Source organism: Notamacropus eugenii, chromosome 4 (genome assembly GCF_028372415.1).
Source record: "Notamacropus eugenii isolate mMacEug1 chromosome 4, mMacEug1.pri_v2, whole genome shotgun sequence".
Lineage (NCBI taxonomy): Eukaryota > Metazoa > Chordata > Mammalia > Diprotodontia > Macropodidae > Notamacropus > Notamacropus eugenii.
In genome coordinates this window covers 354,607,027-354,751,205 of record NC_092875.1, presented here as the reverse complement: position 1 = coordinate 354,751,205, position 144,179 = coordinate 354,607,027, and the positions used below count along the sequence as shown (strand labels likewise).

General features: G+C 37.3%; 2 protein-coding genes across 3 annotated transcripts; one reads left to right on the top strand and one right to left on the bottom strand.

Moving 5' to 3' along the window:
• Positions 1 to 64,503: 64,503 nt before the first annotated feature.
• On the bottom strand, positions 64,504 to 96,986 carry SRD5A1 (steroid 5 alpha-reductase 1). 2 transcript variants are annotated; one of them, XM_072605391.1, is made up of 5 exons: positions 96,364 to 96,986; positions 88,236 to 88,402; positions 78,921 to 79,022; positions 75,884 to 76,034; positions 64,504 to 65,018 (listed from the first exon to the last, which is right to left on the bottom strand). In XM_072605391.1, exons 1-5 carry the CDS (start codon positions 96,645 to 96,647, stop codon positions 64,952 to 64,954), a joined length of 771 nt encoding a protein of 256 aa, XP_072461492.1. In that variant the 5' UTR covers positions 96,648 to 96,986; the 3' UTR covers positions 64,504 to 64,951. The 2 variants fall into 2 exon arrangements, with proteins under 2 accessions (XP_072461492.1, XP_072461491.1); XM_072605390.1 differs by lacking the exon at positions 64,504 to 65,018 and adding an exon at positions 66,569 to 67,116.
• Positions 96,987 to 97,144: 158 nt separating this feature from the next.
• On the top strand, positions 97,145 to 136,215 carry NSUN2 (NOP2/Sun RNA methyltransferase 2). The gene is made up of 19 exons (XM_072605389.1): positions 97,145 to 97,564; positions 97,762 to 97,919; positions 100,336 to 100,440; positions 103,326 to 103,431; positions 106,229 to 106,300; positions 107,004 to 107,088; positions 109,913 to 110,105; positions 113,004 to 113,078; positions 114,578 to 114,708; positions 119,442 to 119,515; positions 120,098 to 120,228; positions 120,914 to 121,010; positions 125,800 to 126,011; positions 126,443 to 126,535; positions 127,763 to 127,898; positions 128,879 to 128,959; positions 129,234 to 129,372; positions 132,059 to 132,098; positions 134,161 to 136,215. The coding sequence occupies exons 1-19, from the start codon at positions 97,469 to 97,471 to the stop codon at positions 134,522 to 134,524; spliced, it is 2,388 nt and encodes a 795-aa protein (XP_072461490.1). The 5' UTR covers positions 97,145 to 97,468; the 3' UTR covers positions 134,525 to 136,215.
• The last annotated feature ends 7,964 nt before the right edge of the window (positions 136,216 to 144,179 follow it).

Below are 144,179 nucleotides of genomic sequence, written 5' to 3'. Positions count from 1 at the left end.
TTCAAAGATAAAAATGAAGTAGTCCTTGCCTTAAGGAACGCATATTCTCTTGGAGGATAACCACATACACTTAGATAAGCAAATATAAAACATGTACAAATGGATAACTACCTACACAAATACAAAATATCAAGCTATGATCCAAGTTTCAGGTGCTACTGTGAAAACCAGTAAGGCTTAAACTGTGTCTATAGTCCCAGAAGTATAATTATACACCATATTAATGTTTTATACAAGCTAGGTGGTACAGGGAGATGGGGAGGAATGACTTCTATTTGAATCAATGTGGCAAGATATTGGAAACAACCTGATACCCCCAGAGACAGGAATGGATAGGTGCTTAGTGTGTACAGATTTCCTGAAGTACTTTGTATATATTTAAAAGTGAAAGTATATAGTAAATTATGTTGATACATGGAAATGTATCAAAAGTATTAAATAAGTGGAAACAACATAAAATAGTATCTAGATACTGATGACTGCTATGTAAAAATATGTGAATATCCATTAACAAAAATCAAGTGAGAATCAAGTGATAGAAATAGAATTTAATGTTAATGCTTATGTGTATAACACATGCCTATACCAGTGAGTATTTCCTTCTTCTAGAACTGTGAACTAATGGAAACTAGAAGTAAGGGGTGAAAAGAAGTTCCTTGGCTGAAACAAATGAGAATGGCATTCATTGTCAAGCTGAGTAGGATTTTTTCTTTTCTTTCCTTTTATTTATTTTCAGTGTTCCACAATCACTACCATACACCCTAGATTTTTTCTTTCCCTTCCTCTTCTCCAACACCCTCCTCCCTCCTCGAGACGTCATACAATTTTATATAGGTTCTACACATACATTCCTACTAAACACATTTTCACCATAGTCATGTTGTATAGAAGAATTAAAATGAATGGGAGAAATCATATAACAAACCAAAATGTAATACAAAAGAAAATGATCTGCTACATTCTGTGATTGAATTCCATAGTTCTTTCTCTGGATGTGGAAGGCATTTTGCCATAAAAGACAATTGGGAATTTTTTAAGTCCTTGCATTGCAATGAAGTTTTAAGTCTACCAGAAAAAATCCTCACACACTGTGGCTGTTGCTGTGTACAAAGTTCTCCTGGTTCTGCTCCAGGTTTTGTTTTTTTCTTTTTTGTTTTTTTTTGCAAAGACAGACCGGACTGCATTGAGGGGCTAGGGGCATACTAAATCATTATTTAGGGACATAGCACCTCAGTTATTTGCTGAAAATGGCATTTCTTTTCCAGGAGAGAAGAGTGTGTTATGAAGGATGATTCAAATTCTCTATGCAGAAGAGGCTGGAATGTCAGCCTTTGTGAGAGTCATGATATGTGTAATGAAAGTGCCTTGAAGAGATACTAGAACATGTTCAGTCTTATAAGTAGTCTTGGTTTGCTTAGCCACATAGTTAGGAGACTGTTTTTTATTGTTAATGCATCGGCTACTGGGGTGCCTTCAAGATGTGTTAAATAGCTAGGACATTCTCATTTTCCCTTTGACTGTTCTTCTCTTAGTTTAAATCATCTGCTGACAGTGTCTGGTGAGAGATAACTCTAAAGGCCTTCCCCTTAGAGGCCTTGATCCTTGGCTTCTACATTTGTTCTTTTCTCTACTAGATGAAATGATTAAAGAATGAGCCTCCCAGCATCTTCATATCTGTTTTGCAGTCAGCTCAGCTTAGATACTCCCAAAGGATTGCCCTTTGGGAGTGACCTTAAGGACACCGCACAGTAGTTGCTGAGACAGAGAATTCATCTGTTAGTTGCTAATACATTTGGGGATGAACTTAGTGAGACCAATGTTAAAGTAGTAACTGAGGTAAGTTGGAGCACACTCTCCCTAGAGATAGATGTAGGACAGAGGAGAGTCACTGAGTGTATATATTTGTTCTTGCTCTGTCTTTGAAGTATATGTCCTTTTGTGAAAGTGAATTGATTTTATGTCAATTAAATCATTTATATCAATTATGTCATTTAAAGGAAATGAGTCACTAGTCACCGGCCCACATCAGTGGAAGAAATAGCCAGTAAGTATTCAAGCTGATGGCATTTAAAAAGAGACATACCCTAAACTCTCAGGGTACCTGGCATCCTAAAAGACAGATGTGTCCATCCTGGATCTGGGATAGCTGTTTAGAAAAAACTTGCTACATTTGTTTTACTGCATCATTTAAATTATGAATTCTATTGTAAATGGGTTGATTGGGGGAGTCTCTAATCAATTTAATCAGCTTCTCCAGTATATTTAATTAGATTACAGGGGAAAGTATGAAAGCACCTGAGGGCATTTCCCTGTGGAGACAGAAATGCTCCTTGATGTCCTATTTAAGATATTGGCAGCTCTGCGACTAGAGGTACCTCAAAATCATCACCTGATTGAGATGAAATCTTGTCAGAAGAGCTGCCTTGCTCTGAGGTCTATAAAAATGAATTGTGAGACCACGTCTTTTTCTCTATGGAGAACGGTAAGGGAAAAAAACATTCACCAGAATGTCAAATTCACCTCTCTTCCAACAGGAGCTGATGGACTATTTGAGTATTTTACACTTTTCTGAGTGTTTCCATATTTGTTGATGGACTTCTGGTTAGTATTTTGCAGTATATGCAGTAATGTTTGTCACATACCCTACATGCATTTAGGACTCAGTGCTTGTGTGAGAGAAGAGGTTCTTATTACATGAGTTTAGGCAAACCTAGACCTTAGCCAGGAGTATATTAGAAATTATTTTTGGCTATCTCTTTTCTCAGACCATTGTCTCTACCCACTGGAAACTTTGATCCCACCCTCATTCTAATAGTTAAGATTTTTGTTTCATTTTTTCCTGTACTAAAGCCTCTATGACACTTCCTGGCTATCTTCGTATCATGTTCCCATACGTGTAGTCTTCTTCCCATCATCCCCACTTTCCATCTTCCCCATTAGAATCTAAGGTCTTGAAGGACAGGGACTGTCTTGCTTCCTTATATTTCTATCTCCAGTGTTTAGCACAGTGCCTGACATATGATAAGTAATTAACATATCTATCTATCTATCTATCTATCTATCTATCTATCTATCTATCTATCTATCTGGCACAATAAACAGAGTACTGGGTCTGGAGTTATAAAGACCTGAGTTCAAATCTAGTCTTAGACATTTAGTAACTCTGTGATTCTGGGCAAGTTACTTAAGTATTGTCTGCTTCAATTTTTTCAACTGTAAAATGGAAACAATAGCACCTACCTTACAGAGTTGTTGTGTGACACTTATCTGTACTATTTCTGAAGTATTTATAAAGCACTTGGCACAGTGGCTGGCATACAGTAGACCCTTAAAAAATGTTTATTTCTTCTTTTGTCTATCTGCCTGGAATATCTGTCTCATCTCCCTTCCTATCTTATCTATCAATCTGTCTGTCCTGGAATAACTCCAGGCAGGGAGGAACAAGACAAAGAGAGAGAATCATCCTCATGAAGCAGGCTACCAGATTCAGACCAGGTTAGTATGAGTTCAGAGTCCTGGGAGTAAGGGTTGAGGTCATAGGTTACACTTGCAGCAAAAATATCCTAGACTACAATATGATTGACTTTGCTTGTGGGTCACATGAAGTGGGAAAGGAGATGCATCTTAATGAAAAAATGAGGCAACTGCTATATACAGGTATTGCTGGATATTTTTCTGGCATAAATTCCAGAATGAGACAAAAATAATTGAACTAAAAATTGTGATGAACTTATGAAATGTTATGTGCAAATTACTTTATATTGGAAAACCCTAAACCAACACTAATGGAACCTGGTTCATGATTAAGAGGAGGGGTTGGGAGGCTGTTAGGAAAACTTCCTAAACTATTTACACCTATAACATCAGCCCTTATATAGAGGAAACTCTTATTGACCAGGGAGGGTGTAAGACCTTCCCTGTCTCTCCTCTGTACCTTTTCATATGGGATTTCCAAAATCTCATTTTGATTAGGTCTTTTTCTGTAAATTTTCATAAGTTTACAATTTAGAGAATATATCGTTAAAAAAAAAAAAAAGGAGTTAGCAGTGCCTAATGAAATGGACAGATCCAGGGAATGAGAATAGAAAAGATTATTGATTTTGGAACAAGTCTTTCCCTAGTGATCTTTAAAGTTGCATGTTCAAAGGAGTATTTAGAGATATGTCAAACTGTTATGCCAAAGCATTTATTTCTGGGTGAAGTTGGTGTCTATGTGTTTTGACACTTGTTTAAAACAAACTTGAGGAAAACAAGTTGAAAAAAATCCAACTATAGATGAATCGTCACACATGGAGGAAAATCCATCTCCAGGCTGCACCTCAGGTTAAGGACAGTGGGAAGATTGCAATCTCTAGAATCAGTGGATTTGAGTTCAGCTCTTATCTCTGACTATCACTACCTGTGTGATCTTGACAAAGTCATTTAATGATCTTCAATTTCCTCAACCCTAGAGTAAGGTGGTTGAACTAGATTTCCTCTGTGCTTTCTTCCACTTCTAGACCTCTAATTCCTTTGATTTGTGAGTATCATTCAGTTGTGGGAAACCTATCTACATATGAGAAAGATTAGGTTCTTACCTGCCTGGAAGGAGGAAGCAAGTACTAATCATTCTATGCATAGGAAAGGTTCTTTCAGTTGCTTCCTCTGCTGCAGAGAGCAGTGGATGTGAGGAACATTTCTGTTGTGAATTTAAGAATGTCAGAGAGTAGGAAGGGAGCTGACTGGTGTATTAAAATTAATGGAGTGCAAACTTAAATGAAAGAGAATGTGCTGAGAACCAGTGCAGTCCATGCTGGGGAAAGACCAGATGAGCCTGGGATATGGTATGGTAGCAGTGCCACTGTTTTCATTTTAGTATGTGTGTGAGCTTCATGGATGTTTGTCCTGGTACTGATTCATGAATTTGCTGTGTACCAGGGGTGTGCTGATAAATGTTTAATGACTGACTCTCTGGAAAAAATGTACCCACAATGCACTTTTAAGTTTAATCTAGGTTATTAACATTTTCTTCATCTCTCTCTTAAGTTTAGAGAATCTATAAAATAATAATCAAGTCCTGATTTGTAGCTTTCATTGATTTCCAAGGTGTAAATGCTAATACCAAAAATTTAACAATCAGCTCTCACTGGTTCAAGCTGACTCCATTATCTCCTGTTTTTCCCATACTCAGAGTTGAGAAAGTGAAAGTGTTCAGTTATGTTTGACTCTTGTGACCCTAATTTTGGATTTCTTTGGAGTGGTTTGCCATTTCTTTCTCCAGTTCCTTCTCCTTACAGATGAGGAAACTGAGGCAAACAGGGTTAAGTGACTTGCCTAGGGTCCCATAGCTGGTAAGTGTCTGAGGTAGGACCAGCACTCTATCCAATACACTACCCTAACTGCCCACTAGTGTTGCTTATATGAATTATCTCAGCTAACCTAACTCCTTGTTTCCCTTTCCTACAGAAGAGTGTTGGGAATTGGATATATGTAACAGAAGCCTAAGTAACTCGTCATACTTGTTTGTACCCCAATCTTGCTTACCTAAAGTCTAAAAACACATACTTCTTTTTAGCAATGGAAATGTAGGCGTGTCCTTTTAAAATGCAGATGACAGTTGTATACTGATACAAACTTGAAACTATTAGCTTCAAATGTATACTTATTCAATTTTCTTTCCAAGGAAGGGTGTTTAAACAAATTTAAAAAGGAAGGCATGAATAAAAATTGAAGCAAGCAGTTGAAATTCCTTATGTCACTTTCGTCTCAAGGCAACAAATAAAATCTCAGACCTTTTTCTTTTCCTCCCTCAAAAAGGACTGTTAATCAAAATATAAATGATTATTTATTAAGGTAGAAACATAATTCCTTTCTGCCTATAGGCATAAATCTGAAGCTCCCTTTCTACTCCCACCCCCATATCTCTAAGGGGCAAAGACCTACCTTAATGACTAACACTATATTTCTTTAAGAAAGTTTAATGTTAAAGATTACAAACATAGAAAAATATTACCAGGATTTTTTTTGTGTTATAATTTTTACCTGAATTTTGGGAAAATGGGCATTTTAGAGTCCTCACTGTATCTCATTTTTCAAAAGAGAAAAGAAACTTACTTACTATTGTGGAGTGTGAGAAGTCTCACATCTCACTTTACTGATTAGAGACCTCTCTTTTATGTATAGACATCCCCATCTGCTGGAATGCTAGATACTTGCTGATGGAGGTTCCTAGGTAGCACTTGGCTGAATTTTTGCATTCACTGGCATATAAATAGGGAACACTTAGTGAAGAACACAAGAGGCAGCTGTGGACTATTCTAACACCTTATCAATGAAAGGAAAGAGTTACAGTCCATCTATCTCTGAGCTAGGCACCCTCAAGAGTGACAAAGATCTCAGAGGTATTTTCAGTGCTTTCACTACCACAGATCTTGTGATACTGTAATAATCCCTAAAATCATTTGATGCTTTCTGTGCCCTCACGACTCAGGCAATTGACAGACAGGATGGTCTGGCACACATCACTTCCCCAGGAACATATGAAAGAAAGGATGAGGCAAAGATAAGCAGGGAAGGAACAACAGACTCCTGAAAACACACTTCTTTGCCACACAGAAAAGTCTCACCTTGCTCTTTCTAGGCTACAACTATAATTCTGGAATTGCATTGTAGTGAGAAAGCCTAGAAACACCAACCAAGATTCTGGCTCACCCTGCTTTGATCTCTCACCTGAAGGTAACCTTAGAGTTGGAAAGAGGATGGATGATGCCTTCATTAGCATTAATGGCCAAGTAATATAAACCCTGAATAAGTCAATTATATTCTATGCCTTCCTACTTGCCCACAAATGTTCTCCCATGACTGGAGTGCATTTGCTCTTCACCCTGTAAAATTCCTGAATTCCTCTGAAACACAGTTCTGGTACCACCTCCTACATGAAGCCTTTCTTGATCCCTTCAGTTGCTGGCACCTTCTCTTGAAATGACCTGTCAACTTTGCTCTTGCCAACTTGTGAATACATTGTATCCCTCAACAGAATGTAAAGAACAGGAACTTTCAATTCTATCTTTATATCCACAGTGCCAAGCACATAGTGAGGACCTAAAAATGTATTATTGTATTGGCAACATTATTCCCATGTTACAGATGAGGAAATGGGTTCAGAGAGTATAAGTGACCCACTAAGGGCCACTCAACAATAAGTATCTGACACAAAATTTGAACTACAAGGTGAGGGCTCTCTCTATTGTCCCGTACTTTACAATATATCTGTCAAGTGGTCATCCTGACTTTACTTGAAAACCTTTAGTAGAAGGAACTATACTATCTCCCAAGGCCCATTCTAGTTTTAAACTGCTAAAATTATTAGTTTTTCCTTCTAATAAGTATAGTTGGGTGGCACAGTGGACAAAGTGCTAGAACTGGAGTCAGAAAGACTCATCTTTCTGAGTTCAAATCTGGCCTCAGACGTACTAATTGTGTGAACCTTGGCAAGTCACGGAACTCTGTTTGCCTCAGGTTTCTCATCCGTAAAATGAGCTGGAGAAGGAAATGGCAAACCATTCCAGTATCTTTGCCAAGAAAACTCCAGATGAAGGTTTAAGTGACACAGTCATTGGTTTTGTATTGTTCAAGATTTTTTTTTCTGTTATTTTTGGTTTTGATATGTCGAAAGACATGGATAAAAACAGAAGATAAAGCAACCCAAAGACTTAAAAGTCTAATTCAAGGAAAGGGAACCAGTATTTATTATCACCCATTATGTGTCTGGAACCATGCTAAGGGCTTTACAAATGTCTCATTTGACCCTCACTAAAACCCTGTAAAGCAGGTACTACTATTATTATCTCATTTATCAGTTGAAGAAACTGAAGCAGATAGAGGTTAAATGATTTGCCTAGGGTCCCAAGCTAGGAACCTTCTAAAGCTAGATTTGAATTCAGGTATTTTTAACTTCAGGTTCAGCACTTTATCCATTGTGCCTCCTTGCAGACTTTGTTCATTTTAATTTACAAATGATCTGAGGCTAAAAGAGATAGTTAACATATTGGAAGATGGAATTGGGAACCAAGAAGATATCTAAAGGCTATAACTAGAAAGATGAAAAATAATTTGGATTAGTCTAATGCCCTGAACTTTACTATGCACTATGTACATGTAAGATATTATTGTTTGGTTCAAAATGTCAACTACTGAGTACAAAACATTACATGTGAAAAAGACCTAATAGTCCTGGTGGACTTCAAGCTCAGTACTAGTCAGCTGTGTAGCTATGTGATATGGCAGACCAAAATTTGCATGCCATCTTAGGCTACACAAATGGAAGTTTAACATCTGGTTTAGGGTGGTTATTGTCTCCCAGTACTCTGCCCTGGGTCTCACCACTTCCAGGTTATTGTTTCTAGTAGTGAATAAAGTCCTCCCAGTTCTTACCAGACTAACTAATCTAGAATCCTACTTAGCATTATCTTGACTTCAGCAGGCATTTTGTTGGGGAATTTCCTATAGATCAGAGGTTCCTAAATTGAGGTCCATGTACATTTCAAAGGATCTCTAAATTAAAAAAAAAACTGTATGCTAATATGATTGGTGTCCTTTGTAAGCCTATACTTTGTGCATTTAAAAATATTTTGAGAAACAGTTCATAGGTTTCCCCATACTACCAAAGGGGTACAAAAAGGAGTATAAATCTTTGGCCTGAATTATAAATCAACTGGATAGAAAACTGACTCTCCTTGTAATTTGTACTATTTTTTGCTCCTATTTAAAAATGAATCCAGCAAAAACTACTGTGCAGAAGGTATAGCTGTCCAGAGAGTTAAAAGCCTATTTCCCTTGGTAATTTTAACACTAGGTGTAGGAGATTTGAATCCCAAGGAAATGAAGCAGATTCAGCACCATATGGCACCAAAGGAAGACTTCTCAAGAAGAGTGTTGTGGTATTCTATCTCACACCTCCTGTGTGTTTACACTGACAAGGAATATTCAAGCAGTACAGATGAACAGCAAGTCTGTCAAATGAGTAAAATTATCCTTCTTTCCAATCATCTTTTTTTTTTCACAAAAAGGAGGACTTAATGGAGAAATCTCTTATTCAAAGTGAAAATAATTTGCTTATCATAATGTGAGGAATATGTTTCTAGACTGATTGGGCCAAACATTTTCTTTACACATATTACAAAAGTGATAGAGAGTGGTAATAATAATGCCACATTATTTCCTTACTTCAGCTGACTCTTTCTAATTAGATGACAAAATCAGTGCTAGGACACAATAGAAAACAACCAATACATAATGCTGAAGGATTTTTGTTGTATTTTCTAATCAAGTAGGCAGCATTTTTTAGACATATCTGATGTTTTAAGGGATGCTAATTTTATGCTGTTTGGGAATGGGGTAAGGGTAACTCTTGCACAGATGAATGAGCTATTGTCTACTTTTCCAAAGCTCGTCCTTAATTTGATTTGAAAGCTTTCCTCAAACCCTACCTCTTATGCAGGTTGCAAGGACAAGCCTGCCAGCTGTGCAACAGTGAGATCATTAAAAGAATCTTTTTCCCCCTCAAGGCCACAACTGAACATGTAAATGTCAGTGCCCACAGTTGCTCTAGGCAACTCAAGACTACCAGGATGTATTTATAAAGCCAAGTCAATAAGAATTTATTGAACACCTAACATCTATCCAGCACTGTGCTAGATGCTTTGAAACCAAAAACAAACCAAACCAAACAAACCAAAGGACTCTGTCCCTGCCCTGGAGGGGTTGATAGTCTTGTTGGGAAGGCAATATTTACATGCATAGGTAGTATGAAAAACTGAACTCCATTAAAAGAAATTCCCCCAATATATAATTTAACCATGAATTTTATGCTCTAGATTTAGTTAGAGCTCTAAATATGATATCTGACCAACATGAAAATGAGCTGCCCTTCAAAGTAGTGAGCTCTTCACCCATTGAGAGTTCCAAGGGCCTGGCATATAAGTTGCAGAGATTCCAGTATTGGGTGAGTGGTTGAGATGGCCTGAAGATCCCTTTATACTATAAGATTCTATTATTCCATATTAGTTGGAATTATTGTGAAGAAATAATTTTGTAAACCAAAAAGTCATATAGAGGTGTATTATTATTACTACTAGTAGAAAGTAATAAATTCTGTTTCTCTAAAATATCTTGTTAGTTAAGAATTTTCACTAATTCACATTCAACTCTTTTTTAGAACAGATAAGTGAAATTGTTCTGGATACTTATACAATGCTCAGTTTTCTTAAATAAAGCCAAAGTCCTAATGAACAAGTTACTTCACTCAATTATGAGCTCCCTGAGGGACAGACTGTCCTTTGCCCTTTGTAACCCCAGCATTTGACATAGAACCTGGCATACAGTAGGTGCTTCATAAATGTTTGCAGACCTACTCTAAGCACGTGTTTTTCATAGGATTACAAATTTAGAGCCTGAAAGGACCATCTAATCTAACAACAAATAAAGACAATTTTACAGAATAAGAAGCTGAAACATAAGGAGGTTTAATGACTTGCCCATATCGGTAGTAAGCATTAGAGGCAGGATTTACACTAGATCATGCTGCCTCTTCATAAAAGATTTAAAGATGTCTTACAGTGTAAATGTTCCTAGACTCAGGAACCCATTTACCCAACTTAGTTTTAATTCAAAGTATTACTTGAAGTTTTAAAAAATAGTCCCTATACGTATGTGTAGGTATATATGTACATCTATATCCTTGTGATACATATATACACATACTTATATGTATGTACATATGCACATACACCTACACATAGAATTGTACATATGCATATATAGATATGGGTAGCTGTGTGGTACAGTAGAACAAACATTGGTCCTGGAGTTAAGAAAACTGGAGCTCAAATCTGGCCTGAGACACTTACTAACTATGTGACCCTGAGCAAATAACTTACCTTCTGGCTCAATTTCCCCATCTGCAAAATGGGAATAATAATAATAGCATCTACACATCCTGAGGTTGCAGTGAGGATCAAATGAGTAGAAATTATAAGATGCTTAGCACAGTGCCCAGCAACATAGGAAATGTTACGTAAATGTTATCGTTGCTATAGTCTCCATGTTTTTGAGGGGCCCAGACTGACCAGCATTCATGCCTTCCACTCCTGACATTTCAGACTGTGAAACCATTCTTTACTCTTACAGAATTTTAGCTTCCTTTCATGTGTTTTCTTTACTCATTAGAACATAAAGTCCTTGACCTCAGGGACTGTCTTTCTTTATGTCTGTCTTTGTAAGCCCAGTATTTAATGCCTGACATATAGTTAGCACTTAATAATTACTTATTTCCTTTCTTCCCTTAACCACTTAATAAAATTCATGTTTGAAAAATAAATACACACACATATACATATATATTTCTTAAAAAATAAAGATATTTTATGAAAACAACATGATATGGTGGTTAGGAGGTCAACCTTGGAGCCAGAAAGACCTGTGTTCAAGTCCCAACTGTGACATGCGTTGACTGTGACCTTGGGCAAATAATTTAACTTATTATTGCCCTCAGGCAAACCCATTGGCACTCTAACATAATGCAATGGGCATATATCAATATGTGATGCTGTGACAAGAGCTAGTCCTCATAAAGATTTTAAAGAGATGGGAAGATAGGGATAAGTAGCTTTTTTAAAATATATTTTCTCAATCAGCTGGGTTTTTTTTTGTAATCATAGGTATGAGGCTGTTGGTTTTTTTTCCCAAGTGTTTGGTATCCTTCCCCTTTCAGAGGCACTGAGCCTTCCAAGCCTTCAAAATTGCTTGGCTTCCTAAATGAACTTTATTTGGTGATACTTGGTCTAACAAAGTGAATGCTGGATCATGGAGCTGTGGCACTAAGTCCATTCTCTATTCCACTAAGGGATCTCAGTTTTCTGGACCAACATAAGCAGTGCAGACCAGATTCTGTTCTAGGGTAACCTGACCTTTAATGAGAGGAATTAGGCTCTCTTTTCTCATACTCTTTGGCTCAACTTCTCCTTCTTGCACTGGGACAATTTACTTAAACCTTAAATTTGAACTCATGTCTAGTATCTCCCCAAAAGAAGGGGAGTGGAAAGGTACTCAGCAAATAAAATGAATCAGGAATAGGGTAGATATTTATTTCCAGATACAAAAGCAATGCTAAAATACCTAAAAGACTCACACTGCACATTGGTTAGACTTGAGCAATTAGTAATTTATAACTTAGAAGTACTATTACATTCTTTTGGGAGGTTCAGTTAAAAACATTGGAACATAAAACTATTTGTAGGTCAACTAACTAGGCTATGTTACATTTCACTTAAGTTCTTCATTGTTCAAATAACACTTGGTCTATATTTTCACAAGCTTCACCAGGGCTTAGGTGGTCATTTTCTTGCATGAAAAAAAATTCCCAGATTGTGGCTGGTCAGTTCCACCCAATGGAGCTAAACCCTCCGGATATCTCAAACAGAATTAGTTACCTTTACCCCTAAATCTTTTCCCCGTCCTACTTTCCCTATTACTGTAGTCATCAACATCATCCACTGGTTCCTCAGTCTTGCAACCTAGGAGTCATCTTGGATTCCTAACTGTCCTTCACACTCCCTGCTCCCCATCCAAGCTATTGCCAAGGTCTGTCTTTGAAACCTCTCTTATCTTACATCTGTTCAACAGGAAAATGGGCTGCTTCTACCCTTCTGAATCCCCTTCTCTCCTCTAACACTGCCACTCCTCTAGTGCAGGCCCTCATCACACCACAAGTGGACTATTGTAATAGCCCACTGGTGGGTCTGCCTGCCTTGTTTCTCCTCACTCCAATCCATTCTTTATTCTGTCACCAAAGTGATTTTTCTAAAATGCAGTTTTGATCATGTCATTCCCCACCAACCCTCTACCCTGCCATAAACTTCAGTGGCTCCATACTTTCCCAGACTTCTTACACATTATTCTCCAATACATATTCTTTGATCTACTGACGCTGGTCCCTGGCTGTTTCACAAACAAGACATTTCATCTCTCAGCTCTGGGCATTTTCTTAAGCTGTTTCCTAGGACTGGAATCTTCTCCCCCCTCCTCTTTAACTATTGACTTCCTTGGTTTCCATTAAGTTCCAACTAAAATTCCATCTTCCACAGGGAGGCTTCCCTAAACCCTCTTAATTCCAGTGCCCTCCCTTTTTAAATTATTTCTTTTTTAGCCTTTATATAGCTTGCTTTGTATATATTTGTTTGCATATTGTCTCTCCCATTAGATTGTAAGGTACTTGAGGGTAGGGATTGTTTTTTGCCTCCTTTTGTATCCCTGGAAGTTAGCACAGTGCCCAGCACATAGCTGAGTTGAGTTGTTGAAACTCACAAGTTCACGTCCAAGCCTGGATATATCCATTTCAAAGTCAGTGTTCAGTCATGTACTCTGAAAAGAGAACAAGCAGAAAAGGCTGGTGAAGCCCCAGTGCCCAAGCTCTTCCTATAAGTTACTTTGTTTCATGCGAGACCAGCCAGAATTTTAATGAAAGAGATTCTTCTCACCGTGAGAGAGAGAACGCTGGAAGCTGTCTCTTCTTTTTAGCTGACAGAGCACCTCATCCACTTGACTCCCCTAAGGCTGTCACAGGATTTCCTGCTTCAAATCCATGTTTTCTCAGCACTGGTCCATCCCATGGTGGCTAAAAACAGCCAGGGACATAGTTACCTACAAAGTGCTCAAGCACAGAGTCACCATGGTTGGCAGGACTCCGACAGGAAAGCTCTGCTAATGCTCCATATAATCCATAGTTATATTTGATCTAGCCTCACTATTCCTCCCATTAATTTTCTTTAGTGTCATTTTTATGCCCTCATGCAGTACATCAGAGGTAGTTCCATTGTCATTGATGAAGAGATTATTGCAGAAATATTTACAGATCTTTTCCATTGTTATTCTTTTTTCTTTTTCCAGTTTCATCCTTAAGTGTCCCAAGGGTGACTTTGTTTCAATTGGTCTCTGGTCAACCTTTCTGTAAACTTTTTCCTTCCACTGCTTCTGGAAGGTCTGAGGTTAATTCTCCTAGGCTTCCCCTGGTTTCCACTCAGCCCTTTTTCCTTCTTTTTTTTCTTAAAAAATGGGTCCCCCTATTCTATCAAGGCTGGAAATATAGAGGTCACCAAAAGGCCCAATCCCACTGTAATTGTCATAGAAGCTTTATCCTGCTCTATTTCTACACAGGGCCATTTGGCCCTCTGGGGTAATCTGGTCCTCCCCCTTTCTCTACTTCCCACTCCCAAGAGCTCACCACACACTAATAGCAGATTTACTACAGACACCAAATTGGCTTAGCACACTGATACTAAGAACTTCTGAACTTAAGAGATGTCAGACTCAGCATTTCTGGTAGCATGATCATACCCAACCCCCTATTCTTTCTCATGTCAGAGGCTAGATATTTAATTAACCACTCCTCATGCTAGCTTGCTTTTAGTCTAGGAGCAACATAGTACTGTCCATAGCCCTTCTCCTACTGTTTTATGAAGTTTATACTGGATAAAAAAACTGATCATTATGATGACAATAACTCAGAGCCCCCTTTTAGGAAAAATTCCCAGTATTCAAATATAGAGGTTTTCTTCTGTATCCCATTTTGTATATCTATAGCTAACTGTCTTATTGTTTGAGGAAAAATAATGATACAAGGATCTTTAAATAAAAGAATTAAGTAGAGGGTATTAGGGTGTCTTTTAGTGAAAAGATATGGAGACAGGAAGATGGGGAAAGAACAGACTTTTGTGGGGAACTAACCTTGAAGAGGTGAGCACAACCAACTGATGGCTTCTGTCTGAGCCCTGTGGTCTGAGATGCTTGCTTATCTACCTTCTTTGCTACAACTCAGACTTTTTTTTCCATCTTCTCCTTTGGATTTTTCATGTTCATTTTCTGCTTTCAGTTGCTGCCCTATGTTGCCAATTCTTTCTCTTTCCACTCATTAATTCCTGCAGAGTGAATGCTACTGCTGCTGAGCACTTACATTGGATCGCTTTAAAAACTCCTGGGCTACAGTTCAAAGATAGTTCCAAATCACTCTCAGAGCTTTCAAGGGAATATACTTATCCCTCTGAACTTCAAATCCCAGTTTCCTAGTTAAGTTCTCAAACCACTACTATATTTTTGTAGTGTTTTTCCTATCTGGTACATTTTGACTCTTTATGAAGAAAAAGTATATATTATGGTGAGGATTCACTATCATCCACATATTTCTGGAAACATTTTTTCAAATACATTTCCACCATCTTCTCTTACATATTTATACTGAAATAACTATCAACATACATGTTTATTTAATTTGAGATTATATTCTTTGTGAATTCCTATACTTTCTAATCCCCTGCAACAGATTCGAGTTAATCAGTGACCCTGCACCTCATTAAAAATGTATGAGAAAAATGTCTATAAGCTACTCTCTCCAATGTGATAATTTATAGAGTGAATTGTCTAAAGTCTTTTATGTGCATGCAGTAAAAAAAAAATTTACTCATCTAGATAATGTGACTTAGATTCTATTTCCTTTGTTGAAAAGGTTTAAGGTCAAGAAAAGTGCTCTCCTATGTATATTTTCTAGCTATAAATGTTAGGTTTGATGTGACCCAAGGAAGCATTTCTTAAATTAATTTGACCAGGTGCAAGAAGGAATGGAATAAGTCTTTATTAAGTGCCTATTATGTGATAGACACTGTGCTAAATCTTTTTTTTTTTTTTAACAAATATAAGCATACCACTGAGATACTGCAGATTTTTGTTCTAGATCACCACAATAAAGTGAATATTGCAATAAAGTGAGTCATACAAAGTTTTTGATTTCCCAGTGCATATAAAAGCTATGTTTACACTATATTGTATATTAAATGAGCAACAGTATCATGTATGTACTTTCATTAAAATACTTTATTGCTAAAAAATACTGATCATCATCTGAGCCTTCGGAGGGGCTGGTGGATGGTCTTGTCTGGATATTGAAGGCTACTGACAATCAGGGTTATTGCTATTGAAGACTGGGGGAGCTATGACAATTTCTTAAAATAATAAAACAGTGAAGTTTGCCAAATAGATGGACTCTTCTTTTCACTTGAACCCTTGGAGGTCATTGTAGAGTTATTAATTTGCCTGATTTCAATATTGTTGTGTCTCAGGTATAGGGAGACCTGAGGAGAGGGAGAAAGATGGAGGAACAGTGAGTTGGTGGAGCAGTCAGAACACACACATTTATCTATTAAGTCTGCTGCCTTAGATGGGTACGGTTCATCGAGTAAAACAATTACAGTAGTAACATCAAAGATCACTGATTACAGATTTCCATAACAGATATAATAATAATGAAAAAATGGAAATAATTGTGATAGTTATCAAAATGTGACACTGAGATACAATGTGAGCACATACTGTTGGAAAAATGACATTGATAGACTTACTCAGTGTAGGGTTGCCAAAAGCCTTCAATTTGTAAAAAACACAAGATCTGTGGAGCACAATAAAATGAGGTATTCCTGTATTGTGTCATTTGGTCTTCATAAAAATTCTGTGAAGTAGATGCTATTTTTATCCTCTTTTTACAGTTGAGGAAACTGAAGTACACTGAAGTTAATTACTTGACCAGAGTCACATTGAGTCTTTGAAGCTGAATTTGAACTCAAACTCTAGGATCTAGCTGAACCATCTAATTGCCTTAGAACTTTCAGAATTTTACTCCGTTATCAGAACCCAGAAGGCTCCTCAGTCAAATGTGGGGGTCATGTTAGGGTCAGGTGCATTAGTAAGGGCCAGATTTAAGACACAGACAGAAGCTAGTTGTCTCTTAAAGTAAAGCCCAAAGTAGATGTCACTGCCAGAGCTTACAGGCTTGTCGGTGATTCTGAATGAGGAGAAGCCAGGAGAGACCTAGCTTGTGGCATGCTTATGATTCAGAGCAGGGCAGGGTTGGGGAAGGCATCCCTCATCCATAAACGTCTTCAACTTCACGGAGTGATATTACCCAAGAGAAAGAGTAATTTCAGCAACACTCCTGATGACATGATGCCCTAAATCAGACCCTGGCTTTCCCACTTCTATGTCATTCCTTTAGACATTAGTGTCTCCTAAGAAATCTTGACTCTCCATGTGGATTTCTGGTCTAACTCCCTTGGAAAATGATTTGGACACATTTCACCCCCATTAAAGGAGGAAGCTAAGTGCTGCAGTGGATAGAGTGGTAAGTACAGAATCAGGAAGATCTGAGTTCATATGCAGACTTACTAACTATGAGATCCTGGGCAAGTCACTTAACCTCTATTTGCTTCAGTTTCCTCAACTGTAAAATGTTTATTATAAAAGTACATACTGCCTACGACTCTTGTGAAGATTGAATGAGTTAATATTCATAAAATGCTTAGCAGAGTGCCTGAAACAAAGTACCCACTATATAAATGCTGTTTTCAGTTGTATCTGACTCTTTGTGACCCCATTTAGGGTTTTCTTGGCAAAGATGTTGGAATGGTTTGCCATATCCTTCTCCAACTCATTTTCATAGATGAAAAATTGAAACAAACAGAGTAAGTGACTTGCCCAGGGTCACAGAGCTAGTAAGTGTCTGAGGACAAATTTGATCTGAGGCCAAAGATGAGTCTCCCTGCCTCTAGGTCCCAAGTTCTATGCATGGCGCCACCTAGAGGTCTACATAAATGCCAGTTATTATCTCCAATAGTAATATTTACCTCAGCAATGATTATTGCCCTATTGAGTCAGTTCTTTTGCAAAGGATATACCTAAAGTGGCTCTCTCCTCTTGAAGTTCTCTGGATGACCCATTGTTTAGGTATGAACTGGACAAGGTGACTTCTGCAGACTTTCTGAACTCTGAGATTCTGTCATCCACAAGTAAAGATTTCTTTAAGTGTTGGAGAGTTATGCTCATTGTAATTCAGATCCACTGGATTGATTAGGGAAGGAGAACAGATGAGAGAGATGCTATGCAATGGAAGAATGAAAGTTGCATAACAGACAGGAAAAAGAAATGATTTTGAAGACCAAGTGAGATGCAATTTGAAGCCCTGTGACACAGCTGTCAATAGCTGGAAAGTGACACCTCCAGCTTGATCCAGCTGCTCTGTGACAATTGGTGACAGAGTGGCTCAATGGGAACAAAAAAGAGATGAGTCCATGAAGAGTGATGGGCCAAGAATACAGCAGCTGCTTTTAACAAAGAATTGATCAGGTTTACCTTGGGTGGGATATCATCAAAGCTCAGATCTGTTATTTCCCTTTTGACATATATATATCTAAAAGTTGTTGGGAAATGTACCATCAGCAGTCATGTAGTGCCTAGTATCCTAAAAAAAGAAAAAGTCCTTTAAGGTCAACACAAGCCGGTTTCTTTTCAGAAAGGAGGCAAGCTGTTATCTTATTTTTTTCCCCACTCAATTTGCTTTCCTATTTGCATTTTAACTTTGTTACTATGTTTTCAGTTCTAAAATCCTATTGGCTTTCTGCATTTTGAATTCAACTGGGCTTTGGTTTCAAAACATGATTAAAACCGAGTTTGGAATTAGCTCTGTTCATCTATTATTTCCCCTCACTATCTACTCTCCCTGCCAATTTTGATGTTGTTCTGGGTTTCCAAAAGTGACTGCTAAATACAACCTTAAAGGAAGTTGAAGGTAGACATCCTGTATGACCATGACTTACAGGGCAAACTTTCTTCTTAGTTTGGGAGAGGAAAGGCTTTTGAGTTATCTGCCAGTTACAATTTCACCCAGCAAACTCAAGCACTTCAGGCTATTCAATCAAGTCTTTTCTATTTCCCTACAATTGATTTTTTTTTTTTAAAAGAGTCTTTTATTGTTAGCAGTTGATGATCTTTTCAGTTGAGAACACTTACGATGTGTAGGGAGATAAGTATAGTGAGGTGGAAGAAAACAAGGCAGGTAATATTTAAGGTCACTGGCTAAAAGTCTGTGCTTTCTTCATTGGAAATGTGGAGTTATTGAGAAGGGAAGAGTCATGGCTAAACAAGTCTACATAGCATACTCATACAAAATAGAAAGGGAAGTCAATGGAAGTGGAAGACATATTGAGGGAGAGTTTGGGTATTCTGTTTTTGTTTAAGTTAAATGTAGCTTAGGTAAAGGCTTTGGTGGTGGGGTGGAATGTCCCTTGATCCTTCCCCCACCTGCCATCCCTCTTTGCCATGTAACAACTGAAAGGGACACTATGATAAGCCAGTGAACAAGAAAATTTTTAACTTGCTTTCTTCTTTAGACTTACTCAAACTGACTGGTTGTTTCTTTTAAGGGTCACCAGAGAGAGGTGGTTAAATCCAGTAGACAAAGGGATAACACATTAATATCTCATCATCTGCTATTACATCCCATGACAATATCAGGTGAGCTGGGAAATAGAACTTAATTCTGCCTCTCCCCACCTTCCACCTTCCACAATGAATGTCAGATCAAAGTGTATCAGATGTCAGGCAAGACTGCAGAAGTGTCATGGTTGTGAGAATTTTTTTAGTATTTGGGAGGGTTTAGGTATAAGAACTTTATGTTCTCCCTCTAAGATACTGAGTTTTGGGTCAGAGTGTGAAATTCCATTCAGATAATAGGAGATGCTGTTCTGGACTAAAAGAGGGAAGACAGGGGCAGAGATGATGATTTGGGAGTTATCCATGGCTCAGCTCAAGCGTCACTTCCCACAAAAAGTCTCTCTTGGACTGTTCAATTGTTAGTGTTCCCTTATGTAAAATTATTATTAGTATTTATATATATATTATGTATTATATATAATATGCAATATTATGTATATTAATATTTATATATAAATTAGTATTTTAAAAATTGTATATATGCCATATTTAATTTATCTGAGTACATGTTGTTTTCCTCCAGTAGAATATAAACTTCTTGAGGGCAGGGACTCTTTTAATTTTTGTCTTTGTAATTCCAGGGTTCAGCATGGTCCCTGACACAACAGATTGCTAACATAAATGCCTGCTGAATTTGAATTGAATCCAGGTACAGATGATAATTGAAATATGATATCATATAATCTTTTCAAGGGAGGAGAATCAATCAATCAATAATAATTTATATATACACCTACTATGTGTTTAGTGTTTAGAATACAAAGATAGAAGCAAAAGCAGTCCCTGTCCCAAGCAGCTTATAGTATAGCTAGAGGAGATTAGATGATGGAGAGAGAGAGAGAGAGAGAGAGAGAGAGAGAGAGAGAGAGAGAGAGAGAGAGAGAGAGAGAGAGGGAGAGAGATGATAGATAGATAGATAGATGATAGATAGATAGATAGATAGATAGATGATAGATAGATAGATAGATAGATGATAGATAGATGATAGATAGATAGATAGATAGATAGATAGATAGATAGATAGATAGATAGATAGATAGATACGTAACATAGGTATATGCATACATTCACAGATAGATTTGTTGTTGTTGTTCAGTCTTTTCAGTTGCGTCCAACTCTTCATGACACACTTTGGATTGTTTTTTTAACAAAGATACTGGGGTGGTTTGGCGTTCCTTTCTCTAGTGCATTTTTACAGATAAGTAAGTGAGGCAAACTGGATTAAGTGACTTGCCCAGGGTTCCACAGCTAATAAATATCTGAAGCCAGATTTGATCTTAGGTCTTCTTGACTCAAGACCCAGCACTCTATCCACTGTGTCATCTAGCTGCCCATGCATATTTGTAGGTATATGCAAAATACATACAAAATGCTTACCAGTTTCTTTTGAGAGAAAGTAACTGTGAGCATCAGGAAAAATATCCCATGTTGAAGGTAGCACTTTAACTGAACCTTGAAGAAAACGAAGGATTCTAAGAGATAAAAATAAAGGGTAAGTACATTCCAGAACATTCAGTAGAAAGGCACAGAGTCAGGATGAGTCCCAAGTAGGAGGAGAAGCAGAAGGCTGATCACAGACTGATGGTGATAGTCTCTATAAAGCAATTCACATTGCTGCCTCCATTGGGAAACATTCCAGGGATTGGGCAATGATGGGGGATGAAGGGGAAGTCCTTCTCCAGGGGAAAAGAAGGACATATATCTAGATATACATGAGAGGTGTTGAACAAATAAATGCATGCGCAAATACACACATAGAGAAAGATATATACATATATATATCATTGTCTATATAGAAGTGTATATATATATATATTTATATAAAACATTATATGTTCCTGCAGCACCAAACACTCTGACACATCTAGGATGACCTGCTAGCACAGGTTCTAGATCTGCTTTTCTAAAAGGAAAGTAACTTTAAAGGGGGGATGGGGTCAACAATCTACTTTAATTACATTCACCAAAAGAGAAAATACAAGCCGAGAAATAAAGACCAACAGACAGGGCTTCTAACCATCTGACCATAAGCAATACATGCATCTGAGATCAATAGACAGATCCAACTATATGACCATTGCATGCATACATAGTTATCAGAGAGAGAAGCACCAACATCTGGGTTTTCATAGCCAGGGAAGCTCCTTAATGGCTACCCAGAATCTCATCTGACACATGAAACTTCTTCCAAAGAGTAAGCCCCCAAACAAAACCTCACTTCAGAGTATATATATACTTTTCACAGCCAGAGGGCATGACCTAGTGCCTCATTAGAAAATAACAAAAGGTGTGGGCCTTCTTACAAAATAAGCCTCCCTTAATCAAGCTTTTCTAATGGGCTCTACCTGGGACCTATTAATGGGCAGGGAAGATCTTTTAGTATCATTATATTACAGTTCCCAGATTTGAACACTATACATAATATTATCTATAAAGAGAATTGTATGTTTGTATATAAATATATATAATACCCTGGATATTCCAAAAATTTTAGTGTGCATATACATATATTTACATATGCATACACATATATACAGTGAACAAATATATGTATATATGAACAAAATTCATAGCATTAGAAATATATAGTGTATTAATCTGATATATACTTAAATGTATATACACACACAAACATACATATGTTACTAGAGCTGTGATTTCATTGGCATAGGGAATTCCCAAATAAGGAAACTTCCTTATTAACTCCCAATGCAGGTTGGCACTTTCTACACAACTTAGAGAATTAAGATAGTTGCCTAGGACACTGAGAGGTTAAGTGACTTGCCTAGGGTCATATAGCTAGGCCATGTCAGAGGCAGAATTGGAATTCAGGTCTTTCTAGCTCTAACGTCAATTCTCTATCCACTATACCATGTGTGTGCTACCTTTCATGTGACACATTCACCCCCTCTCCCATATACAGACCAACATTACATACATACTTAGATATTTTCATTTTATTTCAATGAGTCTTTCTCATGAAAACCAATTAAAATTTGAGGCTTAATATAGCATGTAGCAAGGATATATGGAGCCAACAAATGTTAAATAGGTTCATTTTAATCTAAAATCATAAAAGAGTCTCTACAGAGCTTCATAATAAGCAGTGTTTACACAAGACTATTTTCAGTGGTAAGTAATGTTGTTGGAATAAGCAGCACAAAACTATTGAGATTTTCCAGTAAAATCTTTTTCTAATAATTTTTAGCACTCTATATATTCAGAATGTTTTAAAAATTATATTTGGTAAACTTTCATGTAACATCATAAGAACTATGGATTTTAATGAAGTATGGAAAATATGGCCTTGCCTAATCCTAATTAGCCAAACACAACAAAATTGTTAAGCTCTAGACTGAGTTCTGCCACTTGCCTATTTAGAAGAAATCAAGTCTTCATTCTAACTGGGTGATCAATCTAGAACTTTTCTTACTCTAGTCAGTCTTTCTACCCTTCTCCTGCACACCTTCTACCTCTCTCCCCCTCCACCACAAATTTTCCTCTCCTTACAAGAGAGTAGCTTGGTTCTCATTCTCAATACCTAGAAGTGTTTTCTTTAGAAATGAAATTATGATGGAAAAAAATTCAATGTGATCAACACAGGAAGGGACTAGATATTTACCATGAATTTATGTGCAATCTAAAGACAATACCTCCTACTCCCAGGCAAATCTCCTGGGATTAGGAAACAGGTTACAATGAAATTCCAGAGGCATTTTTATTAAAAATAGAGTAGAAAGTAGACATTGCTATCAAGTAAATATTCACCTTTGTCTATTACAAACCCCACCATAACGTATACTTACTATGTATTAGATGTGTTAACTCTTACAACCAAATTTATATTGTTGAAATATATTTATCAAATTCCACACGGTGTTGCTGAGCAACCAAGTTTCTCATCCCAAATTTTGTATACACAGTAAAACATACAGTATTTTACATGTGGTGTCATTATTTACAAATGTTTTTTGAATGAAGTGTGAACATCCAGAGTACCTCCTAGTTATAGAATTATCAAGTGTTTCAGGAATTCCTCTGCTTGGATCAGTAACTTGATAGAGTCCACTGATGCCTCTGATTGGTCAGAGAAGCCTGATCTAAGAAGTCCTCAATTCTCTTGCAGATGCTTCTGTCCACTGCTATATCTCAGCCCATAAACACTTATTAAGTGCTAACTATATCAGGAAAACTCATCTTCCTGAGTTCAAATCTGCCCTTGCACACTAGCAGTGTGACTCTGGTCTAGTTGCTTGACCCTGTTTGCCCCAGTTCCTCATATGTAAAATGAGCTGGAGAAGGAAATGACAAACCCCTTCAGTATCTTTGCCAAGAAAGCCCCAAATGGGGTTATAAAGATCCAACATGACTGAAGCGACTGAACAGCAACACATGCCATGCACTGTGCTAAGCACTGAGGATACAAAGAAAAGCATAAAAGTGGTCCCTGCCCTCAGAATGCTCACAATCTAATGAGGGAGACAATGAGAAAATATATATACCATCAAGTTATTCAAAAGATAAATAAGAAATGATTAGGAGAAGGAAGGCACTAGAATTAAGAGAGATTAGAAAAGGTTTCCTGTAGAAGGTGGGATTTTAGCAGGCACTTGAACAAAATCAGAGAAGCCAGAAAGTGAAGATGAGCATGGGAGATAGCCAGAGAAAATGCATCAAGTGGAGAGATATAGTGTCTTCATTTGAGTAATAGTTAGGAAACCAGTGTCACTGCATCAAAGAGTACATGGGAGGAGTAAGGTATAAAAAGATTGGAAAAGTAGAGTTTGGGAGGCTAGGTTATGAAGGGCTTTTAATGCCAAACAGCATTTTGATCCTGGAGTATCTGTTCCTGGAGCTGATATTTCCTTCCCATTACCCCAAAACAGGAAATTGTTCAACATGCCTAGAATATCAATCCAAATTCATCAAGTAAGAGATCACTGGTAACTTTGGAGAAAGCAATTAGGTAGAATGATGAGGTTAGAAGAGGGATTGTAAGTAGTTAAGAAGAGAATGAGAGGAGATAAAGTAGACACATCTGTTGTAGACACCCTCTTCAATGAGTTTAGCCACAAAGGGGAAAAGAACTAAAGGATGATAGGAGGGATGGAAGGATCAAATGAAGGTTTTTTAGAATGTTTGTAGGTGGTAGAGAGGGAGTCAGCAGATAGGGAGAGAGAAAATAAGTGATAGAATGGAGACAACAGTTGGAGGAGACTTGGTATAGGTAGTTACCTGATCCATGAACTTCCCTGAAGTATCTGGTTAGCTGGAAGGATCATGTGTAGTCTTTCCTCCAGAGGACATGAATCCCTAGATATGTCCCAACAGGTTCTAACTTTTCAACTCTGGTTTTCTTTCTCTTTGTCCTATGTGTCCATTTTAATTCTCTACACAAGATATAATAAAATATATATAGCATTACTTTTTATGGTAGTGAAGACCTGGAAATAAAGTGGGTAACCACTGATTGAAGAATACTGGGAAATAAATGCGTATAATTTAAATTAGACATTATTGTGCAGTAGGAAAGGACAAATAATGAGGATTTCAGAGAAGCATGGGAAAGTTTGAGTGAACTGATAGAAAATAAAATAAGAACCAGAAGAACTATATGTATAATGATATTAATGTGAATTAAAAGATCCCTGAAAGCAATTGTGAATAATGAAAACCAATGAATGTCCTAAAAAAAATAATGAAATGTGTCTTCCTCCTCATAGCAGAGGTGGTTATTGTTTCAAATGGTTTTGCTTCATCATTTTGTTTTTTGCTAAAAGAATCATTCAGTCTGGAAGATATAGAATATTATTTTTCCCTTCCCAGTAATGACTGTGATGTAAAGACAAGAGGCACTAACTGTGTGTGTTGTATATATCTATATGTGTACACGCACACACACACATATGAATTTCTATAGAACATTATGAAAAGACAAAAAGGAGAATTTCACTGAATGAGAAGACATTATCAGAGTTATGATCTGATCTGTACTGTGGGAGGAGGTACCCATATCAAGGAGTTCTAGCCATAGAACCAATAACTTATCAAAGTATCATGAGTTTCTTCTATTAAAAGGAAAAATTTCCATGTAGAAAGTGAAAGTCTGAAGGTCTTTAGTTGTGGTTTCTTAGCTGCTTCACTGAACAAATCTGTTTACTGTATCTGAGTCAATTATCTTTGTAGTCATTTCTATAAAAAGAAAATGTAATTTCTTTGTGAATTACTTCACTATTCTTGACTGAAAGATCCTTTTATCTTCACAGAAAACATAGAAATTCCAAATGTCCTCATGTTGAATGAGAAATCTATGCCAAGAGGGGAGAAAGGAACAGAAATACTGTGTAAGAATTTGGTGAGGCGTATTGGGGATGGCAATAATAAAAGGGCAGTATCCTAGGTACAGCCTTTCATATGTGGAAATGACACAGCTGATTGTCAAAATCTGTTTGAACCTTGAACCAGTCTTTGCCCTTTGTCTTTTTTGCATGAATCAGCTATGGATGAAGTTCCATTCCTCTGAGTCCTGCTTCCTAGCTCAGTTTGAGACACTTGGTGTAGCCCACAGTGAACTCTTGCATTGAGTCACACTCTGGGAACTGGTCAGTGTGAGCTTGATAAAGAGGCAAGGAGGTAGATAATGATGTTCTGTGTCTTTCTTCCGGACATGCAGTTCCAACATGCAGTTGGAACTTTGCTGCATATATTATTAACGTTTCATAGTTTAAGTCTTGTTTGCCCAACTAGGATTGTCCAACTAGCTCTTTGAGAACAAGGATTACATTTTCTATGTAACCAGTGACTCAGAATTGATATCCTGGATTTATAGGGAATAGACTTTATTGGAGGGCGAGGGGCACTACTTACATAATCTTTGTTTTTCTGGCTTGTTGGCCACACCGAGGATCTTCTCTAGGGACTTTAGAATTTGGTTTCATTTGCATTTTATTCTCTGTTCCTCTCAACTCTATCCTAGAGTTTACCTTGGAAATATAAATATTTGCTTTATGTCTAGTTTTCTACAAAAAAGAAAAGATATTCAACTTTCATACAAATACCATGGGTAACAAGATAGATTGATTTATTTTAATATGACAATTAAAGAAAAAACTTATTAATAATCAAACTTATTAATAACTTATTACTAATCAAAACAAATCTCCTTCCTTCTCTAGGAGGCAACTGGGAGACACAGTGCATAAAGCACTGGGCCTGGAGTTAGGAAGAAATAGTTCAAATACCATCTCAGAAACTTACTAGTTTTGTGATCCTGGGCAAGTCATCTAACCACTGTCTTCCTCAGTTTCCTCAACTGTCAAATAAGGATAATAATACCATCTATTTCCCAAGGTTTTAGGATTAACCAAATGAGATAATACTTGTAAAGTTTGTACCACAGCGCCTTATACACAGTAATCATTTAGGAAATGCTTGTATCCTCATAGTGAGTCACCTTGCCAGATATACCTATGGTCCTTCTGACTTACAGTACTACCATGGATTTGACCCTTCTCCCATTCCCAACAAATATATAAGGCAAAAGAATGCAAGGTTGTTAGTCAACTAATTCTAAAAAACTCCACCTCATAGAGAGATGGGGTTTTACAGTCCTTTACATTAACAGTATACTCCAGAGTGGCTCCCTCTACTCCAAAATGGGAAATTGAGAATCAAGCAAACCCCATTTCCTGGACTTGCTCATTCAATGCCCCTCTAAGTCCCAGTGAAGGGAAAGACCCAGCTGTGTTTTTTCCACTAAAAGGTTTTGTCTCTTGATTCCTGCTTCCACTTAGTCATGGATCTTGATTTAGGCCAGGAAGTCCTCTACTGTGTCTTGAACACTTAGTTCAAGAGTATCTCTGCCACTCCACTGCTGCCTCCAAATTTTCCTAGTTTTGTGTACCACCACTATGGGCAAGGCATAGGGTCTATGTGGCTCCATGACATTGCTATTGACTAAAAGCTTCTTTAGACAATATATGAGGTCCTCCCCATTAGAGAGATCAGTTTTCTTTTTTCTTTTGTTATTTCTTTTTTTAATTAATTTTATTTATTTTCAGTGTTCTACAATCACTACCATATAGCTTAGATGTTTCCTCCTCCTCCTTTCCCTCCCCCCTCCCTCCCTGAGACAGCATACAATTTTATATAGATTCTTCACATACATTCCTATTAAATATATTTTCACTATAGTCATGCTGTGTAGAAGAATTAAAATGAATGGTGCAATCTGCGATTGAATTTCATATTTCTTTCTCTGGATGTGTAAGGCATTTTGCCTTAAAGAACATTGAGAATTTTTTTAAGTCTTTGCATTGCAATGAAGTTCTAAGTCTACCAGAAAAAGTCCTCACACACTGTGGTTGTTGCTGTGTACAAAGTTCTCCTGGTTCTGTTCCTCTCACTCAGCATCAGATCATATAGGTCTTTCCAGGTCTCTCTGAAGTCTTCCTGTTCATCATTTCTTACAGCACAATAGTATCCCATTACATTCATATACCATAATTCAGCCTTTCCCCAGTTGATGGGCATCCCATTGATTTCCAGTTTTTGGCCACCACAAAGAGTGCTGCAATAAATATTTTTGTACATGTGGGACCCTTTCCCATTTTTATGATCTCTTGGGGATACAGTCCTAGAAGTGATATTGCTGGGTCAAAGGGTATGCATATTTTTGTAGCCCTTTGGGCACAGTTCCAAATTGCTCTCCAGAAGGGGTGGATCAGCCCACAGCTCCACCAACAATGAATTTGTGTTCCACCTCTCCCACATCCTCTCCAACATTTATCATCTCTCTGTTCTGTCATGTTAGCCAATCTGAAAGGTGTGATGTGGTACCTCAGAGTTGTTTTGATTTTCATCTCTCTAATCAATAGTGATTTAGAGCATTTTTTCATATGACTATAGATATCTTTAATTTCTTCCTCTGAAAACTGCCTGTTCATATCCTTTGACCATTTATCAATTGGGGAAGACAGATCAGTTTTCTAAGATTGTTTTCAGAAATGTCAGTAGTTGTTGAGCTTGACTGCTCCTTTGGCTCATCCCGCATCCTTCTTGTGTGGTAAGAACACATTTGATCTTAGGCTGAGTTTCTTCTTCAATCAGTCCTTCCAATTCCAAAGCACTGTGTGTGGGGGGGTGAGGGGGGGTGGGGAGGTTCATGGAGTTCTTTTCCAGTACTGCTTTCCATTTTCCCACAAGTTTTTACATAGGAGCCACAAACTGTCATGATTTTAAGAACTGGACCCCAGCTCAAAGACTTAAGTATTCTGTCAGTGATAGGAATAGCTGCACTATTTACATAGTCTCTTATGACCATAACTTCCTTAGGAAATGCCAAACTCACTATGGCATAAATCAAATCTGAGGACTCATTCTCCTTCAGGCAATGCAAACCAACCCCTAAACAAACTGTAGAGTTTACACTAGAAGGGTCATGTAAAATTATAAGAATATAAGTCCTTTTTAGATCCACTCTCTAGCCATACAGGATACTCCCTGTCTTTAAATCATCATTATCACTGCTACATGAGATCCCATGAGTCCATGTGGAAAAGAGTCAGGAAATGTGGTTGAGGCAGGTATTATATTCTTCAAGACTCAGAGTGTCTTCCACAATCATGTTTCCCATCTCTGGTTTTGTTTTTTTTTTTTGATGTTGTGCCAATAGATTTCATTGTAGCAAATCAATGCTGTGTTCTCTTTCCAACTACTCTCATTCAGTATGAATATCTCTATCTTGACCACAGTTGTAATAAAAGACAATCTGACTTCTTTGACTGCATTGTTGCTGTATGGTTGGGAGGCTGCTTCAGTCTTTGGTCTTGGCCTCTCCCCTGTAGTCGAGGGATTTGTCCTTGGTTTGTCTTGCAGTAGGATTGGCCATAACCTCTTAGGTAAAATCCAATTGAACTTATGTGACTTTGGGTGTCAGGAGCCTATACTTTAGGAGATAACCTAGGGACATATGGGGCTGGTTTTTTCCATTTCCAAACATTCTTGGTCTAATACCTCTATGTCTATTTATTGGGAGTAGCCATTTCAATTTAGGTAAGTGGTAAAATGTCCTTGCTGTGGCCAAAGGATTTTTATTATTCTCTAATCTCCTTGTCACATGGGTTATTCTAACATTGTCCATCTGCTTCATGGGTATTATTCCCTCGATTTATACTCTCTGAAACAGACTTTCTCATCCTAAAACAAAATTGCAGGCTCTCTCACTCCCTTCTTACTGGGAAGTATTGAAGAATTTGACAGAGTTGGTCTGTTAGCTCAGGCATCATTAAATTGCACAAGCATAACCTGCAAGTCCTGGAGTATCATTACATTAGGGATCTCCATTTTCAAGGTGTATATGAGGTCAAGTGCAAGTCCCCTGAGACTTTCCATTAATCCCCTACATTCCTTGGACTCATTTCCATGTAATTTCTTCTTTACTAGCATATTTAGTCAAGATTCTAAGAGATCTTCCTGGTGGGTAGAGATACTCCTCTGATAATGACTAGAATTCATTATATAAATTTTGCGGCCCCTATAATAGGACTGGGAGATGGACAGTCTGTTCTACAGGCTTGATCACTTTCAATATCGCAATTGAGAAGTTGATGACTATAGAAAATGCTGGTACTGGGTTATTGGCTGCTGCTAAAAAAGTTGACATTGGGTCACTGATACCTACTAACAGTATAAAAAGTCACTAGTTACAGATGAAGATTACATTTCTCCCAGCAGTCCCTTTATGTTATCTTTAGTTCATTCTGCTCTCTTCAGAAAAAGCATTGAACTCATTAATCAAATTCTATTCAGCAGTGGTAGGTTTGGTTACCATTTTGCAAGACTTAAAACAAAATTCTTTCAAATCTCAGTTTAAGAATCAATCAAGACTTGAAGACTTTTCTGAGTGTCTCCCATCTGGTAATGCCTTGCCCCCCAATTTCCTTATGTTAATTCTGTGTGCAGTCTGTACATACTTACATATTTACACATTGTCTTCTATAATATAAGCTCCTTGAAGGCAAGAACTGTTTCATTTTTGTTTTGGTATCTCCAGAACAGTCTCTGGAACATAGTAGGTGCTAAATAAATGCTTGTAAATTGTTTAACTGAAGCACACCACTTACCAACTCTCTTAGGGATGCCTTATTATTTTCTGAAGCTCACATGACATAATAACTATATAATCTTTTTTATATATATCACCCAGTAACCTCTGCTCCACCTTAGTCCACAGCATTGTATAAAATCTCTTCAACAACATCACTACCACAATTAATGAGTACTCTTCCAAAAACACAGTCCTTGATGCTCATTCTCACAATTAAGCAGAAATTCTTCAATAACTGGATAGCTATGGTATCTGTTCATTTTATACAATGTACATTAACAGTTCAAGAAAATATATTATTAGATTTCAGCATTGTTAGACACTGTTTCCGTAAATGAATTTGCCTGGATTGTTAATAGAGCTTATTTTTCTGTTGTGTGTGTGTGTGTCTGTGTCTGTGTCTGTGTCTGTGTGTGTGTTCATCCTTCGTTGCTGAAGAAGACCATGCCATCAGAGAAATAATGACATGACTTGCATTTGACTTTGTTTTGAGTGAGGGAGGGCTGTGCAGGTCACCAGCCTCACTTCTCCTCCAGAACCATCTGAATCCAGTGACCAGATATTCATCAGGATGACTGGAGATGACCCAGGATGAGGCAACTGGGGTTAATGACTTGCCCAAGGTCACATAGCTAGTGAGTGTCAAGTGTCTGAGATGAGATTTGAACTCAGGTCCTCCTGACTCCTGTACTGGTGCTCTATCCACTGCACCACCTAGCTGCCCCATTTGTCTGTTATGGAGGGGATGAAAGGAAATGAAAAGGAACAGGAGAAAGCACTGACAAATGATAGCCTTGTTCTTGAGGAAAAGGAAAACAAAAATTCTTCAATGGATTCCTGCAATACTAGTGCAGATAGCTTTAGAATGATCCAGCAACAATGCACAAGTGAATGAATGAAAGAGCAATCATTCAATATTTACTCTGTGCTTGGCACTGTGCTAAGTACTCAGAATGCAAAAATTTAAAAAGAGACAACTCTAGCTCTTAAGGAGCTCATATTCTAATAGGAAAAGACAAAATATACAAAGGAGAAATAAGCATGGAAGTTTTGTTCTGGAGAGTTGAGGACTGGGGAAAGAATGTGTTACTAAGGGCTAGGCAGGACTGGGTGGCTAACTGGAAGGATGGAATGTGAAACTAAAGGGTGGGCTGATGTCTAGAGAGAGCTAGCAGATATAATGGAGTTGGCTAAGTGAATTAGTTTACATACATTCAGTCAATTGAGTCGGGCCTTGAAGCAAGAACTCCAAAGATTAGTGAATTCAGAAAGACGAAGACATGGAGGTCCATGTCTGTTTGTTGTGGAAGGTATTAGTCCAGGTGGGGAGAAGCAGTTCATCCAAGAGAAGATGGTGAGATAGTCAGGGATGGATGACTACATGGGTTATGAAGCTGAAGCACAGTTTAGAGCATCCTTTAAAACTCTTGTTCTATTCCCTTTGAAAATATAGCAGATTCCCTACTTCACTCTGAATTTCAGTTACTCAGCTTGAAAGTAGGGGTAAAATACAGTTCAAGACTCTATGAAATGAGCAGTAATCATAAATCAATGAGTAAAACATTTACTTGAAAGTGCAAATAAATCAAAATAAAATGTAGTAACACCCATATAATAGAATAATTCTGAAACCAACAAAAGCAAATGAGAACAAGTTCCCAAAGAATAAGGAGTCAGCAGGGATAAAGGAATAAATTCCTCTCCCATACTTCATCAGCTTATGCTCAGAGGCAGTGGGGTTGACTGTTTTGCACTGTGGGTAAAACACCTTTCTGGGCAATTCTTGGTCCCCATAGTTGACACAGGAAGAAATCTCTGAAACCATCCAATAGAAAAGTTCCTCCTCTCACTAACCAGTGGTTACCTCCAATGCTGCTTTGCTCCTTGTTGGCCATTACCCCCTCAGGTTTCTTCATGGCCATCTATTCAAGTTCTCTATTTCTTCTGATTGATACTTTTAGGTTAGTGTTATTACTTGTTTAGATTTAAACTACATGGGCCCAAAGCCTGCCTCAAGTCAGCACTCTGACTTTTACAGTTGATCATAGTGACCATGGATTGCCTGGGGTTATTTATACTTTATATTTTTCTGTCTGAATTTTTTATCTGCCCCACAGTTTCATATAGGTGGCACTTCAAATGGTCCAGCAGACAGCTGCCATGAGATGTTTTTCTTACCACCCTCAAAGCAGGATCTCAGCCCTCATTCCTAGATGAGCGAGTGACTTTTCCTCACCTTATGGGACAGGAAGTATTCTTCCCCTATAGTTCCCATGGAAAATGTTGAGGTTTCCCTTTTTTATTCTTCTAAGCATGGGAATAGCCTGTCCCCTTTGGTAGCCACACTTTGCCATGCTAATTATCCTGAAGATTTAATTTCTCTGGGAGTCATTGAAACATCAGTGGTGATAGGGAGGGAGCTATGGTCATTCCTGCCATCACTGTGAAGCCTGGTCTGTCCCTTTGACGTTAGAAGGGCTGGCATTAGAAGAACTGATTATACGCGAAAGGATGATTCGTGTGTTTTGTCAAGGAAGTTTGTATTTGTCCACACTGTCTAGCCAAAGTTCACTCTATTTTTGTCATGTTTGTTTGGAAGATCGAGAAGTTTTATTTTGTGCCATGATGTTTATAATAATAACAGTTGGCATTTTATGTAGTGCTACAAAGGACTTAGTGAATTCTATGGATATGATCTCATTTTGAACCTCATAACAACTTGCAAAGTAGACACTACAGGTATTGAGTAACCCCAATTTGCAGATAAGGAGGCAACTGGGAAAACTGTAAATATGTACTTTGGAGATATTTTATTCACTGATAATTTGACCACAATATGGAAACATATAGCATGCCTTGGAAAATTTTCTCATAAGTTTTTCAAAGATTAACCTATTTTATGCAGATGATTGAATCAGAAAATTTAGACACATTTACCAGTTTTATTCATGTGGTACTAGATCATCTTGCCTTACAGTGCCAATGATAAATATAAACCAAGAGACTACATACAGATAATCCCATCTGATATACCAACATACACTGCAGAAGACAAATATGAGAATTTCACAAGATTCTGCAAACCAAGTCCATATCTTCCTTGATATTTTACTTATAAGTTATAGAGGAAGGGTAGAGAAAAAAACTGAATCTATGCTTAGCAACAAGAAATGGTAAAGTTCAAAGACTTAGAAACTATTGAGGAGCTTCATGCCTGGCCTCAGGGGCTCCCAACTCAAAATGAGCTCTCAGGAATGATTGCTAAATTTTCAGTGTGAGCACTTTAACCTCCAAAATCAGGAAATGCTACAAACCAGGGCTTGGTTTGTTATTGTGTTGATTTCTAGATGAAAGAAAGGAATAGAGAAAGTATCAATAATGCAGAATGAACTTAAAATGTGTCACAACTACCTTTGTCCCCATCAGTGTCAATTGTTAATCATTTACCAGTGTACCACTGCTTGTTCATCATATATCACCTCTTCTAGAAGAGAATCATTAACATATAGCTACATTAAAAAATATATAATTGACTATACTTTTAAAAGGTCATTTGCCAGGCCTAGAGGCCTGAGGGCTACCCGAGTCTTCTTACCTTACCTCTCGCAGGTCTTCGGCTGGCCAAACCGGATAATCGTATGAGAGAAGAGACTTTACGGAGTCGAACAAGGGTTAGGCTTTTATTCAGGGTCCTGGTTACAAGTGCAGGGGAATTCTTCCTTAGGAGGGAGCGAGGAATCTCCCAAGGAGGCAAAGATCTTACAATAAGAGATTGGAAGTAGAAGTGTAAGTGGGGAGAGAGGGGGAGGGGAAGAGCGGAGAGAGGGAAAGGGAGGAGAGGCCTTCTGTCCTGTAAAGACCCCTCCCGAGCTAAGAGTGCTTTCAGGCTTTCCTGATCCTAATTAAGCTCTCCAGCCACATAGTTTGCACCTGAATACCGTGCCTGTTAGATAACAATAGGTGAGCCCAGACCCGGGACAGTCTCGAGGGCGGGGAGAGCTCTCTCCCATCACGTTTCTCATGGGAAGAGGCAGAAATACATGAGATAGCTCGGTTCACCTCGATTCCCAGCTGTTTCCTGGGAGGCCTCGTGAGAACTCTAAGATTTAGAAGTTCCCACCTTTACCCGCCCGAGACTGTCCACATGGAATTGAGCTTCCACCCCCAACAGTCATTTATTATTTTAACATTCATTTTTAAATTTTGAGTTCTAAGTTATGTCCTTCCCTCCACTCCTGTCCCCCACCCATTGAGAAGGCAAGCAACATGTGAAGAATTGACTATACTTTAACAGACAAGAAGTGGCTTATAAAAGACCTGGAAGTAATTTCAGATTCAATTGTCCATGTGTAGCCAGATCATTAGATGGTTAGAGGAAATGTGAGAAAAAACAAATAAAGACAAGAAGTTGCAAGTAATTTAAACAAGTCATCATCTATGAAAAATTAGTTATTAATCAACTGCTCAAATAAATTTACCTTTCTAGGGTACTCCTGACTCTTTTGTTTGTGTTCAGAATTGACACTTAACTCTGGTCTTCTCAGAAGGAATGCTTGAAAGCCCTCCAATTCCATTAAATTTTCATATACACCTTTTTTTTTCCCAGCAAGAACACACTTGAATTTCTTTGCAAGCAGAGAGGAATGACAAAAAAAAGTGCCATGTAGTTTAAAAATTAGCAATTATTTGTAAAACATGATGGAAGAGAAGAATTATTATGACACAAAAAAAAATAATTGAGGAGAAAAGTCTACAGAGGCCTTATGGGGAGATCCAGCTAAACTGATTTTTTAAATTTGTTTTTTTTTATTCTGAACCTATACCACCACCAAATGAGTATCTCCACATAGGCAGCAGAGCACACACACAAAAAGAATTTTATGTAAAATTGTGAATCTCCACATCACAGAATCTTATTTTTTAACAAGTTAATAATAAATTCAACAATCACAGCAACTAAATGTGTGATTTTAATTACATAAAAATGAAAAGTTCTTGCACAAAAAACAATGAAGCTAAAATTAAAAGAGAAACAGGCAAATGGGATATTTTCAACAAATTTCTCTGATATAGGTTTCATTTCTAAGATATATAATAAATTGATTCAAATTTATAAGAATAAGTCATTTTCTTAGTTGATAGTTAAAGGGTATGAACAGGAAATTTTTAGAAGAAATACAAATTATCGATAATCTCATTAAAATGCACTAATTCATTAATAGTTAGAGAAATGAAAATTGAAACAACTCTGAGGTTCCATCTCATAATCATTAGATTGACAAAGTTGAAAAAGAGGATAACTACAAATTCTGTGAGAAACACCAATACATTAATGCCCTGTAGGTGGAGCTCTGAACAAGTCTGGTCAGTCATTCTTAAAAAGTAATCTAGAACTATGGAAAAAATATTATTAAACTACGCAAACTCTCAGACCTAGCCATACCATTACTATATCAATACTTCAAAGAGACCAGAGAGAGAGAAAAAGATCTTATATGTACAAAGATATTTGTGGCAGCTTTTTTCTTTTTTGGTAGCAAAGAACTGGAAAGTAAGGAAGGTGTCCATAATTGGGAGAATAGATGAACAAAGTATGGCATATGAATGTGATGGAGTAGAATACTGTGTGCTGTAACAAATGCTGAAAGGGTTTCAGAGAAACCTGGTAAGATTTGTATAAATCAATGTGGAGTTTAGTGGGTTAACCATAAAAAATAATAAAATAACAATATTGTAAACTTTGAAAACTTAAACTCTGATCATTTCAATGACCAATTACGATTCCAGAAGATTCAAAACGAAACATGCTAGTCACCCCTGAAAGAGAGATGATGGATTTAGTAGAAATGTGTGTGTGTGTGTGCGTGTATGCATGTGCGTGTGCGTGTGTGTGTATGTGTGGTGTATGCATATTTGGAATAGGGTCATTGCAGGAATTTGTTCTGTTTGACTCTTAGGAGTGTTTTGTTTTTCTTTCTTTTTCAATGGGAGGAGCAGTGGGAGGAAGAAAAAGTACATTGTTTATTATTTTAATTTTTTAAAATAAATTCAGTACATTACTTTCAAAACTGATCTTGTCGTGCTTCCTTCTAAACTTCCTCCAGCTTTCTCCTGTGCATTTAAAAATATTTAAATGGCTCTCTTCTGGGGAGCCACATTGTTTCTCCACTCTTCCCTTTCAATTAGAAATAGAAAGAAGGAAAAAGACCCTTATAATACATAAGCATAGTTAGGCAAAAAAAAAAAAAAAATCCATCCAGTGGCCATATCCAAAAATGCAAGTTTCTTTATATCCCTTGAGTGCATTTACACTGTCAGGAGGTGGGTGATATTCTTCATCACAGGTTCTCTGGAAACTTGTTTGGTCATTGTTTTGATTAGAATTCTTAATTTTTCCAAGTAGTCCTTCTTTATAATGTTGTTATACTTGTATAAATTGTTCTCCTGATTCTGCTCACTTAATTCTGTATTTTATTAATTCTGTAATTTGTTGCTGAAATTGTCATTTCAAAACCAAAGTGACGTTTCTCATTTCTTACAGTGTAATACTATTCTTTTACATTCACATACCACAATTTGTTTATCTATTCCATAAATGATACGCACCTCCCTAATTTGCTGTTCTTTTCTTTTTTGTTTCAGTTAGCCTCTGAGACCAGGACCAGGAAGTTTGCTTTGTGATTACTTTCTCCCCAGAGCTATCCTCCATCTTAACCCCTCCTCACCTGATTTCTACCTCTTTCCCAGTTGCGTTTGAGGTCTGAAATATTTTTATGCCAGGCTATGTACCTGTGTGAGTGAGTGTATTCATCCCTCCTTTATCCAGATGAAAAATGTGAAGCTCATTTAATGCCTGTTCCATTCCCCTCCTTCCTCAATATTTACATACTCTTCTCATCTGTTCCAAATATGAGAAGTAGTAAGTTTCACTCCCTTCTTTTTTCTTCACCATTATAATCTTTCTTTTACTCTCCTTTCTCTTTTCCCTCTTAAAATCCTTTGGAAAGAACCAATCCATTGCATCTGCTTTTCTCTTGCAACTCTCAATATCTTTGAGGACACTGAGGTTTTGAAGCGACACATTTCTTCTCCCCTTGGTAGAATTATCAATCATCTCTTTCCAATTGCTCAAATAAATTTACTTTTCTACAATACTCTGCTCTTGTGTTTGCATTCAGAATTGATACTCAGCTCTGGACTTCTCATCAGAAATGTCTGAAAGTTCTCTATTCCATTAAAAATTCTCCCCCTTTTCCCCCTGAAAGATGATACTCAGTTTTGTAGGTTTTTTGAGATGATACATCTGAATTTGAAATTTAATCCTTACCTCTGGCTGCTTGGTACTTGAATTACTTCTTTCTGAATGAATGCTTATAGTATTTTATTTTTCTTTGATGTAGGAACCCTGGATTTTAGATATATATTCCTGGAACTTTTCCTTGTCACGCTTTTTTTCTTTCTTTCCAGAAGGTGATTGGTAGATTCTTTCTATCTTCACTTTGCTCTTTGGGGCATCTGAGTTGCTTCAATGAACTTCCTGGGGATTGATTCCCCTACCCCAGATCTTTGAGGTTGAAAGTGCTAGATCTTCAGGGTGCTCTATAAAGTCTCACGATAGAGTGATAGGGGCTATCCTGTTGTAAATATTGCTGTATAGGGACTGGCTACTACCATTCCTACCTGCTTCCAAGGTCCCTACTATCGGTTTCTGACAACCCTGGGGCTTCCTCAGGGGAACTCTCCAATCTTGTTGATTCATCCAGAACCAGACTTTTCTGGTCTGTATCTGGTAAGGCTGGGAGGCTACTCTCTTATTTACTTACTTTAGTGTCCCCCTAGCTTTACTGGTGTAAAGCTCTACTGGTATCCCCCTTTTCTATTGCCCATGGGCTTCTGGCCAAACTTTTTTTTCTACTTCCTTTCCTTTCCTTCCTTCCTTCCTTCCTTCCTTCCTTCCTTCCTTCCTTCCTACCTTCCTTCTTTTTTCTCTCTTCTTATAGTGAGTAGAGTCACTTACTATAGTGTTTCATTGGCTCTCTAGATCATTTGGTCTGGTTCAGTTTTTAGTTGTTGTTGTTTTTCCCAGAATAAGTGTGGTGGGAGCTGAGCCATCCACTTGAACTCAGGCAGTCAAACTGGGCAGAAGTCTCCTAAATCAATTCATACCAAGAACATTTATAAATGAAATAAGAAAATGAAAAAAACAGGCATGAAATAGAAAAGATTTCCATTTTTCTGTTATGGGACAAGTAATTTATGCTTAGACACAGAAAGGAATGGTAAACAAACAATCAAAATGAGCAATAATAAATTAACAAGACTAATAGTATTTGATACTTTTGCTTATAATTATGATTTCTTTCCCATAGGAGATTAATATTTATATCTTATCAGAATATGAAGCTTTTTGTGTTTTATAAAAGCAGTTTTACAAGGTTGCTGACTAGGCATTTTACCTTTGATGGGTATTTTCATTTGGGTATCTCTGATACTCAGAATATTCCCTTACTGCCAGCCTGGTTCTGCTGCTGGAAATGATCACTTCTCTCACTGGTCTCAGGAACTTTGGAATTTTCTTAGTCACATGGTGGAAGTAGCTAGGTGGCACAGTGGATAGAGGGCCGGGCCTGGAATAAGGAAGACTCATCTTCCTGAGTTCAAATCCGACCTCACAGAGTTACTAGCTGTGTGACTCTGGACAAACCACTTAACCTTGTTACACTCAGCTCCTCATCTGTAAAATGGACTGGAGAAGGAAATGGCAAACCACTTCAGCATCTCTGCCAAGAAAACTCCAAATGGGGTCCCAAAGAGTTGGACACAACTGAAATGACTGGATACTAACAACAAAGTTGAATCATCACTACTAGTCCTGGACACATTGACCACAGGATACTTGCTCATCTAAGCTCAGAAAATAAAAAATAAGGATGGTGATGTAATGGATAGAAAGTTGGACTTTGAATCACAAAAACTTGAGTTCAATTCCTGTCATAGATACTTAGTAGCTGGGCAAATCACAGCCTCTTCTTGCCCATTTCCTCATCTGTAAAATGGACATAATAATTACATCTACCTCCAAGTATTTAGCATGAGAAACGGATCAAATGAGATAAATATGAAAATTTCTTTGAATACTTAAGTACTACATTTATAATTGTCATATCATATATCATAATTTTATTATTATTATTATTAGTATATATTATGCTATTATATTATTAATTATATAATATTAATTGATTATATAATATATTGTTATTTATTATTGTTATTATTACTGTAGCCATTAAAAAATTTAAAACAAAGACAACAGAGGCAAAGGCAGTCAGGAACCCAGAGGAAAGCTTGTCTAAGCAGGCCATATGCTCATGTCCACAAGGAGGTCAGGTGGGACATAGGGATAGTTGACTCCTGGGATGTGTTTTAGAGTAGTCCAAATACTATACAGCCAAAAAGGAAATGCTGCTGGCACTTCTGTGTTGAATCTATTCTCATTGTCAGTAATAGTGCAGCCACCACGTTGATGAACCTAATGAAGTACCTGGTAACTCTCAATCAATCAACAAGCATTTTTGGGAGGAATCAGAAATGGTATGTAAGAAAACAGAAACAAAAAGAGCCACCGGGACTGAACAAAATGTATATTGAAGACAACACAATTGTAAAGACACTCTGGGATGAATTTTTAAGATATCTTAAGAGGGAAAAGATCCTAAAAGAATAGAAAAGATCATGGATGGAAAAATAAAAGGAAATCAGAAGAAATCAGCAGCTTCTAAGTCGTGTACCTAGTTCAAGTGAGTTGTGAAGGCCTAAGTTTGGGTGTTGACTATGTGAACTGAAAGAAATGTTGTGAAGGTAGAAATGAAAAGATACAAACTAGATGTATGATGTAGGGGTGAGTGAATCAAGAATGGCACTGAGGTTGAGTCTAGGTGACTGGGAAGATGGTGGTGTCCTTGAGAGTAATAGAAAAGTTGGGAAGAATCAAGAATTTTGGAAGAAAGATAGTGAGTTCTACTTTGGACATGTTGAGTCTGAGATGCATGTGAGATATCCAATTTAAGATATCCAAAAGGCAATTGATGATATGGACTGGAACTTGGGAGAGAGACTAGGATTGGATATAGAGATCTTGGACACATCCTGCTACATCTATTATTCATTTATTTTTTTTTACAAAAGCATTTACCTGGCAGAACAAAATACCACTTCAAAAATTCCCCTCAAACAAGAGATCTCCAACATGTATGTTATGCATCATATGTTATAATATAATGATATAATATTCCATAATAGGCATAACTGTAACTATCAGTTCTTCAAATAATGGCCTGAACTCACCAATAAGGTATTATTCTGTATTTATGGACCACACATGTCAGAAATTCTATAGCAAAGGCATCTGATTAAGACATGAGGGCAATATCAATAACAAAGGAATAGCACTAGGATACAAGTCTTGACAAAATGTTAATCAGCACAGATCACAGAACCAAGCACAGAGCACCAGATTACCCCACTAAGGACCTCCTGCCATACTGACATTGAATTATTAACTATTGACTCTATGAGTCTGGAGTCTCAGTTATCCTTGCTGGTGATAACATTCATTTAATTGGTCTATCCTATATCATGGCAACTTTGCAATAAGAATAACATGAGATTCTAGGACTAAATCTTGCCTTTGATCTTTAATCCTTTGTAAATCACGTAATGGTTCTGCATTTCAGTTTCCTTATCTATAAAATGGGAATAATAACACCAGTACTTACTTCTTAGGACTCTAAGAGGGTTGTAAAGCATCATACTAAAGTACATAGGTGTTAACTATTTTTAAGTAATGGAGGCAGCTAGGTAGCTTAGTGGATAGAGTGCTTGGCCTCAAGTCAGGAAGACCTAAGCTCAAAATTGGCCTTATATACTTACTAGCTGTGTGACCTAACAAGTCACTGGACATCTGTTTGCCTTAATCCCCTGGATAAGAAAATAGCAAACCACTCTAGTGTCTTTGCCAAGAAAACTCCATGGATGGTGTTGGTATGTTATGGTCCACGGGATCACAAAGAGTCAGACACAACTTAAAAACAACAACAATTTCTGAGCCTATCAACTTCTCTCAGCTCATGCATTTCACAGAATTGTTGCAGGCAAAGGACTTTACAGACCTAAAACTCTGTATATATAAATATGAGTTATTATCAAGCAGGATTTTCAGTTTATATAACACTTCTCTCTAAACACTGTTCCAATAAATATTTGTCATTGCTGTTCAGTCATTTCAGTTGTGTCCAACTCTTCATGACCCCATTTGGAGTTTTCTTGGAAAAGATACTGAAATGATCTGCCATTTCCTTCTCCAGCTCATTTTACTGATGAGGAAACTGAGGCAAAGTTTATATAAATCCAATTTGTTCTTAATTGAAACATTTTCCATTTTCTTCACAATTCTACAAATCTGTTTTTTTATTTGAAGCTTCTTCCATTTTTAGTTTAACAACTCTTATTTATTAATAACAGTCCTTCTACTTGTGCTGTCTTTCTCTGAGATGAGGATTTTCCTAATTATTAAACCTCACAATTTTTTTACTTACAGTTTTCTTCCCTCAGGCTGACAAGATTTCTTTCAAATAGAAGAGAGGTACATCTACACACAGTTATAAAGCTTAAAAAATGACTTGAATTGTGCCAAAAATTGAAATCTAGTTTCTTATTTTTCAAATAATCCAGTTACCAATAACTAGGGATCCAGCCTTTCAGTTCTCCATACTTCTTTGACTAAGAGTGTTCACAGTGCTTTTTGCTCTTTAACTAGTGTTCACATTCCCCGCTCTCCCACCCCAACCAATAAGTTTCTAAATTGAACCTGAGGCTGTTTGTTCCTGTTCCATCTTTTCTCTTTAATGGAGTGGAGAGGGAAAGGGGAAGAGAGAGAAAAGAAAGGGGCAGTCATTTTCAAAGCAGAGTGGAGGATTACAGTGTCTTTTCTTTAGTCAAGCCAAACTGGGTTCTAGAATCTACCCTATCCCAGTTCGCAGCACCTGGAGGCAGGTGTGCCTGGCAGCAGTGGTCAAATATGGAACTGTAAAAGTGGAAGCACTCCAGGTTTTAAGATCAAAGGATTGCCAGAGAGGACTCAGAACAGATTCCCGTTCTCAACCCAGTTGCCTTTTCCTCCCTTCATCTGTAAGGTTGGATCTTGGAGGTCACAAACAATCATTTGTTGTCTTCCCATCTGGGTCAGTTATGTAGTGAGAACTCAGTGGTATCATAGAAAAGAAAGGTCCAGTGTTTCATAATACCTCAATTTCTCCCCTTGCTCTTTCAGGCTTCAAATTTCAGTTGTTGCTTAATAAACATTGACTGCTTGACTGATAAACAAGCATCATTGGAATTGTTCAATGGGTCTATTGATGCATTCACTGCTCAGGGTAGATTAGTTTATCCACATAGCTTTACTAGTATGGTGAATTCAGGGAATAGGTGTTTTGATAAGGATGTCAGGAAGGAATGTGAGGTAATTTTGTAGCAAGGGGAACTTTGGGGAGTGCTATCTCCTTCCTACCACTGCCCCCTAATCCTTTCAGCTAGAGTCTCAATCTGGTTGTTGTCCTTCCTCTTCAAAGAGGACCAAAATGACATCACCATGATAAAGAGAAATTTCAATGTGTCGGACTGTGTCTGATCAGACCAATACGAGCTCGGAATGCTCTACCACAGGTTGGGCAAAGATAGTCTGTGTGAATGTTTGGGGTGGATACTCCAAATTTGCACATCCTGCATTTACTTTGTGCTGTCTTAATTCTGCTTTGCTCAAAGAGCACAGCACCCTTTCTGATGTGGGCACACCATGCTGAATGGTCTTGTGCCAGTGTCTCCTATGTTGCACAGCCAAATCCAAAGTTCTTGAGAGAGACCTTTAGAGTGTTCTTGTATCATTTCTTCTGGCCACTGTTGCCTGCCTCATGTGAGTTCTCCATAAAATAGTCTTTTTGGCAATTGCACATTTTGCATTCAAACAACATGACCAGCCCATCAGAGTTGCACTCTCTGAAGCATAGTTTGAATACTTGGCAGTTCAGCTCAAGAAAGGACTTCAGGGTCTGGTACCTTATCCTGCCAGGTGATCCTCAGAATCTTCCCAAGAGAGTTCAAATTGAAGTAATTCAGTTTCCTGGCATGGCACTGGTAGACTGTCCATGTTTCACAAGCATATAACAATGAGGTCAGCACAACAACTCTGTAGATCTTCAGTTTGGTAGTCAGTCTAATATTTCTTCTCTCCCAAACTTGTCTTCAGAGCCTCCCAAACACTGAACTTACTCTGGCAATGTGTGCATCAACCTCATTGTCAACGTGTACATCCCTGGAAAGTACACCTCCAAGGTAAGTGAACTTATCTACAGCATTCAAAACTTCACCATTTGTTGTAACCAATGGTTCCATGTATGGATGGTGTGGTGGTGGCAGATGGAGCACCTGTGTTTTCTACACTTTGCCTCAATCTACAAGTTGAATGATTCTTATCGATCCTTTCAAGGCCCTGATCAGAAGCCTCTCCTCTGAGGTACAGAAAGAGGTAAGAAATGCACAGCCTTCCCTAGGCTATTAAAAAGGTCTTCATAGTAGAGAGGAACCAGGAAGATCATCTGATCTTCCTGAACCTTTAATGCATATCAGTTTTCTTTATTCCCAGACTTGAGTTACAGCCTAGATTTCTCTCTGTGGAGCTTCCTCTTGACTTTCTTGACTGGGACACCTATTCCCCCCATATATGTATACCCATCTTTTAAAGCCTAAGTTAATGTCTAGCTCTTCCATGAAACATTCCCTCACACTCATTTGATATAAGTACCTCTTCTGTTCTCACCTTTATATACTTAGATATTAGTATTATTATCAGTGAGTGTGTTGTATCTTCCTATTATCCTATAAACTCCATGGGGGCAGGAACTCTGACTTATATCTTGTATCTTATACCTTTTATCTCTCTCATCACATACCACAGTGCCCTGTATGTAGTAGGACCTTGGTAAAGGTTTGTAGAATTGAATAATCTAGTAACCCTTAGCGCAACAGAGTGGTGCAGTGGATAGAGCACTGAGCCTGGAATCAGGAAGATTCAATTGTACATGCATGAGTAATAAATATATGAGTAAGGAACAGGATGAACTATAGATATTAATGCGAGGAGGTAAATTTGCCCCCACAAGCATTACTGAGACTTAGTGGGAAGACACTGATTACTAAAGTAGCTGTGGGAGGTTGTACCTTATTTAGAAGGTACAAAAAAGAAAAGGAGAGGTAGAGTAGTAGTACTGTATACATATTCAGACTGTCTATTGCAAGATCAGCCAGATTTCTGAGTGTTGCCCAAACCAGATGAATGTATAATTGAAAACATTCAACAAAACAAAAACACAAAACATAGATAATGTTAATTTGTGGTTTCCTAAGTCAGCGTGCTGCCCCAGGAATCTGTTTCTGTTTAAGTTTGACACCATTGGTAGAATATCATCAGTTCCAAAACCCACCATGAGACTGGTAGTGAATGATAGACAACAACCAAAACCAGATTTTAAATTTATATTGGGAGAAAAAGGAGGATCAGAGAAGGAATTGGACAGCTATGAAGAGTAAATGGTCTGAGGATAAAGAAGAGAAGCCTGAACTACTCAAATCTCTGTTTTTATTTTCTCTGCCAGAGGAAATGATCTTTGGGACTTGGAAGGATAGAATAAAAGATGGTGACCAGAGTAGAAATATGAAAAGTGAAGAGATGGTCAGACAATATTCAGCTTCCCTCAAAGAATTCAAGTCTGTTGGTCCAGATGAATTACATACTAAAGTACTGAAAGAAGTGAAAAATGTATTTGCTGAGCTGCTGTAAGTGATCTTGAAAGCTCTCGGAGAATGAGAGAGAAGCCCTGGAAAAGGGCAAATGTTCCGAATTGTTTTTAGGAGGCAGTGCTATGAATGGGAATTCTCTTTCTGACAAAATCAGATCATTTGGAAAGGGAAGTATTGATCACTAAAAGCCAGCAGAGCTTCATCAAGACTAGGTCATTTCAGACTGACCTCATTTCCTTTTCTGGCAGATTATTTAATGGGTAAAATGGAGATTGCTAAAGATATAGTAAATTAGATTTTTAACAAGGCATTTGGCAGTCTCTTATGTTTTGTTAGTTTATGAGATAAAAAAGACATAGGCTATATTATAGTATAATTAGAGTGAATTAGACCAGTGTGAATGACCAAAAACAAAACATAGTTATTAAGGGGGTGTGATGGTACCAATATTCATCAGTTTCTGCCTAAACTCCACCAAAATGGATTAGCTTTCCCTTTAAAGGGTACAAAGTTGTCCCTGGGATCTGATTGACTTCTGCCTCCCTTTACATAAGTTCCTGGTGATGTAAGGGCATAAAAGTCTCACCAAAATGAGTTAGAGTTCTTCTGATGTGTGGATGTCTGAAGATCATGTGAAGCTTCACACTCAGATGGTTTTTCTTTGAGAGGAAGGGGGATGTGTGTATTTCTCTAAAAAGAACAGGGAGTGGGCTCCTACTCAAGTAGTAGAATTAGCTTAGTGGGTACTGGAGGAAGTTACTTGGGAAGATAAAGGAAGCACCAAGACCAGCATTTCCTGGTTGTTTTTGACCATCTTATAGAAGCTGGATTGCCTGAATAGTCAGTCTCAAAGTATACTGAATCTTGGCTTGGGGAAGCTAATAGTACTGGTGAATGCACAAGCGTCAGGTTCTTAGCTGATAAAGGTGGCAGGTGACAGGCTACAGATGGGAACCTGTGTGGTCTCTAACCATGGGGTTCTTCTCTTATTCTGCATTCCAATGAAATTGGAGCTGTGAGATAGGAGAATAAGAATGGAGGAGAAGAAGTGACTTGGGAACTCCCACAGTTGGTAAAAATCATAAAAACAAAAACCCCAGATTTATTACTTACTATTCCTGTGATTTTCATTTTTTTGGTATCGTTGTTCTTTCCACTTATGTTGTTGTAGTCATTGTGTATATTGTGTTCTTGGCTCTACTTATTTTTTGTGTATATCTTTCCAAGCTTCCCTGTATTCATCACGTACATTATTTCTTCTAACACCATAATATTCCATTTCATTCATATTTGATCCAGGGTTTATTTAAAGATCTCTCTTTCCTTTAAAGAATTTGTATAAAGTCTGCTTAAAATTAGCTGCTTTAATAGTAATTTTTTTATGTAAAAAGGAAGTAAATTCACATTAAGGTAATGAAATTTTTAGGTGAACACAGGCAAGGATCCATTATCCAGACTCTTAAGGAAAGCAAATAATTTCTTTGTAGCTTAGTCTGCATAGCAGCGGCAGTTTTGAGGGGGTAACTATAAACTCCTAGAGACCGAAACTACAAAAGTGATATTTTCTCATGTTTTAAAGGGCTTTTATGTTTGTGATATGCTATTAAGTTGATTTAATGGCAAACTATTCCAGTGTTTTTGACAAGAAACTCCCATTACAGAGGTGGAGCCAAGATGGAGTGAGAGCAACTACCCACCTAAGCTCTTAGACAGACTCCTTCAGGTATCTCTAAAAAGAGAATCTGACCAGATTTTGGAGGGGCAGAATCCAATAGGAGATAGACTGTGGCAGATTCAGAGCCCAGGACAGACTAAAAGGTAGACAGGAAGGATTTGCTCCAGGCTGGAGGAGTACACAGCACACAGGCTGTACCAGCGCATCCCAGCCCCGGCAGGGCTGAGCAGGAAGCTCCAGGTGGTCTGAGGCAGTGTCTGCACTGCAGAATCTCAGGCATATCAGCCCAGGACAGCAGTCCAGCGAAACTGAGTGAGTGAGAGTCACAGAGCCCCAGATATCTGCAGCAGCTGCTCCTGAGACTATCAGTCCACAGATTAAATGTCTGGAAGTCACCTACTTGAACTTCCAGGAGCCAAAATGGCAGAGTGATCGGTAAATGCTCTCTCCCCCTCCCCTTGTTGACCTTGAAAGAACCATAAAATATTTCCCCAGAAAAATCCTGGAACAGTGGGAGCAGAAGAAGGGGTAAACAGTCTCTTAGCCTGTGAGGCTAGGAAAATCACTAAGGATGGTCCTTCTTTCTGTGGCTGAAGGGGACCAGTGCAGGACCAGAGCTGTCCCAGACAGCCTCACCTCAGCAAACTGGGAGGAGATCTGGAGCCCCAGGAGGTGGAGCCCCTGAACCACCAACACCAGGACCCCAGGCTTGCCTCAGCACCCCGGAGGAATCAGGAAGACACTAGGGCAGCTGGGATTGCCAACTGCTGAGTTTTTCTATGCTCTAGCTCAGCAGAGGAGTCCTCCTGTGGTCAGACCACCCCTCCCCCACACTTAAAAAGCTACCTTCAGGGCAAATCTGGGGAAACACAAAAAGACTTCACCTGGCCTCTGCTTTCTCACACAAGTCAGCTCAGCACCAGGTAAGTTCTGCAGCACTTTAGCTTCTAACTGAAAGAACCAGAGGCCACAACACACAAAACCTCAAATTCAAGGCACAAGAACTGTGGGACAGAGCCCCTTGTGCCCTAAAAGCAGAGATCTACTTTAAAAGCCAGGAAAAGGGTGATTATCACTATCATGAGTAAGAAGCAAAGCAGGAAAAAAAAGACCATAGAATATTTCTTTGAGGACTAGGACCAAAACATGAATACCAAAGAGCTCAGCATTGAGACTGTACTCCCATCTGAAACTTCTGAACTTGTCACAAGCACAAAGAGCACTCTTGAAAGAGCTGAAGAAGGATTTAAAAAGCCAAATTAGAGAAATAGAAGAAAAACTGGCTAATGATTTTGAAAGTATGAAAAAAAAGAATTCACTGAAGAGAACAGCTCCTTAAAAAGGAAAATGGGACAAATGAAAAAGGAAGCACAAAACCTAATGGGGAAAGTTGGACAAATGGAAAACAAGCACAAACCCTAACTGGGAAAATTGGACAAATGGAAAAGGAAGTACAAAAACTAACTGAAGAAAATAACTCCTTAAAAAAGAATAATTGGACAGATGGAAAAGGAGATGCAGAAGTTAACTGAAGAAAACAATTTGATAAAAATTAGAATTGGGCCAGTAGAAGCTAATGACTCTATGAGACATCAAAAAATTCCCATTACAGGGTCATGAAGAATCAGACACAAGTGATGAACTGATCAGTTCACAGACACAATTAGGTTGATAGCTAAAAATATACCCCACCTGATACATTCCACATACTCATCTGGCCTCGATGAAAACAACATTATGGTGAAAAAACAAGGAACACACACACACACACACACACACACACACAAAACCAAATTAAAAACAGGAATTATGTCAGTGGAAATTGTGATGTGACATTTGCAAAGGTAACTCAAGATTTAGCTTATCTTTTTACATAAAGAGAGCCCTTTATTAGATTTTCTGCTTAAGAGCCCTGTCCATACTGGCTCTGAGGATTTTATTTTTTGGTGTTTAGAGTATTAGATGGCAAAATTCTTGCTAGAGTCCTCCTTAATAGGCTTCACCTGAAAGATGGTCACATACCTGAGAGCCAGTGTGGATTCAGAAAGGGCCAAGGAACAGCTGATATGGCATTTGTTGCCTGATAACTACAGGAAAAATGCCAGGAGTAGAACAGAGGTCTGTACGCAATGGTTGTAGATCTGACCAAGGCCTTTGATACTGAAGGCTTATGGAAAATTATGTCAAACTTTGGCTGCCCAGAGAAGTTCATCAGTATTGTACATCAACTTTATGATGGCATGTTTGTCTGGGTTCTGGATAGTGGACAATGCTCTCATGCCTTCCCAGTCACCAATGGAACGAAACAGGGCTGTGTGTTTGCTCCCATGCTTTTTAGCATGATGTTTTTAGCCATATTGTCAAATGCTTTTAATGAAGATGAACACAGCATCAAGATCAACTACTGTACTGATGGTAAGTGCTTCAATTTGAAAAGGTTACAACCCAAGACCAAAGTGGAGGGAGTGTTGGTGCATGACTTCCTGTTTGCAGATGATTGTGCACTCAATGCAGCCTCTGAGGCTGAGATTCAACAAAGTGTGGATCAATTCTCTGCTGCTTGTGCTAATTTTGACCTAGTAATTAACACCAAAAAAACACAGGTGCTCTATCAGCCACCATCATACCATCCAGACATGGAACCATTGGTTACAACAAATGGAGAAGTGTTGAATGCTGTGGATAAGTTCATTTACCTTGGTTGTGTACTTTCCAGGGATGTACACATTGACAATGAGGTTGATGCATGCATTGCCAGAGTAAGTTCAGTGTTTGGGAGGCTCTGAAGAAAAGTTTGGGAAAGAAGAGATATTAATCTGACTACCAAACTTAAGGTCTACAGAGCCATTGTGCTGACCTCATTGCTGTGTTCCTGTGAAACATGGACAGTCTACCAGCACCATGCCCAAAAACTGAATTGCTTTAATTTGAACTGTCTTAGGAAGATTCTGAAGATTGCCTGGCAGGATAAGGCACCAGACCCTGAAGTCCTTTCCTGAGCTGAACTACCAAGTATTCAAACTGTGCTTCAGAGAGTGTAACTCTGATGGGCTAGCCACATTATTTGAATGCAAAATACACACTTGCCAAAAAGACTATTTTATGGAGAACTCACATGGGGCAAGCAATCACATGGTGGTCAGAAGAAATGATACAAAGACACTCTAAAGGTCTCTCTCAAGAACTTTGGATTTGACCATACAACATGGGAGACACTGGCACAGGACCATTCTGCATGGCATGCCCACAGCAGAAAGGGTGCTGTGCTCTATGAGCAAAACAGAATTGAAACAGCACAAAATAAATGTAGGATGTGCAAATTTGGAGTATCCACCCCAAACATTCATACAGACTATCTGTGCCCAAGCTGTGGTAGAGCATTCGGAGGTCATATTGTTCTGATCACCCACAGTCAGACACAATGAAACTTAATTTTATCATAGTGATGTCATTTTTGGTCCTCTTCGAAAACGAAAGACAATAACCAATACAAAATCTCAAGTGCTTCAAACTTGGAAACCATTCTTCGGTATGAACATCTTTAAATATAAGCTTCAGAAAGTAAAATAGAATTTTTAAAATCACTTTGGAAAAACTAGGGTATGAGAGAAGTGATGGGAGTCTGAGGACATGAGATTTTTTTTTTTACAGTCAGTGAGGAAATTTTTTTTAATAATAAGTATTTCTTTAAAGGGTTTGTTTTTTATTTTTTTAAGGGTGGAGGAATGAGAGGGTGAGGAAATAGATTTCTATTTTATTTTTTTATAAGTTATTTGTTTTCAGTTTTCAACAATCACTTCCATAAGTCTTGAATTTTCTCCTCTTCCTTTCTCCCTTCCTCCCCGAGACAGCATGCAATCTTATATAGGTTCTACACATACATTCTTATTAAATGCATTTTCACATTAGTCATGTTGCACTGAAGAATTAAAATGAATGGGAGAAGCCATGAGAAAAACCAAAACAAAACATAACACAAGAGAAAATAGTCTGCTTCATTCAGCATTCCAATTCCATAGTTTTTTCTTTGGATGTGAATGACATTTTTGCCTTGAGTCCTTTGGGAATGTTTTAAGTCCTTGAATTGCTGCGAAGAGCTAAGTCTATCAGAAACAGTCCTGGCACACTGTGGCTGTTACTGTGTATAATGTTCTCCTGGTTCTGCTCATTTCACTCAACATTAGTTCATATAAGTCCTTCCAGGCCTCTCTGAAGTCCTCCTGTTCATCATTTCTTATAGCACAATAGTATTCCATTACATTCTTGTTCATTCTAATACGTACATCTTATTCAGCCATTACCCAACTGATACGCATCCCTTCAATTTTCAGTTCTTGGCCACCACAAAGAGAGCTGCTACAAATATTTTTGTACATGTGGAATCTTTTCCCATTTTTATGATCTTTGGGATACAGTCCTAGAAGTGATATTGCTGGGTCAAATGGTATGCACATTTTTGTGGCCCTTTGGGTATAGTTGCAAATTGTTCTCCCGAACAATTACAGCTCTACTAACAAGGAATTAGTGTTCCAACTCTCACATCTTTTCCAACATTTATCATCTTCCTGTTTTGTCATGTTAGCCAATCTGATAGGTGTGATGTGGTACCTCAGAGTTGTTTAGATTTGCATCTCTCTAATCAATAGTGATTTAGAAGCTGTTTTCATATGACTATAGAAAGCTTTCATTTCTTCCTCTGCAAACTGCCTGTTCATGTCCTTTGACCATTTGTCAATTGGGAAATGACTTGTATTCTTGTAAATTTGACTGAGTTCTCTATATATTTTAGAAATGATGCCTTTATCACAGACCTAATTGCAAAAATTCTTTCCTAGTTTTCTGCTTCCCTTCTAATCTTGGTTGCATTGGGTTTGTTTGTGCAAAAACTTTTCAATTTAATGTGATCAAAATTATCCATTTGGTATTTCATAATATTCTCTATCTCTTGTTTGGTTATAAATTTCTCCATTCTCCATAAATCTGACAAATATACTATTCCTTGCTCCCCTCATTTGTTTATAGTATCAGCCTTTATACCCAGAACATGTATCCATTTAGAATTATTCTTGTGTAACGTGTCAAGCATTAGTCTATACCCAGTTTCTGCCACACTGTTATCCAGGTTTCCCAGTAGTTTTTGTCAAACAGTAAGTTCTTATCCCAGAAATCCAAATGATCTTGAGTTTATCAAACTCAAGATTGCCATATTCTTTGACTACTGTGTCTTGAGTGCCTAATCTACTCCACTGGTTTACCCCTCTACTTCTTATCCAGTACCAAGTGGTTTTGATGGTTGCTGCTTTATAATACAATTTAATATCTGGTAGGGCTAGGTCACCTTCCCTAGCATTTCTTTTCATTAGTTTTCTTGATATTCTGGACCTTTTGTTCTTCCAGATGAATGCTGATATTATTTTTTCTAACTCTAGAAAATAATTATCTGGTAGCTTGATTGGTATAGCACTGAATAGGTAGGATTGTCATTTTTATTATACTGGCTAGGCCTACCCACGAGCGACTTATGTTTTCCCACTTACTTAGATCTGACTTTATTTGTGCGAAAAGTGTTTTGTAATTGTGTTTTGGCAGGTAGACTCCCAGATATTTTATAGTGTCTACTGTAGCTTTAAATGGGATTTCTCTTTCTATCTCTTGATATTGGACTTTGTTAAAAATATATAGAAATGCAAAAGATTTATGTGGGCTTATTTTGTAACCTGCAACTTTGACAACATTGTTTATTATTTCAAGTAGTTTTTTAATTGATTCTCTAGGATTCTCTAAGTATATCATCATATCATCTGCAAAGAGTGACAACTTAATTTTTTCTTTGTCTGTTCCAATTTCATCAATTTCTTCTTCTTCTCTTATTGCTATAGCTAATATTTCAAGTACCATATTGAATAACATTGGCGATAATGGACATCCTTGTTTCACCCCTGCTCTTATTGGAAATTCATCTAGCTTATCCTCATTGCATATGGTACTTGCTAATGGTTTTTGGGTAGATACAGCTTATTGTTTTAAAGAAGGATCTTTTTATTCCTAAGCTCTCCAGTATTTTCAATAGGAATTAGTGTTGTATTTTGTCAAAGACTTTTTCTGCATCTATTGAGATAATTATGTAGTTTCTGTCAGTTTTGTTGTTGATATGATCAATAATGTTGATAGTTTTCCTAATATTGAATCAGCCATATAATTTTTGTATCTACATTCATTAGAAAAATTGTTCTATAATTTTCTTTTTCTATTTTAACTCTTCCTGGTTTAGGTATCAGAATCATATTTGTATCATAAAAAGAATTTGGTAGGACTCCATCACTTTCCCCAAATAGTTTATATAGTATTGGAATTAACTGTTCTTTTAATATTTGATAGAATTCACTTGTAAATCCCTCTGGCCCTGGAGATTTTTTCCTACAGAGTTCATTGATGGTTTGTTCAATTGTTTTTTCTGAGATGGTGTTAAATTTAAGTATTTAACTTCCTCTTCTGTTAATCTGGCCAATTTACATATTTTTTAAAATATTCATCCATTTCACTTAGATTGTCAAATTTGTGGGAATACAGTTGTGAAAAGAAATTTCTAATTTTGTTTTGATTTCCTCCTCTTTGGAGGTGAGTTTACCCTTTTCATTTTTGATATTGGTAATTTGGTTTTCTTCTTTTTGTTGATCAAATTGACCAGAGGTTTGTCAACTTTATTGTTTTTTTCATAAAACAAACTCTTGGTTTTTATTTATAAGATCAATAGTTTTCTTAGTTTCAGTTTTATAAATCTCTCCTTTGGTTTTCAGTATTTCTAATTTGGTATTCACGTGGGAATTTTCAATTTGTTCTTTTTCTAGCTTTTTCAGCTGCATGCCCAATTCGTTGATCTCCTTTCTCTGTTTTATTCATGTAGGCATTCAGTGATATAAAACTTCTCCTAAGAACCACTTTTGCAGCATCCCATTAGTTTGGGTAGGTTGTCTCATTACTGCAATTCTCTTAAATGAAGTTATTGTTTCTATGATTTGTTGTTTAACACACTCATTCTTTAGGATTAGGTTATTTAGTTTCCAATGAATTTTTGGTCTATCTTTCCTTGGCCTTTTATTATATATGATTTTTATTGTGTTATGATCTGAGAAGGATGCATTGACTATCTCTTTGTTTCTGCACTGGATTGTGAGGTTTTTATGCCCTAGTACATGGTCAATTTTTGTATATCTACCTTGTATTGCTGAGAAAAAGGTACATTTCTTTGTATTCTCATTCAAATTTCTCTAGAGATCTATCATATCTACCTTATTCAGAGCTCTATTCACCTCCTTCTTTGCTTATTTTGAGGTTAGATTTATCAAGTTCAGAGAGGCAGAGGTTGAGGTCTCCCAGTAGTAGAGTTTTGCTGTCTATTTCTTCCTGTAACTCCCTTAGCTTCTCTTTAAGAATTTGGATGCTATACCACTTGGTGCATTTTAGTAATGATATTGCTTCATTGTCTACAGTGCCTTTTAGTAGGATATAGTCTCCTTCTTTATCTCTTTTGATTAGATCTATTTCTGCTTTTGATTTGTCTGAGATTAGGATTGCTATCTTTTTTTATATCAACCTTCTACTTTTACCCTGTGTATATGCCCCTGTTTCAAATGTGTTTCTTGTAAACAACATATTGTTGGATTATGGTTTTTAATCTATTTTGCTATCTGTCTCTGTTTTATGGGAGAGTTCATCCCATTCACAGTTATGATTGCTATCTGTGTCTTTCCCTCCATCCCCTTTCCCCCCATTTATGCTTTTATTTTCCCCTTCTCCCTTCCACTCTCTTCAAAAGAGTTTAATTTTTGACCACCACCTCCCTCAGTCTTCCCTCTCTTCTATTACCCCTGCTCCCTTTTATTCCCCTATTCCCTTACTACTTCTTCTCTCTCTTTTAACCTTCCCTTTCTTTTCTTTCTGCTTTCCCCTCCTACTGCCTCTAGGGCAAGTTAGACTTCTATACTTAACTGAGTTTGTTCCCTCTTTGAACCAAATCAGATGAGAGTAAATCTCAAACAGTGCTCACCTCCTTTCCCTCTTTCCCTCTACTATGTTTTTGTACCTCTTCCTGTGATGTAATTTACATTATTTCTGCCTTCTCTTTTTCACATCTCCTGTTACAATTGCTTTGCATCCTTAAATCATATTTTTTTATCCTCATGCCAGTTAATTTATACCCACTCCCTCTATCTATGTATATCTATGTTAAATATCATAATAGATGTACAGTTCTCAAGATTAACAAGTATCATTTTCCCTTTGGGGATGTAAACAGTTTGCCCATATTGAATGACAACATGTTTTGCCCTTCTTTACCTTTTTATGTTTCTCTTGGCACGTGTATTTGAAGATCAAATTTTCTAGCAAGCTATGGCCTTTTCATCTAGAAATACCTTATTTCACTGAGTATCCATCTCCTTGCCTGAAATATTATGCTCAATTTTGCTGGGTAATTCATCCTTGGTTGTAGTCCAAGTTCATTTGCCTTACTGAATATCATATTCCAATACCTCCAATCTTTTAATGTAGAAGCTGCAAGGTCCTGTATGATCCTGATTATAGTTCCTTGATATCTGAATTGTTTCTTTCTGGCTGCTTGCAGTATTTTCTCCTTCGTAGTTCTGGAATTTGGCAACAATACTCCTTGGCATTTTCAGCTGGAGATCTCTTTCAGGAGGTGATTGGTGGATTCTTTGGATGACTATTTTGCCCTCTGAATCTAGGACCTCAGGGCAGTTTTCCTTGATATTGTCCAAGCTCTTTTTTTTCATCATGGCTTTCCAATAGACTAAGAATTCTTAGATTTTCTCACCTGGATCTATTTCCCAGGTCAGTTGTTTTTTTCCCAATGAGATATTTTACATTTTCTTCTATTTTTGTCATTCTTTAGATTCTGTTTGACTGATTCTTAATGTCTCATAGAGTCATTAGCTTCTACTTGCCCAATTCTAATTTTTAATAGATTGTTTTCTTTAGTTAACTTCTGCATCTCTTTATCCATTTGCCCAATTTTCCTTTTAAATTTTTCCATGAATTCTTTTTTCATATTTTTTAAACCATAGGCCAATTTTTCTTCTCTCTAATTTAGCTTTTAAAATCCTTCTTAAGCTCTTCCAAGAATGCATTTTGGGCTTGAGACCAGTTCATATTTCCTTCTGAGCTTTCAGACATTAGTACAGTCTCAATCTGATTGCTTCTGTATTCCTATTTTGGTCTTTGTCCTCATAGTAAGATTCTATGGTCTTTTCTTTTCTGGCTTTATTCTTGCTCATTATGATTGCCTTTTTTCCTGGCTTTTAAAGTGGATCTCTGCTTGTGGGGCAGAGGAGGCTCTCCCATGGTTCTTGTGCTGAGAGTTTGAGGCTTTGTGTGTTATGGCCTCTAGTTCTTTCAGTTAAAAGCTAAAATGCTGCAGCTTACCAGGTGCTGAGCTGGCTGGTGTGCCAAAGCAGAGGCCAGGTGAAGTCTTTCTGGGCTTCCCCAGAGTTACCCTGAAGCTCACTGCGTGAGGTATGGGGGAGGGGTGGTCTGGCCAGAGGAGGTCTGAGCTCCTAAAGGAATATTTCATATCCCTTGAATAAAGTAAGTTAACTGTGTCCTTTTGGTGACCTCTCAAGGAATATAACATGCGAGAGTTGGCCATGTACCAATGTTCCGGGAACAAGCCACTCCCGGAACACATAGATAATACTTGGAAGATTTGGCTAATCCTCCCAGTATATGATTAATTAACTTGTATCTTGTGGCCCCCGTATGGCATCTCCTTGATGGATAAACACCTGTATTCCCATGGCCATGTGCCTGACTAGCTTGGAACAGTATGCAGAGCCATTGGCAAAAAGCCTTCTTTGTCTAGATCCCTATAAAATCCCCTTGTTTAGCGTAAATCCTCGGAATCTCACCTATGGAAAGGACGCTCTGCCTGGGACTACTTGTTCCCAATTCAGACCCTGAAAGCTGTATCCTGGGATTCCCCAGCTGAGAAAATTCAGGTGTTGGTGCTTCCCTGAATTGGCGATGTTTTCTCTTTCTTTCTTTTAATACTTATTTGATTATTATCCTGATTATAGTAGTGTGTATAGTGTTTATTGCATGTTGCTGGCTGTTACTGTAAGAAGCCTTTATACTGCTGCTTTTGAATATTAAAATCTATTTTCCCTATTATTGTGACTGAACGTGTCGTTTGTGGGAGTGAATCTAAACCAAAAGTAAAGTTCTCCCTACAGCTCCTCTCCTGAGCTAGAGCACAGGCAGGTTCAGGAGTTGGTGAACCCCCATCTGCACTGGTGTCTGCCTGATCCCCTGGCTGTGCTAAGGTACACCTTCTGGTGTAGGTGCTTGGACCTGGAGTCAAGATGACCTGACTTCAAATAGGCTTCAGATGACCCAGGGCAAGTCATTTAATCCTATTTGCTTCAGTTTTCTGATCTGTAACATGATCTGGAGAAGGAAATGCAAACCATTCCAGTATGTGGCCACAAAGAGTTGGACACGACTGAGACAACTGAACAACAACAAAACTGAAAGCCACACAACTATATTGACCAAACTGTGTTCCAGAAAACAGATGAGGACAACTTAGCTCCCTTCTTTGCAGACATGAGGAACTATGAATGCACAATATTGAATGTTTGGCTAGATTGAGAGATTCATTAGTTTTGCTAAACTTCTTTCCCCTTCTATTATTTTTGATGAAAAAGGATAGCTCACTGATATCTTTGGAACTGAAGGTGATATGAAACCAAAAATATAAATAAAAATGTCAAAAAGTAAACTGACGTGTTTATTAGTTATGCAAAGTTTAAACTTTGCTAGTCAGCATTCCTATGACATTTATGATTCAGCTAAATATCTTAAATCTGAATCCCAAAGCCAATAGAGTTTCATTTGTTTTCTTCTGAGCTCTTTGGTGAAAACGGTTTTATAAATCCAAAGTGTTATTCTTCATTTGGCTCCAACTTAAAAGTTTGGCCAGAATTCCTCCAGGGAATAAAAGGCAAATTAACTTCATGGCAAAGTTCTTAGCAAAAGGAACTCTGTAACGGGAAAAGCTAAGGCCAGAGAAATTCAGATTTGGTATGATACCTACTTGAAAAAAATTAAGATTGGTCATATTAAAGAAAAAATTGATTGTGGGAAGGGAGGAGAAAGAGGAAAGGACAACTTATAGATAGGGATATTGTGTTATTGAACATTGTTAAGTTACATAAAAACATGAAAGGCATAAGCAATCCTTAATAATTTCACATATAAGTTCAATTAAATTTAATAAGCATTTATTGAGATGTGGTGTGGTACAATGAATAGACAGCTGACCTGTAAATTAGAAAGATCTAGGATGAAATTGAGTCTTTGACACATACTAGCTGTTTGATCCCCTCACCCTCAACCCCAAAGGCCAATTAGTCTCTGAATACCCCAGGAAATCCTAAAAGACTACAAATTGTAAAGCAGATGCTAATTTGCATTGGCTAGGGTAATTTCTAACCAGGAATTCCCTATACTAATGAAATCAAAGGTTGGGGGGGAGGGAAGTGGGGAAGAAGAGGGATTTTATTAAATGTCTACCAAGTGCTACTCACCATACTTGGGGCTAAAGACATAAAGAGAAAGATAAAATAATCCCTGCCCTCAAGCACCTTGAATCATATTGGGGTAATATACTGACGAAAGAAGAAAGCTTGAAATCAACTAATTGACTGACTTTTTTAAGCACTTCCAGGCCCTAGGGTTACAAAAATTAACTATTCCTTCCATATTAGACTGTAAACTCTTCAAGGCCACAGACTGTTGTTTGCTTTTATTGTGTCCAGAGTTTAGCACAGTGCTTAGTACAAAATACTTTCTGCTTGCCAGCCTGGCTGCCCTAAATCAGTTTACATTTTGTAGTGGGAAACAATACCATCTCAAATGCTTTCTACCTGTGCAACCTTAGGTAAATCACTTAACTACCTTGGGTCTCAGTTTTTCCATAAAATGGAGTTGCATTACTTTGTCTCTGAGATCCTTTCCAGCACTAGATCTATGATATTTCATATATACACACAATTATATACAAAATACATAAAAGGTAATGGGGGAGATGTGTGATGTTGGCAGTGTGGGGTCCAAGAATGGCCTCACTTGAGGTGTCATTAATAAGAAAGTTTAGCAGAAGAGTGAGTTTGGAAAGAGCAATTTCTGTTTGAGACATGCTGAGTTTTAAAAATGCCAGTGGACATCCAGATATTTGGTGATACAGGGCTAAATCAGTTCAGGAGAAATAACAGGGCTAGACAGACAGAGTTAGAAGCCATCTGTCTAGAAACATACTTAAATCTATGGGAGTTGATGAAACCAGTGAGAGAGAGAAGAGAAGCCAGGGCAGAGCCTTGTGGGGGCCAGATATGGAGGATAATACAGTAAAAAGAGGAGTGAGGAGTAGTTAGACAGGTAAGAACCACAGAGAACAGTGTCATAAAAACCCAGAGAGTATGTATTCAAGAGGAGACAGAAGTCAACAGTGTCCAATGCTGCAGAAAGGTTAAAAAAAGACAGATGAGGACTGAGAAAAGACCACCAAATTTGTCAATTAAGAGGTCACTGGAAACTATTTTTTTAATTTAAATTTTGTTTTTTATTTCACAAATCAATTTTCTCTCCTTCCTATCCCCTGCTCCTATGAAAAAAGGAAAACAAAATCCTCTTTTTTAAAAACAAATATACATAGTCAAACAAAACAAATTCCTTCACTGGCCATTTTCAAAAAATACACATCTCATTCTTCACCCAAAATGTAGCACTTCTCTATCAGGATATTAGATAGCAAGCTTCACTATGAGACCTCTGAAATTATGGAAGTCATTTCATTGATTGTAGCTCTTATAGCTTTCAAAGATGTGTTTGTATAGGGTTGCTGTTATTGTACAAATTGTTCTCCAGGTTCACCTTGTTTAATTCTTCATCAGGTTATACAACTCTTAAAAACTGCTCATTTTTATAAAACTGATGTCAGAGTAGCAGTTTTCCTTCTTGTCCTGGTCCCTTCATTCTACTTTAGCTTATACAAATACTGCCATGACTTTTTGAATTTATTTTCTCATTTCTTACAGCACAAGAATATAGTAATAAATTTATATGCCAAAATTTGCTCAGCCATTCTTCAACTGAGGGGCATCCCCTTAGGTTTATAGTTCTGTTTTTTTGCCACTATAAAAAGAGCATAAGTATATGCAAGTCCTTTTCTTCTTTCTTTGATCTCTTTTGGGTGCAGGCCTAGCAGAGGCTGGGTTAGAGTATGCTCTTCACATATTTTTATTTATTTCATTAAATACTTCTCAATTGCATGTAAAAAAATTAGCATTCCTTTAAAAACTTTTTGAGTTTTAAATTTCCGCCCTCCCTCCTATCACCCCTGCTTGAAAAGACAGGCAATCTGTTATAAATTATACATGTGAAGTCATGCAAAATATATTTCCACATTATCCATGTTGCAAAAGAAAACACAGATAAAAAAATGAAAAAGTTTTTACAAAGTATGCTTTGATCTGCATTCAGACTCCATTTGTTCTTTTTCTGGAGAAGGCTAGCATTTTTCATCACAAGTCCTTTGAATTGCATTGGATCACTGCATTGATCAAAATAGGCAAGTCATTCACAGTTGATCTTTGTACAATATTGCTGTTCCTGTATACAGTGATCTCCTGGTTCTGTTCACTTCACTTTGCATCAGTTCATAAGTCTTCCCAGGTTTGTCTGAAATCATCCTGCTCATTATTTCTTATAGCACAATAGTATTCCCTCACAATCATATACTACAACCTATTCGGTCAGATTGGAAAAGTGGGAAGGGGCCAGGTTATGAAAAACTTCAAAAGCAAAATAGAGGATTTTATATTTTATCATGGAGTGAATGGAGAGCCACTAAATTTGACAGAATAGAGGTGGCACAGTCAGACCTGTGCATAAAGAAGATCATTTTGATAGCTAAGTGGAAGATGAACTGGAGTGGGGAGAGACTGAGGCAGGAAGACCAACAAGAAAGCTACTAAAATAGTCTAGGCTCGGGGGTGGAGCCAAGATGGTAGAGTAACAGCATGGACTTTCTAGAACTCTCCCCAAACCCAGCCAAATACCTGTAAAAAATGACTGTAAACAAATTCTGGAGCTGCAGAACCCACAGAATGATGAAGTGAAGAAAATCTCCAGTCCAAGACATCCTGGAAGGTTGTCAGGAAGTATCTATCGCATCACACTGGGAGAAGAGCACAGTCTAGCATGCTCTGGCAGGCAAAGATGGGACCAGGCCTCAGGGACACTGAATCTTGGGCACTTGTGGAGGTTTCCAGATTTCACGACCCCAAAATGTTAGGACAAATTGGAAGGTCAGTGGAAAAACCCTGTGGGACTTGTGTGAGAGTAGAGTGGTTGGGCCCCAGCCTCAGGGCAACAGGGGAATGGAGGAACTTACTGAGGAGGAGCCCACGGGGGCAGCAGCAGCAGGAGCAGCAGCAACAACTGTTTCTGGACCTCTAGGCCCACAGATTGTGGGGGGAATCAAATGGTTGACAGTACATCCCCCACCCCTACTCAAAAGTCAAATAAGTAGCTGGGAAAATGAGCAAAAGCTGGAAAAAAGAATCAGACTATAGAATCTTACTTTGGTGATAAGGAAGACAAAATATTCAAACAGAAGACAACAAAGTCAAAGCTTCTACATCCAAAGCCTCCAAGAAAAATATTAATTGGTCTCAGGCCATGAAATAAGTTTCTGAAAATCAAGTAAGAGAAGAAGAGCAAAAATTGGGAAAAAAAATGAGAGTGATGCAAGAAAATCATGAAAAATAAGTCAACTGCTTGCTAAAGGAGACCCCAAAAAATGCTGAAGAAAACAATACTTTAAAAAATAGACTAGGCAGAGCCAAGATGGTGGAGTAGAAAGATGCACCTACTCTAGCTCTTCCCCCACAGCCCATAAAATACCAGTTAAGAAAGACTCTCAACAAATTCTAGAGCAGCAGAAGCCACGGAAAAATGGGGTGGAGATTTCCAGCTCAGGGTGACCTGAAGGGCTGACAGGAAAGGTCTGTCACACTGGTTGTAGAGCGGAAAACAGCCCAGCCTTGGCCATGTGGTGGGGGGAGGAGCAGGACCTCAGCAGGCCACAGGGGCCAAAGACACTTCAAAGGTCAGTGAGAGAGCTTTTCCACCTCCATGACAAGGGAGCAGGATCCTCCCCTAGCCCCAGCCCTAGGCAGCAGCAGCAGCAGGACTCCATTGTTCCATTGTTGGGAATGCTCAGCATAAAGCCCCTGAGGGAACTGAGCAGCTGATCTGAACCTCAGACCTGAGTGGCAGCCCCATCCCCCCTAAAGCCCCTGGAGGAACTGAGCAGCTGATCTGAATCTCGGCCTTGAGCAGGGTCCTGGGGCATGTTGGAGCTGGACGACCCTGAGGAGTAAACCCTTCTCCCTTGATTGTGCCACCTTGGAGGAACTGAGAACTTACAGGTCCCCAGAGTGTACCCTATTCTTGACAAAAGAATCAGAAGTCAAGTAACCGGTTGGGAAAATGCCCAAAAAAGGGAAAAAAAAAAAACCCACTATAGAAGGTTACTTTCTTGGTGAACAGGTATTCTCTCCCATTCTTTCAGATGAGGAAGAACAATGTTTACCATCAGGGGAAGACATAAAAGTCAAGGCTTCTACATCCCAAACCTCCAAAATAAATATGCAATGGTCCCAGGCCATGGAAGAGCTCAAAAAGAATTTTGAAAATCAAATAAGAGAGGTGGAGGAAAAATTGGAAAGAGAAATGAGAGAGATGCATGAAAATCATGAAAAGCGAGTCACAAAATAACACCTTTTGTGTGCTTTTGTACGTTGTATACCTAATTTGTTCCAATGTTTGATCTATTTTTTCTTTAAACCATTACCAAAGTATTTTGAAAATCACTCCTTTGGACCCACAACCCATAGAACGGCTACAGGGAAGTAACTCATGGCAAATTCTGCACCCAGAGGCCACGGAACATTGGAGCAAGGGAGATTTCTGTTCCGAAGAGACCTGCAAACCTCTCGCGGGGGGTCCTTCGCGCTGCGGACTGGGCGCCGGGACTGGGAGCTGAGTGCAGCCCTGCCGCGGCTGCGGCACCGAGAGGAAAAGATCCGAGCAGGCTTCGGGGACGGGATCTCCAGCGGCCACGCGGGTCCCTCCACCCACAGAGGGACCTGCAAACCTCTCGCAAAAGGTCCGTCGTGCTACAGACGTGGAGCCCAGCCCAGACCTGCTGCGGCCGTGGCCGAGGCACCGAGAGGTACAGATCCCAGCAGGCTTCAGGGACGGGATCTCCAGTGGCCGCACAAGTCCCTCCACCCACAGGTGACGGGGGTCGGTGAGAGAGTCTCTTTGGCGGGTCGAGAGGGGAGTGGGGTGCCCCCATAACAGGCCCCCCTGGGAGGTAGAAGCTGAGAGGCGGCTGCAGACCAGGGCTCCCCAAGCGGGCGGGAGCCTGGATCCATTGTGGAAGGTCTGTGCATAAACCCCCTGAGAGAACTGAGCCTGAGAGGCGGCCCTTCCCCGACCTGACCACCTGAACATAATCTCATACTGAATAGCAGCCCTGCCCCCGCCAAAAGCCCTAGGGCTGGAAGCAGCATTTGAATCTCAGACCCCAAACGCTGGCTGGGAGGATCAGGAGGCTAGGTGGGTGTGAGGAGAATATTCAGAGGTCAAGTCACTGGCTGGGAAAATGCCCAGAAAAGGGAAAAGAAATAAGACTATAGAAGGCTACTTTCTTGGTGAACAGGCATTTCCTCCCTTCCTTTCTGATGAGGAAGAACAATGCTTACCATCAGGCAAAGACACAGAAATCAAGGCTTCTGTGTCCCAGCCCACCCAATGGGCTCAGGCCATGAAGAGCTCAAAAAGAATTTTGAAAATCAAGTTAGAGTGGTGGAGGAAAAGCTGGGAAGAGAAATGAGAGCCATGAAGTCAAAGCATGAACAGCAGGTCAGCACCCTGCTAAAGGAGACCCAAAAAAATGTTGAAGAAATTGACACCTTGAAAACTAGCCTAACTCAATTGGCAAAAGAGGTTCAAAAAGCCAATGAGGAGAAGAATGCTTTCAAAAGCAGAATTAGCCAAATGGAAAAGGAGATTCAAAAGCTCACTGAAGAAAATCACTCCTTTGGAGAACTTTGTACACACCAACAACCACAGGGTGAGAGGAATTTTTCTCGTAGATTTAGTACTTGATTGCAATGCAAGGACTTAAACAATTCCCAATGGACTCTTGAGGCAAAAAGCCTTCCACACCCAGAGAAAGAACTATGGAACTGAATCGCAGAATGAAGCAGACCATTTTCTTTTGTATTATGTTTTGTTTTATGGTTTCTCCCACTCATTTTAATTTTTCTGTGCAACATGACTAAGTTGAAAATGTATAAAAAAAAGGAATGAAAATCACTGCTTTGTAGAATGGTTTGAGATCTGGTATGCAAATACAAAAAAAACAAACCAGGAAGGAAAAATGTTTTATTTGAAACCATTTGCTCTATTAACCAAGCCACAGGCATAGTTAATAAAGTCAATAAAGATTTATTAAGTGCTTACTATGTGCCAAGAGTTGTCAGCACAGTTAACTCTAATCTCTTAAGCACTGGTTATACAAGAAAGGCAAAAATCAGTACCTCCTCTTGAAAAGCTCACAAAGTGAAATTCTGACATCAAACTTTGTAAAACCAGTGTTCTCAGAAATACTCAGAAACCCTGAGTTTGCAGCCTTGGTATTCAGTAGTAGGAATATGATGCTACTCTGTCCAGACTGTGAGGCAAACTTCTGAAAATTTACTCCGGAAAATTTCTTAGAAGATTCTCTGAAATATTATTTAGAGAAAATAAAGATCCCCAAAGAAAATTATCCAAACCCTTGAAATTGAAGATAGAAGAAAATTTCATCAGTGATGTGCTTAATATAAAAATGGAATCATGATTTTCCTCAACTTTGGATAGTCTTCAAATTTCTCCAGGTACCATCTTAAAAAAGAAAGAAAAAAAAGTTATTTTTTTTTTTTAAAGAAAGGAAACAATCCTCTTTAAAAATCTTTAACCAGGTACTCCAAAAATAAAAGCAATGGGGGATTTTTTTTGTTCTCATGATAGCAGAACAAAAAAATGGCTGAAATAGATCTTTCTACTAAGCTAATGCCTATGATGGCAGTAGAATGCCTACAAGAATTTTGTTTATGAAACGAACTATCAAATATCTGTTGCTATTCAAAAGAGATAACTAATTTTATTTATTTTGATTTCAGCAAGGTTGTTGATCCTGTCTCACCTCTCTATTTTCTTTACCGGCACTTAGCACATTGTCTGGCAGGCACATAATACGCAGTTAGTAAGTATTTGTCGACTGATTCTTATTGATCAACACAGTGGGAAGACAGGACCTACGCCACAGAGATGAAAAAAGTACACAGCTGTTGGAAAGCTGGGATGGCGTACAAAAATCCCCCAAATAACTCGCAAAGTTTATTTGTTTATTTGTTTCCATGTCTTAGTCCAGATGATTTCATTAGTGAAGGAGCAATGGTCTCAAACTCAAATACAAATGGACCCCTGCAGCACATATTGCAACCAAATGAATATTATGTTACATTGTTACAATGTTACATTGTATTTTTATTTATTTTGTTAAATATTTCCCAAGAATACTTTAATTGGGCTTGGGTTGGGGAATTTTGCTGGCTGCCTGAGGGCTGCGAGTTTGTCACCTCTGGTGTAGGATGCTCCGCTTGAGAAAACTCCCTCTCTACAGCAAATATTCTTCAAGTCAAAGTATTTCAGAGTTGCTTGGGGGTACTGAGAAGTTAAGTGACTAGTCCAGGGATTTCAGTGTCCTAAGGAACTCTAAGAAGACAGTGGGACTAGATCTCCAATTTCATTGCTATGGGGAGGAACTTTGAGTGCCCTTGCTCCTCATAGCAACTTCAAGCTTCAAGGTGAGGAAACTCCATCCCCTAATGCACATCCACAGTAATGAAATTGATAACCTTAGACAGGTGCCTAGAGCAGTGGGTTCTAATCTGCATATAAGGATCCTGCCAGTCACATACTGACAGTTTTAAAATGTAATACCTATATTTCATTATATTTTTATCTATTTTGTTAAGTATTTCTCAATCACATTTTGGGCAGCACTTGGAAGGGTGGGGGTCGCACATGGCCCTCTTGTTGGACACACATAGCCTAAAACACTGAGAAGCTAAATAGCTTTCCTAGGATCATACAACCAGTAAGTGTCAAAGGAGGACTTGAACCTAGGTCTAAGCCCTGATCCTAATCCATTAAGGCAGGATGCCTCTCAAGGTGCTAAGTACAACAGAAAAAAATTAGTAATGACTATGTGCCAAAAACATGTTGCTGCTTTTAGGTTAAGTGAGCAAATAAAATATTACAAAACAGGATGTAAGTTTAGCCTCTGTGAAATAAAGTTAACAACATTTGGATACTAGAAGAGCTATTATATTAATAGCCCTTCTGAAATAGAGCAAAGATTCTCAGCTTTGACTTCTTCACTCCATAAGTACATTTAGGACCATTTATTTGCATTTCTGAGCACAGTTTTACCTTGGATACTGAAAGATGACCAGTACTTAATACAGAAAGACGAAAGAGATACAACAATTACTGTCATGTAGCTAATGAGAGAAAACAGAGTTGCTTTATCATCTCTTAAACAGGTAGGATGTAGTACATTGTGGAAAGGATATCCAACTCAATTACAGAAAAGTACGGATGACACACAAAAACAAAACAGAATGTCACAGAATCACATAATTTCACAGTTGGAAGAAATCTCAGAGGCAATCTAGTTCAATTCATATTTGAACAAGAATTTGAACAAGTGGTCATCCTGACTCTGCCTGCAGATGTCCAATGAGGAGAAAACTACTCACTGTCAAATATGCCCATTCCCTTTTGGGAAAGCACTAATTGTTAGAAGTTTTTCCTTAGATTAAGTTTGTTATTGTTCTACAACATCCAGTAACAAATACATTTTTTTTAAGTGGAAAGGCGAGGTCTATGCAAATCAGATCCGATGTCTTCTATGAAGCTGAAGTAAATGATAGTTCTGGTTAAGAAACAGAAATCAGTGGAGCATATTAGATAAACAACACATACATAGTAGCATGGTGTTAGATAAACCTCAACTACTGAGGGAGGAGCCCACAATTTGATACAAATTATTAAGAACTTGGAAGTGGTTAGATACAAGTCAAAATCTCACGCTGTATGTCATAACAATCTCCAAATGAATGTAACTTAGATACAAAAGGTCATATCATGACTAAATTAGAGAAGCAAGGAAGAATATATCTTTCACAGCTATGAAAAAGGGAAAAGTTCATGACTAAATGAAGAATGTCATGAGTCACAGACCAACTACAAGTTCTGTATGCCACCCACCTCCTGACAGAGAGGTGAGAGAGGTGAGAGACTCAAGGTGCAGAATAAGACATACATTTTCAGGCTTATGGGCAATGTAGGAATTTCTTTTGTTGACTATATATACTTACTACAAAGGTTTACCCTTCCCCCTTTTTTTCAATGGGAGGGAGGATATAGAAGAGAAAGCCAATGATATGTTTGGGGGGAAAAAATTAAGTTTTTAAAAATTTCAAGTCTGTACTATCTCCTTCTCAGCTCCTCCCTCCCCCCCAATTGAAAAAGAAAAACAAAATCGCTGTTAAAAACATGTATAGTCAAAGAAAGCAAATTCCTTCAGTAGCCATGTCCAAATATATCTGTATTCTAGGTTCATCATCTGTTAGGAGGTGGGTAACATCTTGATTTCTCTGAAATTGTGATTGACCACTGTGATTGTTGGTAATACATAGAAATGTTGATAATTTATGTGGGTTTTATATCCTGCAACTTTGCTGGTTAATTGTTTCAATTAACCTTTCTTTAAAGCTGACTCTAGAGCTTTCAAAGCAAATCATCAAATCATCTGCAAAAGTCATAATTTTGTTTTCTCTTTGCCTATGCATACTTCCTTAATTTCTTTCTGTTTTACTGATATAGCCAGAATTTCTAGCTCTGTTTGAATAATAATGGTGATAATGGACACCCCTGTTTCATCTCTGATTTTCTTGCAAGCCACCAGCTTATTTCTATTACAGATAATGTTGGCTCTTTGTTTTTGACAGATATTACTGAAATTAAAGAAAGATCTGTATATTCCTATGCTTTCTAGAATTTTTAACAGGATTAATTTTGTATCTTGTTAAAAATTGTTTCTGAATCTATTGATAAAATCACATTTTTGTTGTTCTTGTTAGTAATATGGCCAATTCTGTTTACAGTTTAACTAATACTGAACTATTGCATTCTTGATATAAATTTGGTCAGGTAATAGTGTATTACCTTTGAGATTTGTTGCTGTGGTCTCCTGGCTTAAATACTGTATTGAAAAATTATGCATCAAGGGAGCAGAGCCAAGATGGAGGAGTAGAAGCAGAGACCTGCTACAGCTCTCCCCCAAAACTCTTCAACAAACCTGTAAAAAAATGACTCTAAACAAATTCTAGAGCAGCAGAAGTCACAAAATGACAAACTAAAGCAAATTTCCAGGTCAAGACAATCTGGAAGGTAGACAGGAAGGGTGTATCACACGAGGCTGGGAGTGGAGTGCATTTGGTCACACAGGCTCAGACTGAGAGGGAGCAGGCCTTAAGGGGATGGAATCAACAGTGGTTGCTGTGGATTCCTGACTTCTCAACCCACATATGCTAAAGACAGCTTCAAAGGTCAATGGAAAAGTTCTCTCACCTAGCTGAGAGGCAGGCATGGTCCAGCCCTAGCCCCAGCCCTGGCCCAGCCTCAGGGTGGCTGCAGCCACTGCTGAAGCAGAGGCTGCTTCTGGAATCCTCCACTTCACAAAGCTCAAAAGTCAAATAATTTGCTGGGAAAATGAGCCACGGCAGGTGCGTGTGGCAGCAAGTGGGGGAAAGAAACCTGCTGGGATTAGAAGCTCAATTCCGTGTGGGCGGTTTCAGGCAGGTAAAGGTGGGAACTTCTAAATCTTAGAGTTCTCACGAGGCCCCCCAGGAAACGACTGGGAATCGAGGTGAACCGAGCTATCTCGTGTATTTCCGCCTCTTCCCGTGAGAAACGTGATGGGAGAGAGCTCTCCCCGCCCTCGAGATTGTCCCGGATCTGGGCATACCTAGTTACCTAGCAGGCTCGGTATTGACGTGAAAACTACGCGACGGGAGAGCTTAAGTAGGGTCAGGAAAGCCTGAAAGCTCTCTTGGGCGGAGGGGCCACGTGTGAGGACACAAGGCTCCGCTTTTCCTCTCTCCTCTCTCCCCTCCCTCTCTCTCCCCACTTACACTTCTACTTCCAATCTCTTATTGTAAGATCTTTGCCTCCTTGGGAGATTCTTCGCTCCCTCCTAAGGAAGAATTCCCCTGCACTTGTAACCAGAACCCTGAATAAAGCTCAACTCTTGTTCGACTCTGGAACATCCTTTCTCTCATACGAGCATCCGGCTTGGCCAGCCGAAGACCTCGGGAGGTGAGGTAAGAAGACTCGGGTAGCCCACAGGCCTGGCAGAAACCAACTATAGATTCTTACTTTCTCAGCAAAGAGGTATTTTCTTACATCATTGGTGACGAAGATCAAAACATAGAGTCAGAAGAAGACAATAAAGCCAAAGCTCCTATATCCAAAGCCTCTAAAAAAAATATGAATTGGTCTCAGGCCATGGAAGAGCTCAAAAAGGATTTTGAAAATGAAGTAAGAGGAAAGAAAAAATTGGGAAGAGAAATGAGAGTGATACAAGAAAATCATGAAAAAGGGGTCAACAGCTTGCTAAAGGAAACTCAAAAAAAATACTGAAGGAAATAACACCTTTAAAATTAGACTAACCCAAATGGCAAAAGAGGTCAAAAAAGCCAATGAGGAGAAGAATACCTTAAAAAGCAGAATGAGCCAAATGGAAAAAGAGGTCCAAAAGCTCATTGAAGAAAATAACTCTTTAAAAATTAGAATGGATTCAATATTAGGAAAAGTATGAACATTATCGATCATATCAACAACAAAACTAGCAGAAGCCACATGATTATTTCAATAGATGCAGTAAAAGTTCTTGATAAAATAAATTTCCTATTGAAAACACTGGAGAGCATAGGAATAAGTGGAACTTTCCATAAAATAATAAGCAGTATCTACCTAAAACCATCAACAAGCATTATATGCAATAGGGATAAGTTAAATGCATTTCCAATGAGATCAGGGTGAAATAAAGATGTCCATTAACACCACTGTTATTCAGTATGGTATTAGAAATGCTAGCTGTAGCAATAAGAGAAGAAAAAGAAATTGAAGGAATTAGAACAGGCAAAGAAGAAACTAAGTTGTCCTCTTTGCAGATGATATCATGATATACTAAGAGAATCCTGGAGAATCACCTAAAAAATTACTTGAAATAATACACAACTTTGGCAAAGTTGCAGGTTACAAAATATTTCCTGAGAGAGAGAAAGAGAGAGAGAGAGAGAGAAAGAGTGCACGCACAAAGTGAGCTGAATATGAAGGGATTATATCTAAAAAAGAAAGTTAAGAATTGAGAGTAGTATACTAGAAGAAAAAAGAAAGGGAGAGGTAGAATGTAGTAAGTCACCTCACATAAAAGAGGCAAGAAAAAGTTTTTGCAATGCAGGGGAAGCAAGGGAAGGTAAGAGGGAATAAGTGAACCCTCCTTTCACTGGATTTGACTTCAGGAGGGAATAAAATACACACTCAATTGGGTATGGAAGTTTATCTTACCCTAAAGGAAAGCAGGGGGGAAGGAGGGAAGGGGGAAAGCAAACACTTTGGTAGAGGGACAGATCAAAGGAGAGAATTGAATAAATGGAGGGAGGGACAGGATAGAGGGAAACATAGTTAGTCTTTCACAACATCACTATTATCGAAGTGTTTTGCATGACCACACATGTACAACCTTTATTGAATTGCTTGCCTTCTCAATATAGGTGGGTGAGGAGAGGGGAAGAGAGAGAATGTGGAACTCAAAGCTTTGAAAATGAATGTTAGTGCTTGTTTTTACATGCAACTAGGAAATAAGATATATAAGCAATGGGATATAGAAATCTATCTTACCCTTCAGGAAAATAGAAGGGAAAGGGATGGGGGAGGTGGGGAGGTTAGAAGGGAGGGCAGACTGAAGGAAAGGACAAAAGGGCAATCAGAATACATGCTGTCCCAGGGAGGGGGTATGAGAAAGACGGGAAGAAAATTTGAAATTCAAAATTTTGTGGAAGTGAATGTTGAAAGCTGAAAATAAATAATTCTATGAACTAAAAAAAATTATGCATCAATATTCATTAGGGATACTGGTCTGTTTATCTCTCTTCCTTGGTTTGGGATCAAGACCACATTTGTATCATAGAAAGAAGTAGGAGCTCCCCTTTTCTTATTTTTTCAAGTGGTTTTTATATACTGGAATTAATCATTCTTTAAAATGTTTGGTAAAATTCATTTGCAAATTTGTCTGGTCATTGGGTTTCTTTCTTTGAGCTCATTAATGGACTGCTCAATCTCTTTTTCTGAGATTGGGCTATTAAGTCCTCTATTTCCTGTCTTGTTACACTAATCTGGGCAATTTATGTGAATATATTCATATATTTATTGATATGTTATTGATATATTTATTATATTCATATTAATACACTTCATTTAGATTGTCAGTTTTATAGTTATATAACTAAGCAAAACAGCTCCTAACAATTTCTTCTATTTCTTCAATAGTCATGAGTCCAACTTTCAAATTTTTGATGCTGCTAATTTATTTTTCTGATACTGGGCTATTTAAATAATCTGTATTTTTTTCTTTTGGTAAGTTGGCATGTTATATATTCTCTAGTATTCATTAACTTCATCTACAGCATCAGTTACGTTGGCATGTGATTGGTCAAAATAGTTTCTGACAGTCATTTTTACTTCCTCAATTGTGGATCTTTCATTTTCATTTTTGATAAGAATAGCTTGCTCTTTCAGTCAGATTTTTAAATCAAATTAACTGTTTATCTATTTTATTATTTTTTTAAAGCTAGCACTTAGTTTTATTTATCAATTAAAAGTTTTTTGTTTGTTTTTGCTTTCAATTTAGTTAATTGCTTCTTTGATTTTCAGAATTTTTATTTGGTGTTTAGTCAAGGCGTTTGATTTGTTGTTTTCTTAGTTTTTGTAGCTGCATGCCTAATTAATTAATCTTTCCTTTACTGATGAAAGTTTTTAGAGATATCTATTTCCCCTAAGAATTGTTTTAGCTGTATACTATAAATTTTGCTGTTTTGATGTCATTTTCTTTGATAAAATTTTCTACTGTTTCTATGTTTTGTTCATTGACTCTTCAGTTTTTTAGGACTGAGTTATTTAGTTTTCAATTAATTTTTTCTTTCTGCAAAGGCCCTTTAGTATAATTTTTATTTTATTGTGTTCACTTAAGGAACCATTTAGCATTTGTTTCTGCATTCATTTGTGAGGTTTTTGTACCTTAACTTATGCTCAATTTTTGTAAAAGTGACAAGCACAGTTGAAAGGTATACAAATGCCTTGCTGTTTTCATTCACTAATCATCAAAGATCTCTCACCTCATATAAATTTTAAAGTTCTAGTCAGGGTCTTCTTGTTTATCTTTTTGTTACATTTGTCTATGTATAAAAGATACATAGAGGTCCCTTACTATTACAGATTTGCTATTTATTTCTCCTCAATTTAACTTTTCTTTTAAATATGTAGATGAGGGGAGCAGAGCCGAGATGGCAAAGTAGAAAGAGGCAAACACTCTAGGTCTTTCCCCACAGCCCATAAAATATCTGTAAAGAATGACTCAACAAATTCTAGAACAGCAGAAGCCACAGAACAATGGAGTGCAGGAGACTTCTAGCCCAGAGTGACCTGGAAGGCCAACAGGGAAGGTCTGTTGCACCAGACGCAGAGAGAAGCACAGCCCAAGCTTGGCCCCATGGCACTGGGAGGAGCAGGGCTGGACCAGGTCTCAGGGGCAAAATCCCCAGTGGCAGCTCAGATCCCTCAAACCACAGGTGCTGAAGTTCAGTGAGAGGGCTTTTTCAGCTGGCCAAGAAAGGAGCAGGGTCCTCCCATAGCTCCGGCCCTAGGGGGTGGTGGTGGCAGGCAGCAGCCTGCATCCATTGTTGGAAGTTTCATCATAAAGCCCCTGGGGAAATTAAGCAGCTGATCTGCACCTCAGCCCTGAGTGGCGGCGCTGCCCCCACCTAAAACCCCTGGGGGAATTGAGCAGCTGATCTGAATCTCAGCCCTTAGTACTAGCATGGTGAAACTGGAGGCGGGGTGGTTGTGGAGAGGAAATTCTACTACTCACAGATTCTGGGCACAAAAGGTTTCTGGTTGATCCCAGATCAGTGTGCAGGCTTGATTGTGCCACCTTGGAGGAACTGAGATCTTACAGGTCCCCAGAGTATACCTTACTCTTGACAAAGAACCCAAAAGTCAAGTAACTGGTTGGGAAAATGCCCAAAAAAGGGGAAAAAAATAAGACTACAGCAGGTTACTTTCTTGGTGAACAGGTATATTCTCCCATCCTTTCAGATGAGGAAGAACAATGCTTACCATCAAGGAAAGACAAGGCTTCCATATTCCAAACATCCAAAATAAATATTCAATGGTCTCAGGCCATGGAAGAACTCAAAAAGAATTTTGAAAATCAAGTAAGAGAGGTGGAGGAAAAATTGGGAAGAGAGGTGCAAGAAAAGCATGAAAAGTAAGTCAACAGCTTGCTAAAGGAAACCCAAAAAAATGCTGAAGAAAATAATACCTTTAAAAATAGGGTAACTCAATTGGAAAAAGAGGTTAAAAAAGCCGATGAGAAGAATGCTTTAAAAAGCAAAATTAGCCAAATGGAAAAGGAGATTCAAAAGCTCACTGAAGAAAATAGTTTTTTAAAAATTAGAAGGAACAGAAGGAAGCTAACGACTTTATGAGAAACCAAGAAATCACAAAACAAAACCAAAAGAATGAAAAAATAGAAGAAAATGTGAAATATCTCATTGGAAAAACAACTGACCTTGAAAATAGATCCAGCAGAGATAATTTAAAAATTATGGGACTACCTGAAAGCCATGATCCAAAAAAGAGCCTAGACATCATCTTTCATGAAATTATCAAGGAAAACTGCCCTGATATTCTGGAACCAGAGGTAAAAATAAATATTGAAAGAATCCACCGATTACCTCCTGAAAGAGATCTGAAAATAGAAACTCCTAGGAACATTGTGGCCAAATTCCAGAGTTCCCTGGTCAAGGAGAAAATATTGCAAGCAGCTAGAAAGAAACAATTCAGGTATTGTGGAAATACAATCAGGATAACCCAAGATCTAGCATCTTCTACATTAAGAGATTGAAAGGTGTGGAATGTGAAATTTGGAATGTGGAATATTTCAGAAGTCAAAGGAACTAGGATTAAAACCAGGAATCATCTACCCAGCAAAACTGAATATAATACCTCAGGCGAAAAAAATCATCATTCAGTGAAATAGAGGACTTTCAAGCATTCCTGATGAAAAGACCAGAGCTGAAAAGAAAATCTGACTTTCAAACACAAGAATCAAGAGAAGCAGAAAAAGGAAAAAGAAATCATAAGGGACTTACTAAAGTTGAACTGTTTACATTCCTACATGGAAAGACAATATCTATAACTCTTGAAACTTTTCTAATATCTGGGTAGTGGGAGGGATTATATACATACATACATACATACACACACACACACAGAGTAGAGGGTGAGTTAAATAGGAAAGGATAATATCTAAAAAAATAAAATTAAGGGGTGAGAAAGGAATATATTGGGAGGAGAAAGGGAAAAATGGAATGGGGCAAATTATCTCTCATAAAAGAGGCAAGAAAAAATCTTTTCAGTGGAGGGGAAAAGGGGGGAGGTTAGAGGGAAAAGTGAAGCTTACTCTCATCACATTTGGCTCAAGGAAGGAATAAAATGCACACTCAATTTGGTATGAAAACCTATCTTACAATACAGGAAAGTAGGGGAAAAAGGGATAAGAAGGTTGGGGGGGGATGATGGAAAGGAGGGTAAATGAGAGGAGGGAGCAATTAGAAATAAACATTCTTGGGGAGGGACAAGGTCAAAAGAGAGAATAGAAGAAATGGGGGGCAGGATAGGATGGAGGAGGTAAAATATAGTTAGTCTTACCCAACATGACTATTATGGAAGTCATTTGCAAAACTACACATATATAGCCTATATTGAGTTGCTTGCCTTCTTAGTGGGGATGGGTGGGGAGGGAGGAAAAGAGAAGCTGGAACTCAAAGTTTTAGGCACAAGTGTTGAGTATCGTTCTTTCATACAACTGGAAAATAAGAAATATGGGGTACAGAAATTTATCTTGCCCTACAGGACTAAAGAGAAGATGGGGATAAGGGAAGGGAGGGATGTTAGAAAGGAGGGCAGATTGGTGATAGGGGTAATCAGAATGCTCAGTGTTTTGGGGTGGGGGGAGGGGAGAGATGGGGAGAAAATTTGGAACTCAAAATTTTGTGGAAATGAATGTTGAAAACAAAATAAATTAATTTAAAAAAATAAAAATGTCAAAAAAAAGTAATTTCTAAAAAAAAATATTTAGATGTATATTGTTTGGTACATATATGGTTAATTACTGACATTGATGTATAGGCTATGGTACCTTTAAGCATAATGAAGTTTCTCTGCTTATTTCTTCATATCAAGTTTATTTTTACTGTAGCCTTGCCTGAAAAATCATGACTGCTATCCCAGCTTTTGTAATTAAGACAAGAGAAAATAAGTATATAGAGTAATTCAAATTTAAAAAAAATTACCTGTGATGTTCTTTTGCTCTGATACTTAAATTACTAGTTGTAAATAGTGCAAATGCAACGCCTGCAAAAGACCAGCTTGCCAGAGCATATCCATACCATTCCATGACCTCTCCAGAGAAATTGGCTGCAGTCACATATTCAAACAGGCCTCCTAAAGTTAAGGAAAGCAAAACAAAAGAGTAAATTTACCATGAAAATCCCCCTCACAAAAAAGTGAAATTATATCAATTCATGAACATTAACTATTTTCAAGTGGTTTGTTTCATTGACTTTCAGAGAATATTAATTTAAATATGAGAAATCTCTTCCTTTCAGAACATACATGGTGACTGGTGAGATTGGACAATTTATCTTTCCAATTTTTATTTTTACACACTTCTCAATTAAGCAGGAAAATCAACTTGGTTCAAATTTGCTTGAAGTTAAAGATATGGATCTAATTCAGGTTAGCTGAAGTTAAATAATTTTGCTTTGTCAATATTGCTGAATGATACCAGATTGATTTTAATATAAAATACGACTACCTGAAAGGCATCATCAAAAAAAGGGTCTAGATATCATGTTTAAAGAAATTATCAAGGAAAACAACCCCTGCCATCCTAGAACTGGAGGGTAAAATAGGAATTGAAAGAATCCAGCTATCACCTCCTGAAACAGATACCAAATGAAACTTCTCAGAAGTATTATAATCAAATCCCAGAGCTCCAAGGTCAAGGAGAAAATATTGCAAGTAGCCAGAAAGAAACCATTTAAATATAGAAGAGTCACAGTCAGGATCACACAAGGGTTAGCAGCTCCCCCATTAAAGAAGTGGAGGAGTTGGAATATGAAATTGCAGAAAGCAAAAGAGCTAGGATTATAACCAAAAATAACCTACCTAGAAAAACTAGGTATTAATCTTTCAGAGGAAAAATAATGGGCATAATTAGAGGATTTCCAAGCATTCATGATTAAACACCTGTGCTGAATAGAAAATCAGACTCAAGAAAAATAGAAACGCAAACATGAAAGAGAAATCACAAGAGATTTAGTAAGGTTAAACTGTATACCTTATCATATGGGAAGATGATATATGGAATTCCTAAGAATTTTATCATTATTTTAACAGTTAGAAGGAGTCTACATAGACAAAGGGCACAAATGTAAATCAGTTATATTGGGATGATCTAAAAAAATGCAGAGGTAAGAAAGAGTGATGTACTGGGACAAGGGGGAAAGAACCGGTAGAATGGGGAAAATTGTCTCACATAAAAGAGGCATGCAAGGAAGAGCAAGTAAGGGTCTCAGGCTGGACTTGAACTCAGAAAGATGAGCTGTCCTAACTCCCAGCCTGACACTCTATCCCCCGTACTATCTAGTTGCCTTTAGGCACCTAGTAACAAAGTAGTTACTACCTTACAGTTAACCATTTTGTATAAAGTTGCATTTATTCACCACCATTTATGCACCATTTATTTTTACATATACTTGTATTCTCTATTAGAATGTAAATCTAAATTCTTTGTGAGTAGGGTGGAATTAGGAACTAAGATCTTTTAGTTTAAAAAAAAGTGCTTATAAGTTCTTTATAAAGATCAATTGTTCTGGACTTTAAACATCATCTAAAATAGTATAAAATACTGTTTTCTTTTCTCAATTTATAGTCTAATAGCATGTGCTTTTATACAATGCTGAACTGTAGGTTGAGAAGGAAAACAGTTAAAATGTGAACAAAATGTGAATTTGAACAAAAATTTGAGAATTTTCTTTTTTTGCAAAATAGGTCAATGTTTCCAGCATGTTTGAATGTAAGTACAATATTTCAAAGTCCTGGTCTCCTCTTTAAAGAAGAGGGAGGTGCACTTTCTCAATCTCTTCCAACTAGAGGGTTCAGTTTACTTTTTTGATTCTGCACATTCACATTACTATGGTCATGACATTTGCCCTTTTCCTGGTTCTGATAACTTCACCAAAGCAGAGATTTTTGAGGAAGCAATGTGGAGGATTCACTGGAGAACGGAGAAGCCAGCAGTGAGCTTAATTAATAGATTGATGGAATAGTCCAAGTTAGAGGTAATGAGACTTGGGGTAGAAACAAAGAGAGTAGAGAGAAGGACATGGCTGTAAAAAGTTGTGGAGGTGTAACTCATTAAATTTGAGAGGTAAAGGAAAAAGAAGAGTTGAGGATGACTTGATTTTCACAGGAATGATGTGGGTACCCTTGACAGAAATGGTAAGTTTTTAGTGTATGGCTATACATTTAAGGGAGAAGAAAATGAGTTCTATACTTCAAAGGACCAGCTATTTCCAGTATGATAGGATTAGTTGTGGTTTGGGATGATCTATACCCAAGGGACAGGTATCTCTGGAAAATTTTTGGTTCCCTTGGGCTCCACTGCTGCCTAGAAAATTTGTAAAATGCTTTGTGAATTACTTTATATGGAATAACTGAGCAGCAAATAAGAATACCATTCTTACTTTTCACCTCATTAGCAAAGTATATGGAAAAGTTCTCACCCTTGCCTTTTCACCTAGACTACAAAATGAGAAGCAAGAACCTAACAGGTGAAACAAATGCAAATAAATAATGATAATATCTCAAACGCCTACTGAGGAGCCTTACAAAGCACTTTTCTCAAAACTCCTTTATCTCTAAACTCTTTGACTCCAAGTAGGTACTTTAGATATTATTATTCCTCTTTCACTGAGAGCAAACAACTGAAAATACATGGCACGCGCGCGTGCGCGCGCGCGCGCGTGTGTGTACACACACACACACACACACACACACACACACACACACACACACACACACACACACACACAACCAGACTAAAAGAAATTGAAATCTAAAAGCCTTAAAAAACATCCTAATTTCTCGATATAAAACACAAAACATTACCTAAATGGTTCAATGGTGTGGTTGATCATGATCCTTAAAGCTCATTAGGTAGCTAATATTATACTCAAGTTGGATGCTTATCAGGATCTCACATGATTTGGGTGTAATTCTAAAATAAATTCATTAACAATTCATTCTGGCAGGATTTTTACTTACCTCTTGGTATTTTGTACCCAGTCTCTCCTGGTTTTCTCAAGTTTCTTAGGATATTATCAGAATGGATATTTATTAACATCCCTATTAGCCACATGGCACAACCTAATGAGGAAAAGAAATAAAAGTAAAGATTGGCTAAGTAGTTATAAATAATCATTTTTCTACTAACTATACCAATGTAAAATCTTTCTCAAACAATTGCTACTATTATGAGGACTGCTTTCACCTCCCCCTGGATATTAAAAAAAAGTAATTTTCTGCTTCAGTCATTCAGGGATTATTAACAAAACAATGTCCCCCAGCCTCCATATCTTTGCAGGAGAAATTATTAGTACTAAGCTAGAAAGGTATTAAACCTATTCTTCCACCTCATAAATAAAGCACAAGGTAGAGTTCTCATCCTTCCTTTACTACTTAATCTACAGTCAAGGGAGCCAAGTTGTAGTAAAAGTCACATATTTCTGGATGGATTAGAGTAGTTAGTGTCCCCCAAATGATTGAGGGCACACAGTGTAACAGTTGGAACAGTTTGGTAACTGAGTTGCCAGCTCAAGTTGATGGGGTTTTCAAAGGAGGGTGAGAAGAGTTATACAAATGAACTGAAAGGGTGAGAAAGAGCATACTAGTAAAAGAATTTTACGGTGAGGGGGATGTTCTGAGCCTCATCATCATCACCACTATATGTAGTAGTAACATGAAAAACAATGTCAAGGACATGGATGACTAGAAAAAGATGTGAAGCTTCAATGATATGCATTCTAGAATCTCAGGACTGGAAGGGACTTCAGAGGCCTTGCAGTCCAACCATATCCTTCCTTTCTAGTCTTGTTAGGAACCAATCAATAAACATTTAAATGCCTACTATGTGCCAGGCACTGGCTAAGCACTTTTATAAATAACATCTCATTTTATCCCCACAACTCAGAGATAGGTGCTATTATTATCCACATTTTACAGTTAAGCAAACTGAAGCAGACAGCAGTTAAGTGACTTGTCCAGGGTCATAAAGGTAGCAAGTGTTTCATTCTATCTACTGCACACCTGGCTACTTTGTGGGAGCATATCATAAGAGATGAAACATACAGAATAAAATAAACACACACATATATATTTATGCACAAATACATACACATGTTCATTTTGAGGGCACTAACAGCTGGGGAGATTAGGAAAAGCTTTGTGTGCAGCTGTAATGGTAATTTAAATGGGAAGATCTTTCCCATTCATTAATAGGCCCATGTGACCTGTTTGAGTCACATGAGTCTGTGGTGGGAGCTTGCTGAATGGGTAGAACAGGAAGAGTGGAATAGGAAGAGGTGGAGCTAGAGCAGAGCTGAGAGAAAACTGATCAAAGCAGTCACAGCTAAGAAGGATGCAGGCAGCTGGCTAGTGTGAGACAGCTTGTTTGTGATTTTGTTTAAGGGCGCTGGTTTGTGGGAAGGCCCTAGCAGGGGGAAGGCTTAGGGCTGGTGTTGCCCTCTGCATTGTTATTGTATATAGATTTCCTTATTACTATGATGGATTTGGCTTTCTGGTGTCTGAATGTTTTGGTTCTGTCTTCCATGTGGAGCATCTGTTGTATTTTGTGATACATAATTACACCAAGATATTCATGGCTGCTGCAGGCACTGTGAATACTGCATTGGCGCTACAGCACCTTGAGGTGAGCTCTGAAGAAAAGGAGAGATTCTAAGAAGCAAAGGAAAGGACACAGTAAATTACAGATATTGGAACAGCCTGTTCAAAGACTCGGGAGATTAAGTGTCAAACATGAGGAACAGCATGGCCACTGGACTACTGAATTATATAAAGGGGAATAACGCATAATAAGGCTGTAGTAGTAGACTGGAGCCACACTGAGGAGGTCTTTAAATGCTTAAGTTTCTACGTGATCCTAGAGGTAATGAGGAGCTTATTGAGTTTTGGAGCAAGGGAGTGACAAGGTAAGACTTTTGCTTTAGGGAAATTGCTTTGGCAGCTCTGTACTCAAAAATAGAAAATGGAGGTATTCAAGGTAATGAGGAAAGGTTAGAACTCCACTCTATGTTTTGTCAACGAAGTAGAGGAATGAGTATTACTTCCTAATACTAACAATTCCTCTTTAACTAGGTGATTTACTATGATGGCCACAGTGAGTAGTACGGAGAGCAAAGTGACCCCGTGAAGTAAAATTGACAAAATCTTGAAACCAACTGGATATGCAGCATGGTGAAGAATAAAAAGTCAAGAATAATTATGATACAAACCTGGATGACTGGATGGTGGAACCCTTGAAAGAAATAGGAAAGTTTCTTTCCTACTTCTAATAAAAGGATAGGTTGCACGAAAAGAGTCAAGTTCCATTTTGGATGTGTCTTATTTGAACTGTCTATGAGACATCTACTTAGAAATGTTAAATAAGAGAGTTGATGATGTGGGACTGGAACTCAGGTGACAGACTAGGGTTGGATCTGAGAGTAATCTGCAAAGAGATTATTAAAGTTAAGGGAAGCAATGAGAAGAAGAACCAGGACAGATTTTCACCCCCACAGTTAGGGAGGTGATACATATGATGACCTAGCAAAAGAGACTAAGAACAAATAGACAAGTAGGAAAAAATCCATGAGAGGGCAAAGTCACAAAAAGACAGTCCATCAAGGAGGAAGAGGTGGTCAACAGTGTCAAATACTACAGCTGTCAAGAAGGATATGTTTTGAGAAAAGGCTATCAGATTTGGCAATTAAGAGAACATTGGTAAGTTCAGAGTAAGCAACTTCAGGCAAGTGATGAGTTTGGATGGCAAATTATCATGGGCAGAGAAAAAAAGAAGTGGAGGGAAATATGAGTAGACGATGCTTTCTAGAAGTTTCGCTTTGAGAGGGAGGAAAGATAAGATGATAGTTTCAGAGAATGGTAGAATCAAGTGAGATTTTTAAGGACAGGAAAAATCTAGGAATGTTTTTAGTCAGCAGGAAAGAAATCTGCAGTTATAGAAAGACTGAAAGTTAGAGTGGTAGAGGAGATGTTAAGTGTGTTTTTCATTTTTTTAAAATGACACCAACCTGAAAGTTACAGCTCTGCAACTTCTATCCATTACTAGTTTTGTCCCCTGGGTTCAAGTAGAACAAGTCCACTCATTCTTTTCATATAATAGTCCTTAAAATACTTGAAGGTAGCTATCGTATCCTCCCCTAAGCCTTCTCCAAGCTAAACATGGGGATGTGTAACCTGAGAAGTACCTTTAGTTTCTTAGATGTCATGGTCTTCCATCACTTAAACACAATATCTTTCATTCATGTGGGATGCTATTTCTAGTCTGTCACCAAATATTTACTAGGATCACAACCAGTTCACTGATTTCCTCTATGGTTACTAGCAAAAGATAAACAAAAAATTATTAGTCAAATCTAGATATCTGCCTTTTTTCCCACATTAATTTTTCATTATTGCAAAACAGCTATGACACAAATTTCTCTGATTCTTATAAACAATATAGGTAGTGTTACAGAGGAGTAGTTTGGTATACTAGATAGAGGCATAATCTTGAAATCAGAATATGAACTCTGTTCTGTCTTTGACTCCTATTAGCTATGCGACCATCTGCAAGTTGCTTAAACATTCAGTGAACCAAACAACTCTCTAGGACTCTATTATGGGCCAGTTGCACAGGAAGTTTCTGTAGTAGGAGTAGCCCAGTCACCATGAGGTCACCCCTGTATGCATTATCTTTCTCAATTAGAACATGAACACCTTGATTGTTTGTATATGTATCCTCAGGACTTATAGTAAGTGCTTAATTGCATTGTATCAGTCTATTATCTTGAAGTACCAAAAATTTGTTTAACCATTCCCCTCTTATTGAACATTTCTGTTGTTCTGACTTTTTTTTCCAATTACAATTATGATGCTATAAACATCAATGAACAGTTGGATTTTTTCTTTTAATAAACTCTTTATGTTTCCAATAATATAAGTCAAAGGGCATGATTATTTTTGTAATTTTTACCACAGACTGCCAAATTGTTTCTACTAGAGTACGATTAACATCAGCAATAAATGTTTCTGTTTCTACAACCTTAATGACAATGGGTTTCATGATTTTTTATTATTTTTGCCCAGTAGGTGTGGAGGGATGCCTCAGAGTTTTCTTAACTCAGTTTCTTGGATTATGAGTGCAGAGGAGCATTTTTCAAGTAGTAATTAACTATGTGTGTTTTCTTCTTTCATAAACTGTTTATATCCCTTGGCTATTTAGCTGTAAGTTACTAGGAGTTCTATTTGCAAATTTTTAACATTCCCTTAGCTATCTTCAATGTCAAATTTTTATCCGTCAAACTCAAGTGGATGTTATCTCATTGTTTCAGGATATCTTTCCAACAATACAGATCAGAAAGCATACACATCTGCTAATCCTGCTAGACTCTTCCCGGTATTCTTCCAAAAGTTCATCAAAGCAGGTAGGTATACAGTGTTTTGAAGGCCTTCACTTTCTCCCCACATCATGGGTGTGTCAGTGAAGCACTCTGAATATCTACTTGTCATCTACATTCTTGTTCCATATTGGCAAAAGCCCATATTCTCTTTCTAGCACTTATTTCTTTGATGACACTTTAGTTCTGCTCCTTTTTGCCATTCTTCATTAGTTATATGTAGCCTGTTTACACCGAACATTCACCTTTTCTTGCCCTCTGTGTGATGATCATCCTTAGTTATTCCTTTATCCCCAACCCTGAGGCTGGGTCTCCTGTCTTGTCCAGATTGGAAGTACAGTTGGCCACTCACAGGTCTGATTTCAATATTGACTGACACAGAAGCTTAACCTGCTTTGTTTTCCCAAATACGTTGGGCTATTCTCTTAGGCAGCCTGATCGTCCTGTACCACCTGAAGCTCATCACACTGATGTCAGACTTAATGCAGATAACTAATAGACTTTAGAAGTACTTCAGCTCAGAACTTTCTATGTCAAAATAATCCATTAGCAGCATACACCACCATGTGAGGTTCACCTTTAGTTCTTCAGAGTGGTGCTACCGGTCTCTCACCATAATTTTCCTTATCCATTTAACATTTTAATTTTTTTTGTACATTAAATATTTCATTTTAATGTAATTAAGCACACTGATCTTATTTCTAATAAGTCCATCAAACAATTTAAAACATAAACCAAGTCACTTCCTTCCATAATTAATACCTTATTCCTCTTTAATTTCATCTTCTTTATATAGATTTCAAAAATGTTTAAGCCTACCATTGAGCTAAAGTTAATTAATATGCATAGTGTGAAATAGGGTTCTAAATCTATTTCCTGCCATATTTTAAGCAATTTTCCAATATATTAATTAAATAATATTTTCTATCCTTTTCACTTCATATTAGTTTATCAAACACTAATATTTTTTAATGCAACATCCCATTGGCTTTGGTACTCCACCCCATCTCTGTTCTCTGTATCCCTAGGTTTGGAGGGTGGAGCTATTAACTCCAAAACCTCTATTTAAGGTGGGAGCTATAAAACAGCACATGGTGCTCCATCTTGTCTCTTGAAACTTTCTGCTGTTGTCAGTTGTTCAGTCATGTTCAATTTTTCATGACCCCCATATGAATCAGAGCATGCCTTCTATCCCTGAAACTTTACTGAACTCACTTATTATCTAAGTTACTTTTTTTTTGCTTTATAATTGGTTGTTCTCAACTAAAATAATATGTCATTTACAAATGATTCAGTTCAAAAAGAAATTATTAAGATCCTGATAGGTGTCATGCATTGTCCTAGAGAGATACAAACATAAAAACAATCAGTGCCTTCCAGAAGCTTATAAACAGAAACTATATATAAAATACTAAGTAAAGTTTTGGTATTGGGGAGTGGTGGGGATGGGGCATTCCCAAGTGAGAAGCTCGGGAAAGGTCTTGTGTAGAAGAATACATGAACTGCATCCTAAGGAAAATCAGGTATTTGAAGAAAAGTGAAGCAAATGAACATTCCAGGCATGGATGGGGACAGGTTGTGCAAAAGTACTAAGGGGGAGGATGCAATGTTATGCCTAGGAAATATCAACTAGACCAGTTTGATTGAAACATATTGCTTAAGGGAAAATCATGTGAAATGACTTGTCCTCTTCACTTCTAATGTTAATCATCTTTTGTACTTGACTTTTGACCTGGTTGCAACTACTGATATTCCAGTATTAGGTTAAGGACTAGTACAGAGATTGAGTAGTTTTGTTTTCAATGGAATGCTTCTATATTTCATAAGGTGTTGTGGTAGAACTGTCTCAAAGAATTCAGTCAGACCATCGCTAATTCAAGTATAGGCATTTATTGCGATTGATGCCTCTCATGAAGTGTGGGCTAAGTTCCAAGAGAAATCAGGAACTTAGTAAGACAATACAGGCAATTTTATAGTGTAATGATGTTGACTATAGAATCTGAATATTAAAAAGACAAGGAGCTAATAAATAAATAAGGGATTAGGTAATAGAGGTCCCAGTCTCAGTGGAACTGCACGTGCAGTTACCACAATGTATACAAAAAAACCCATTTGAGGTGGTTTGTATGTATGATAATATTATAATAAGTCAATGTCATAAGTTCACCAAGAATTGCTGCTGTAACTGCACAGGTGCCTACTTAAGGAAAGTTCCTTCTATTTTTGGGGGGTGGTCCACAACCTGCTTGGGCATCCTGGTGGTGCTTCTTTCTGACTGGCTGGCTACTGTGGTCCTGCGACTAGATGGATATGATTGTGGTTGAGTGCATGGACACACCTGCTGTTGTGTGAGAAATATGAGTTCATGGACACACCTATTGTTCTAATGAGCAGTGAGGCATATATGAAAAAGTCAAGATATTGAGTCTGGGGAGGTGGTAGTAGGCCTGCTGTTCAATGGAGCCTATGATCGAGTCTCGGGGCCTGTGGTGTGGTTGGAGACTCATGCTGTTCTGTGGAGTCCATAAGGAAGTTAGAATATTGGGGATGGGGGCAGCTTCATTAGGATTCCATCACAACCTTTAATCTATCTAAATAGTTAATTTACAAGCACTTCTAAACAGTTTACTATAAGATGCTAGACTTAGCTATCCAAACTAAAGCTACCCAGAGACCTAGATAAAGCCAGCTAGTAAAGGAGCTAATAAATAAATAAGAAACTCCTGTGGGTCTATTCCATGAACCTTTAGGCTAAAGTTTCATAAGGTCTTCAAGATAACAATTTTATCTGAGTCTTTAGGCTAAAGTTTGATGAGGTCTTCAAAATAACAATTTTATCAAGTAGACTCATATTACATTTCATTCACATATTTTAGTACCATGGAAATTTTATGAGTGATGAAGTAGACTGAGAGAACGAAAGTGAATTATCTAAGTGCACATAGTAGGTGGTCAAGCTGGGATTAAAACCCAGTTTTCTAATTCTAAGTCCAACACTTGTCCTTTCATTTCTTATGTGAAAGTTCTAATTACAGAATCTGTCTGGTAACAGATAAGAGATACTGGTATTGTCTAGATTCTCTAGGGTAGTGGTTTCCAAATGTTTTGAGCTTAAGGACTTCACTGAAAAGGTTAAAAAACAATTAAGTTTCCACTTGGAAATAGTTGTATTATTAGTAAAACTCACAATGCTAGTACTCAATGTACCCAGGTTTTTCAGACTCTTGGCAATAGCTCTGGCTTTAGTATGGATCCAAGAACAGATCAGGAACTATGGCTTGGGGCTTTTTTCTACCCAGGTTTGTTTTCTATATCCTTTTTTTCCTAGAGGAATGATGTATGAATGGTTTTAGTATCTCCTTTCCTTTCTCTTGCCTATACCACAAAAAAAACATAGGATTCCATGCCCCAATTGGCTATATTATATTCCCTTGACTTAATTTCACCTTCTTTTATTTCCATTGTTGTAGATAACAAATGCTGCTGGTGACAATTTTTCAGACTGTCCACATCTTGGTACAGAGAGTCATTTATACAGTATGATGCTAGGGATGGTATCATAATTAGCTTTGAGGGGTGATGTTTGGAAGGCTGAAATACCCTACCATTATCATTCTCATAGCTGGCCTGAAAATCTCAATATCAGTCAATTCTGTAGTTTAGAAACCTTCTTCCAAAAACACAAACTAGTCCAGTGCATGAGGTGGAAAAAAGAAGGCCTGAGAGAGAGCTGTGGAAGTGCAAAAGAGAAAATAAAAGTTGTTCAACTAGGACTAGATTTATTTAATTAAGCATCTTCAAATTCTTCAAAAGACCTATGATTTCTTAGATGGCAAATAGCTAACAGATGGCACATGAATCAGATGCCTAAGATTATTAGTTTAAAAAAAGAAAAGAAACTCAAGAGTTGTCTCATTCACATACATTATCTGATAAGGTAGTTGGACCTAAGCACTCATCTCCTACTAACTATATAAGAGACTGTTGTCACAAGTCACGTTAGCAGGCTTGGATGAATTAACCAGCATGGTACAATGGTACATCACTGGCTCTGTTGTCAGAGGACCTAGGTCCAAAATATACTTCTGATGTTTACTACCTGTGTGACCTCTTCATCTGTAAAATGATGGGTTGTACTAGTTGGCCTCTAAGCTTCCTTTCAGCTCTAGATCTGTTCTCTTGGAGCTTCCTTATATAATGAAATTAATGCTGCCTATAAAATATGGATTCTCTGGGCCTCAGTTTCTCCATCTGTAAAATAAGGTAGTTGAACTAAATCACCTTTAAGGACTCTTCTATCTCTCCATCTATAATCCTAAGGTTTCTGATTATGTGGTCCACAATTGAAAAATATAAGATTATGTGCTACACAATTTAAAAAAATTCATTTATATAACATTTCAAATGTTATATATAATTGTGTCAATTGACACAATGTTGATTGAAAGGGATCGCAAAGGCCATCCAATTTAACTGAACAAGGTTCTTCTCTATAACATACCAAAAAGTATCCAGTCTTTGCCTGAATGGAGACAAATCTTCTGCCTCTCTAGCCAGTCCATTGCCTTCTGTACTGCTCTTATTATTATCAGGAAGCTAAAGCTTTCCAAAGTTGATACGAAGTCCATGCCACTAATTTAAATACAAAATGGTAGGTAATCTAGTCTTCATACACGACAATGTTTTATTATTTAAGAAAACTGTCATTTTCACACTAACCCCAAGGTAGGCAGTAGAAGAATTATTATCTCCATTTTAATGATGAGAAAATGAAAGCTCAGAAAAGTTAAATAAGCCAAGACTAAAATCCACTTCTTCAGACCCCAAGACTGGTGTTCTTCACGTTATATGATGTTGGCTCTCAATTAGAACGCTGTTTTATTATGTAGTTGGCCACCGGACTCACCTGTGATAAAACGAGGATCTTTTACCCAGTTATCAGAGTATACTGCGTAATTACTCAAGTATTGACTTTGTAAGTATCCATTAAGGCTGCAGAACATGAATGCAGTTGTGAATACGGAGACTGGGACTGGCTTTCCTCCACGAATCAGAAAGGGGAAAATTAATGACCTAAGGAAAAGAAGAAATGGATAATTTAATATCCAAATGGATCTATAATCTCAACAAAATGGGAACTCCCAACAACGAAGCAAATTATAAATTATCCATGCTTAGCCATCCTGTATACCCCTTGTCCCTTTCCTCCCATTACTTTGCCAGGGATGAGAAATTGGGTTTGGTGTACTCAGTGCTCTAGAGGCCTTTCTGTCCTGTGAACATTGGAGCATGCAGGCTATTCATCTGACCAGTCCATCTATTAGTGAAAAAGACAAGCTGGCCATATAGGAAAAGAAAGGAATGCCTAAGAGAGAGCCTATGTGCTTTACTGATATTGTCTTAATATCAATATACTTTCATACCACCTTCAAATCTCAAATAGCCAACAACCTAGTTTATGAAATTCTAAATAAAATTTCTTCAAACTCAAATCTTATCCCTGTTTTATAGACCAATAATCATTCTAAGAAAATCATAGGATCTTAATTTGTGGTTGGAGGTTGAAGTTATTGTGTAAATTATTACTGATGATAATTAAAGCTCTCAGTAATATAAAAATAAACATCATAAGCCTCTCTTTTAAAATAAATGCTTGGGGAGAATGGCATCTATGCCACTTAGGCTAAGCTAGTTTCCCCCTAAAAAGTCAATGAAACTGTCATGGAAACTAAGCTCCAGTGGAACAACTTACCTCAATTCCCCATTGCCTAACACATAAAAAAATCTAGTGCTCAAGCTTGATGGAGGGCATACCACTGTGGCAAGTGTGGAGGCAAAGGGAGTCTCACCACCTGAATCAATGCTGTGTCTTTGCTAACTGTCTTCTTTATGCTACTGTTAAGCAAGCTTCTTTTGTTAAATGCAGAGTGTTTTGTCCAGTTCCAAGCTTAAATCACAAGAACTGGATTTAAGCAGTCCAGCAGTAGAACTATTTGTACTGTTGTCAGGTTTGGCATGGAATAACCTCATGGGTAACATTGGAGAAGGAAAATTGATACAAACGAAGGAGGGCCTGATATGGGAGCCTCTTGCCTTCAAGTGGCTCTGCTTCTGCCAGCATACTTCATATCACCTCACTTTGACCAGGAGGAGTCCCCCACTGACCCACAGGGATGTCTAAGCAAATTGGATGTATCATTAGGACAAGGAAAATGAAAGTAAAGCACGCTGTTGCATGCAATTAAGCAACTATAAAGAGAGGTGAATGTGTTCAGAATCTAAGAATTATGCCCTGAAGGCAGAGGGGCAACTCATGGAAGGCTTATTATTACTATTACTATTGTTGCTGTTATTTAGTTGCCTTGGATTGAAACAGGACTTCAGGGACAACTAATTAGTGATGCAGTGGATAGAGCCCCAGGCCTCGAGGCTGGAAGATTGAAGTTCAAATGTCTCATCATACCCTTTCTAGCTGTGTGACCACAGGCAAGTCACAATGGTTTGTCCCAGATTCCTCATCTCTAAACTTGGGATAATAAAGATTTCAAATGAGATAAAAATTATAAAGCACTCTATAAAAGTTAGCTTTCAAAAAGGATCCTCAGCTACTCTGAATAGGTATGAAATTTCAACTGATAGCTATTCCCAATCAGCTTAGCTGTGTGATTAGTGTTTCACAAACCTTAACATTGAGGATGGGAGGTGGTATTATTTTCCTTAAGAAGCGAGTTTTTGGTGTAAAATGAGCTGTGACCTCAACTTGGAGACCTGGGAAGAGGTGTAGCTCAAAGAACGGAGGAACTCATTGGTATCCAAAGGTGGACACAAGGGAAAATAGCCACTGGTGGTCTCCTATTAATGGAACACACTATTGAACATATCACAAGAGGAACTGTCCAACACTGATGGCAAACTCCACTGTTCTCTCTTCCTTCTACTACTTCTCCCACTATCTCTTTTGATTTAAGAATTAAGAAAACAAAAACAAAAAACATCTCAGGCATGCTTTACAAATGCTAGAACATGCCATGAATATATGAATATACCAATCATCAGTAAGCCCTGGGTTGTTGTGGCATATAATACCGTACTCCCTCCTGAAGACTGAAAATCAAGGGAGGCAAAAATAAGATTATTTTAATACCCACTTAAACCAAGAGCATTCAGTGATGAACTTTTCAGGGCAATATATAAGCAGAAAATTGAGAAGCTCTTCTTTTCTTTAAGCTATATATGTTTATTGATATCTTTTTTTAAATCACTTACAGTTCCCAATACACTCCACCCCCTCCCAAAGCACAATTCTTAGAAACAAAGAATTTTTAAAAGATGAGGGAAAAGCAATTCAACCAATTTGACCAACACATAATCCAAGTCTGACTTTCCATATAATATTCCATACCCCTAATCCTCAACCTCTGTAAAGAAAGGAGGTGTATCTCTTCGGAGCCAAGTTTGGTCATGTTAATTTCACACTGGTCAGTTTTGTTTTTTTTCTTTTCACTCACATTAATGTTATAGCTTATGTATATTCTTTTCCTGGTTCTGCTTGCTTCATTTTGTACCAGTTTATTCAACTCTCCTGCTTCTTCCTTGTGTTTATTTCATACAGTACAATAATATTCTATTCCATTTTGTACCACAACTTATTTAGCCCTACCTCAATTGATGAGTATCTATTATGTTTCCAGTTTTTTTACAACCATAAAAAGTGCTGCCATACGTTACATTTATACATACATATATATACGGGTGTATACATACATAATACACACATATAATATTATGTAGAAATATAATATACATTTCATATTACTGGCATATTATGCTAATTTTCAATATTATTGCTAAAATATAATGATACACTGCTGTGCGGCATGATTAACATATTTAAATAAAATCTATATATACATACGCACATATGCATATACATATATATGTGTATATGTATATGTGTACACACATATATCTTGTTTCTTCTCTCTTTGACTTCCCTGGTGTAAAGGGCTGGTAATAAATATTAGATTGTACATTGTATGTGTCAACGATTTTTTTTTTAAAGTAACAAATTGTTTTCCAGATCAGGGCCATTCTTAGTGCCAACAATGAATCAGTTTTCCCAGTACATCTAAAACATTTGTTTTTGTCGTGTTTGAAAAGATTGCAGAAGTATTTATTATACTATTTCCCAAGCACTGGGCAACGGCACTGAAATCTAACTGAAGGTAGTTCCTCCCCCAAAAGGAGCTGATATGCTTATATGAGAGACAACACATAAAGGGAAGTCAGTCAACTCGAATTTATTAAGTACCTATTGTGTTCCAGGCACAGTTCTAAGTTCTGGTGATAAAAAGAAAGGTAAAAACAAAGACCCCCAATCGTAAAGAACTCACAATCTAACAGAAGAGACAACATGCAAACAATTATATACAATCGAGATATATATACAAGATAAATTTGGAGGTACTCTCAGAGGGAAGGTACTAAGATTAAGGGGAATCTGCAAAAGCTTCTCCCAAGAAGGTAGAAATTGGGTTAGTAGCCAGAGGTGGCTATTTTTACTACCATACAGTAGCAATGGCAGTATTTGGTTGAATTATGGCTCCAGTATTTAAAGGGGGTGGGTAAAATGCTTAAGGATGCGAATGGTAACATAGGAGGGATTAAAGTGAAATGTGGTAGAGCCAGTTGAGGTATAATGATCCAATTGCTCTTCTTCTTAAATATTTGCAAAAATTTCCTGTATTTGTTGGCTAGCAGACTATTACTAGAGATATTTACTGTAAATGTTTCCTGTAATCTCTTCTTTTCTAACTTTAGCTGTGTTGATTTTGTTCATATAAAACCTTTTCAATTTTATGTAATCACTAGTCTTTCTCCATTAAAATGTAATCTCTTTCAGGGTAAATGCATTTGTAGTTTTATTCACAGTGCTTAGTATAGAGCCTGGCATGTATAGTAAGCACCTAAAAAATGCTTTATCTAGAAATCTTTAAGCAAAGATTATACTCATCAGGTATAAAGAGGGAATTCTTGTTAAGTAACAAGTTGTACGAAATGGCATTTAAAGATCCCTTTTTGTGTGTGATAACAAAAATATAAGAAGTCTCTATGATGACAGTATGAGGCATGACAAATTAAAATAGCTGGAAAATCTCACAGTTAAAATGATTTACAAAATCCTTTTTCACAGAGTAATCTGCTTATTCATCACAACATTTAGAGAAGTGTATAAGCACAAGTAGGATATACAACATTAAGATAACTGGTATTTAGAGTTATGCATTTATTTTGTATTTTTTAACTACAACACTGATTCCTAGAAGAGAAATGATACTTTTAAGGAAGCTTTACAAAATGAAATTATTATATTTTTATAAATTTGTTATATTTTTATAAATTATAAACTTATTTATAAATTATTATATTTTTAATTTGTAAAATAAACACAGAAGCCAGGCAGTCCAATGATATAATTTGACTGACTATAGTAGTGAATTATTACACATCTTATATAGTACGTTTGTAGAAAAAATATAAGTGCATGTAGATAGAGGGAAGAAATGACCGATGATGTTCAATCATGGAAATAAATAACTTCTTTAACGATGTAGCTTCAGAATTCAGAAACCCATAAAAATTATAGGTATAACAGTTAAATAATTAACAATAAAAAAGATATTTGTGCTCTTTTTGAAATGTTTTGAAAATAGTACTTGAAGACAATAAAGAATTCAGTACTTGCAGTGCTATCAAATGTTAAAAGAGCAACTAATAAAATATAAGCAGAGCTGGATTTCTTTGGATGGTGTCAATTCCTCAGCCTCTGCTCCTATCTCTCAAGATTATTAAGCAATAGACTAGTTAAGATTCATTACTGATTCATTACAGATTGGATGAAAGACCTCCAGGTCCTTTCTAACTCTGAGAGTTGATTTAAAAATCTCTTTGTTTTCCCTTTTTACTAACTAGTAAACTAAAAGCTGGATTTTTAACTTGGAAAATAAAATTTACCTTGTGTTTTTTTTTTTTAACCTTTCAACACTGATGACTGGAAAGTTTACTTATATCTGCCTTGCTATCAGCACATGTGATATAGTAGCTGGTTTTATGTAACGCTGGATGGTTTTCCACAGGTTCTGTTTCCTATTGAATGTATTTGTTTACTGAGTATATTAGCCAATACTTCTGTTTTCTAAACAAAAGTCTCCAAAATTTGAGGACAGCTGTTTTGATTTTGCAAACTGTATGCACATTAATACACAACTTAACGAAAAACTTTACATAGACAACTGAAAGTAAGCAATGAGACTAGTTCATATTTGGATAGGTTTCTGCATGTCCTATTGGCTATTATTCCTTTCCCCTTGCTCAAATTGAATATTTCCTCCTCTAGAGCTCAAACTAGATTTGGATTATTCCACCAATTTTGGATCAGTGACCACCATTCCCACGGTATAAATGGCTTCAAGTTTCTCTGCATTTTAGGAAAAAGTCCTTCACAAAGCAACAGCATTCCTATTTGCACACATAGATTTTGTAGTAAGTAGAAAGAGACCAGGAAACTTGGGTTCCAGTCAAGACATTTCCACTAAAGACACAAATCAAAATTTCTCTGGCATCAGTAGTCCAAGCTGATGGCTTGGACTAGATGACCTTGGGAATACCCGCCAGTTCTAAAACTGCATGCACGTTTCGTAATTTTTGTCCTCCTCTGAACAACCACATCACACACACTTTTGTACTCTACTTTGTGATTATATGTATATGGCTTATCTTCCATATTAGGCTTTGAGACTAGGCTGGCTATAAGACTAGGCTACAGACTACGAGGACAATGTCTTTTCATATTCTTCTTATTTCTCCACTCCTTCCTCAGTAACCAAATTTAGTAAAATACTACTAATAATAAAACTTAATGAAGAGGGAATGATGCCCTGAATGAGAAGGGTTACTAGTCTCCAAAAGCTGATAGAGGGGAAAAAGGCTCGAGAGAAGGATATAGGAACAAGGAAGGAAAGGGAGCCATCAATCATGAGTAAGTGGTATATGAGTTGAGAAGCCATCTGTGCTCCTTATATTAAGATTCTTAAGCATTTTTTATTGCAAAAATGTTGCTCCCAAAAGTATTTCCTGTGGGGAAACATTTAAAAATGAGTTTAAGACCCCAGATTAAGAGCTGGAAAGCATCTTAGGAACTACCTAAGGCCAACCCTAATTGTGGTGGTGCTATTTCAGTCGTGTCTGACTCTTCGTGGTCTTCTTGGTAAAGATACTAGAAAGGTTTGTCATTTCCTTCTTCAGTTCATTTTACAGATGAGGAAACAAAGCCAAACAGGATTAAGTGACTTGCCCAGGGTTACACAGTTATAATCTTGTAGAGGCAGGATTCAAACAAGTCTTTCTGACTCCAAATACAGTACTTTAGTACTTTTCACTGCACCATGTTTTCTCTTCCTATGTATGTCACCAAGACTGTAATGTAATTACTGTATATTAATTTACTTTACAGACAAGACTTTTCAGGAATACATTTAATGTGCAAAGTGACAGCAGACTTAACAATAAACATTTCTGCATCTGATTAAATTTGGTGTTAAGTTTTACAAGCTTTCTGAATATGGGAGCAAGACAAAGTTGACTGACAGAAAGAAATAAAGTACTTTGCTTCTATTTTGCCAAAGCTAAACATAGTATTTTCATACACACAAATATTCCAGTGATGAACAAATAATAACTGGACCATTTAACCAAGAAAACCTTGTTCTTCCTCTTCTATATTCTTCATTCTACATACATTCATTGAACCCTCAGTACTGCATAGCAGTACTGAGAAATGTTGTTTGGTCAGATAGGAACCTTTATTGGAAGAAATAATATTTCATGTGCTTTCCTTTTTCTCCACTCCAAAGAACAACACTACCCTAATTCAAGCACTTATCACTTCTCACCTGAATATTTCAATAGCTTCCTAACTGATCTTCCCCGTTTCCAGTCTCTCTCAAGTCACTTAAATTCAAAAAGCATTTATTAATTAACCCCTAAGTGTCAAGCATTGTGCTAGGTGCTGGGAATGTGAAGTTAAAAACAAAATTCTCTGCCTTAGTAGCTTGATTTTCTTGCGGGTAAGTAAACTATTAGAGAGAGACAGACATAAATTTTATAATAACTAAAGGTGACATGTTGTGAGCTATGGCAAACATGTCACGTTGAGCATTTTCCAACCACCTCCGGGTTTCCAGATTGGTCTTGTCTCGTGAGGTTGTTCATCAACTCTATCCAGACCCCTAGTTTGGAAGGGATCTCATTCACAAAGACCTCCTCCCGTGCCTTATCGTGCTTGGCTCTCTAAGGCAATCCCACCGGAGGTAAACTCTGGTAATCACTGTAGGTTCTAGTAGGCTTCCAGTATGGTCCTGGCAACTGATGGGTCAACTTTCCAAAGACCAGCTAAGTACGTGGAGGCCCATCACCAGAAAGCTGAAGTTGCATCTATTTCGTGACCACTGTGGTTGGTCTTTAGTTATGGAAGAGGTTAATGACTACACGACTGGCATTTTAACTTGCTCGTTACAAATTATCCATAGAAAACAGGAATTCATCCTAATTGAGAAAGCGATATAAAAAAACGGGGCAAAGGTTTACCAAACGGGGCGTGGAGGGCCAGGGCTCTCCGGCGAGGCTCTGCCGCCAGGTACCACGTGCCCTCCGAGGAGGATCCCCAGGCTGGACCACACGGATCAAACACAAAATAGGAGCCAACCCTGCTTCCAGCGGCCACAGAAATCAGACTCCTCCGACCGCGTCCTAGGGCTCTCTCCTTTTATTTGAACGCTTATGCCACCCGGTCTCTGCTTTCGTTACTTCTGGGGAGCAAAACTCCCCGGGGTGGGGGCGCTTTTAGACCAGCTGGAGGTCACCCCCAAACTCCTGATGGCCACGGTTATTTTGGGGAGAGGCAGAGGAGGAGGTAAGGTGGGGAGCAGAGGGGGAGAGAGGGAAGGGATCCTCTCCCTCCCCCCCCACGTGGTTACCTTTGCAAGTAGTGGGTGATGAAGATGGCCAGCAGGATGCGATTGGGCCAGTGGCTGAGACGCTGGGCCGGGGTGCAGGTGGTCACGTAGAGGGGCACCAGCAAGCACGGCAGCTCCTGTACGAACCACGCCAGCTTCCCCGGCATTGTCGGGCCAAAGATGGCCCTGGAGTGGCGGCCATAGGGCGACCCCACGATCCGCTGCAGTGCCCATAATTTCAGCCCCAAGACCACCACAAGGGAGGAGAGCTTCTCAATGGGACCAAATTCCACCGAGAACGTCATGGTCCCGGCAGGCAGGGCTGGGGCTCCGGCTGCCGCCGAGCCTGGAACGATCCAGCAGGGTGCTGCAGCAACGACGCCCTTGGGCGAGGGGAGACGGAGCAAACAGCGGTGTGGGATCCGAGGTCTCGGCTTTATTCCGTTCCAGGACCACGGGGCCTTGAGACGAGTGGAAAGTGACTAAAAGAGCCGGTTAGAGGCAGACTGCCGGAGAAGAGAGGTGCAAAGATGATCTTAAAAGAGGCACTCGGCTGAGGGGAGGGGCCGAAGGTCAGGAGGTCCGAGACCGAGGACGTCGATTGAACAAGCCGCCCTTTTAACTCCGGAGGAAGGCCTCCTATTGGACGACAGGGCCTCCTTTGTCTCCGCCCCTCCATCCCCCCCGCCCCCAGAAGATCCACGTGTGACCGATTCTGAGCAAATCAGAAAATGCTGGTAATTCTAAGAGCCGCCCCCGAGTCGCTCCTCGGGTCTCTCCTGACCCGCCCACGAGCTGCACCGCACTACGCCTGCGCCCCCGGCTTAGGGTGGCGAACTCAGTGCCTGCAAAACAAAGCCCTTCACGGAAAAGACATTTCGGGGTTTCGCCCTTACGGTTCTCCGCCGTCAGAAAACATTACTGCCTTTCCGAGGGCTTTTTCCAGCGGAGAAGTAAGGTTTGGGTGTTCCTGGGGATTTTCCTCCCCACTTCTCGCCATAGGCTCTTACATAGGCGATGCTTCCCTGGGCTGGGGCCTAAGTAGAAGGCCCCCCTCGAGGTGGGACGAGCCGGCGGCGTCATTCTGAAGCTCGTGGCGCGTGGCGTGGTCCCCGTGCTCGGCAGCATGGGTCGGCGGTATAGGAACAGGCGGCGCTCGCAGCAGCAACGCCCGGAGTCTCGAGAGGACGCGGCGGACGGGGACGGGAAGCGGGATAAGTCGGTAAGGACCGTGCTCCTGCGGGGAGTCGGGAGTGGGACAGCCGGGACCAGGCCATCAGAAAGATGGGCTGGAGGCCGCGGAGGGGGGAGCGGTGGCCCGCGGCTCCCCGCGCCCCTGCCCACCCGGCTCTCCCGGAGCCCCCTGCCCTTTGAGGACAGCCGCGGAGGCGTTCCTCATCCTTTCCCGTCTCTCTTTAGGGTTGGGAGGGCGGCTATCCCGAGATCGTCAAAGAGAACAAGTTGTTTGAACACTACTACCAGGAGCTGAAGATCGTGCCCGAAGGCGAGTGGGAGCAGTTCATGCAGGCCCTCCGGGAGCCGCTCCCGGCCACCCTGAGAATCACCGGATACAAATGGTACGGCCCGGGGCCAGCACGAGAGAGCTGAGGGACATGGGACCTTGTGCGCTGGGGGTTTGGGGAATAACCATCCCCGTGTGCGTCTTTGAAACGTGGCCTTCTAACGATCTCCCAGAGAATCCCTCTTGCTTTGGGACTGGGCTTGGGGCGCGATCCGCGATGTGGCCATCGTACTTAGCGGGTGTGAATACTGTGTTAGCGCCTGCTGTCTTAGACACGGTTCAGCATTCAGCATGCGCCTTCTTCCACCTTTCCATGCCTTAGTTCTACAAGATTCCTGACCCTGTCACCCGCGGAGGTCCAGCGTGCCTCTCATCCTCGCGTGGGCTGCAGGGCAGGTACTGCTGTGATACGACCATCAGGTTTTTCCCGCATACCTACTCTAGCTGATAATCCCTTGGGTTCTGATGTGATGTGTTGAAACCAGCTTTTGTATCCATATTGCATTTTTGCTGGGTCAGCCATGACTTGGGGTTTCTGGAGATTGTGTGTGTGTTTGTATTTTAAAGCTGGTCTTTGTGGGGCAGCTTTGACATGTTAAGTTTTCCAGATGTCATCCAGTCAGCTCTCTCTTACTCATTTCTGGGCCCAGCTTATTATCCATTTGTGTATATCTATACTGATACATTAATTATTCCGTTGTATATCATAGACTGGGCAACAGGCATTTTTCGACCAGTTGATTTTTACTATATGAATTGAGCTGTTGGGAGGTCATTGGCCTCGTGAGGAGATGCTGCTGTCTTTTGGGTTTTGATGTGTGTGTGTCACAGTATCGTTGATAAGGGAAGAGAGCATCTGGAGGACATCACAGCCTTACAAGAGAATCTCTCTAATTTTTGAAATTTTTACAGGGTCTTATCCATGGCAGTGGCAGATATCTTTGACCATCATACATCTTGTTTTCTGGGTTAGTTGGTATAAATATATAGAAACTTAAAGGCTGACACAGTGATTGTGTTTTTCAGTCTTCTGTGATCTTAGCACGCATGAGATAGTCCTTATTGGCAGAATGCCTTTAAGGCTGCATTCTGTTTTACTGAGTCTAATGTGTTTTTTAACGAAATAATGGACCTAATAGTATTTTCTTACAACCAACGTGAAGTAATGATCTGCTTTTGAAACTTATTAGTGATTGCAGTTTGTTCATGTCTCATTTGGGTTGTAGTCTAGAGTTGGAAGGAACTTCAGACTGGTTACCCCAACCTCTTCATTTTACAGTTAGGCGCAAGGTCATACAGGTAGTAAGCATCAGTAGTTGAGTTTGATTCTAGGTCTCTGCTGACTCCAGAATCAGTGCTCTTTCCCAGCTACAACTTTGATGGACTTATTAATATGCCACACTAGTATACTTAGTACTTGATCATTCCCATAAGGGGGCGGCAATGGGTTGATGGTTATTGATGTCCTCTTGACAACCTTTTTTTTTGTTGCTATCTGCATCTTCCCATCCTTAAGTTTGTAAAATGATTCCGCAATGCTTTGGATTTGCTCTTTGTACTTGATTTGGTCTAATTATTGCCAATTCCGTTTTTTTAATTGCCATTTTTAGTATCTTATAATCACATTGGATACTGAAGTGTTTGGAGTCCAGTTATAATTCCACTGTCATTGGTGATGAGAATTGATGTTTTGGAATGATGGGAAATCTCTTCTGTTTCCTATTATTATATACTTTTAATAGTGCCAAGAAACTTTAAATGAATTAATGACATCAATCAAAGTAGGAAATGTGGTCAGATCAGTTATTGCATTAATTTTTAGACTTAACTTTAGGTTTAACATAAAGAGAACAAAACTAAAAACATTACTACCCCCAGAAAAAAAATTGTTGAGAAAATGATGGTAATGTGAGCTATAATGAAACGGGAATTTTAAAAACATTTGATTTGGAGGATAAATAATTTGATTCTTTGGCCTTTGGGAAAAAAGAATTACAGAATTAATGCACCTTGGCAGAATTTTTCCTGTCTTCTGCCTTCTGCTTTTATGTCTAAAAAGTTTGAATAAGAATGTATGTGTAGAACCTATATAAGATAGCATGCTGTTGTGGGGAGGGAGGGGAAAGTATCTAAAATATATGGAACTGATTGTAGAAAACTGAAAGCAAATAAAATAATTTTTAAAAAAAGTTTAAATCATAGAAACAATATTACAAGAATATCTTGAGGGTAGTGATGAAGTATGTTATAAAGCTGTCACCTCTAAAGTAGCAAAAAAAAAAATGGGAAGTGTTTAGTTTTATTTTTCCCCAATAAGGGAAGTGATAACAATGACAGATGCCTTCTTCTCAAACATAAAAAAAAAGTTAGCTTTGGATTGTAAATGTGTTTTGAAACATTTCTTAAGGAGGAAAAGTTATGTTTTCTTTTAAATCAAGCTGACAATTAAACTATTTGCCTCCTCTCAACAGCCATGCAAAGGAGATTCTCCATTGCCTGAAGAATAAGTATTTCAAGGAACTAGAGGATCTGGTGGTAGATGGTCAGAAAGTTGAAGTACCACAGCCTTTAAGCTGGTAGGTTAAATCAAATTTCTTTTTTCTGATGACTTTGGTATTTTAGTCATTGCTACTGTTGGTGTGCTCAATTATTTTCCACAGTAATTTTTGCAACTAAAAGATGGTTCTGTGGCCTGATTGATTGCCTTCTGTTTGTTATGCTGTCACCACAACTTCCAGACTTGGTCCTTGGTTTTGTGAGTTGGGAAACTGATTTACATTAAATCATGCTAAAAATGGCTTATAAGCTTGAATAAGAATTTGTTAAAATAATATTATAAAACAAATTAAAAGGTATGTAACAAGATAAAAGATGAGAAAGGATGTAAGGAGCAGAGAATAAGTGCACAGGCCACAGTCTGTGGTAATTCAAATAGAACTGAAATTCTTATCACTGCAAAGCATTCTAGTTAAATTTCACATTTTCCATGTAACTACCAAGAGCCAAATTAGAATTTCATCCAATTTTGCCAAGATTTCTAGTTAAATTAAAAGCAATGATATGATTTAGCATTTGGCTCCAGTGTTATTTGAAAGGCAGTCTAAGACCCAATGACACTGGTTTCACTGCCTACAATAGCATGCAGAGTTAGCCTAATATTCAGTCTCTGGTAGAATGATGCAGCTTACCTTTGCAACCTGTCTTTTATAGTGCTTTTATACAATTTCTTGCTAATTTTAGAGAGTGATATCCCTAATGTCTCTGCCCCATTACTCTTAGATCACTATGCCCACTGTTTCTAGAACTTAATTGCACATGTGTTTGCCCTGAAATCTTTTATCTTATTCTGCCTGCCCCCATCGTTACCCCCATCTGGCTTCTGGGTAGTCCATCCTAGAGAGAATTTTTTCCTCTCTTTCTGTTTGTGTCATTTCTTTCCCATAGATTGCTTTGTATAACTGGGGTTTTATGTGTATGAGTTTACTTCAATTAGGTAAATCTAACATTTATTATAATTACTTTTGTGGAAGGGACCATGACATATTTCCTCATGATGCTTTGCATGGAAATTATTTGGTTGAATAAAATTTTAGAAATAATCCTTTAAAATTGAAATAATACAAATTAAGACTCTGACCTAGCTGTTTTGATAAATGTGTATGTCCTTCTTTCTTGAAGAGGACCATGACATCAAGATGATGATATGACTTGCAGTTGAGTTTGATTTGAGTGAGGGAGGTGCAAGGTCACCAACCTCACTTTCTTCTCCTGAGTCATTTGGGTCCAGTGACCTCTCATATTCATCAGGATGACTGGAGATGACCCAGGATGCAATGTGAGACCCTGGCCCTTCAGACCTTTCACTTTGAGTGAGATGCATCCATTCAATGAATAGGCTTCTTTAAGTTACTCAAAGGGTGGCCCCTTTAATCAAAAAAAAAAAATCAAACTGGGAGGGAAAGACTGTCAGGGTTCCTGGGTAAAAACAAAAAATAGGACAGAAGTCTATTTTGATGAATAGAATATCAAGGAAAAACAAAGTATTACATTCATATGTCTAAATTTAGAAGGGGTGACATTTAATCTTGTCTAACTTCCTTATATTTTCTAGATTAGGAAACTAAAGTTGTAAGAGATTAAATGATGTTATTTTTGTGACACTGAATAGATAGCAGAACCTAGATTTGAACCCAGAATTTCTGACACCAAATCCATCATTCCTGTTATTATGCAATGCTACCTTCTAGTTGTTAGTCAAATTTGAAATACTTAGGTTCTTTTATGAATTGTAAAGATGCTTATAAGTTAATGAGAACTGAAAATATAAATTATAAAATAAATACTTTTTTCTCCACGGATTCTTAGTTTTCAGCTATGTCAAGGTATATAGCCATGCTTTCCCCCTTTTTGCTTGTCATCTAGGTTGCACAGTGTGTAAAATGCTGGAGTTAGGAAGTCCTGAATTCAAATCTAGCTTCAGACACTTAGTAGTTTGAAATTCATCAATTAGACTTTTACTGAGTACTTTCTATGTATGTGTTCAGCATCTTATTAAGTACTATGAAATATACAAAAGAAATATATGAGGGCTTAAAAGTTTGATCTGGGTGGAGAGATGAAAGCAACACAAACGATGTTGGTAAGTGTATGGCATCATAATTTTTTGTCTAAAATTTCCCTAATCTCTTCCTATACGTTTATCTTGAAAATAATTCCATAATCCTTTGTTCCTTCACACCAAAATCTGGGGTGTGTATTTCAAGCTCAAGTGTTCTGTAGCCAAATCCATTATTAAGTGCTATGCTAAAGGGTAGGAAATTATTGAAGTTCTTTGTGCAGAGAAATAATATGAAGAAAAAAGGGAACCCTTCAAAAAACTAGAGTATAGTCTGAGAAGAGGTCAAGAAAATAAGAGCTGTCTGAGAAGTCAAGATCATTCATATATTATTTAGGAAGAAGTGCTTTTGTATCTAAGAGCAATTTCAAGTCAATACTGATTAAGTACAGTTATTAGGGACAGTTTGCTTCTCATACTTCCAAACCTGGATTTTCACCTGACAGTGTTTTTCCAGATTTGTGTTATGTTGTTAGCACTAGAGTGACATGGTCCTCTATGAAAGGATATCCTGGGATGGCAGAGGAAAAATCTTTTAGAACTTGTTAAAATAGTAAAGTGAATTGTATGGAATTTTCTATTCCATAGAGAGCCAACCAATATGGTTCAGAAATGAAAATGTACAAAATATAAATGTTTCTATTCACAATGTCATTGAAAGATTTTATACTTTCTTACCTTCTTTGTATTTCAGAAGTATTGTTTTAGACATTTGTTAATTTTTAGACTGCAAAGTTACTGAACTATCCTTAGAGAAAAAAACTGCTGATTTAATATTTAACTTTCTTTTTTAATCACTTAACTATGGGATTACCAAATGTCTCCAACTTTTCTTATTTTCATTAGGTACCCAGAAGAGCTTGCATGGCACACAAATCTGAGTCGAAAAATCTTGAGGAAGTCTCCACAGCTGGAAAAATTTCACCAGTTTTTGGTTAGCGAAACTGAATCTGTAAGTATTGTTTTTTTAGACATATGGACTAAGAGAATATTAAATTTGAATGGGACATTAGAAATCGAGGATCACCGTAGCCATTCCCCCAATCCATTTTATAGTTTAATTCATCCAGTGTTTATTAAGTAGCTACTAAATGTAAAGGACATGGCATTGAGGCTACAAAGGCAGAAATGAAGCTGTTCTTTACCACAAGAAGCTTATATTTTAATGAGTGTAAGGACATTGAAGCCCAGGGAAGTGAAGTGACTCCACCAAGATAACTCAGCTGGTTAATGGTAGTTCAAAACACACATTGCTAAGTTTCTGTCAGCAATAAATTTCCCCCTTGGACACAAGACTATTGTGATGATGTGGTCAGGAAATAGGGGGATAGAGATCTGGGATTTCCATATCTGCAACTATATTTTTGGGTTAATTCTTTAGCAAGCAGTTGTAACCTGTCTCCTTTCCCCATTTAACTTCACCCTCCTACTTCTACAAGTTACAAGGAAGGAAAGCCAAGGATGACACTTGTCACCAAGTAAATAAAGAGTTCTTTCTTTTCCTCAGCCCTAACTCAGAAAAGGGGAGGGCAGGGAGTCTTTCTCTAATCCATGTTAGTTCTCATAGTGTTAGACTTGATCAAAGAAGAGTCACAACTCTATAAACAGTTGTTACTCTTCAGATGGTTGAAGAATGAGAAGCCAAGTAGGAGTGACAAAAGAGATTGTGTCTTCCCAATGACTTAGAAATCTAGAAACCCTACAAACCTCTGGGCTCAAAACAGTAGAATATTTCTTTTTTGTTGGCTGCATCAAGTGCCAGAGTCTGCTCAGGCTGTTCTCCTCACACCTTCAGATACTTTCCCTTTATTTTCATTCCCTTTTCCCAAATCAGGGAATCTTGGAGACTCCATGGCTTAAAAGTCAACCTCTCCTTACTTTTTCCCCTTTCTGTCCTGCCCACATATACATCTGAGCCCTCACATAAAGGATTCTTAGATGGAAAGGAAGGGGACACAGACACTGAGGTTTACAAAGTACTTACATTTCAGTCTAAGCTAGGAATGAAATAAAAAAAGATGGAATAGTATCTAGCTTCTTTCATTTCACAGACACACTCTAGTCTCAGATACTTTCAATCTATATGCAAGTCTTCAGATATAAGCTGTATAATGACTTCTTGGGGATGCAGTCTTCGATTTGCTATAGAAGTTGTCTCTATCAATTGACTTAGTTTAAAAGCCCAGTTTAAAATTAGTTAAATAATTGAGTTGTTTAGAACCTTCAGAAGTGATCTAATCTACCTCATTTGTAATTAAAGAGCCAAAGGAATTTTAAGATACTTTATACTTAGCTTATTTCTTGCTTTCCTACTTTCTTTAAAATGAAACTTGGTGGGCCTAAGATCAGACATTTGGGCACCTCACCAAATGACAAAGATCTAGTTTAAGACTGACCAAAAAGGCACCATAAACTCTGTATATACTCTTTTTGACCCAGAGATACCACTATTATGTCTATACCCCAAAGATATTTAAAAAAGAAGAAAATGAGCCATATAATTAGAGAACTTCTTTTTGTAGTGGGAAAGAATTGGGAACAAAAGAAGTACTCATGAATTGAGGAAGGAGTAAGTAAATTGTGGTGTAGTAGCATAATGTGAATTTGAGTGTATCTCATTCAAAGTGAGAATGTGATAAGACCTTGGCCTGACAGGGCCAGGATCTCCCATTGCATCCTAGGCCATCTGCAGTCATCCTGATGAATATCAGGCCACTGGACCCAGATGACTCAGGAGAAGGAAGTGAGGTTGGTGACCTTGCACAGCCTTCCCTCACTAAATCAAAGTCAACTGCATGTCATGTCATCACTTTGACGTCATAGTCCATCTGCTTCGAGAACGAAGGACAAACACAACAACAAAATGATGAAAGGAATGGTTTCAGAAAACCTGAAAGACTTGTATAAACTAATGCAAAATTAAGTGAGCAAAGCCAGGAGAACAATTTAAGTAATAAGAATAGCAACAGACAATCTTGAGAAACTTAGTCAACCATGGTGAAGCATGTGGCCCACCTCCTGACAAATACAGAATGAGACATATTTTGGAGAGTGTCCAATGTGGAAATTTGTTTCTCTTGACCATGCATAGTATGGGGAGAATCACAGAATTGACAGAAATAACTCTTGAAAAGTTTGAGACTACAGTTTAAGGATACTTGATATATTGTCACTATTAAGAACCTATAGACCTTTTTTGTGTGGTGCTCCAGAGAGCAAAAATAGGTCTAGAAGATGGAAGTTAACAGTGATTATAGGTTTTGTCTCAGCATAAGAAAAAACTTGCCCCAAAATAGAACTTTCCAGCAATGGAATGACCTGCTTTGTAAAGGGCCTGTGGCTGGAACCTATATTAAAGTATAGGATCAATGACTCTTGTGCATATTGTGAATAGAATTCTCACATTAGGTTGGAAATTAAACTGAATTAGTTAAGGTTCTTTCCAGTTCTGAGGTTCATTAATCTCTTGCATGTAGTCAAAGCCCTTTTGGGAGGTGGAAGTGGGAGGTCATATGAAGGAAGAGAGACCTATCAAGGGATATCCTTAATATACGTTTATGACAAAACTGTCTTTTAAAGTGACTTAATTCATTGAAATCTATTTGGATTATCATTACATAGCAAATTACGTTATGTTTATTTTTGTGTTTACATTGCAATAAAATACGTGATATATTTGCCTTTTATTTTGAAATAGGTATGTATTTGCAGTTTTATAAACATGTAGTTACTGATAATTTTTCCTTCAGGGAAATATTAGTCGTCAGGAAGCTGTCAGTATGATTCCACCCTTGCTGCTTAACGTTCAACCTCACCATAAGGTATTGTTTATTTTTAAAATTTAAGTGTTTTTCTTAATGTAGAAGAAAACTAAAGGATTTAGGATTACTTGAGAACATAAGTGTATGCCAAAGCCACTTAAAAATGAGTAAGTTTTGCCTTTCACTTGTAAAAATATTAATGGCTAACATTTATATAGGGTTTATGTGCCAGGCACCATGCTTAGTGCTTTGTGATTATAAATTCATTTGATCCTTATGACTGCTCTTGAAGTGTGCTATTATTCCCATTTAACAGATGAAGAAATTGAGGTAAACAGAGGTTAATGACTTGTCTAAGATTACGTAATTTGTAAGTGTCTGACATCGGATTTGAACCCTGATCATCTTATTTCAGGCCCAGCACTCTCTCCACTGCTGCTCTATTAATTGATTGTTGAACTCATTTGTCTGTTATCCAATTCAACAGATATTAAATGCTTAAAAATATTTTCAGTTCATAATTTATTTTTCCATATTGTCTAAAGGGGAACTTGGAGGACCAGTCTTTGGGCAGCTATATGGGGTCAGAGGCAGAACTTAATTTTTTCAGTGGCTTTGGCATTTTGATTTTCTCATTTCTTACAATAACCCTTAAGGTAGGTAGGATGGGGCAATATGTTTTAGTGCATTTCATAAAGCTTCCTTGGAGAATGTAGTTTTCAAAACAAAAACATCAAATACTTTTTCCTGTTTTCATGAATAGATTTTAGATATGTGTGCAGCACCTGGATCAAAGACTGCCCAGTTAATTGAAATGCTTCATGCTGATATGAATGTTTCCTTTCCAGGTACGTGATGGTATATTGTTTAAGTGGGGGAAGTGGTTTATGTTTTGGGAAATGATTCAGGGAAAGGTCAAAGTACACTCTGTAATTGTGGCATCTATAAAATTTAGGTTGCTTTATTTAATTTGAGGTGGTTTTCAAAATGAAAACAAAGCTGGGTATTTTTGTACCATGCTTATTAATTACGAATTTCATATTCCTAATGTGAGACAGTGCCTATCCTTTGTTTAGAGGTTGTTAGTAATTTTGAACTCGTGCTATTAGAAACTTATTTTTTTTTGCTTTAAGTATGAATTTATTGATGTCAGCTTTACAAGCTAATCATTCTAATACAGAGTGATTTGGGAAATAGAGACATTAATAAACTCATGAGAACTTGAATGGTCAAAAAAAATTATGTAGAGGTTTCCATAAAGAATCTGGAGACTGCTTTCAGTTATAGCAATAAACAGTTCAAAGTTGCTAATTAGAACATTTTATCCAGAAACATACATCTATTGCACTGATACCAAATCTGTTACCATATAATTGAGTTTGAAAATAGACAAAATTTTTTTGTTCTTATGTACCGAAATTAAAGCCTAATCTTAAGGATATTTCTACAAGATCCATGCTATTGTGTATTGTTTGCATTTTATTGTTGACATCAAATTCTGTATTTACCTTACTGGTTACAAATACATTCTAATTTTTCAAAGCCATATGCAACATTGACTTACTACTTGGTCTAGTAATACTTCAGTTTTTTGAAAAGGCTGACTCTAGAAATGGACAAGAATTTTCAGCACCTGTGGTTCTGGGCAGCAGCAGCATCAAAAAAGACAGTCATCTGAATGACCCAACTATTTGTAAACTATCAACTTTTCTTCTTTTTAGAATTGCCCTTACTAGACATCTTTAGTACATCAATTCTTCCTTTTGTTTAGATAAGGTTTCATCCATATTGCAAAGGTGATCGCTCGCTCATCATACTAAGCTGGTCCTCATAGCTCCTCTTATTACTTGTCAATTCATCTGCTGCTGTTCTGACTGACTACTTTCATTTCTTCATTCACTGATTCTTTAGATTTTTCTGCTAAGGATAATCTTTTAGAGAGTGCTTAGCACTCAGAATGAAAATGCACTGATTTGCTATCAGCCAATTGAAGTCGGGATGTAAGATCCACTATCTTTGACATATAATGATTTTTTATTAAATCCCCATGGTATTCAACATCTGGAACCTCCCTGTTTGATGTCATCACCAGCATTCCAACTAGACTGGTACTCTGAACAGGTTCTTGCCAAGCCTTGTCATCTGATTCTTCCTGATCTTGTACAGTGGCATTCACCAGAACAGGTTTTTCCTGGGTGTTCTGTACCAGCTGGGCCCCACTTGCGTTCTTCACCTTATCTGCCATCCTTTGGTTTTCCTTACATAACTTGATTTTGGCTAACTGGGCTTCCAATGTTCCTTCTGCTCCAGCTTGGCAGTCTTCTCTAAACTTCAGCTTGACCTGTTGTACAAGACCTTCTCTCCTACAAACTTTTTTAAAGTAATTTTCAGGGTTAATTCAATAAGTAATAAGTAATCTGTATGTTGAAAAGTTATGACCATTTTATCCTTGATTTATTTTATTTTATTTTATTAGAAATAAAATTTTGTAATGTTCTTGTGTAAATAGGGCATAAGTCAGCATGTAGCTTATATATTCAGATAGTTTGTACTTTGTAACCGTTTTGTTTTTCTCATTGTCAGCTTCTGATTATTTATTGACTAAATCTGTTATGTTCCAAAAGAGGGTTAAGAATGAAAAATTTACACTGATTGGTTATTGAACTAAATTGGTTCTGAAACTATTTGGTTATATGAACTAAAAGGCAAAAAATAGTCTAAATTCAGTTTCTCTTTATATCCTTCAAGTCTGTAAAGGAGTTTGTCTTTGGAATTGCTTTTTACTTATAAGTCTATAGGAAATAATACATTAAACACTAAGATCAGCACTTAACTTTAATGCTTAATTTAGGTAACATGGCCACTTCACACTCCCACTCACTCTGCCTTTACCTCTCCACCATCCCCAAAACAAGTAGACTTGATATCTTTGAAAGTAATTTTGTAAGAGATCTTCAGATTGTTAATTAATGTTGATAGTAATCAGAGAATAGGATTATTTAGAAGCTAATCTATACTGTCCAATCCTGAAACAGTGGAGCAACTTGCCTTATGTTTTTCAGTGTTGGCCTCTGTATTTCTTTGTTATAATCTTGTTTAAATGGGCCTGCTTGTTAGCATGGATTAGTCTCTTAAGTCTGCTTCTGTTTCAATACCTTCATGAGCAGGAATTCTCTGTTTTTTGGTAGTAAAAAGCTTTGACAAAGGAGTTATATCAGGGATATTGATTTGTCTTCCTCATGCTTTCAACTAAACTAAACTCATTTGATAATTGTTTTTTTAGAAAATGTTTTAGAACAACAGTGAAGATAATTGAGGGTTGTAGATATTTACTTGCTTTTTTTATTAGACATACTAGGAGGAACTAAAGAACTGAAGTTGTTTTATTGAACAGACTTCATAATGCCACTATTTCTTTTCCCAACTTGTAGAGATCATTTGAGTCATTGACCTTAGAAAAGTGAATCCTACTTTTGACCTTATTTGTATGTAAAGTGTGTCTTTAGCTCTCCCTTATCACCTTCGCAGTGCCTTTACTAAGTTGTAAATTAAAGCTTAAGCTTTTTTCTCCCTTGAAGACATCTGGACATTCCTTATTTTATTAACTTTCCCCACTATTACCATCTGAAATTAATTTTTGTTTTATCTGACATTACAATTTTATGTTCCCAGAGGGATTTGTCATCGCTAATGATGTTGACAACAAACGCTGCTATTTGCTTGTTCATCAAGCAAAAAGGTTAAGCAGTCCTTGTATCATGGTTGTAAACCATGATGCTTCCAGCATTCCTAGACTGCAAATAGATGTGGACGGAAAGAAGGAGGTTCTCTTCTATGATAGAATTCTATGTGATGTGCCCTGCAGGTATTTTATGCTGTTTTTTTCTCTAATAATATAGTATGTTATTTACAGCACATCAGACTTTTGCTAAAATCATTAATCTTGTACACAAGGTATGTTTTTTAAAGTATTTTGGAATTCCTTTATAAAATGATTTTTAAAGTGTACCGTGAGTTGATGTGTTACCTAAGCATACACTTCTCCTTTTGGACCATGCTCTCTTTTAAAAGGGAGCATAAAATGTTTAAACTAATAATATGTCCTTGAATTAATTGAAACAATAGCTAATTTTGTTGTATATTAAAGACATTTAAGTATGATTGTTGTATCCCTCTCTTCTTGTTGTTGTGTTTGTCCTTCGTTCTCGAAGCAGATGGACTATGACGTCAAAGTGATGACATGACATGCAGTTGACTTTGATTTAGTGAGGGAAGGCTGTGCAAGGTCACCAACCTCACTTCCTTCTCCTGAGTCATCTGGGTCCAGTGGCCTGATATTCATCAGGATGACTGCAGATGGCCTAGGATGCAATGGGAGATCCTGGCCCTGTCAGGCCAAGGTCTTATCACATTCTCACTTTGAATGAGATACACTCAAATTCACATTATGCTACTACACCACAATTTACTTACTCCTTCCTCAATTCATGAGTACTTCTTTTGTTCCCAATTCTTTCCCACTACAAAAAGAAGTTCTCTAATTATATGGCTCATTTTCTTCTTTTTTAAATATCTTTGGGGTATAGACATAATAGTGGTATCTCTGGGTCAAAAAGAGTATATACAGAGTTTATGGTGCCTTTTTGGTCAGTCTTAAACTAGATCTTTGTCATTTGGTGAGGTGCCCAAATGTCTGATCTTAGGCCCACCAAGTTTCATTTTAAAGAAAGTAGGAAAGCAAGAAATAAGCTAAGTATAAAGTATCTTAAAATTCCTTTGGCTCTTTAATTACAAATGAGGTAGATTAGATCACTTCTGAAGGTTCTAAACAACTCAATTATTTAACTAATTTTAAACTGGGCTTTTAAACTAAGTCAATTGATAGAGACAACTTCTATAGCAAATTGAAGACTGCATCCCCAAGAAGTCATTATACAGCTTATATCTGAAGACTTGCATATAGATTGAAAGTATCTGAGACTAGAGTGTGTCTGTGAAATGAAAGAAGCTAGATACTATTCCATCTTTCTTTATTTCATTCCTAGCTTAGACTGAAATGTAAGTACTTTGTAAACCTCAGTGTCTGTGTCCCCTTCCTTTCCATCTAAGAATCCTTTATGTGAGGGCTCAGATGTATATGTGGGCAGGACAGAAAGGGGAAAAAGTAAGGAGAGGTTGACTTTTAAGCCATGGAGTCTCCAAGATTCCCTGATTTGGGAAAAGGGAATGAAAATAAAGGGAAAGTATCTGAAGGTGTGAGGAGAACAGCCTGGGCAGACTCTGGCACTTGATGCAGCCAACAAAAAAAGAAATATTCTACTGTTTTGAGCCCAGAGGTTTGTAGGGTTTCTAGATTCTTAAGCCACTAGGAAGACATAATCCCTCTCTTCTAGAAGAGGAGTGAAATACTTGAGACCCCAGAGCAGATCTTAAAGCCCTTGTAGTTTCATCTGATTTATATTAAAGTTGTAATGCGATAGCTTGTGGTTGGCAAAAAAACCCCAGCATAGCTTTAAAAATTCTTTGGGGGTAATACTTCAGAAAGCCACAAGATGATGACATTGCTTCATGAGCTTATATGTTCGTCATGGTACTCCATTCTGTGTGTCTCCTGTATGTTTATCTCTTCGGATGCAACCATGTCTTATGTCTGTTTAATTTTATGTCTGTTTGTCAGTTTACCAATTTTTTTTTCTCCCTGTTCAATGTATCTCAGCATGCCTGTGATTTGTTAACTCATATTCTTGTTAAGTGTTCTTTCAAGGGACTAGAGAAACATGATGAAAAAGAACACAGTCCTTGATCTCAGGAAATTTATAGTTGAATGTGTTTTAGAGGGGAGGGAGCACAGCTAGTCTCCAGAAGGTGACTTTAGGTATCACTATAGCACAAGTTTATAGAAGCCACTGTGTATAGAAGTCACTGGTGGCATGAGGTATTCAAGAAGTCCTTTCTCTGTGTTTTATGCCTTATTTCTCTGCCTCTTTGTTTCTCAGTTCCATCCAAATTTAATTAGCTGTAATTAAAATAAATTGTCATTTATTTTAATTAAATTTTTTGCTTTATTCTTATTTTTAAACGTGATGAAAACCTTTTCATTTTTCCATCTTTTAGAATAAAACCACAATTAATTGCTTTTTACTTGGGTAATTTTTTTATTGATTTTTTTTTTTTTTGTGGATCATTAATCCTTGAAAGAAAAATGGTTCCCTGCCCTTATTGTAGAAGCCAGTCAGATTTACCTATTTGTTTCTTATATTATCATGTAGAGCTAACGACAGTCTTATGTGGGGTTGTTTTCAAGCTTGGTAGATTTTACCTCAAGCCTTAAAATATGTAGCAACCTCTCACAGGTGATTTTTAAGTAATCATAGTTATTGCCAAGTAAATTAATTAAAAATTGCAATCACAATTCATGTTTTTTCATTCCAGTCTTAAAACTTTGCAGAGGGGTTTTTAGTAGTAATTACTTTCAGTTGAAAGTTAATGAGGCATTCAGAAAATCTTTATTTGTTATTTAATCATTGAATAAAGTTTTCAAATTACTCAAAAACAAAGTTACCATTCAGTTTATAGTAGACAGCACATTATATTCCAACATTTTTAAAAGATAGTGAAGTGAGTTTATTCCTAGTTTTTGCAAGATTGTTTTCAAATTGCCATTTTAGGAAAAAAAAGTCATAAGAATTTAGTCAGAAAATGTATATCTTTATTATTAACTGAGTCTGTACAGTATTTTTAATAAACAAATTTCTCTTTTCAGTGGAGATGGTACCATGAGAAAGAACATTGATGTATGGAAAAAGTGGACAACCCTAAATAGTTTGCAGCTACATGGGTAAAAATATGTGTTTAAATCATATGTAACTTTTCAGAATGAGATTTTCTTTGAAATAGACCTGTTTGACAAAATAAAGATTTGAAAAAAAAAATTATCTTAGCTAATATTCTTCAGCTTATGAAAAGGATCAGACCATTAGAAGTTCAGCTTCGAATTTTAGTGTTTTTAATAGGCCATAAAAATTGGTGATAGTCCAAATTGATTTATGAAGAATCAAAATTAGCTGATTTTGGAAACTTTTCATGAAGAATTCTTTAGTAAGCTAGTATATGGTAAATATCTTAAGTTGGAGATTACATAGAAGTCTTTACGTAAAGATTTTAAAAATCTAAACAATAGCAACATGTTGCTAACATTGATGTTACTGTGTTATTTCTGTAGATTTATCTGTTATCCAAATGACTTGTTTATTATAAATTCTAATTGTCCTTTTGTTTCTTCATTTTTTTCCCAAGATTTTTTTTCCTGTAACCTATACTCTTACATGTAGAAGTTCCATATTTACTGAATTTAAATAGTAGTGAATATGAATGGTACTACTGTATGAAGGCTATTTCCTTAGTACATTAAGTAGTCTTTCCCTGGCAATATATATAAGTATATACGTATACATATAACATGTCAAAAAAGTCAGCAGAAAATAGAATTTTTTTAATTTTTAGAAGTAAAATAATTACTTCTCTTAATATGCATGGTGTAACTATTCCTTTTAGTTTTATAGCAAGCTAATTACATTTTGGAAGTTTGCTTATTGTGATCTAGTAGGTCTCTTGGAAGCAGTTTTGAGAGTTTTGGTTGACTTTGGCTATTCGTATTGAGATCAAGCTATAGAAGATCCTAAATGTACTTACTGCAAGATTTGACACAGTGAAATTATGTTGATGTAAAACTACCCCATCACACATTTGTTAATAGTCCTATTTGCTTGTATAATGAGGTCCTATAAAAGTTAACTTGCTAAATGGTGATATTCTATAGTGGATCAACTAAGTTTCAATTCTTAGCTAAAAGAATTCTGTTCATAATTCTGAAAATACAGTTATTGACAGTGCAAGGTTTTCCTAAGCCATGCTTATCCGACTACCAGCAGATACCACATAATTTATAACCCTTTTCATTCTGGATATATAATGCATCTGTAACCAGACAAGATCTGGCTTTTCCCATGAGCATAAGTGCTAAGAGACCATAACCCAAGAGAAAGAATTCTGGAGGAAAAAAAAAATCCAATTCTAAAATACTCCATTTTACACTGTTGCTTATTTTGTAGGCCCCTGACCATTTGCTGAATTTTTTGGCTAGTTTAACAGCAAATACTAAACATGTTTTTAAAATTACCTTCATTAATCTAGTGTTTGTTTAGCTCTATTTTTATGAATTGCTCAAAGTATTTAAGGAACTAAGAAAAGAATTTTCTAGAGGACTTGTGAATTTCTTTTCTTTGGAGCGTAAGAGGGACTCCATTTCTATTTAACTAAGCTATGTTATCTTTTTAGTTTACAGCTTAGGATAGCAACACGTGGGGTTGAGCAGCTGGCTGAAGGTGGTAGGATGGTATATTCTACATGCTCATTAAATCCTATTGAGGATGAAGCAGTCATAGCCTCACTGTTGGAGAAAAGTGAAGGTAAAAATAAACATTTTAAAACGTGTACATGCATGCAGTTTATAGTTGAATAATGTGTTTAATATTTCTTGAACTACCTGGATATTTGGGAACTAAAAGAAAAATTAGCTCTGTTGTACAGTCTTGGTTTTTGTTGGATTCCTTTCCCATTGTTTTATACACATTGATTGGAAAATTGATATGGCCTAACCTTGGCTTCCATAGCCATTGGGCAGTATAAAAAATTTTAACTCTCTGTCTACATTTTTCTTTAAGCTCTTAATCTTTCCTATTATATATCCCAGTGACAAAAGTATGAAATTTTATACCTAATTTAAATATTTATTGGTACCTCAACTAATCTTTGCAAAACATTTTCCATCTAATTGTAACCATTATTGTTAGCTTTATCTGCACAGGCAATATTTACAACCTATTGTGCTCCAATTGTGCTTTTTTAAAAATTACCCATTTGTCTTTATTATTCAATAAGGTTCTCTCATCTTGAACTTTTTTTTTTATTAAATTAATTTATTTAACTTTTAACATTCATTTTCACAAAATTTGGGGTTCCAAATTTTCTCCCCATTTGTCCCCTTCCCCCACCCCAGAACACCGAGCATTCCAATTGCCCCTATCACCAATCTGCCCTCTCTTCTATCATCCCTCCCTTCCTTTGTCCCCATCTTCTCTTTTGTCCTGTAGGGCCAGATAACTTTCTATACCCCTTTACCTGTATTTCTTATTTCCTAGTAGCAAGAACAGTACTTGACAGTTGTTTCTAAAACTTTTGAGTTCCAACTTCTCTTCATTCCTCCCTCCCCACCCCATTCCCTTTGGAAGGCAAGCAATTCAATATAGGCCATATCTGTGTAGTTTTGCAAATGACTTCCGTAAAAGTTGTGTTGTGTAAGACTAACTATATTTCCCTCCATCCTATCCTGCCCCCCATTCCTTCTATTCTCTCTTTTGATCCTGTCCGTCCCCAAGAGTGTTGACTTCAAATTGCTCCCTCCTTGCATTGCCTTCCCTTCCATCCTCCCCCCACCCTGCTTATGTATTGTAAGATAGGTTTTCATACCAAAATGAGTGTGCATTTATTCCTTCCTTTAGTGAAATGTAATGAGAGTAAACTTCATGTTTTTCTCTCACCTCCTTTCTTTTTCCCTCAACTAAAGTCTTTTGCTTGCCTCTTTTATGAAAGATAATTTGCCCCATTCCATTTCTCCCTTTCTCCTCCCGATATATTTCTCTCTCACCACTTAATTTCATTTTTTTAAGTTATGATCCCATCCTATTCAGTTCACTCTGTGCTCTGTGTGTGTGTGTGTGTCTGTGTGTATGTGTGTGTTTGTGTGTGTGTAAGTGTGTAATCCCACCCACTAGCCAGATACTGAAAAGTTTCAGGAGTTACAAATATTTTCTTTCCATGTAGGAATGTAAACAGTTCAACTTTAACAAGTCCCTTATGACTTTTCTTTGCTGTTTACCTTTTCATGTTTCTCTTCATTCTTGTGTTTGAAAATCAAATTTTCTTTTCATCTCTGGTCTTTTCATCAAGAATGCTTGAAAGTCCTCTATTTCATTGAAAGACCAATTTTTCCCCTGAAGTATTATACTCAGTTTTGCTGGGTAGGTGATTCTTGGTTTTAGTCCTAGTTCCTTTGACTTCTGGAATATCCTATTCCATGCCCTTCAATCCCTTAATGTAGAAGCTGCTAGATCTTGTGTTATCCTGATTGTATTTCCACAATACTTGAATTGTTTCTTTCTAGCTGCTTGCAATATTTTCTCCTTGACTAGGGAACTCTGGAATTTGGTCACAATGTTCCTAGGAGTTTCTCTTTTTGGATCTTTCAGGTGGTTATCAGTGGATTCCTTGAATACTTATTTTGCCCTCTGGTTCTAGAATCTCAGGACAGTTTTCCTTGATAATTTCATGAATGACAATGTCTAGGCTCTTTTTTTGATCATGGCTTTCAGGTAGTCCCATAATTTTTAAATTGTCTCTCCTGGATCTATTTTCCAAGGTCAGTTGTTTTTCCAATGAGTTATTTCACATTATCTTCCATTTTTTCATTCTTTTGGTTTTGTTTTGTGATTTCTTGGTTTCTCATAAAGTCATTAGCTTCCATCTGCTCCATTCTGATTTTGAAAGAACTATTTTCTTCAGTGAGCTTTTGAATCTCCTTTTCCATTTGGTTAATTCTGCTTTTTAAAGCATTTTTCTCCTCATTGGCTTTTTGAACCTCTTTTGCCAATTGAGTTAGCCTATTTTTCAAGGTGTTATTTTCTTCAGCAATTTTTTGGGTCTCCTTTAGCAAGGTGTTGACCTGCTTTTCATGCTTGTCTTTCATCTCTCTCATTTCTCTTCCCAGTTTTTCCTCCACCTCTCTTACTTGATTTTCAAAGTCCTTTTGAGCTCTTCCATGGCCTGAGCCCATGGTATATTTATTCTGAATGTTTGGGATACAGAAGCCTTGACTTCTGTGTCTTTCCCTGATGGTAAGCATTGTTCTTCCTCATCCAGAAAGGAAGGGAGGAATTATCTGTTCACCAAGAAAGTAACCTTCTATAGTCTCATTTTTTTTTCCCTTTTCTGAGCATTTTCCCTGCCAGTGACTTGACTTCTGAGTTTTCTTTCCGCACCCACCGCCTCCAGATTCATCCAGGCAGGGCTTGGGGTCTGAGATTCAAATGCTGCTTCCCAGCCTCAGGGCTTTGGGCGGGGGCAGGGCTGATATTCAGTGTGAGATTAAGTTCTGGTGCTCAGGTTGGGGCAGGGCCACCACATGGGGCTCAGTTCCCTCAGGGGGTTTATGTGGAGACCTTCAACAATGAATCCGAGCTCCTGCCTGCTTGGGGAGCTCCTGTCCGCTGCCGCCCCCACTGCTGCCTTCTGAGGGGGCCTGAGTTATGGGGACACCCCACTCCCCTCTCGACCAGCCAAAGGAGACCCTCTCACCGACCCTTGTCACCTGTGGGTGGAGGGACCTGCTCAGCCGCTGGAGATTCTGTCCCTGAAGCCTGCTTGGATCTGCTCCTCTCGGTGCCCCGCCGCCAAGGTAGGGCTGGGCTCTGCTCCGGGTTTGGTGTGCGATGGACCTTTTGCGTCAGATTTTCAGGTCTCTGTGGAACAGAAATCTTGTCCGCTCCGTTGTTCTGTGGCTTCTGCTGCTCCAGAATTTGTTGTGAGTTCTTCTTTACAGATATTTTATGGCTGTGGGTTCGGAGCTAGCTTATATGTGTCTTTCTACTCTGCCATCTTGGCTCCTTCCCACATCTTGAACTTTTTAAAGTCTTTTCCAGCTTCAGTATTCCGTGTCTTTATTTTTCTCTACTGTTTATCTGTCTACACATTGCAAAAAAACCCTTTGAAATCATAAACATTTGCTTCTTAAAAATATTTTAATGCTAAAAAGTTTTGATAGTAATTTTTTAAACTATAATTTATGTGAATTATATGTACCTAACAAAACTATACACAGAACTACTCTGGGCCAGTTTTCTGATCATGTGGTATAATTAAGATTTTTTTAGAGGCAGCTAAAAATTTAGATTTTATTTTCTTGCTTTCATACTTTCAGGAAAGCGAAACACCAAATTACAATCCAAAGACCTTCCTTTGGTTTGATTGTCAAGGAACAAGCTCTATTTTAGAAAGATCTGTCTCAGATTTGAAGTTTCCACTTGAATTTGTAGCTTTCTCTCTTTCATTTAATTTTTCAGCTCATTTTTACAGTGTAGGCTACCTAACTCCTTAGGTCTTTGGTGCCACATACTTCTTCTTTTTAAGTATATAGCTTTCACTTATTTAGACTCCATGAGGGATCTTTAAGCAGCATCACATTTTAAATCTGAAAGGACTCTTAGAAAACATAATCCACTGCTGCCTCTGGTGGTGTATTCTTAGAAAATAATGAGTTTCCCTGAATTCTTTCCTTTCAAATACCACATCTACCCAATCATCAGGTTTTATTTGATTTTATCTCAAAAAAATCTTTCATATCCATGTCTTCTCCATTTTATGGTTACTACCACTAAGTTGGTCTCTTGGCATACAGTCTTTTACTATATCCTTTTATATAGCTACCAAATGAGTCTTGACCTCACCCCCGAATTTGGGTTTAGTCCAGCTTGCCAAACACCTGATTGTTTGGTATTTGCTCACCCAGACTGAAAAGAGAGTTTGTTGCCTCCTGCCTACGTTCCCATTTCCCACTTCCACACCAACTTCTGCAGTTGGTTCGGAATGACCAACTGTAGAAGCTAAGCTCATTACCCCTTCATTGCTATAGCAAGTGTCATCTCCTTTAGACTGCTGTAATCTACCATCACTCTTCTTCCTTAAAAGAAGGCTTATTACCTGACATAGAATTTCTTCTCTACACCCTACCATTTCTCTCATTCTTGGAGAGCTTCACTAGGTATAATACCCTCTTAAACATTCTGGCCTTTCATCCTCCTCAATTCCTTAACTCTGTTTCCTGCATTGATTTTAACCAGTCGGTTAGGTACAAATCTTAGAAAATATTCCTTGAGGCTAATAAAAGTTGAAATTAGGGTTGGAGGTTCTGTCTTCTCCCCCCAATTAAAAAAACAAACGTAGAATTTCTAATGATTTATTACAATAATTTATAACGGGAGACTTAACTAAAGTTTATTTGTGTCTACATACGTAAGCACCCATATGTATAACTTAACATGCTTAATAAGTCCTGACCTTGTTATTAACTCTTTTCTTTCTTGTGCAGGTGCTTTGGAGCTTGCTGATGTTTCTTCTGAGTTGCCAGGTTTAAAGTGGATGCCTGGGATCACACAATGGAAGGTAATAAAGAAAATATTTAAAATAGTTTAAGTGGTTTTAGCTGTAACATCATTTTTATTTCATAGAAGGATTCACCAGTGACTCAATTGCTAATACATTTAATTCAGCAACTTGAGTAATATTATATTTGGGGATAGAGATTAAGTGTAGTTAATAATGAAATAATTTGTAATTTCATGCTACAAAAATACTGGTATTATGATTTCTCAGTCACACTATGAGTTGGAAAATTGTTTTTATTCCCATCTTGTGAATTACATCCTTTTATTTTTCTAGGATAAAATATAAGCAGCTCTTTCAGTATGAAATAATTCACTGCTTAAAACTAAAGTGAGGGAGTCTGAAAGTTGTTAAACTTAAGGTTTCAGATTTTATAATTTCATTTTTATGCATATTTTTCCTATGAGTTACTATGAAAATTCTGGTGCTTTTAGTCTCTATCCTCATAGTTTAGTTTTCAATACAAATGTGAACTTAATACCGGTAATGATAATTATAGTACTTTTCCCTCTGTGCTTTTTAATATTCAGACAGCATTGTTACACTCAGTTGTGATGTGTTTTGTTTTGTTTTTTCCTGCAGGTAATGACAAAAGATGGACAGTGGTTTGCAGATTGGAAAGATGTGCCTCAGAGCAGGCATACTCAAATTCGCCCTACTATGTTCCCCCCCAAAAATGAAGAAAATTTAAAGAAAATGAACTTAGAACGTTGGTGAGTTTGCATATATATTGGTAATTGTATGTATTGTTTTACGTGCTTTTATTTTAGCTTTGGAGGTTTGAGATGAAAAGGTTAGGTGAGTGTTGGTTATTTACAGAAGCTTGGGACCTTTGGTGACTTCTCTTACCTTTCAGTTTTGTACAATCTGTATATCAGTTTCTCTGGTCACACTCAAGATGTGTAGAAGTATTTGCAGGTGCAAGGACTCATCCTTGCTTGAGGTACTTATATTCCCTGTACACATGCCTTAAACTTGTATTCAGTTTTTGCTTCTATACCTTATTCTTGGTAGGTAGGGAAAGGAAGCAAGCTATTGAAATCATGACAACGTACAAGTGAAAGGGATCAAAATTATTTGAAAGAATTCTGAGTTCTTACATGATTGGGAGTTATGGTCATTATTTTGTAATGAACTGATAGAAAAGTCATGATACTGGTGGCAAATGTATTTAAAGCACTTCTTAGTAAAGTAATTGGACTGCCAAATTTATGAGTGACAAAATTTCAGTACTATACAGTTATTTGCTCCACTATGCTACTGGGAGTTGTGGGTTTTGTGTCTTTTTAACCACCATGACCAGCTCTCAGATAACAGATGGGATATTTTTATGCATAAAAATAATTTACCAAATAGATTAAATATCTTTAATGTGTTTGTTTTTTGTTTTTTAATTAGTTTTCGGATATTGCCACATCACCAGAACACTGGAGGGTTCTTTGTGGCAGTATTAGTCAAGAAATCTTCAATGCCCTGGAATAAACGTCAGCCCAAGGTAAAAGTTATTCTTAGAACAAGTTGAAACAACTGTACTAAGCACAGTTGTACTCTACAGCTGAAACTAACGAGTTCAGGGAAGACAGGATGTATGGGGATTGTGAAGGAGGAGGCTATGAGAGACTTGTCTACCCTGTCTGGTAAACTTCTCTACAGGTATTAGGTGTTACTATTACCTTTGCATTATCTACCTCAATGAGGAGAAAAAATACAGACTCAAAAGAAGTGAATTCTTAGTCACTAGTATTATTAAACCGTAGGCTAGGTAACACTTGACAGGGATGCTATCCATAAAGGTAATGAGTAGTCATGACTTTTGTAACTGAATACTACTTGTTTTGTAACATAATTTTTTTTTGTTTGTTTTCCTTCAAGTTGATCCCCAAAGTATATGAGAGGAGACTTTTCCTTTTTATCCTGCAAATATGAGTTTTGGTAAACAAGTCTGTTGCCACTTAGTCCTTTATGATTGTGTGAATTTAGTCTTGTTTTTTTCCCCCTCCAGAATTAAAATATTTTCAGTGTATATTTCATTGGAAGCCTTCTATTTGACTTTTTTGTCCACTTTAATTACCTTTTTTTGGACTGAACTCCTGACTACTAACACTGCATACAACATATGATTGTAGGAAATACAATGATGCCCATTTTGGAATAGATTGACTTGTCTATGAAATAAATAAAAGACCAGCTTGTGAATATTGATTTAAAAAATGTTGAGCTTCCTTTAATATAGTTGGTTAGAGTTCATGACTTTCATTCCGTGGCAGAGAATATTCATACTAGAGGTTTTAATTAGAAGTCTTTGTCTGATTTGAATGGAATTCGTGTCTGAAGCTTGACTAAACACTGTCTCAGATACAAATCTGATGGAAATGTTAACTATCTATAGCTGGAGTTTACAGCTTATATTCTAGCATTTATTAGACCTTAAGAAAGCAATGCAGTGCAACAAAAGTCCTGGACTCAGATTTGTAGAGTGAGTTTGTATTCTAGTTGTGCTAGTTGTTAACCTTAGTTTCTTGCTCAAGAATTCTCTCTAAAGGTTCTTTCAAAATCTTATAAATCTTTCCATCTGTAAAGCAAAGTAGACTATGTTATCTTTTTCAAAAAATTTATTTTAAATATATTATTAATCTCCAGGGTCTCCCTTCTAATCCTCCCATTTCAGCCCCTGGTCCTTCCCCCCAATTGAGAATACAGGAACAAAACCCATTACAAATATGTATAGTCAATCAAAATAAATTTCCATACTGGCCATGTCCAAAAAAAAATTGTTTCTGAGATCTGAGACCTTTGTTTCTCTACCACGAGGTGGATAACATGTTTCGTCATTAGTCTTCTAGGACCCTGATAAGAATTCAATCCAATAGTATGCCATTACATTCATAAGCCATAACTTGTTCCAACTTATGGGCACAAAGAGCTTTAAATATTTTTTGTATATTCTTAGCATTTGTTTTGCTTAAAATAATTTCCATCCTAAATATATCTTCTCTCTGATTCTTCCTTCCCTACCCCCTCACTCTCCTTCCCTTCCTGTTTCACTATTGAGTGAAAGGTATTTCTGTACCCAGTTGTGTGTGTGTACATGCACATATGCACATGCATGTGTGCATATGCATTGTGTTTCCTTCAGATTCAGGTGAGGTTCAGGTGACAGTCACTCCTCCCAATATATTCCTCCTTGTTGTTTGTATGGATGGTCCACTTGTGCACCGTGATTATGTGGGATAATTTTTCCTTTCATTTTCTCAATCTTCTTTTCCTTCTTCTACTGCCCAGTGAACATTCCCAGACCTTGTCTTATTGACAACGTCTTTTTGACTCTGATGCTAGTAATGTCCAAAAGGAACATGTTCTTATGTTTGAATATAAGCAGTTTATCCTCATTTAGTCCTTTGTCATTGTTCGTTCATACTTACCTTTTTATATCTCTTTTCTCTCCTATATTTGAACTTTGAAGTGTGTGCAATTCTGGCCCTTTCATCAGGTTTGCTTGGAAGGATTCTGTGTCATTAAAAATACATTTTTTTCTCCTTTAGGATTATAATTAGTTTTGCTGGGTAAGTTGTTCTTTGACTGTATGCCCATATCCTTTGCCTCCAAGAATATCATATTCCACGTTTTCTGGTGGTGGCTGCTAAGTCATGTGTGATCCTGACTGTGGCCCCTCAGCACTTGAAGTCTTTTTTCTGGCATCTTGCCCTATTTTTTCTTGATATGGAAGCTCTAGATTTTGGCAGTGATATTTCTGGGAGTTTTTATTTATTCATCCATTTATTTCAGGAGATGAGAGGGGTAGATTCTTTAAATTTCTACTTTATCCTCTGGTTCTAAGAGATCTGTGTAATTTTCTTTTCTTTTTTTTTTTTTGGAAATACAATGTCTAGGCTGTTTTTGGTCATGGCATTCAGATAGTCCAGGGATTCTTAAATCTTTTCCCCCTTGATCTCTTTTCTGGGTCACTTGTTTTTGCTGAGATACCTTACATTTCTATCTATTTTTTTCAGCCTTTTGATTGTGTTTTAATATTGTTACTTTGTAGAGTCATTGGCTTCTATTTGGGCTGTTCTAATATATTGGGAGTTTGTTGCTTGGGTAAGGTTATATACTAAGCTGTTAATTTTCTTTCCAGTTCTTCTATAGCACTCACTTGTTTTCCAGTTTTTTCCTCAAGTGCTTTTGTTCTATTATATTAAAAAAAATTGTAACTTTTTTTTTTTTTAAAGCTCTTGCTTTAAGTCTCTGTTAGGAATTCAGTTGACTTTGTGCCTTATGCTGTTATTTTCTGAGGCTTTTGCTCACAGATGTTTTGGAGTCATTTTCTTTTTGCCTTTGTGTCTGGAGTATCCCTGCCACTGCAGTAGTTTATTGTGCTGGGTTCTTTTATATTTGCTCATTCTTCTAGCCTCCTTCCTGACTTTGGACTTGAAGTTAGGGCTAGATTCAGCCACACTTCTGGAGGGAAGGTCTGGGCAGGTCCTGTTGCTGCCTTCCTGTGGTTGATTGTTGGGTTGTTCTATGATATCGGGCATAAGCTGAGGAGCTTGGAACTTTCATTGCTCCCAAAGTGATCTGATATGGGACAGAATCTGATTGCTGTTGCCTTCATCTGAGCACTGTGAATTCTGACCTAGACACAGGGCTGAGCAACAGATTTCTGCTGCATTCAATACCTGTCAGCTTAGCTGGGAAGTTCTCTTGGTTCAGAGTGGCAGAATTCCCTTTGGTCTGGCATTCCTGCTTTGATTATTCCTCTGCTGGCTGAGCACTATACCAGAAGTGAAACCCTGCTCTGTATCTAGTTTCTGAACCACCTCAGTGCTGCTTCTGGCTTCTGAACTCCTTCCTTTCTTGATACTTTATCTAGGGATGTTACTCACCCCCATCTGTGACCCAGAGCTGAATAATAGGACACAAAGCTGTTAGTTGACACTGGTCTCTCCTTTATGATGACCCAAAATGAATCTGGGGATATCTTGCGTGTCTGGAACCTCTTCTGGCTGCTGTGTGGCCCTCACTAGGTGCTATGTACCCATGTCTGAAGACCTCCCTGTCTGTCTCCTGTGCCAACCCCAGCTGGACAAAGGACTCATTGTGACTTTTTCTGGATTTCCCCATCAGGATTCAGTGTGGTGCATTTTCTGAAAGTTTGGAGTTTGTTGAGGGGAGCTCACTGCAACTCAGTCCTTCCTACCACTGTCCCCTCTTCCAGGGCTACATTATCTCAATCCCTTTTGGAAATGCCTTCATTAAAACATAATTTTTAAATGATTTCTGCTAACTTTAAAAAATATTTGAAGAGTCTCTGGATGTTTTGCAAAAGTGGAATTGAAGCTTTTGTCCCTGTTAATTCAAAGTCCTTTATAAATAAATAAGTCTTTCAAATTCCTTCTAGTTTATTTCTGAGAAACCTTTTTTTCCTTTTCAGATGAGTTTGGTTTCATATTTATGAAAATTCAAAATTTGTAAAGATAATATGTATCTATTACATATAGACTGGCAAAATGATCTACGTATGTTAAATGCTGCTTGTAACTGTGAGAGCTGGAGTTCTTAATCTGGAAACTATGTTCTTTTACAAAAAATTTTGATAGCATTTTGTACAATTGGTTTCCTTTGTAATCCCACATATTTTATTTTACACATCTAAAAATATTATAAGAAATGGGTCCATGGATTTCATCAGACTGTCAGAGGTATCCATGACACAAAGGTTTTAAGAAACCCAGTCCTAGAGACTTTTTTGAAAATCTAAATGGTTTTATCCACTGGTTTCCCATTTTTTCATATATGTGTGTGGCAGGCATATGTACACATACACCCCACCTCTTCAACTTGTTAGACTTGATTTCTCCATAGAACCTTCTGTAATCATTTAGTGTCATGTACATTTTGGTATGTACACAAGTATATGATGTACTTGCTTTTATTTTTTAAACTGTGTCTGAATCGTAGGCATGTGAACATTTCAAGTTTTCTTCATTAAAAGAAGCACTAATTTTCAGATTCTTGCTGCATTTTATTCATATCCAGTATTGGGATGGAGCTCGTTTCCCACTTGAAAAGTTTAATTCATACACAATACCTGTATTTCAAACCCTTATTAATGCTTTCAGGAAAAATACAAATTAAGATTGAATGAGGGAGATATGTCATTTGATGGCCAAGGTCCAGTTTAACCTTGATTCTCTGCATTGGAATTGCTGATTTGCACACAGGTAATACAAGTTGAAGTTCTGTTTATGTGCAGTGTATATCTAACTCTGATGGTTCTCTGATAGCTACAGCGGAAATCTCCTATAGATACCGGAGAAGCTGCAGAATCTAGCCCTTCAGTCCCTGTAGAGATGACTGCTTCAGCCCCTACAGAAACAAGTCTCACAGTTTCTGCAGAAACCAGTGACATACCTATTAATGAGACAGAAGGGGAAGAAACCATACAAGGAACTCAGCATTTAGAGAGTGACATAAACAAGAAAGATGGTGTATGTGGGTAAGCAGTTCATATCCTCGTTTGAATGTTTTTGTAGTTTCTAACACTAGTGTTAAATTGGATGGAATCTGAGAAGCACACTTTAAAAAATATACCTACATTCTTTTCTTTGGGTGGAATAGAGCAGTAAAAAGTACACACTTACTTGGCATAGAAGTTAAAGTTAGAAGTCCTATTTTCTAGTTTGTGGTACTTCCCAATTTATTTTCTAAGAATTTTTTTCTCTTCTTTGCTTGAAGCCTGTAAATTTAACAGACTGGTCAAAATCAGATTTCTGTCAATAGCTTGTATATATGTGAAGCTTGGGGGAGGGGAGTGTGGAAAGGTAGAAGAGGAGAATTTGAGAATATATTCTTGCTATTTTATTTAAATAGTTTTAATTACCATGATGATTAATTACAGATTGTTGATCTTATCACATAATACTTTAGCCCACCCCCATCAAAGAAAATGAAGTTATTTGGATTTAAAGAAGATCCATTTGTATTTATTCCTGAAGATGATCCATTATTTCCACCTATCCAGTAAGAATAATTTGTTGTTGTTTTTATTTTAATGAATTAACAATTAATGTGTCGTCATAAGCTAAAGATTGTTCTCATTTTAGGCTAGATTCTAAAAGACATCATATTAATATACCTTTTTCATGAAAGGACTATCAAGTTAATTCAGATAAGATGAGAAGTCTTATGTTAGTGTTTAATGTGGTAAAAATATTGGGGTGTTTGCCACAGCTGTTAATAAATTTGTAATATATGAAGCAGAATAAAAATAGATTTTATCTGAAAAAGTACAGTTTGTGTCCTACGTTAATAATAACTTCTTAACTTTAATGTTCAAGTTGTCTAGTATTGTCAGCCAGAATCCTTCCTTGAGTTTTGAAGTACTTTTCTATTGAATATTTTTATTTTTCTTTAAACAGACCATATTAATTAAACCAATCACACCTCAAGTGGGAATTCGTGTTCAGTTTTATGTCAAACATAAGCCCATCAGATAAATTATCCTTATCACATGTGAAAATACTGTGTTTTATTTGACACTTTCTTAAAGGTACTAAATATATTCAGATTGCTATTGGGAGACTTTTCTAAACTATGTCAGCTTTTAATCCTAACAATAATTGGAGGTTTTTAAAGGTTTTAATTGCCCAGCATTGTTTTCTTGGATAACCACAGCAGCTTGATCTGCCCCTTACTCTTTTAATCATTAATTTTTCTAATTTTCTTTAGACAAAGTATGCTCTGGTGGTTCATAATTAGTATCTTGCATAAGCATCCCTAAAAACTTTGGTATTGTGTGATGTTGTAGGTAAAATGTTAGCAGTGGTGTCAGTTTCTTCTTGCTATCCATTTCTAAACATTACCATCTTGCATTCTTTTTCTGGGCTGCTCTCAGGGCCATTTTCCTGGCCTTACTGGTGCTATTGCTTGGGTCTGTTATGGTAGGTGGGTGATTTTTTTTTTTTTTGGCAATGTTTCTTAAAAGGACATTTTACTATATATGTGAAAATACAATTGCTTTCAGCCATAGGTAGCACAAATGAATCTTTACTTTGGAACTAGTTGTGATTTAAGGAGCAAAATAACCCTGAATTATCATTTAAATGTTTAAAATCAAAACCTGTAGTAGAGAGCAGTCATATCTCTTCATATATGATATATTTGGAAACAGTTTGGAACTTATTAAGCAGTCATAATTTAATGAATTCCGAACTCAGAGGCATATAAAATACATTATTTTGTTTGCAGGAATTTTTATGCTTTGGCACCTTCATTCCCAAAGATGAATTTATTGACTCGAACCCAAGAAGGGAAGAAAAGACAGTTGTATATGGTTTCTAAGGAGCTGAGAAATGTGCTGCTGAATAATAGTGAGAGGATGAAGGTATAAGTCACTTAGCATTTCAATGATTAATGTATAAATATGGATATTTGCCTCTTAAGTCTACCCAATTTTTTACCTTCCTTATTTTGGAAACCAGCCTTGACTTCTACAGATATAAATGTAGTTTGTGAATGTTAATAACTAAGAACTATCTTTGTGTTTTTAAGTGTAGGTAAAAGTTACTGGCAATGCTAAAATTTTCTCTATTGTTTTCAAAGTAATTAGTGGTTAATTTACCTTAAGATTTATAAGTTTTAAAGGTTTAAATAAAACTTAAAAATAACATTTTATGGATGCTTATACTAGAGCATTTTGTACTAGTAACTTCATATAATGTGGTTCTTAAAACTTGTATCACCAGACTTTCTCATACTGGGCTATAACATAGCTTCTTCCACTGAGAAAGAGATTGGCAAAATTATTCTGAAGCTAAAGAATGGACAGTAGCATAAGCTTTCATTCATAGGCTACATTTCTACTCTTTTTGTTATATTCCTTTATTCTTTTCTTTCTTCTTTCATCACAATCTTCTCTGTCGTAATTATTGGACCTAAATACAGACAACACATACAGGAAAATCTCACCTTTTTGAGAGGCAACATGTTCTCTTGGAAAATCACATAAGCTTTCTGGACCAGTTTTGAACTTTTTTGTGTTGTTAAGATCCCTTCTAGATCTAAATCTCTAATTTGCTTCTTCTACAAAGCATTGAACCTCTGAGCCACCCTCTCTAAGGTCATGTTGTAGAAAGATACCACATTTGAATTAAAAAAAAAATCCCCATTTCATAATTGATAGGCCTGCTTCATCAGTTTTCTTCCCCTATTTTTACTTGTGTTTTTAGAAGGGAAGAACAAATTGGGACCCATTTTATTCCATCATATCGTCAATAAAAGTGAAAATGTTTCCTCTTTGCATCTGACTACACACCCTCAAATTTTATAATTCCCAAACTTCAAGTATGTTTTTATCATTTGCAGGTTATTAACACAGGGATAAAAGTATGGTCTCGGAATAATGATGGTGAACAGTTTGGTTGTGCATTCCGCCTGGCACAAGAGGTAACTCAGAAATTCCTGATTTCTGGTCACAGAATTTTGCAAATTTTTCAGAGCTAGTTTCTGAATGCAGAAACTAACTTGCCAAATACCACATTTCAGACCTCAGGTGCATCTTTCCCAAGGCTGAAATGAAAACACTATAATACTTTAATTTTATTAGGATTCAGTATTCAAAGATATCTTGTTTCTTAATTTTAAAAGATGTGTGTTAGATTTTTTTGTTTGTTTAAGATGAAAATGATGACATTGTGATGATCTTTCTTTATTCCAACAGGGAATATATACATTGTATCCATTTATTAATTCGAGAATTATTGTTGTGTGTATAGAAGATATTAAAATTTTATTAACCCAGGAAAACCCATTTTTTAGTAAATTTAGCAGTGAGACACACAGACAAGCTAAAGATATAGGTAAGTTTTTATTATATGAACTGTGGAAAAATATATCAAATGTAGTTAATTTAGATTGGCAATTATGCTTTATAAAATAGAGACTTTTTTGCTTTTATATTTTCTCATGCTAAATTAAAATCATGTCATGTTTTCAGTTATATTTTCTGTCTTTCTGTAAAGAAGGCTTTTATTGATTATATCAATATAGTTAATACTGGCACTTTGTTTAGACAAATCTGATTCTTCTGTTTGCTCAAAAATGTTTTTCTCACAACCATTATTTGTACCAGTGAAAGTGCTCTCATGAGCAAAGGTTTTGTAACTAACCTTAGATCTCCTAACCTAGAATTTGACAACCAGGACTCCTCACCTGTTGTTAACATTTTCTTAAGAAGAGGGGAAAAAAAGGTGTATTGTTTCAAGTTCAGTTCAAAAAGCAATGCTCTGTGCATACAAAGACAAAAATTAAAGTCAGCCCTCAAGAAGCTTGTTTTCCCCTTTAAATTATCCTAAGCATTCACTTTATTAGTGACTGGAGTTTCCCAAACAAGTTTACTTGTTATAACTTCACCTGCCAGATACAGTTTTCTTTGATGCTATCTTCCCTAAAACTCTCCAAAGACACTTAGAAAATAGTTTGGTGGAATATCAGTCCAAAAAAAATTGTAGTGCCTTTTTTTTTGCTTTATGTAAAAATAACAAAATACTCCCCTGTTAGAAATAACACATGTAATGTAGAATGGTATTTTAAAATCTCAAAGTATTCTGGAAGCATGTAAGAAAGGAACCTGAATGATGGAACAAAGTCTTACGTGTAAATGTGTAAACATTAATTAGATATGATATGTAAATATTCATCTTAAGCTATGTTTCATTTGACATTTTGAACATTATTATTTAGATGAAATAAAATGAAAAATTATTACATCCTCTCTGTAAGGTAGTTTATAAAGTACTGAAGATCTTACATATAATTGAGCCTTATTTACAGCTTGTTTTTAATTTTTGTATTTCATGCACTTGCCTGTTGATAAGAACTTCATATTTCTTAAAAAAGAAAAACATTTTTTTCCTCTAATTTTTGCTCATTCTACCCCTATTCCTTTATTCCATCTGATTTAGTCTCTTTCATCCTGTATTTCTGATTCAATTTCATATAAACTAAATGGTAATGATTATTTCTCTTTTGTGATGAGCATGCAGCTTTTAATGGTCCTTAGAAAGTACAAAAGATTTTAAGAAATGTCATGTTGAAATTTTCCAGTAAAAAGATTTCCAAGGGTTATTTCAGATTTGGTTGCTTTTTTAAAAAGTGGTACACTCAATTATTACAGTACTAGCTAGAGATAGCATTATTGTAGAGTGTGTGATGCTTTTGAGATAGCATTTAACTTTTTCATTTGGAGTAATTAATCTTTATATTTTCTTCCTGCCTTCTGTTTATCGGTGGCTCTTTGCTTCTTAAGAGTGCCAGATTGCTTTCATTCCCTGTACTCGGTCATTTGCCAGATATTTCACTTGTATCTCTTTTCATTCCCTCTTTCACTGCCTTAATCTAGGCACTCCTCACCAAACCATGTTTTAGCTCTACTTTCTTACTCCGGTATCTTTGACTCTGTCTTGCCCCTAAGGTGCCAGATACTCCTTCTGATGGATCAGGTTTATTTTGTTTGGCCCCATATAACAGAACGAGCAATAATGAGTGGAAGTTGGAAAGAAGCAGACATAGGGTTAATGGAAAGGAGAACTTCCTAACAATTAGATGTCCAGAAGTGGACTGAGCTCTCTCAGGAGTTAGGTGGGCTTATCCCCAAGTAGAGATCTTTAAGCCAAGACTTGGATGACCATTTTTTCAAGTTTGTTGAAAGACAGAATTTCATAATTCAGGACCTGGAATCAAGAAGGCCTGGATTTCTCTTCTGTGAACTTGGTCATGTCTCTTAACTTCTCTGTACTTCAGTCTTCTAAGCTGTAAAGTAGAACTAATGAAACTTATAGTACCTACCTTATAGGCAGATGAGATGTGTGTGTGTGTAACGTACTGGTTTGTAAAATCTGTTGATATTAATAAGCTCCTTGGTATATGGGATTTTTTTTTAATTTTGTCTTTGTATCCACAGAACCCACCTCAATGCTTTGCATATATTAGGTACTTAATAAAAAGCTTGTATTGGATTATGTAGGAAGTCTTTGTTCCTATACAAGTTTGATTAGATGACCTCTTAAATTTGTTTCCATCCCTGAGGTTCTGTGATCCTAAAATATTATTTTCAGCATCTTAATTTCCCACTAAAATCATACTCACCACCGGATTTTTTTTGCAACATCAGATCAAATGTCCCTGTTGGAATTTCAAAACCCTTAATCTGGCTTTGTTGTATCTATCATCATATTTTTAAAAACATCCAAACTTTCCTTGACTACTCTATCCTTCATTAATCTCCCCTTTTTGAATTCCTGTAACATATCTGTACCATCATTTTACCCTTTAATTTTATAGTGTATTATATTGTTTGAATATTTTGTGTGGACACCATGTCTCCCTAGATAGATAATAAACATCTTCTTAAAGGCATAGTCCATCATTTATACTTCGTCTGTATCCTCCACAGTGCTGGGTACATTGTAGGTTGTCACTAAATAATTTTTGACATTGTTTAAGCTAAAAATGGTACTAAGTAAATATCTTTGATTTCTCTTCCAGCTAAAGGAAGCATTGTCCTGAAATATGAACCAGATGCTCAGTAAGTAGATAAATGTCCTTTGATTAAATGGTTAGGTGGAGGATTTAGAGTTTTCATTTGTGAGAGGGTATTTTTAAATGGTAGGAATTTGAATGATTTTTACTTAAAATGAAATTTTATTTAAAATTTTATTTAAAATAATTTAAATGTAAATACTGAAAAGCTCTCCACTACTGGGAACATTGAAAACTGAACTTTTATCCACTCTGTTAGCATATGTATTGCGGTCAGTCACTGTTACCAATGCACTTTGAGGGCACCTTGATAAAATTGCCAGCTTAAAACTGCCTCTGGATTTATTTAACTCTAGAAGAAAAATCATTCCCCAGTACCTTAAACAGAAATAAATCTTAAAAATTCTTAATAATGTCTTTAAAAGAATTTTATTTCTTTTTGTTGAATCCTGTCTGCATAAGTAGCAATAGAACTGCAAACTAACAGTACTCTTGACTGGAAACGGCTTTTTTGTTTTTTCTTCAGCTCAGATGGCAGGTTCTTAGGTTGAAAGTACAAAAATAAAGTGAGTGCTTTGTAAGTTTTTAGGAAATAACTGGAAAATTACTTCAAAATCTTAGAATTTTTGTCATCATCCTCCTTTCTATTGTGAACTTAACCAGGGACAGGCTCTGCTAGTCCTTCCTCTTTATGCCATTTTGATCACAGCATCTTTGTTTTGAAATTATTGATTGTCTTCTATGTGCATCCTGCTAATGCCAACAATGAGGGTAACTCAGGCATGGCTCCTGATCTTAAGACCCTAAAACCCAGATGAGATTTAAACAGGTGGAAATGATAAACAATGCAAGACACAATAGGTGATTAAACACCAAAACATGTCGTATGGACAAGAAATAAGTGCTGTAAGAATTCAGAAAAGAGATTTTAATGTGCATTTGTTGTGAAAGAGCCTCATCAAAGAGATAGAGAAGTTGAGCTGGATCTTGAAAGATGTGTATGATCTAGATAATCAGAGCTGTATAGTAATGGGAATGAACATGGTATGATACATCCAGGAAACAAGGATTAATGTGGTTAGAACAGAGCTTGTTTAATTTCAAGTAGGGAAAGAAAGTAACTTCATTGGTTGGAATGCTAGATTGGGAATTTGGGACTATATTTTATTCACACAGAAAAGAATTAGAAGTTTTAAAGTGGGCTAGTGATGTGATGAAATCGGTTACCTCAAGACCTTTATTTTGGCACTGTTATTTAGATGCATTGGAGGAAACCATTTAGGAAGAATTGAGCTAGGATGGGAACGGTGGGAACAGATAGAAGGGGATGATGAGTGAGGCATTCTGTGGAAAATTTGACAGGATTTGTTATTTAAATGAAAATTGTCTCTGAAGTGTGGGAGAAGGGATTTCATTAACAGAAAGAAGAAAGTTGGGGGAAAACAACTTCTGAGGGAATAGAACAAGAGAGAAAATGAATTCATTTTTAAGACACATGAAGTGTAGGATCTTAGAATTCTAAGACTGTATGATCTAAAAAACAGTTGCTAACCTACATTGGTAGTGAGGATTTCTTCACAATTTCAAAGATTTGGTTTTTTTAATCAGTATACTCAGTAACAAGTATTTTGATGTATGTGTGCAAAAAGTGTAGGGTTGGATTGATTTTTTTTTTCTTTTTGTTTTTTTTCCATTAAAAACATTGTCCATTGTGACCTGGTGATTGGCTTTTTAGTTTAACGTAAGGATTAGAGACTGGACTGTGATTCCTTGCATAGGGATTTCCTACTGAGGTGCTGTCCTTGTCATCATGGCTTGGCACCTTCTCTTCCACTCTATGCTTAATTCATCATGGGCAGCACTGAGAAAGGACAGGACTTGCCTATGTCAGAGGCAGGAATTAAATCCTGGCTCTGAGGCCTGCTCACTGTCAGCTGTACCACACTTTGTAGTTCATCACATGAAAGTGACTTGAGCTCTTTAAAGGAAAATAATATGTTATACAGTCATTGACAGTTTTGCTGTTGTATCATGTACTGCATCTTTTAACTTTTCAGTTACTTCAGTGTTCATATGAAAAAATGATTATTTTCACATTTTGGATATAGGAAACCAGATACTCTTCAGTGCCCTATTGTGCTGTGTGGATGGCGTGGGAAGACTTCAATTCGTGCGTTTGTGCCCAAGAATGAACGGCTTCATTATCTAAGGATGATGGGTGTGGAGGTGTTTAGAGAGAAGAGAAAAGAAGAGTCTTCAAATAAATTAGAAGAGAGCCAGGCCATTGCCAAACAGATGGATAAGGAAATGGATATGGAATGCAGAGTAAAAGAAGTGGTCAACTCAGATGCACAAATAGAAGATGAATTGGATGAGTTGATGCAGGAACCACTGGAAAGTGCACTTGATGAAACTGAAAGTAAAACAGGAAATGACCAACCACAAGATTCTAAAAATCAAGCCCAGTGTTGACTGTAGTAATACCAAAGACTCAATGCTTTTTAGTTCATATCTGTCTGCCTTGCTTTGTTGAGTTAAAAATCTAGGACTTTGATTTGTTTGGAAGTAAATTTTTAAAAATATATTACAGAGAGACACAAACATACACAGCCCCTCATTTTTCTCTTGTATGGAGCTTAAGGTATTTTCCAGCTGCTTATAAAATAACTGCTTTTCTTGGCTCCTTTGTTTTTATGACACTGCTGGTTTTGGTCTGTCTAATGCCAGCAATGGACTTTGCACCAGTCAAATCTTATTTCCATTGTAAAGCCTACTTATGAATTTCCATTTTTTAGAACCCTTTTTTTGTTATGCCTCTATTTGTTGGAAAGAATTCTTATAAAGTACAGATGAATGGATCTTAAGGTCCATTAATGATTTTTAAAATACATGCATACATATATACATACACATAGAAACTTGTGTATATATATGACCCTTATGAAAATTGCTGTTTGCTTCAATAATTGTGTAAGTTGCACATTTTAGTGGTACATTTTTATGCAATGAGGTTAATATCTGAGTTTTCAGGTAACCATTGTACCTTTTGAAATAAAGGACAAGTAAACTTTTTCTCAGAATACTTTCTTACGTATTGTGATTTTGCTTACCAGTACAAAATGATCTTATTTAACTGAATCTTTTATATGGTTCTGTTTTTATTATTAGTACCTTCACTTCTTTTTCTAAATTTCAAGTTCTTAACTCTATACAGTCTGACTTGCAACTTCATCATTCATAAAGCTGCTTTCCAAAGTTATCCATGATCTCTTACTTGGCAGATTCAATGAACTTTTCTCAGTTCTCAACTTCTTGGATCTTTGTAGCTTTTGATACTGTCAGTCACACATCACACTCTTCATTGATACTCATTTCTCTGGACTTTCATGATGACTTCCATGACAATTTTTTCTCTTGGTTTTCCTCCATGTTGATCACTTCCTTTGCTGATTCTTCAGGTCACATCAGCTAACTATGGGTATCCCTCTTCAGACTGCCTTCCCTCTTACCTTCTCCCTCTATAGTATTTCACTTGGTGATATATCAGCTCCCATGGATTAACTTTTATATGACTGAAGATGCAGGGAAAGGACTTATGTACAAAAATATTTATAACAGCTCTTTTCTGGGGGCAAAGAAATAGAGAATGAGGGGATGTCCATCCATTGGGGAATGACTGAACAAATTGTGTTATGTGATTATGATGGAATACTGTTGATACTATAAGAAATGCACAGGATGCTCTCAGAAAAATTTAGAAAAACTTTCATGGGTTGATGCAAAGTGAAATGTACTGTGTACAAAGTAACAGCAATATTGTAAGATGACCAGCTATGAATGACTTAGCTATTCTTAGCAATACAATAATCCAAGACAACTCTGAAGGACTTGGGATGAAAAATGCTTTCTATCCCCAGATAAAGAACTGATGGTGTCCAAATACAGACTGAAACATACTTTGTGTGTGTGTATATTTTCTTTGTTATGGATATGTTCTGCATGACTATACATGTATAACCTGTATCGTATTGCTTGCCTTCTCAATAAGAGGACTGGGTGGAAGGGAGAGAATTTGGAACTCAGAGTTTTAAAAACAAATGTTAATTGTTTTTACATGTAATGGGGAAAAATAATATAAATAAAATAATGAAATTTGAAAAAAATTTAAAAATCATTAAAGTCTAACTTGTAAAAGTGAACATTTCTTTTAAAATCAGATAGATAACTTTAAAAATCGGGAAATAATTTTACTTTATCAGTACACTTTTATATGGAAAATCCTTAATCCAGTTTTGAGAACTTATTACTAAAACTTAAAGCTTGAATTTTACACACTAGATACATTTGGAAGCCAGTCATGTACGTATATATGTAGTTCTTAGAGAAAACAGTCTAATTTTATTGTTTTCTCAAAATTTACTACTTTAATTAGATGATAACTTACCTGTTTAGCAGGATATAGCCCTAGATTATAATTTGATCACAAATACAGATAAAAATTGTAATTTTTTTTTAATACTTGCATCGTATTATAAGTTCAGAGATGTTCCAGTAATAATTCATTGATTTAGTATTGTACTTAGAAAACTTCGACTTCTCACCTGCCCTGGTTATAGAAATTTGCTATGCAAGGAAAGGAAGGGACATTGTTAACAATGTCAAGACATTCTCTCAATAGCACACACTGACTGACATATACCATAACGGGGAAAACTCCCTTACCTCTATCCAGGCGCAAGTCATATCTGGCAACCAAACATATAATCACAGTATCAAAAGCCAGACTCAGGATTAATCACATGGGGAGATTTCTTTTTCAGAAAGGAAATAGTAGAATGGGGAAATTGAATCAAGGGGATCCTACCTTAGGCCATTCCAAGGTTTTTCCTCTCAACTTTCCCAGACAGACATCCACTGAAGCAGTTCTCAAAATGTAACATATACCATTTTCTACAACTGGCTTCATGACAATTTATACAACTATCATTGTAATAATAGCAAATTATATTCCCAAGCGTTTTTTACCTCAAATAGCAAAATTTCACTAATCACAGCTTAGGGCTTGAATATCTTTAAACCATCGTATATTTTCTTAATTTTTATGTGATAACCAAAAGTTTTCAAATGAAATCTTAGTATTACAGTAAGCATCAGAAAACAAAGTGTACCCCATTAAATAAATTTTCATATATATTTTCTTTTAAAAGTTCAATTTATAATCTTAGAAGCATTCAGATATTTAAAAAAAGTTTCTCTAAGAGCATTTCTGATAGTGATTCCCCAATTTCACAATATAAGGGAATTTAGAAATACAACACACAATATTATGTATTTAAAATACGAAACAGAGCTTATTACTAATCAGATACCAGTTCAGCCAAAATTATTTCCGAATTACATAGAAAATCATTAATCAAAGATGTTGGAGTAGAAAGACACACCTACTCTAGCTCTCCCCCCATAGCCCATAAAATATTTTTAAAATAAGATACTAAACAAATTCTAGATGAGCAGAAGCCACGAAACAACAGAGTGAAAGAGATTTCCAGTCCAAGACAGCCTGAAAGGCGGACAGGAATTGCATCAGGCTTAGAGCAGAGTGCAGCCCTCAGAGCGCAGCCCAACTTTGTCTACACTGCTCGAGCAAGTTTCAGGGGCAAAATCCCTGGCAGCAACTGTGGTTCCCAGATCACTCAACCTACAAATGCCAAAGACAGCCTCAAAGGTCAGTGGGAAAGCACTTTCACCTGGGGGAGATGGGAACCTGGTCCGACACCAGGAACCCCAGGGCAGCAGTGGTAAGTGCGGCACAGCATCCATTTTAGGAGCCCTCTGCCTAAAGTCCCTTGGGGAATCAAGCAGCTGATCTCAGCCCTGAGTGGCGGCCCTGGGATGAGGAGGAGCACGCTGGCGTGATGGAGCTGGAGGAGAAGAATGCTTTGAAAAGCAGAATTAGCCAAATGGAAAAGGAGGTTCAAAAGCTCACTGAAGAAAATAGTTCTTTAAAATTTAGAATGGAGCATATGAAAGCTAATGACTTTATGAGAGACCAAGAAATTACAAAACAAAACCAAAAGAATGACAAAATGGAAGATAATGTGAAATACCTCATTGGAAAAACAACAGACCTGGAAAATAGATCCAGGAGAGACAATTAAAAAATTATAGCATTACCAGAAAGCCATGATAAAAAAAAAAGCCTAGACAACATCTTTCAAGAAGTTACCAAAGAAAACTGCCCTGATTTTCTAGAACCCAAGGGCAAAATAATATTGTAAGAATTCACTGATCACCTCCTGAAAGAGACACGAAAAGAGAAACTCCTAGGAATATTGTAGCCAAATTCCAGAGTTCCCAGGTCAAGGAGAAAATATTGCAAGCAGCTAGAAAGAAACAATTCGAGTGTTGTGGAAATACAATCAGGATAACACAAGATCTAGCAGCTTCTACATTAAGAGATTGAAGGGCTTGTAATATGATATTCCAGAAGTCAAAGGAGCTAGGATTAAAACCGAGAATCACCTACCCAGCAAAACTGAGTATAATAGTTCAGAGGAAAAAATGGTCATTCAGTGAAATAGAGAACTTTCAAGCATTCTTGATGAAAAGACCAGAGCTGGATAGAAAATTTGACTTTCAAACACAAGACTCAAGAAAAACATGAAAGGGTAAACAGGAAAGAGAAATCATAAGGGACTTACTAAAGTTGAACTGTTTACATTCCTACATGGAAATATATTTGTAATTCTTGAAACTTTTCTCAGTATTTGTGTAGTTGGAGGGATTATACACTCACACACACACATGCATAGACACACACACACACACACACACACACACATATATATATATGTATATATATATATATATATATATATATAGAGAGAGAGAGAGAGAGAGAGAGAGAGAGAGAGAGAGAGAGAGCGCACAGGATGAGTTGAATAGAAAGGGTGCTATCTAAAAAAATAAAATTAAGGAGTGAGACAGTTTGGGAAGAGAAAGGGAGAAATGGAATGGGGCAAATTATCTCTTATAAAAGAGGCAAGAAAAAGTTTTTTCAATAGAGGAGAAAAAGGAGGAAGTGAGAAGGAAAAAATGAAGCTTACTCTTCACATTGGGCTTAAGGAGGGAATAACATGCTCACTCAATTTGATGTGAAAATCTATATTAGATTACGGGAAAGTAGAAGAGAAGGGGAGAAGTGGGATGAGGGGGATGATAGAAGGAAGGGCAAATGGGAGGAGGGAGCAATTAGGAGTAAACACTTTTGGGGAGGGACAAAGTCAAAAGAGAGAATAGAATAAATGGGGGGCAAGATAGGATGGAGAGAAATATAGTTAGTCTTACACAACATGACTATTATGGAAGTCTTTTGCAAAACTACACACACATATAGCCTACATTGAATTACTTGCCTTCTCGGTGGGGATGGGTAAGGAGGGAGGAAGGGAGAGAAGTTGGAACTCAAAGTTTTAGGAACAAATGTTGAGAATTGTTTTTTCATACAACTGGAAAATAAGAAATACAGGTAATGGGGTATAGACATCAATCTTGTCCTACAAGAAAAGAGAGAAGATGGGGATAAGAGGAGGGAGGGGTGTGATAGAAGGAAGGGCACATTGAGGAAATGGGTAATCAGAATGTAAGGCGTTATGGGGTTGGCAGGAGGGGAGAGATAGGTAAAAATATTTGGAACTCAAAATTTTGTGGAAATGAATGTTGAAAACTAAAAATAAATTAACTTAAAAAATCATTAATCTTATTACCTTTGGTATTTATACTATTCACATCTAAAACCCAATATGCAATTGTGTTCAATTTAATAACAATAGTAAACATTTATGTAGTGCTTACCACATGCCAGTCACTGTGTTAAGCACTTCATAATCATCATCAATTTGATCCTCACAGCAACCCTAAGAGGCAGGTACCATTATTATTGTCCTCTTTATAGATCAATAGGAGGTAAATAGAAATTACATGACAAAGCTCATAAATTTCTGAGACCAGAGTATAATTCAGATTTCCCTATATTTTTCCAACAATTTTCTTTTGCAATAGATGCCACAATTAATAGCCAAACACATTTTACCACCTCATAATTGGTTGGTTGTCCTTTATAATTGAAGAAGACCAGAATGACATAACTATGTTGGGACTGTGGCCGATGAGACCAATATAATCTTAGAAGGCTCTACCACAGATTGAGCATAGTCTGTATGAACATTTGGAATGGAGATGTCTCTAAATTTATGCATCTCATTTCTTTTGATCTATTGCTTAACATGGGCACATCATGCTGGGTAGTCCTGTGCCAGTGTTTCCCATGTGTCACAATCAATTCCAAAATTCTTCAGAGAGTGTCCTTGCAGTGCTTCTTTGTGAGTCCTTGCCTTGTGTGAGTTCTTTGTAAATAGTCTTTTAGATATAAGTACATTTGGCATTTGAATAACATGGCCAGACCATCAGAGCTGCACTCTTTGCATTAGGGTCTGAATGCTTAGCAGTTCAGCTTGAGAAATAACCTCAGCTTCTAATACCTGATTTTGCCAGGTGATCTTCAGAATCTTCCTTCCTAGGACAATTTAAATGGAAATGATTTAATTTCCTGGCATGGTGCTGACAGATTGTTCAGGTTTTACAGGCATATAACAATGAAGACAGCATAATGACTGTATGGACCTTCAGATTGATAGGCAGTCATATTTCTCTCCCATGCTTTTCTTCAGAACCCCCCAATCACTGACCAGAACTGAATGGAAAATTTGTCATTCAAACACAAGATTCATGAGAATCAAGAAAAGGTAAACATGAAAGAGAAATCATAATGGACTCAATAAGATTAAGCTATTTATATTCCTATATAGGAAGGTGATACATGTAACATCTAAGAATTTAATCATTATTAGAGCATGGAGTCTACATACAGGGAATGGTGTGAGTCAATTATATTTGGATGATTCCCCAACCCCCAATAAATAGAGGGATGCACTGGCAAAAGGGAGAAGGAAGAGGAAGAATGGGGAAAATTATCTCATAAAAAAGGTGTGCAAGGAAGAGCTTTTGCAGTAGGGGAATGGGGATGCTTGAATCTCATCAAAATTGGTTCAAAGAGGGAAGAATATAAATATATAGATATGTGTGTGTGTGTCTATATATATATAGACACATACTAGGTATAGGAATCTATCTTACCCAACAAGGAAGTGGGAGGTTAAGGGGAGATATGAATGGTAGGATGATAAAAGGGAGGGCAGGTTAAGGGAGTCTGTGGTCAGAAGGAAAACATAATTTGGAGGAGAGACAGAGGGAAAAGAGAGAAGGATAAACTGAAGAAAATGGGCTTGAGATAAATACATAGTAATCATAATTGTGAATATGAATTGGATGAACTTATCCATAAGATGGGAGTGGATAGCAGAATGGATTAGAAACCAGAATCCAATGATATGTTGTTTACAAAAGAGACACTTAAAACAAAGACACACACAGAGAGAGAATTAAAATTGAGAGTGGGCGCAGAATCTATTATACTCCAGCTGAAGTAAAAAAAAAATAGACAGGGGTAGCAATCATGATCTCAGACAAAGCAAAAGCAAAAATAAACTTAATTAAAAGAGATATTCAAGAAAACATCACTTTAATAAAAGGTACCGTAGAAAATGAAGTAATTTCTTAAAAAAAATTATAGCAAGTTGCTCTGATAAAGGCCTCATTTCTCATATATATGTGGAACTAGGTCAAATTTATAAAAACAAGAGCCATTCTCAATTGACAAATAGGCAAAAGATATGAATGAGAAATTTTCAGATGAAATCAAAGTTATCCATAATTATAAGAAAAAAATGTTCTAAATCACTATTGATTGGAGAAATGCAAACAAAAACAACTTTAAGGTACCACCTCACACCTCTCAGATTGACTTACATGACAGAAAAGGAAAATGACAAATCCTGGAGTGGATGGGAAAAAAAATAAGGACATTAAATGCATTGTTGATGGAGTTGTAAAATGATCCAATCATTCTGGAGAATAATTTGGAACTATATCCAAAGGGCTATAAAACTGCATATCCCTTGACTTAGCAATACCTAGCAATACCTTGACTAGCAATTGCTAGGTTTGTATCCCAAAGAGATCAAAGGAAAAGACCTATTATGTACAAAAATATTTATAGTAGTTCTTTTTGTAATGGCAAAGAATTGGAAATTGAGGAGATATACATCAGTTCGGCAATGACTGGACAAGTTGTGATACACGATTGTGATGGAATACTATTATACATATGAAATGATGAGAGGATTGGTTTTAGAAAAACTTGGGAAGACCTATATGAATTGATGCACAGTGAAGTGAGCAGAACCAGAATGTCCTTGTACACAGTAACAATGATATTCTAAGGATGATCAACTATGAAACACTTGACAACTGAGGAACTCATGATGAAAAATGCTGTCCACAAACAGACAGAGAAATGATGAACTTTGAGTGTAAATTGAAATATAATTTTATTTACTTTTAAATTTTTTCTTGCTGCTTTGTAACATAGCTGATATGGAAATATATTTTTGCATGATTTCATATGTATAACTGACATAATATTGCTTACCTTTTCCATGAATAGAGGGCTGGTGGGAGGGAGAGAATTTGGAACCCAAAATTAAAAAAAAAAAGATTAAAAATAAATGATAAAATTTAACAAATATGTGTATATATGTATGTTTATCATCAATTTTACTGACATAAAGGGTTGTAGCACACAATTTACAAATAATAATAAAATTTACAATATCTTTGTTGTATAAGTAAATACATACATGTTCTAGAAAATCACATGAAATAAAGGAGTAGTGGAGAATAAAGCTGGATAGGTAAAGAGTCAGGCTGTGAAAGATTTGAATGACAGGATTTAGATTTAATTTGCAAGGTTCTGCTTCTAATGCATTTTGAGCACGAGGAAAAAGAAAAACTCAGTTTCTCAGAGTTCTAAAAGAGATCACAGTGAAAATGTTCTCAAAACATAGACAAGGCACTGCAAAAGATAGACAAGGCACTGCATCTCCCACCTGCATGCATTTTCACCAATTTTCCCTCTTGCTTGAAATTTTCTTCCTTCCCATCTCTGCTTTCTGGCTTCCTTCAAGTCCCAGCTAAAATTCCATCTATTATAAGAAGACTTCCTTGATCCCCCTTAGTTGTAGGGCCCTCCTTTTGTTGATTATCTTCAATTTATCCTTCATTTATCTTGTTAAAAGTTGTTTGCATGTTGTGCCCCTCATTAGATTGAGTGAGAGGGAGTTTTTTGTTTGTTTGTTTCTCTTTGTATCCCCAGCACTTAGCACAATATCTAGTATATGGTAGAGTTTAATAAATGTTTGTTCACTGACCAACAAGGAGAACTCTGACTTAGAGAGAGGACAGGTGATTAGGAAGTTAACATGGAAACTTAGTAATGAGGTGAGGAAGAACTAGATATGATGGTAAGAGTGACAATAGAGAAGAAAGAATAGGGATATTGAAATAAAAGAATCAAGAAAAAGTGGAGTAAATGGTTAGTATACCTCATCATTAGTGCTTTGATGAATATAAGAATGGGAGAAAGGAAAGTTAAATTTCTAAGCTTTAGAGACCGGGAGAATGGCAATGCCATATATATGAAAAAGAAAACTTGTGAAGGAGAGACAGTTTGGAGAGTAGTGAATAAGCAGCATCCATTAGTAGAAAATCCTATATTTGGAGTCAGAGGACCTATCTTCATCTTGGGGTCTGCTACTTATGCTCTGTATAACCTTGGTGTTGCGGACCATTCTAATTAATACCAGCACTCTCTTAGTTCACATTCAATATTGGGTTAAAATGGGGCATTCAAGTCATTGAATGACTAATGTATGGAATTTTATTTTATTCTGTCACACAGCAAAGGTTTGCAACAAGATACGTTGGTACTTCAGTTCTCTTGATGTGACCCTCTTGTTTCCATGAAGAAACTCATCTGTTCATCAGGGCAGGATTTGGTGAAGTACGTTCCTGTGTTCTGCAGAAATCCACCAAGTCAGAAAGGCCTAGACTCTATGTGGCTGAGACTTTTTATACCTTTAGAAGACTTATGTCAAGGAAACTAGGGTCA

What these genes read in the sequence shown, in the direction of transcription:
- SRD5A1 (XM_072605390.1), bottom strand. Translation starts at nt 96,647, where the DNA reads ATGACGTTCTCGGTGGAATTTGGTCCCATTGAGAAGCTCTCCTCCCTT. An exon ending in AGATCCTCGTTTTATCACAG is followed by an intron (nt 79,023 to 88,235) that starts GTGAGTCCGGTG and finishes TTTCCTCATTAG; the next exon opens with GTTGTGCCATGTGGCTAATA. An exon ending in TGGGTACAAAATACCAAGAG is followed by an intron (nt 76,035 to 78,920) that starts GTAAGTAAAAAT and finishes CCTTAACTTTAG; the next exon opens with GAGGCCTGTTTGAATATGTG.
- NSUN2 (XM_072605389.1), top strand. Translation starts at nt 97,469, where the DNA reads ATGGGTCGGCGGTATAGGAACAGGCGGCGCTCGCAGCAGCAACGCCCG. An exon ending in TGGTTAGCGAAACTGAATCT is followed by an intron (nt 103,432 to 106,228) that starts GTAAGTATTGTT and finishes TTTTTCCTTCAG; the next exon opens with GGAAATATTAGTCGTCAGGA. An exon ending in CTGGGATCACACAATGGAAG is followed by an intron (nt 119,516 to 120,097) that starts GTAATAAAGAAA and finishes TTTTTCCTGCAG; the next exon opens with GTAATGACAAAAGATGGACA.